General features: G+C 41.0%; 13 protein-coding genes and 1 long non-coding RNA gene across 22 annotated transcripts in view; 11 read left to right on the forward strand and 3 right to left on the reverse strand.

Moving 5' to 3' along the window:
- Positions 1-2,924, forward strand: part of LOC311064543 (uncharacterized protein) — an 8,903-nt gene extending 5,979 nt beyond the window's left edge. For both annotated transcript variants that reach the window (XM_084084402.1, XM_084084403.1), the window contains one exon: positions 1-2,924. This exon is cut by the window's left edge and continues 439 nt beyond it. In XM_084084402.1, coding sequence (XP_083940528.1) covers positions 1-863 — 863 coding nt within the window. In that variant the 3' untranslated portion in view covers positions 864-2,924.
- Positions 2,925-11,596: 8,672 nt separating this feature from the next.
- On the forward strand, positions 11,597-18,436 carry LOC311055581 (uncharacterized protein; the record flags this gene model as incomplete). Its single annotated transcript, XM_084071828.1, has 6 exons — positions 11,597-11,722; positions 12,916-13,552; positions 14,289-14,444; positions 15,772-16,900; positions 17,000-18,054; positions 18,410-18,436. The coding sequence occupies exons 2-6, from the start codon at positions 12,953-12,955 to the stop codon at positions 18,434-18,436; spliced, it is 2,967 nt and encodes a 988-aa protein (XP_083927954.1). The 5' UTR covers positions 11,597-11,722; positions 12,916-12,952.
- Positions 18,437-18,529: 93 nt separating this feature from the next.
- LOC311058617 lies at positions 18,530-32,697 on the forward strand. Of its 2 annotated transcripts, none has more exons than XR_014602069.1 (3): positions 18,530-18,579; positions 31,786-31,865; positions 32,075-32,697. It is a non-coding gene; the product is annotated as an uncharacterized lncRNA (long non-coding RNA). The 2 variants fall into 2 exon arrangements; XR_014602070.1 differs by lacking the exon at positions 18,530-18,579 and adding an exon at positions 30,347-31,070.
- On the forward strand, positions 22,802-30,319 carry LOC311065259 (uncharacterized protein; the record flags this gene model as incomplete). The annotated part of the gene is made up of 6 exons (XM_084085506.1): positions 22,802-22,998; positions 25,225-25,861; positions 26,598-26,753; positions 28,089-29,316; positions 29,416-30,227; positions 30,314-30,319. Exons 2-6 carry the CDS (start codon positions 25,262-25,264, stop codon positions 30,317-30,319), a joined length of 2,802 nt encoding a protein of 933 aa, XP_083941632.1. The 5' UTR covers positions 22,802-22,998; positions 25,225-25,261.
- Positions 32,698-36,097: 3,400 nt separating the features above from the next.
- LOC311058599 (uncharacterized protein) lies at positions 36,098-43,129 on the forward strand. 2 transcript variants are annotated; one of them, XM_084076062.1, is made up of 6 exons: positions 36,098-36,199; positions 36,909-37,064; positions 37,210-39,351; positions 39,491-39,718; positions 41,973-42,042; positions 42,287-43,129. In XM_084076062.1, exons 1-5 carry the CDS (start codon positions 36,161-36,163, stop codon positions 42,027-42,029), a joined length of 2,622 nt encoding a protein of 873 aa, XP_083932188.1. In that variant the 5' UTR covers positions 36,098-36,160; the 3' UTR covers positions 42,030-42,042; positions 42,287-43,129. The 2 variants fall into 2 exon arrangements, with proteins under 2 accessions (XP_083932188.1, XP_083932187.1); XM_084076061.1 differs by lacking the exons at positions 41,973-42,042; positions 42,287-43,129 and having other exon boundaries at positions 39,491-41,319.
- Positions 43,130-44,809: 1,680 nt separating this feature from the next.
- On the forward strand, positions 44,810-61,158 carry LOC311058582 (uncharacterized protein). 2 transcript variants are annotated; one of them, XM_084076044.1, is made up of 5 exons: positions 44,810-45,015; positions 45,629-46,281; positions 47,196-47,345; positions 48,856-51,759; positions 55,809-56,135. In XM_084076044.1, the coding sequence occupies exons 2-5, from the start codon at positions 45,673-45,675 to the stop codon at positions 55,809-55,811; spliced, it is 3,666 nt and encodes a 1,221-aa protein (XP_083932170.1). In that variant the 5' UTR covers positions 44,810-45,015; positions 45,629-45,672; the 3' UTR covers positions 55,812-56,135. The 2 variants fall into 2 exon arrangements, with proteins under 2 accessions (XP_083932170.1, XP_083932169.1); XM_084076043.1 differs by lacking the exons at positions 44,810-45,015; positions 45,629-46,281; positions 47,196-47,345; positions 48,856-51,759 and adding exons at positions 55,161-55,328; positions 57,170-57,325; positions 57,695-61,158 and having other exon boundaries at positions 55,809-56,444.
- Positions 61,159-66,622: 5,464 nt separating this feature from the next.
- Positions 66,623-73,719, forward strand: LOC311035714 (uncharacterized protein). 2 transcript variants are annotated; one of them, XR_014599765.1, is made up of 8 exons: positions 66,623-66,751; positions 67,459-68,073; positions 68,775-68,930; positions 69,086-71,194; positions 71,329-71,556; positions 71,719-72,264; positions 72,625-73,493; positions 73,537-73,719. XR_014599765.1 is itself a non-coding variant. In XM_084044105.1 (7 exons), exons 2-7 carry the CDS (start codon positions 67,477-67,479, stop codon positions 72,667-72,669), a joined length of 3,681 nt encoding a protein of 1,226 aa, XP_083900231.1. In that variant the 5' UTR covers positions 66,623-66,751; positions 67,459-67,476; the 3' UTR covers positions 72,670-73,719. The 2 variants fall into 2 exon arrangements, 1 of the variants encoding a protein (XP_083900231.1); XM_084044105.1 differs by having other exon boundaries at positions 72,625-73,719.
- Positions 73,720-74,926: 1,207 nt separating this feature from the next.
- LOC311035707 (uncharacterized protein) lies at positions 74,927-81,953 on the forward strand. Its single transcript, XM_084044081.1, has 7 exons — positions 74,927-74,960; positions 75,673-76,287; positions 76,991-77,146; positions 77,293-79,425; positions 79,560-79,787; positions 79,950-80,495; positions 80,878-81,953. The coding sequence occupies exons 2-7, from the start codon at positions 75,691-75,693 to the stop codon at positions 80,926-80,928; spliced, it is 3,711 nt and encodes a 1,236-aa protein (XP_083900207.1). The 5' UTR covers positions 74,927-74,960; positions 75,673-75,690; the 3' UTR covers positions 80,929-81,953.
- Positions 81,954-85,778: 3,825 nt separating this feature from the next.
- On the forward strand, positions 85,779-92,134 carry LOC311035719 (uncharacterized protein). Of its 2 annotated transcripts, XM_084044113.1 has the most exons (6): positions 85,779-85,988; positions 86,715-87,329; positions 87,800-87,955; positions 88,626-89,562; positions 89,635-90,287; positions 90,601-92,134. In XM_084044113.1, exons 2-6 carry the CDS (start codon positions 86,733-86,735, stop codon positions 90,676-90,678), a joined length of 2,421 nt encoding a protein of 806 aa, XP_083900239.1. In that variant the 5' UTR covers positions 85,779-85,988; positions 86,715-86,732; the 3' UTR covers positions 90,679-92,134. The 2 variants fall into 2 exon arrangements, with proteins under 2 accessions (XP_083900239.1, XP_083900238.1); XM_084044112.1 differs by having other exon boundaries at positions 88,626-90,287.
- A 471-nt stretch (positions 92,135-92,605) lies between these two features.
- pla2g12b (phospholipase A2, group XIIB) lies at positions 92,606-95,449 on the reverse strand (the record flags this gene model as incomplete). Its single annotated transcript, XM_084071840.1, has 4 exons — positions 92,606-92,877; positions 93,749-93,908; positions 94,077-94,165; positions 95,191-95,449. The coding sequence occupies 4 exons, from the start codon at positions 95,447-95,449 to the stop codon at positions 92,759-92,761; spliced, it is 627 nt and encodes a 208-aa protein (XP_083927966.1). The 3' UTR covers positions 92,606-92,758.
- An 820-nt stretch (positions 95,450-96,269) lies between these two features.
- Positions 96,270-107,003, forward strand: LOC311037393 (uncharacterized protein). Its single transcript, XM_084046531.1, has 11 exons — positions 96,270-96,658; positions 98,585-98,717; positions 99,282-99,641; positions 99,920-100,036; positions 100,233-100,350; positions 100,494-100,600; positions 100,690-100,844; positions 101,328-103,204; positions 103,688-103,801; positions 103,884-104,053; positions 104,719-107,003. The coding sequence occupies exons 1-11, from the start codon at positions 96,570-96,572 to the stop codon at positions 105,034-105,036; spliced, it is 3,558 nt and encodes a 1,185-aa protein (XP_083902657.1). The 5' UTR covers positions 96,270-96,569; the 3' UTR covers positions 105,037-107,003.
- Positions 107,004-108,458: 1,455 nt separating this feature from the next.
- LOC311037376 (integrin alpha-X) lies at positions 108,459-124,877 on the reverse strand. Of its 3 annotated transcripts, none has more exons than XM_084046513.1 (31): positions 124,779-124,877; positions 123,119-123,251; positions 120,037-120,131; positions 119,809-119,873; positions 118,649-118,763; positions 118,319-118,458; positions 118,071-118,213; positions 117,722-117,878; positions 117,442-117,577; positions 117,270-117,343; positions 116,035-116,152; positions 115,576-115,721; positions 115,163-115,309; positions 114,811-115,008; positions 114,364-114,494; positions 114,055-114,215; positions 113,556-113,722; positions 112,422-112,538; positions 112,233-112,300; positions 111,978-112,122; positions 111,518-111,616; positions 111,285-111,364; positions 111,041-111,118; positions 110,813-110,891; positions 110,447-110,554; positions 110,312-110,368; positions 110,083-110,208; positions 109,877-109,990; positions 109,741-109,776; positions 109,348-109,458; positions 108,459-109,087 (listed from the first exon to the last, which is right to left on the reverse strand). In XM_084046513.1, exons 1-31 carry the CDS (start codon positions 124,825-124,827, stop codon positions 108,908-108,910), a joined length of 3,573 nt encoding a protein of 1,190 aa, XP_083902639.1. In that variant the 5' UTR covers positions 124,828-124,877; the 3' UTR covers positions 108,459-108,907. The 3 variants fall into 3 exon arrangements, with proteins under 3 accessions (XP_083902639.1, XP_083902637.1, XP_083902638.1); XM_084046511.1 differs by having other exon boundaries at positions 119,809-119,876; XM_084046512.1 differs by having other exon boundaries at positions 119,809-119,876; positions 123,119-123,248; positions 124,779-124,869.
- Positions 124,878-126,521: 1,644 nt separating this feature from the next.
- Positions 126,522-129,072, reverse strand: LOC311055599 (nicotinate-nucleotide pyrophosphorylase [carboxylating]-like; the record flags this gene model as incomplete). The annotated part of the gene is made up of 4 exons (XM_084071852.1): positions 126,522-126,722; positions 126,841-126,972; positions 127,865-128,175; positions 128,820-129,072. 4 exons carry the CDS (start codon positions 129,070-129,072, stop codon positions 126,522-126,524), a joined length of 897 nt encoding a protein of 298 aa, XP_083927978.1.
- A 2,450-nt stretch (positions 129,073-131,522) lies between these two features.
- The window catches only part of ppp1r12c (protein phosphatase 1, regulatory subunit 12C), a 14,578-nt gene continuing 4,705 nt past the window's right edge, over positions 131,523-141,395 (forward strand). Inside the window, exons 1-12 of the mRNA XM_084084951.1 lie at positions 131,523-131,897; positions 132,446-132,626; positions 132,755-132,885; positions 133,544-133,662; positions 135,870-136,029; positions 136,815-136,959; positions 137,696-137,770; positions 138,468-138,547; positions 138,855-138,967; positions 139,597-139,664; positions 140,503-140,639; positions 141,360-141,395. The exon at positions 141,360-141,395 is cut by the window's right edge and continues 52 nt beyond it. Of these exons, the coding sequence (XP_083941077.1) occupies positions 131,668-131,897; positions 132,446-132,626; positions 132,755-132,885; positions 133,544-133,662; positions 135,870-136,029; positions 136,815-136,959; positions 137,696-137,770; positions 138,468-138,547; positions 138,855-138,967; positions 139,597-139,664; positions 140,503-140,639; positions 141,360-141,395 (1,475 nt within the window). The 5' untranslated portion in view covers positions 131,523-131,667. The remainder of the gene's footprint in view (positions 131,898-132,445; positions 132,627-132,754; positions 132,886-133,543; positions 133,663-135,869; positions 136,030-136,814; positions 136,960-137,695; positions 137,771-138,467; positions 138,548-138,854; positions 138,968-139,596; positions 139,665-140,502; positions 140,640-141,359) is intronic.

Here is a 141,395-nt window from a genome sequence, read left to right on the forward strand (position 1 = left end):
CTCCGCGATTGGTGGAAAAGATGCTTGCTAGACCTGTAGATGAGCAGAAGAGCAGGCAGATGCGGGATCTATTGCAAGTCATTGGTATGGATCTAGGGTTTGAAGAGCTGGGCCAAATGTCAAGTCGGATTCAGGAGCGGTTGTATGGAAAGAAGGACGACTTTGAGAAAAAGGATAGTGACCTGAGGAGGGAAAGAAGAGTGTCTTCTCGTCATCATAGCAGATCCTTGTCTTCAAGCAGATCTAGTTTTGGTCCTTTTACACAAAATGTTTCGGAGATTCCAAAAGACATCAAAGAGGTAAAGCAGCATACATTTAATGATGAGAGCAGCAAAATACATGTCCAGGACAATGACAAGTATGGGAACAACAAGTCCCAGAACTGCAGTGTTGCATTTCAGTCATTTTCACACAGTCCTTCCTACTCTGTATCCAAACCACCTCCTCCTACACCTGTGATACCAGCTTACCACTCAACATCTAAACCACCTCCTACGCCAGCTTACCCTCCACCTCCGTTCTGGCCAAATACATATTCAACAGCCCCTGCCCCTCCCTTCCCCCCTAACTGGGGAATCAGATTTGGAATGATGCCTCCTGTCCCTTTCGTTCCTGGATACCCCCCTTATCCAAGTGCCCCGACTTTAAACACCTACCAAGCACCATCTAGCCAAGTGAACACATTGTTCCAACCTACTATTCATCGTCAGCTCATTAATTTGAGTAGTCCAACTCAAAATCAAAGCCCAGTCCAGCATTTTAACACAATCCAAAAATCGAAAACATTGCAAAGGCCTCGCTGTTTGCAGTTTGTTGCAGAGGCTACTGATGCAGAAAAAGCATCTCATAGAAATGTACAATAAACTTACGATAAACGAAAACTTACGATAAAATTAAGCAACATTGTCAGAAGAGAATAATAGCGGACCATTGAGTCAAGGTTGCTACCTGAACAGGAACAAAGGGACAGACTTCCAGGAAGTTTGGAAGTGCCTTTTGAGGCAGGACCAAATATGGATTCATACGGCCTCATTTTTGTCGCAAGGTGTAAAGGCTGTGAGGGGAATGTAATCACCTGTGCCGGAGCATCTCACGGTAAATGAAGAAAATAGATTCTGACTAGACTATACACACTTGGCTAATAACCTAGTGCACTGGTTTGACTTGAGTTCTACACAGGCAGTGTAATGAAACATCCCTTTGGCACGAGATGAACAAGTATTGTGAGCTTTAACTGTCACAGCGAATGTGGCCTTCTGATGTGGGTATGTCTGCTTCTTTACACCCCATGTGACCAAAGTGGTTTTGATCAATGTTTTAATTTTGTTCTTTTTCATTTTCTCCACAACTGTAGTCATTGCCAATTACCCCATGTCATTGCAACCACTACTAATTGAAGGTGTAGGCAACCATGTTTCCTCCACTACACATAGTCACCAGACACTTTTCACTCGACAGTGAAGTTTCACCAGTTGTAATGCACGTGGAGGAACACTAGACCTCCTAGTTCTAATCCCTGCTGAATTTCCACCCACGAACATGGTCAAATGTGTTTGTTGGAGCACCTGGCCAAGCTGGAGTCACTGTGGAGGAAACCAACTCCAGTCTCAGCAATGGTGGTCAGGTACTTTTCCCCCTGCGCCACCGAGGGCTGTCACAATATATTGCAGCCGAACTATTTATTGCCGATTAATTGTCATGTAAATATTTGCAATTAACAATTTAATTGTTTATTTGGCTTTGAACATTGGAACATAAATAAAAAAAATATTTCTCGTTGCCTTTTAGGCTTTGTAAACAAAAATAATATAACAAATAACTTACTTAATGCATTACTGACAATGGTACCTATAATCAATCAAGATAACGGAAATCTACATATCTTGGCGCATTGTGAGCTTATTTTTCAAATTAATTTGTTCACAGTAATGGTGACAATTATGACGATAATGCAAAAATAATTGCAAGTAATTGCGATAATTGTGACCGGCCTAGCGCCATCAGATGTCCTGACCAAAGTGGTTTTAACTGACTGACCGACCTAGAGTCTCGCATTCTCGCTGGGGCTAAAAAGAACTGTTGAGCCCCAACACAATGACTTGGTAGCAGCCTGTACTGTGCACATCAAAATGTTGCCCACAACCACAATGGTATGTGGTATTGTAAAGATATTGTTTCTGGAGTTAGGGTTTAGTCCCGATTCCACTGACAGACCTTGGTTACGTGGTTGGTATAAGTACAATTGTTTGGACTCCTAGACAAACGTGTAGAATCCACTGGGGGCGTACGTCAACGCCGCAACCATATTAAGAGGGGCAGCTTGCCATAACTACTGCAAGAAATGTGCCTGAAGCATACATAAGTACCTGAGACTAGTTTTCTGCTTAAGATACTGTATTTTGCTATGAAACCACATTTTTTATGTAACAATGTATCATCTGACATTTGTAACAAACCGGTTGCAAAGTCAGCGAGTTATGATATGAATTGTGGAGCGACCTGTTGCTTCAATAGACATATGGGGCATACATCCATTAGGAGGCATGGCTTGACCCTATTAATATGGTGGCCCGTTGTAAGTGGGGAGTGGATTTTCGTTTATATGGGATATAAATCCTCTTTTTGCACCATGGGACATGTTGCCTTTTTCTTTTCTTTTTACGCCTTATTTATTTGCATTTTATGCTTTTATTTTAGAGTGGTCAGTGTAGAGAGACAGGAAACCACAGGCAGAAAGAGGTGAGACATGCAAGATAAGACGGGTCAGATTCGAACACGGGTCCTCGTGCTCACCAAGGTATATAATATGGTGCACTGAGCCATCTGGCAATCTAGCCATTACTGTATAATCAGTGGAAAGGTGAGTGGCCTCTCATCACTGGGCCCTTTAAACCGATGGAATACCAGTGGTTGATTATTTCATAGAAAAAATGTAAAGGGCAGTTTTGTAATAAAAGCATAAATGATTTTACATGTCTTGAGTCCCTTTACTCTGGCAGCGAATTTAAATGTTTAGTAGTATATCGTTGCTGTCAGGCAGAAGCCTTATTTCAACATTTTGGTGCCCTTATAGTGAAAATAGCCAATCTACAAGCTCACAATGCATCACAATTTATGATTTTTGGGAAATGGTTATGAAAAAACAGTTTTGCACAAGAGGTTTCCAACCGACAGCAACAATATGCATTTTTTTGTGTGAGTGTGTGAGAGAGATTGTGTAATAGGTACAAATGGTAACTTAAAACAGTGGCCACCACTCCAAATTTCACCTGTAAGAATGTAGAATAACTGCATTTGGATTTGTATTTACCACTAGCCCGATGCCTGTTGGGAACGATGCCCTTGGTTATCCAATACCCAGAGGGGCATTATATTCAATAATAGTAATTATATACCAGTCAAGTGAGAATGTCTTGAATGTGTGTTTACATGTGCATTGTGCAGTGGTGGAAAGTAACAGTACATTTACTCAATTTGGAGGTACTGAAAGTACGATTCCTTAACTTATGGTATGGCACTGATAAAAGAAATAGACACGAGTCAAGAAGTCCTTCTCCGGTGTTCGTGGACCCCAGTTTGAGAACCACTTCCTTCGCCCCGCGAGAGCTGGCGAGAACTTCTGGGAACTCAGATTAGAGAACCACTGATCTATGTCACATGAACATCCTATGACATTCCTCATACTAAACATGTTTTTCTTCTAATGTGTCATGCACAGAGAGAGAGATATTTAACACACCCATATCATTTAGATGGTCATCAAATTTAGATGGTCATTTTGTTATTTTATACACCAACACGCTATGCTTACAAATAGACATACTAACACAAGTCAGAAATAACAGGTGGCTTGGAACAGTTCTTGTATAGGCAATGGGCTGTAAATAGATCTAAATAAACTAACACCTCTTCTCAGAAAATGGGGGGCTCACAGATTACAGCAGGAATAAAAGCTTAAACTATAATGAAACATTTTAGTGTTGTCATATTCATGCTCATATTCAACACATACATTAAAGCAGCACTATGTAACTTCCCTCTTCTACCCTGGATTTGAACCTGGTTTCCTGCGCAAGTGCTGAATTTGTATCCGTTGAACTAATAGAGCTGGCAGCCTGCTTGCTTGGGGGATAAATTGAATCTTGACCATCAGGTCAAAATCTGTGTCAGATCCTGTGTCTAGGTGAGACATGACCTTTGACACGATCTAAATGTCTCAATAGAAGAGTAGGGAGCCAATTGTATAAGTTATTTTGTATTAACATACTATACCATACAGATTGGACAAAATTATATTTTATTTATAAAAAAAAAAGTGTTACAGTGAGGCTTTTACTGATAGAGAGAGGGAGAGAGAGGAAGAAAGAGAGAGAGAGAGAGATGTTTCAAAACAAAGACATACTCCGCCCAGATGGTGGCGACGTATTTGCACTTGTGCAGTCAGTCTAGCCTTTGAACCAGCGTTGCCATGTCGGCTTATTATAAGCGAGTTTGGGCTTCTTTTTCTGTGAAGTTGCTTGTAAATACTAGCCTCGGAAACCCAGCCTTTTTTTTGTTTCAGTAAATACTGGTGGTTGCGGATTTTTGGGCTTGTTTCTAAACAAGTGTAGTTGCTTATTTGGGCTTGCTTCCAAAAGTTTTAATTATTATTTAAACCTGTGGCTCTCAAATATTTTCATGAAAATGTTTTGTGCATTTTTTTTTGTGTTGTTAGAATGTTTCAAAAAAATATTCAAAATATTGCACACGCGTTGTGAGCTTGCATATAGGTTTGAAGTGCTCATGTGGCCTAAAGCTGCTTCTCTACAGCTTGTTTTCTTATACCTCGTTGCTTATTTCTCTCGCAAAACCTGGCAACATTGCATTGAACACCACAGAAGAAGAATAGATGGGCTATGGTAGCTCCGTTCCGTCAGCAGAAATTGGACTTCCGGTTTTCGAGCTAGCAGAAATAAGGGTTCCGGTTGCCTTCAAAATAAGAGCGTACATTTTTTATGTTTTTTAAAAGACACAAATCTAATTTAAAAATACATTTATGATGTATGCCTTTTAAATGGCTCATACTAAAACACTTCTAAGTGGCAAGTTTAAAAAAGAAAGACACAATTGTATTTAAAAAATACATTTATGATGTACATTATGTCTTTTTAAATGGCTTATACTAGATCACTTCTAAGTGCCAGGTTGTTCCAGTTTGAAATTGGCTATTGACCCCCATTAAATGTGCACTTAGCACTGTTTTGCACTTTAACTGGATATTGATTTGTGTGTGTTACATATATGTATTGTTTTTGTATTGTTTGTCCATTGTTGTAATAATGATGACTCTAGGCCAGGTCACTCTTGGAAAATGATGATGATATAATATTGTTTATTGCAGAAGCAAATAAACAATGATAAAAGAGACCACAAAATATGCTACGAATAATAATAGTAGATAGTGCAAGCGAGATAAAAAAAAAGAGAAGAATTTGGGGTTTATAAAGTTGATCTCACGTATTTAAAAACTAAAATACAATACAAATACAAAAGTAATCAGAAAAAAAATATTACAAATTTATATTATTTAACAACATATATACAACATGGAAACACAGCATAAAAAAAGATAGAGAAATATTAGTACATTTTTAGTGTGTGTGTGTGTGTGTGTGTGTGTGTGTGTGTGTGTGTGTGTGTGTGTGTGTGTGTGTGTGTGTGTGTGTGTGTGTGTACTTCTCCATAACTGAGCGCCCCTAAACTTGATAGAAAATGGATACAGACCAGTAGAGAATATTGGTGAACATTTGAGAGATAATTTGTAAAAAAAAAAGAAAGTGGCAGGCCGCCCAGTGCGGCCTGACGTAAGAAAAGTGCCAATTTCAGACAATACTGGACACTGGACAGGAGACGGCTGTTGGCGCCAGCACTTTTGACATACGCACACGTTCAGGGAGACCCCCTCTACAACGCCACACTCTCCGCTAAGCCAGACAGGTGTATTTGGAAAAATGGCGGGCCGTCCAGTGAGGTCAGGGGTCAGAAAACAGCCATTTTTAGTGCATAGACTTCACAAATTGGGCGCTGGACACGAGACAGCTATTTGTGGCAGCACTTGTGACATACGCACGCGTTCAGGGAGACCCCCTCTACAACGCCACACTCTCCGCTAAGCCAGACAGGTGTATTTGGAAAAGTGGCGGGCCGTCCAGTGAGGTCAGGGGGCAGAAAACAGCCATTTTTAGTGCATAGACTTCACAAATTGGGCGCTGGACACGAGACAGCTATTTGTGGCGGCACTTGTGACATACGCACGCGTTCAGGGAGACCCCCTCTACAACGCCACACTCTCCGCTAAGCCAGACAGGTGTATTTGGAAAAGTGGCGGGCCGTCCAGTGAGGTCAGGGGGCAGAAAACAGCCATTTTTAGTGCATAGACTTCACAAATTGGGCGCTGGACACGAGACAGCTATTTGTGGCGGCACTTGTGACATACGCACGCGTTCAGGGAGACCCCCTCTACAACGCCACACTCTCCGCTAAGCCAGACAGGTGTATTTGGAAAAGTGGCGGGCCGTCCAGTGAGGTCAGGGGGCAGAAAACAGCCATTTTTAGTGCATAGACTTCACAAATTGGGCGCTGGACACGAGACAGCTATTTGTGGCGGCACTTGTGACATACGCACGCGTTCAGGGAGACCCCCTCTACAACGCCACACTCTCCGCTAAGCCAGACAGGTGTATTTGGAAAAATGGCGGGCCGTCCAGTGAGGTCAGGGGTCAGAAAACAGCCATTTTTAGTGCATAGACTTCACAAATTGGGCGCTGGACACGAGACAGCTATTTGTGGCAGCACTTGTGACATACGCACGCGTTCAGGGAGACCCCCTCTACAACGCCACACTCTCCGCTAAGCCAGACAGGTGTATTTGGAAAAGTGGCGGGCCGTCCAGTGAGGTCAGGGGGCAGAAAACAGCCATTTTTAGTGCATAGACTTCACAAATTGGGCGCTGGACACGAGACAGCTATTTGTGGCGGCACTTGTGACATACGCACGCGTTCAGGGAGACCCCCTCTACAACGCCACACTCTCCGCTAAGCCAGACAGGTGTATTTGGAAAAGTGGCGGGCCGTCCAGTGAGGTCAGGGGGCAGAAAACAGCCATTTTTAGTGCATAGACTTCACAAATTGGGCGCTGGACACGAGACAGCTATTTGTGGCGGCACTTGTGACATACGCACGCGTTCAGGGAGACCCCCTCTACAACGCCACACTCTCCGCTAAGCCAGACAGGTGTATTTGGAAAAGTGGCGGGCCGTCCAGTGAGGTCAGGGGGCAGAAAACAGCCATTTTTAGTGCATAGACTTCACAAATTGGGCGCTGGACACGAGACAGCTATTTGTGGCGGCACTTGTGACATACGCACGCGTTCAGGGAGACCCCCTCTACAACGCCACACTCTCCGCTAAGCCAGACAGGTGTATTTGGAAAAATGGCGGGCCGTCCAGTGAGGTCAGGGGTCAGAAAACAGCCATTTTTAGTGCATAGACTTCACAAATTGGGCGCTGGACACGAGACAGCTATTTGTGGCGGCACTTGTGACATACGCACGCGTTCAGGGAGACCCCCTCTACAACGCCACACTCTCCGCTAAGCCAGACAAGGTGTATTTGGAAAAATGGCGGGGCCGTCCAGTGAGGTCAGGGGTCAGAAAACAGCCATTTTTAGTGCATAGACTTCACAAATTGGGCGCTGGACACGAGACAGCTATTTGCGGCGGCACGTGTGACATACGCACGCGTTCAGGGAGACCCCCTCTACAACGCCACACTCTCCGCTAAGCCAGACAGGTGTATTTGGAAAAGTGGCGGGCCGTCCAGTGAGCTCAGGGGGCAGAAAACAGCCATTTTTAGTGCATAGACTTCACAAATTCCATTTCAAAATGTGTGACATTTTCAAAGAGAACTCTGGAACTAATCTGAACAAGAATCAATAGGGATTTATTTGTCACTTACTCAATACAGGTACAAGCAGTGAATGTTTGGGGCTGTTTCTACAGAGACTGTGCTAACACAACCAATATCTTTTTAGAATTATAGATAACAGAAATAAAATGAAAGTACAGATGGAATGGCATGTATGATAAACCTCTTAAAACATGTATGATAATCTGTAGCAGCAGTGGCAAATGTGCAAAAATACAAGATAGCAACGCATTGCAGGCTTGCAGGCTTATGCAAAGGCTAAAATGTAATTAGATACCATGTTATGTAGACAGATGCCAGGCCATTGTTGACCTGGCATCCTATAGTTTGAATAGTTTCAATGTAGAGATTATAGATTTTTGGGGGGGATAGGGAGCTGTTAGACTGATGATTCTTGGTTTACATACAGTATGATCCTAGATTACTATTTCTATGCATTTGATGTATTACCTTGCTTACTGTAAATCGCTCTGGATTAAGAGCGTCTGCTAAATGCCTAAATGCCTAAATTGTAAATCACATTGTGAGCTTGTACAGTATATCGCCTATTTTAACTATTTTAAAATAGTCCCAGTCCCACACGTACAGTCCCAGTCGGCAAAGTGTCACCTGGTACTACCAGGTGACCAATTGACACTTATTTGCACAATGTTATTTGCACAATGCACTGACAGACACATCTAAGAACTCTCAAACCCATAGAATCACTTTACAAACAGACATTAAAAACACTTGATCAAAAACCCAACCGTTACCACCATTGCCGTATAGTTCAAAAGTATAATTTATTTAATTTTGATAGCTTTAAACATTTTGCAGATGCCTGTCTCATTTTTAAGGTTTTAAATGGGCTTGCACCTCCACCACTAAAACAGTTCATAGAGCGAAGGGAGAGTGGTGACAGATCAACAAGGGCAACTACCAGAGGAGACTGTGAGGTACCATTCAGACGGAGTGTGTTGGTAAAACAGTCTTCTCTGTTAGAGCCCCCCATCACTGGAACAGTCTTCCTACCGAAGTAAGAGAGACCAACAACTTTCTAACCTTCAAATTCAACCTTAAAGGGGCTACACCATGAATTAAAAAAAAATATATTATATATAAATATTGCCCCCTAATACGTTTTAAACAGGTTGTAAGCCTAAAAAACATCCAGATATTTTTTCTCACAATCTGACTGTCTGTCATTCCAAGCTTTTTCAGCTGCAATACCAAAACGTCCTATTGGGCAGGGGGGAGCTACTGAGCAATTCTGTCTGGCCATCGTCAATGCAAAATCTGTGCAAGTGACATCACTTGCACAGCCATTCTGAAATGGCCTGTTCAGACACGCCCATTCAGGAAATCCATGAAATGAGCATGAATGACTGAATGTTAAAAAAAAATATTTTTTTGGGTACAAGAGACACTGGGGAGCTCAAAAAATACTAAAAACAAAAACAAAAATGAAATTCATGGTGTAGCCCCTTTAAAAGATGGCTAAAAGCTAACCAAATTTGTAATCATGAGTAAATTTCGCCTCCATTAATCACTGATGTGTCTCCTCCTATTTTACTGTATTGTACTATGTCTACTTGTTTTGTATAGTTGACAATGTCTATTTTTGTATGGATAACTATACCACTTTTTTAACAGCCTGCCCAGGGACTACAGATGAAAATTAGCCAACTCTGGCTCATTTACATGGACGTGAATAACTGACATGTTGATCAATGTGCATTGTCCCTGTCCCTGTTAGTGCCGCCACAAATACCTGTCTCGTGTCCAGCGCCCAATTTGTGAAGTCTATGCACTAAAAATGGCTGTTTTCTGACCCCTGACCTCACTGGACGGCCCGCCACTTTTCCAAATACACCTGTCTGGCTTAGCGGAGAGTGTGGCGTTGTAGAGGGGGTCTCCCTGAACGCGTGCGTATGTCACAAGTGCCGCCACAAATTCCTGTCTCGTGTCCAGCGCCCAATTTGTGAAGTCTATGCACTAAAAATGGCTGTTTTCTGACCCCTGACCTCACTGGACGGCAGTGGCGTACCCACCATAGAGGCAGGGCAGGCGGCCGCCTGCCCAACTAAAATCTAGCCTCCCCTAGAAAATAAAGTAAAAGACTGAAAAACAGGCAGTGAAAAAAATCCAAAGAGAATAGTGGCCGTCGGACCTCGTCCATTCACGCGGGCAGGCAGCTAATCACTACCGTATCCAAACAGCAGAGCGACGTCGCCTATACTATAGTGATGCAAATGTTTGCCTTTATCTTCATGGGGTGCCAGGAGTGCCAGGGGTGGGGGTCTCTGGGCCATCACCTGTACTCACCAGACATAAAAGGGGCTCTGAGTATGAGAGCAGCTTGAACCATTAAACTACAACATGAAGAAACCACTGCTGAATAATTGATTGCTTGATTATACTTGCATATTGTTTTTATTAACGTTTTTCAGTTTTGTAGTCAGTGTTGCGTTGTTAACTTGTTTCCCCCGAGATTTTTTCCCCGAGTACCCCCCCCCCCCACCCCCCCCCCCCCCCCCCCCCCACCCCTTCGGAGGGGGGGGATAGGTAGAGAAAAAAATCTCGCCTGCCCTAAAAGTAATTTCTGGGAACGCCACTGCTGGACGGCCCGCCACTTTTCCAAATACACCTGTCTGGCTTAGCGGAGAGTGTGGCGTTGTAGAGGGGGTCTCCCTGAACGCGTGCGTATGTCACAAGTGCCGCCACAAATTCCTGTCTCGTGTCCAGCGCCCAATTTGTGAAGTCTATGCACTAAAAATGGCTGTTTTCTGACCCCTGACCTCACTGGACGGCCCGCCACTTTTCCAAATACACCTGTCTGGCTTAGCGGAGAGTGTGGCGTTGTAGAGGGGGTCTCCCTGAACGCGTGCGTGTGTCACAAGTGCCGCCACAAATTCCTGTCTCGTGTCCAGCGCCCAATTTGTGAAGTCTATGCACTAAAAATGGCTGTTTTCTGACCCCTGACCTCACTGGACGGCCCGCCACTTTTCCAAATACACCTGTCTGGCTTAGCGGAGAGTGTGGCGTTGTAGAGGGGGTCTCCCTGAACGCGTGCGTATGTCACAAGTGCCGCCACAAATTCCTGTCTCGTGTCCAGCGCCCAATTTGTGAAGTCTATGCACTAAAAATGGCTGTTTTCTGACCCCTGACCTCACTGGACGGCCCGCCACTTTTCCAAATACACCTGTCTGGCTTAGCGGAGAGTGTGGCGTTGTAGAGGGGGTCTCCCTGAACGCGTGCGTATGTCACAAGTGCCGCCACAGCGCCCAATTTGTGAAGTCTATGCACTCCAGTGAACAGCATTTATCCATTTAGATACATTTTTTATGTTATTAAAACAGTTAAACACTTTTTTTATTACAAATATACATAATATGTGTTTTCTAGCTTCGTTTAAATGCTTAATTTATAGTTTTAATGTGCAAATGAACCGTTTTTCAATGGTTTTCAATGGTTTCTTTTTACTCTAGAGGGTACTCTTATTCTGAAGAGATCGTCAACCGGAAGTCTTATTTCTGCTCCGTTATTTCTGCTGACGGAACACAGCTGGCTATGGCTGTGTTGAAGTTGGCTAACTTTAAGGTCTCTACTCACGTTAATCTGTTCCATGTTCATAGACAGCCAATATATATATATATTTTGTTGTTAATGTCCAAGCACTGTAACAGCTAATGTTAGTGTTTTACACCTGTGATGTGAAATGGATAAATAAATGGATGTTTAGTCGGCTGGACGGTTCAAACATCTTCAACATACTAGGTAAATAATGTCGGTCGGACTCGTTACAGTTAAAGGCGCAGTAATGTTGTTTTGGTTAAGATACGTTGTAAATAGGTCTATGTTCTGATAATAATGGTAATGGTTAAGCTGACAAATGGATTCTATCTCCTGATGAAATTGGCAACCCCCCTGAAAATGTATTTTCTGTTTATTAAGGGTTAACTTGGAGAGACGGGGAGATCCCTGTGACTGAACAAACACTCTTGACCGCAATGGTCACCAGATGATTACAAATAAGCCAGGGACCCCCATAAGAGAAGATTTGTATGGCTCTAGCAGTGATTCTCAACCATTTTAATCTCAAGGACCCCCAGTTTGACATGCATTAGGCTACGTACTGGGACCCCCAATTCATATTATATTGTAAAATCAATGTTAATTTAATTCTGAGAGTGTACAAATGGAACCAATGGTTCCATTTGTACGCTCTCAGAGTTACAGACCCATAAGGGTCCATTTGGTTCCTATCCATCATTTAGCTGGGGACCCCCTGGAACCCCCTCAAGTACCCCTGGGGGTCCCCGGACCGCACTTTGAGAACCAATGTTCTAGCCTATGTTCTGACTAGGCTTTAATTTAGCCCTTTAACCCCTAGCAATATATTTTGCTTGTCAGTCAGACATTGTGGAGAGTAGACCAGATAGACATAACAAGAACTGTTCTACATCTCTATCTCTAGACTAAATATCACGTCTGTGTATTTAAGGAGGAGGCCTTGATGTAAGTTTGTAGTAAGCATACTAAGCAATGTGATGAGTTGTATGCTGAAGAAAGTAAAAGATATGTGCTAAGAGAAAACGAGTTTGAGACAGGCAGGGTCTAACATTACGAATGTAAGTTGCTCACTGTATCAAATCATAGTAATTCAATTGCTTTAAGAAAGAATCAGTGGCTTTGCCTTGTTCTTGTGTCTTTGTTTCGGAGGGTATGCCTTAGCAGAATCCGTTTAAAAAAACAGGATATTTGTTACACTCTTAAGTAGGGACCTAATTATTATTATCAACTTGATACTGCTGCATGTTGTAATAATGTTACCTAAAATCAGTGGTTATGGACCTAGAAATGTGTTTACACCAGCTGTAGAATAGAACAGCTGCTATAGGCAGGTGCTGTTACTTTGGTTGGACATTTGCTGATTAAACCTCATGTTTTCCCCTTGTTTTACTTTGCAGTAATCCCACCAACATATGAAGTGGAACAGAGTAAGCAATGAATCCTATAGACGGGCAATACACCCACCAGAGACAGCGGAAAAGCCTTGATCCAAGACAGAGGACTGATTCTGGGGAAAAGACAGAGAATGTCCCACATTGTGGTTATTCAGTAAACGACAAAGGGTCACATATCATGAGGGGTGCTAATGAAGAATTGGAGCATCATAATCCTTCATCCCATAGGCATAGGTCCTACAGGCAACATTCCAACTTCACCCCAGAACAGGCCACAGACTCAGACAGCGAACCAGAGGAACTGAGTAAGATAGATGAAGAGTTGGCAAGGAAGAGGAGAGAACTTCAACAGATTGAGAAGAAGATACTCCACAAGAAAACTACTAATGCTGTGAAAACAACAGGGCCATCCTTAAAAGCAAAGACACCATGTCAGATGTTTAAAGAAGAACGGGAAGGGGATCTCTCACATAGCAGAGTGTACGGTTCTGTGAAAAATACTCAGCCCTCTATGAATACTGGAGGACAGGATGTAGGTTTCTCCTGCAGTAAATGGCCTTCAACCTACAATAATAGACCACTGAAAGACAGGGTGAATGTTATTTTGCAGCGAAGGTGGCCTGATGGTTTTCTTGCAAAGGTATGTGGTACTGTAGGTTGGTCGATTTATCTGATATATCTATGGAAACGGATAAGGCTCTGTTAATAACTGTAGTCCCGGGTTTCCAGACAGTAGCATACCCGTTTCCTGTTCCAGTTAATTTTCCCATCGCTTAGTTTGAATGACTAGGCAGCAGATTTGAATGGGAAATGCATAAAGGTGTCATATGTGTTTCCCATTCGAATCTGCATGCAGAGCCAATCAAAAGAAGCAATGAGACACTGAAATGGAAACTGGTATACCACCTTCTGTGAACCTGGGACTACAGTTATCCACAGAGAGAATTCTTAGTCAAAGATATTTACATATTGACATTTACTTTCTCAAAGAACACTGCTTGTAATATATTCTGTAAATACAATTTACGTACATGCTCTACTCATTAGGTGTGTGTCCTACTGTCCTTTCTGCCATGGCAGAATGGATGCACACCTAAGGAGTTTCTGACTGAAAATACATAAAGTAGTCAAAACATAGCTGCCTCATAATTACTGACATTTAAGGCTATTAAGCCTTCATCACCCTGATGAACGCTTCATAGCTGAAACTGTGTGGATATTTCTTTTTTTCTTGATTTATTCTTGCCCTACACACCATATGTTCGAACTACCCCGGGACTTAGCAACATGTGTTTTCTGATGCACACACACACACACACACACATGGATCTGTGCTTCAAATGGTGTAATGAACAATTTTCTTTCAAACTGCTCAGGCTTTCCCCACTCCATCTGACCACCTTCCATCACCTAATCCTGTGGAGAAGACAAATTTGTTGAGCTTGAACAAAGATAACCATCCTCTGAAACTCAGAGTGAGAGCTTTGATGAACAGGCACAGTCATTCTGGTGTATTGGATTCACATGTCGAGGTTTGTATAACTTTACAACTTTATCAAATGATCATTTCACTATTGTGCAATTCTTCCGTGCATATATTTTGTTAATGTAATGTATACACATTTTGATATCTTTTTTAACAAAATTGGAAATTAAATGCTACTTTAACTGGTTAAAGCAAAATTACACTTAGAGGTTTGGGTTGTGTAGTTACCTTGTAATGATATAACTCCTGATATTGGTGTGATTCTTTCAATAGGTGCTCCGTTCATGAAAAATGTATTCACCCATTGACTTGCATTGTACATTGAAACGGGTCTTAAAATCACTCTTTTAGAATACAAAGAAACACAAACAAAGAAGATTCTGACAATGTATAGCGTTACAAACCCAGACAGTATTTTCTTCAAATGAAAATTTCAACTGCCAGGTGATTATACTACTTGAATTAGGAAGAAGTTCCTGAGTGGATCTAGAGATTTGGATTTGGATTCAGATCTTCAAATAGTAAAATCTATTTTTTTCCCTCTTTAATTTAAACAAATGCAGTGTCTGGTTCTTGTAATGTTACATTGTCAAAGTGCCCTTTTCTTGCATTTGTTTATGTGCTAAGAGTGACTTTGATAGTTGTTCCACCATGCAATATTAGTCAATGGGGAGAATATTCTGAATTATCTTTTTTTTTATCAACTGAACAACTATTAAAGAAATGTCCCTAATATTTGGAATTACATCATGGCATGGTAACTAACTACTACACAATCCAAACCTTTACCAAAACATACACAACTTTTAAAGTACAGACAGATTAGCATACATTCATCATATCGTGTGTGCACATGACTGACACGGCCCTGGGTAGGCAACCCAGCCTGGCAGAGATCTGTTTGTTTAGAAAATCTATGGTGACTGTTTTGGCACACAATTTAATACTTAGGAAGCCGGGAGTCTTTGCGCTGATGATTTTGTAATTGCATGCATGGAAATCGGAGTAAAAACTGAACTTGGACAGAGTGCACTAGTTAACTAATATACGTACTACAAATACTAATAACTGTCATTTTATGTTGACAACTTTACATTATTAATGGGTCGTTACTAGACATTCTTAATGTTTAACAACTCAAAACATTCATTCCTAAAACGTTCATTGGTTTGTGTAGCTCACTCAAGTTCTGAATTACCTGACAGCTGACGCATGCTTCAGCCTTTAGCAAACAGAATCATCGTTATTGTCACATCACAGGTTTACAGGTGTAAAACAGTGGGTGAAATTAGTTTTTGTGTAAGCTCCATCGTTTTGATTGTTTCCAGAAAGAGAGCAGATGGTGATGTTGTCTTTCGTGTGCCCTTCGGTAGGTTCCTGACCCTGTTGTTGAACCACCCCCTCCCGGCCAGAGCCCTAATGCCACAGTTGTGGAAAATAACTTGGTCGTCAACGGATTCCAGCGTTTCCTCAGTTTACTTAACACAGGGGTGGACATTGAGATGCTGACTAAAATAGTCAATGATGACAATGAGCTTCCTCCTACTGGTCAGGAGCTTCTGCATAGTCAAACCCCTGTTGTGAAGGAAAAGTCAGATGTGTGCAAGAGTGAGAGCCAACGATTACAACGTGGAGCTGGGCAGAGGGACCGTCTGTCTTGCAGTAAAGAGAGGAAGACTGAACTACTCGATCAAGATATTTCCCATGGGGGAGGTAAAAGAAACATCCAGCCTGAGGAGAAATCTGCCCAGAGTGATGATAGAGGGGGTAGCCATTTTGACTCTAGTCGTAGATCCAGGTCTCCCACAGTGGTGGAGAAGAAACCCAAACTGGAGCAGAATCGTGGACAGCTGCAAATCATTCTGAAGACAATTGGTTTGAGCCTGGATGCAGATGACCTGTGCAAACTAGCAGAACGTACGCAGGAGAGGCTCTATGGCAGAAAGCATGAAACCAAACAGAGTTTGGACAGCACAGGGGTGAGCAAGAGAAGTCAGCAGCATGTACAAAGTGACCACAGTCGTTCCTCTTCATCCACCTTAGTGTCTGATAGCCCTAGTCCCACTTCCCATCAGTATTCCTGCAGCGAAACCTTCAGGAATAGCAGAGAACAAACACAAACTTCTGAATACCGACACTCTAGACAAAAAAGCAGAGAGCAAGAGAGAGAACAAGATGGTTATAGAGACAAGTATAGCATTTGTTCCAGAGATGGCTCTCCTGATCCACATCCCTCTCCAGAGGACCCAGAATATCATGTTTCCTATCCTGATTCTGCATCTGCAATTCCAACTTACAATACTGATGATGCATCTGCTGTTGCAATGCACAATTCTGATGCTGCATCTGCAATTCCAACATACATTTCTGGTGTTGAATCTGCAACTCCAACATACATTTCTGGTGTTGCGTCTGAAATTCCAACATACAATTCTGATGCTGCATCTGCTGTTGCAATGCACAATTCTGATGCTGCATCTGCAATTCCAACATACATTTCTGGTGTTGCATCTGCAACTCCAACATACATTTCTGGTGTTGCGTCTGAAATTCCAACATACAATTCTGATGCTGCATCTGCAATTCCAACATACACTTCAGTCCAGTACTCTGAGTTCACTGCCTACCACAGTAACGGTGCTACCGTAACATCTTGGAACTATGGGTCCAATGTCATCCCACCTTCTTCGTCCTCCTATCCCCCTGGTTTTTATAATTATTCAATGAATCCTTTATGTCCCTCTGCTCACAGTGGAGCCTTGTATGGCCAGGTTCACCCTCCTCCACATCCACCTGCTAGTGGAGCCTCGTATGGACAGGTTCACCCTCATCCACAGCCACCTGCTAGTGGAGCCTCGTATGGCCAGGTTCACCCTCATCCACATCCACCTGCTAGTGGAGCCTCGTATGGCCAGGTTCACCCTCATCCACATCCCCCTGCTAGTGGAGCCTCGTATGGCCAGGTTCACCCTCCTCCACATCCACCTGCTAGTGGAGCCTCGTATGGCCAGGTTCACCCTCATCCACAGCCACCTGCTAGTGGAGCCTCGTATGGCCAGGTTCATCACCCTCATCCACATCCACCTGCTAGTGGAGCCTCGTATGGCCAGGTTCACCCTCATCCACATCCCCCTGCTAGTGGAGCCTCGTATGGCCAGGTTCACCCTCATCCACATCCACCTGCTAGTGGAGCCTTGTATGGCCAGGTTCACCCTCATCCACAGCCACCTGCTAGTGGAGCCTTGTATGGCCAGGTTCACCCTCATCCACAGCCACCTGCTAGTGGAGCCTTGTATGGCCAGGTTCACCCTCGTCCACATCCCCCTGCTGGTTGCAACACTACACTTGGACATTCTCACTTCAAGGCAGATCTGTCACTGAGTCAGGGCCAAACTGGACAGAGATCAGGCCGTCACCTCCACGTCATTAGTACTGAGAAGAAGACTAGGGGTTCTGCCCACATCATTAGTACTGAGACGAAGACTACGGGTTCTGCCCACGTCATTAGTACTGAGAAGAAGACTAGGGGTTCTGCCCACGTCATTAGTACTGAGAAGAAGACTACAGGTTCTGCCCACGTCATTAGTACTGAGAAGAAGACTACGGGTTCTGCCCACGTCATTAGTACTGAGAAGAAGACTAGGGGTTCTGCCCACGTCAGTAGTACTGAGAAGAAGACTAGGGGTTCTGCCCACTGGCTGAAAAAAAAAGAAACGAAAAGGGTCCAAGAAGAGATAAAGGTAATACGGCAAGAAGAAAGAGAGAGGCGGAAGCTAAAGGCGATTAGAAAGGCGATTAGAAAGTTTATAAGTATTGTAGACTCAAACCGTGATAACTACTCTGAAGCGAAGCAGCAAAGGACTTTGAAGCGCCTACTAAAGAGGCACCAAAGAATTCAATTTCTGAGAGGAGAGAAGATTCGACTCTCTGGCATCACTACAAATACCCCTTGTCCAGAGCCGCCTGTAAATACCCCTTGTCCAGAGCCGCCTGTAAATACCCCTTGTCCAGAACCGCCTGTACATACCCCTTGTCTAGAGCCGCTTGTACATACCCCTTGTCCAGAGCCGCCTGTACATACCCCTTGTCCAGAGCCGCCTGTACAGTCAAGCACAGAAGCGCAGCAGTTGGAGGGAGAATTGTCAACAGATGATGTAATAAAGGCAAACCTGAAGAAAAAGGTGAGCAGAGCAGCTGGGGAATCAGATTTGGAATGATGCCTCCTGTCCCTTTCGTTCCTGGATACCCCCCTTATCCAAGTGCCCCGACTTTAAACACCTACCAAGCACCATCTAGCCAAGTGAACACATTGTTCCAACCTACTATTCATTGTCAGCTCATTAATTTGAGTAGTCCAACTCAAAATCAAAGCCCAGTCCAGCATTTTAACACAATCCAAAAATCGAAAACATTGCAAAGGCCTCGCTGTTTGCAGTTTGTTGCAGAGGCTACTGATGCAGAAAAAGCATCTCATAGAAATGTACAATAAACTTACGATAAACGAAAACTTACGATAAAATTAAGCAACATTGTCAGAAGAGAATAATAGCGGACCATTGAGTCAAGGTTGCTACCTGAACAGGAACAAAGGGACAGACTTCCAGGAAGTTTGGAAGTGCCTTTTGAGGCAGGACCAAATATGGATGCATACGGCCTCATTTTTGTCGCAAGGTGTAAAGGCTGTGAGGGGAATGTAATCACCTGTGCCGGAGCATCTTACGGTAAATGAAGAAAATAGATTCTGACTAGACTATACACACTTGGCTAATAACCTAGTGCACTGGTTTGACTTGAGTTCTACACAGGCAGTGTAATGAAACATCCCTTTGGCACGAGATGAACAAGTATTGTGAGCTTTAACTGTCACAGCGAATGTGGCCTTCTGATGTGGGTATGTCTGCTTCTTTACACCCCATGTGACCAAAGTGGTTTTGATCAATGTTTTAATTTTGTTCTTTTTCATTTTCTCCACAACTGTAGTCATTGCCAATTACCCCATGTCATTGCAACCACTACTAATTGAAGGTGTAGGCAACCATGTTTCCTCCACTACACATAGTCACCAGACACTTTTCACTCGACAGTGAAGTTTCACCAGTTGTAATGCACGTGGAGGAACACTAGACCTCCTAGTTCTAATCCCTGCTGAATTTCCACCCACGAACATGGTCAAATGTGTTTGTTGGAGCACCTGGCCAAGCTGGAGTCACTGTGGAGGAAACCAACTCCAGTCTCAGCAATGGTGGTCAGGTACTTTTCCCCCTGCGCCACCGAGGGCTGTCACAATATATTGCAGCCGAACTATTTATTGCCGATTAATTGTCATGTAAATATTTGCAATTAAGAATTTAATTGTTTATTTGGCTTTGAACATTGGAACATAAATAAAAAAAATATTTCTCGTTGCCTTTTAGGCTTTGTAAACAAAAATAATATAACAAATAACTTACTTAATACATTACTGACAATGGTACCTATAATCAATCAAGATAACGGAAATCTACATATCTTGGCGCATTGTGAGCTTATTTTTCAAATTAATTTGTTCACAGTAATGGTGACAATTATGATGATAATGCAAAAATAATTGCAAGTAATTGCGATAATTGTGACCAGCCTAGCCCCATCCAGATGTCCTGACCAAAGTGGTTTTAACTGACTGACCGTCTCGCATTCTCGCTGGGGCTAAAAAGAACTGTTGAGCCCCAACACAATGACTTGGCAGCAGCCTGTACTGTGCACATCAAACTGTTGCCCACAACCACAATGGTATGTGGTATTGTAAAGATATTGTTTCCAGAGTTAGGGTTTAGTCCCGATTCCACTGACAGACCTTGGTTACGTGGTTGGTTTAAGTACAATTGTTTGGACTCCTAGACAAACGTGTAGAATCCACTGGGGGCGTACGTCGACGCCGCAACCATATTAAGAGGGGCAGCTTGCCATAACTACTGCAAGAAATGTGCCTGAAGCATATATAAGTACCTGAGACTAGTTTTCTGCTTAAGATACTGTATTTTGCTATGAAAACCCACATTTTTTTATGTAACAATGTATCATCTGACATTTGTAACAAACCGGTTGCAAAGCGAGTTATGAAATTGTGGAGCGACCTGTTGCTTCAATAGACATATGGGGCATACATCCATTAGGAGGCATGGCTTGACCCTATTAATATGGTGGCCCTGTTGTAAGTGGGGAGTGGATTTTCGTTTATATGGGATATTAATCCTCTTTTTGCACCATGGGACATATTGCCTTTTCCTTTTCTTTTTAAGCCTTATTTATTTGCATTGTATGCTTTATTTTAGAGTGGTCAGTGTAGAGAGACAGGAAACCACAGGCAGAAAGAGGTGAGACATGCAAGATAAGACGGGTCAGATTCGAACACGGGTCCTCGTGTTCACCAAGGTATATAATATGGTGCACTGAGCCATCTGGCACCAAGCCATTATTACTGTATAATCAGTGGAAAGGGGATTGGCCTCTCATCACTGGGCCCTTTAAACCGATGGAATACCAGTGGTTGATTATTTCATAGAAAAATTGTAAAGGGCAGTTTTGTAATAAAAGCATAAATGATTGTACATGTCTTGAGTCCCTTTACTCTGTCGAATTTAAATGTTTAGTAGTATATCGTTGCTGTCAGGCAGAAACCTTATTTCAACATTTTGGTGCCCTTGTAGTGAAAATAGCCAACCTACAAGCTCACAATGCATCGTAATTTAATGTTTTTGGGAAATGGTTATGAAAAAACAGTTTTGCACAAAAGGTTTCCATCCGACAGCAACAATATGCATTTTTTTGTGCGAGTGTGTAAGAGAGATTGTGTAATAGGTACAATGGTAACTTAAAACAGTGGCCACCACTCCAAATTTCACCTGTAAGAATATAGAATAACTGCATTTGGATTTTTATTTACCACTAGCCCGATGCCTGTTGGGAACGATGCCCTTGGTTATCCAATACCCAGAGGGGCATTATATTCAATAATAGTAATTATATACCAGTCAAGTGAGAATGTCTTGAATGTGTGTTTACATGTGCATTGTGCAGTGGTGGAAAGTAATAGTACATTTACTCAAGTACTCAATTTGGAGGTACTGAAAGTACGATTCCTTAACTTATGGTATGTGGCACTGATAAAAGAAATAGACACGAGTCAAGAAGTCCTTCTCCAGTGTTCGTGGACCCCAGGTTGAGAACCACTGATCTATGTCACATGAACATCCTATGACATTCCTCATACTAAACATGTTGTTCTTCTAATGTATCATGCACAGAGAGAGAGAGAGAGATATTTAACACATCCATATAATTTAGATAGGCTATTTTGTTATATATAAGTCAGAAATAACAGGTGGCGTGGAACAGTTCTTGTATAGGCAATGGGCTGTAAATAGATCTAAATAAACTAACACCTGTTCTCAGAAAATGGGGGGCTCACAGATTACAGCAGGAATAAAAGCTTAAACTATAATGAAACATTTTAGTATTGTCATATTCATGCTCATATTCAACACATACATTTAAAGCAGCACTATGTAACTTCCCTCTTCTACCCTGGATTTGAACCTGGTTTCCTCCAGTGCTGAATTTGTATCCGTTGAACTAATAGAGCTGGCTTGGCAGCCTGCTTGCTTGGGGGATAAATTGAATCTTGACCATCAGGTCAAAATCTGTGTCAGATCCTGTGTCTAGGTGAGACATGACCTTTGACATGATCTAAATGTCTCAATAGAAGAGTAGGGAGGGAGCCAATTGTATAAGTTATATTGTATTAACATACTATACCATACAGATTGGACAAAATTACATTTTATTTATAAAAAAAAAAGTTTTACACTGAGGCTTTTACTGATAGAGAGAGGGTGAGAGAGAAAGAGAGTTGTTTCAAAACAAAGCCATACTCCGCCCAGATGGTGGCGACGTATTTGCACTTTTGCAGTCTATCCTTTGAACCAGCGTTGCCATGTCGGCTTATTATAAGCGAGTTTGGGCTTCTTTTTCTGTGAAGTTGCTTGTAAATATTGGTGGTTGCGGATTTTTGGGCTTGTTTCTAAACAAGTGTAGTTGCTTATTTGGGCTTGCTTCCAAATTTTTTAATTATTATTTAAACCAGTGGCTCTCAAATATTTTCATGAAAATGTTTTGTGCCACAAGAAGCATTTGTGTTGTTGTTAGAATGTTTCAAAACAATATTCCAAATATTGCACACGCGTTGTGAGCTTGCATATAGGTTTGACTTTGAAGTGCTCATGTGGCCCATAGACTGTAGGATGTGGCCTAAAGCTGCTTCTTTACAGCTTGTTTTCTTATACCTCGTTGCTTATTTCTCTCGCAAAACCTGGCAACGCTGCTTTGAGCACCACAGAAGAAGAATAGATGGGCTATGGACGTGTTGAAGTTGGCTAACTTTAAGGTCTCTACTCACGTTAATCTGTTCCATGTTCATAGACAGCCAATATATTATTATTTTTTTGTTGTTAATGTCCAAGCACTGTAACAGCTAATGTTAGTGTTTTACACCTGTGATGTGAAATGGATAAATAAATGGATGTTTGGTCGGCTGGACGGTTCAAACATCTTCATCATACTAGGTAAATAATGTCGGTCGTTACAGTTAAAGGCGCAGTAATGTTGTTTTGGTCAAGATAAGTTGTAAATAGGTCTATGTTCTGATAATAATGGTAATGGTTAAGCTGATAAATGGATTCTATCTCCTGATGAAATTGGCAAACCCCCTGAAAATGTATTTTCTGTTTACTAAGCCGGGTTAACTTGGAGAGACGGGGAGACCCTAGCCCCTTTCGGGACCCTGTTTACCTTTTTTGTATTTGGGAAGACGGTAACCAGGGTCCCTTGACGCTCAAAGCACTCTCTCTCATATTCGCGGGTACCACTGTCTCGTCTCGGGCTAATAGCTCGTCGCTTGGAAGTTGCAGAGATTTCTCAAAGGTACCAAAAAGAGCAATACTAAACCGCGGTTAATCTGCATTAATGCGCTCGGATCGGCGCTGCCGTTTAACATTTTTAATCATTTAGTAAAGCTAAATTTCCTCTCTCACACTCTGCTCCACTTCCCATGTCCCGCCTCCCCGCGTTGTGATTGTCATGCAAGCATGTAGGAGCTCGCCAATCAGAGGCAGTACCGTAGGACCATAGAGGTATGCGTAGGACGCGCAGCTTGTCAGTCACCGCGGGGAGGCGGGACATGGGAAGTGGAGCATTGTTTGAGAGAGAGGAAATTTAGCTTTACTAAATGATTAAAAATGTTAAACGGCAGCGCCGATCCGAGCGCATTAATGCAGATTAACCGCGGTTTAGTATTGCTCTTTTTGGTACCTTTGAGAAATCTCTGCAACTTCCAAGCGACGAGCTATTAGCCCGAGACGAGACAGTGGTACCCGCGAATATGAGAGAGAGTGCTTTGAGCGTCAAGGGACCCTGGTTACCGTCTTCCCAAATACAAAAAAGGTAAACAGGGTCCCGAAAGGGGCTAGGGAGACCCCTGTGTCTGAACAAACACTCTTGATAGCAATGATTACTATGACAATATGGAGCTTCAATCTTTTGACGCAAAAAAAAAACGTTTTGTTTTAAAAATGATTACTCTAATTTCATTTCAGTAAAGTTAAGACATTGTAATAACTAGTTAACAAGTGTGTCTTCTAGCCTATGTGAAGTGTATTCTGACTAGCCTTTAATTTAGCCCTTTAACCCCTAGCAATATCTTTTCCTTGTCAGTCAGACATTGTGGAGAGTAGACCAGAGAGACATAACAAGAACTGTTCTACATCTCTATCTCTAGACTAAATATCACGTCTGTGTATTTAAGGAGGAGGCCTTGATGTAAAGTTTGTAGTAAGCATACTAAGCAATGTGATGAGTTGCATGCTGAAGAAAGTAAAAGATATGTGCTAAGAGAAAACGAGTTTGAGACAGGCAGGGTCTAACATTACGAATGTAAGTTGCTCACTGTATCAAATCATAGTAATTCATGCTTTAAGAAAGAATCGGTGTCTTTGTTTCGGAGTTTAAAAAACAGGATATTTGTTACACTCTTAAGTAGGGACCTAATTATTATTATCACCTTGATACTGTTGCATGTTGTAACAATGTTACCTAAAATCAGTGGTTATGGACCTAGAAATGTGTTTACATTACATTACAGTCATTTAGCAGACGCTTTTATCGAAAGCGACTTACAATAAGTGCATTCAACATAGGTAGGGAACGAAACTACTAATCACCAGAAGTCTTAAGTGCATTTCCTGCAAAAACAAGCAACCAAGAGTACACCTAGCGCTAAGGTAAAAGTGCAATATATCAGCCACCTACTTTCTTAAATAGATGAGGCAAAATCAAATGAGCACGAGCTAAAACAAATAAGTGTATCAACTAAACAAGATCCAATAAAACAATACAACGATAAAACAAGAGTTCGTACAACTAGTTAACAACAAGTAGGCCAGGCAAAGAGGACCGGTAGTGTTTCCTGAAGAGGTGGGCCTTCAGCCTGTGGCGAAAGATGGGCAGTGACTCTGCTGTCCTGACATCAGTGGGAAGTTCATTCCACCACTGTGGGGCAAGAACAGAAAAAAGTCGTGACCGTGTCGATCGACCAGAAGGACCCTTGAGTGACGAGGCAATCAGTCGCCCCGAGGTGGCAGACCGAAGTGGTCGGGCAGGGGTGTGCCCGCATCGACCATAGCCCGGAGTTTACACAAGCTGTAGAATAGAACAGCTGCTATAGGCAGGTGCTGTTACTTTGGTTGGACATTTGCTGATAAAACCTCATGTTTTCCCCTTGTTTTACTTTGCAGTAATCCCACCAACATATGAAGTGGAACAGAGTAAGCAATGAATCCTATAGACTGGCAATACACTCACCAGAGACAGCGGAAAAGCGTTGATCCAAGACAGAGGACTGATTCTGGGGAAAAGACAGAGAATGTCCCACATTGTGCTTATTCAGTAAACGACAAAGGGTCACATATCATGAGGGGTGCTAATGAAGAATTGGAGCATCATAATCCTTCATCCCATAGGCATAGGTCCTACAGGCAACATTCCAACTTCACCCCAGAACAGGCCACAGACTCAGACAGCGAACCAGAGGAACTGAGTAAGATAGATGAAGAGTTGGCAAGGAAGAGGAGAGAACTTCAACAGATTGAGAAGAAGATACTCCGCAAGAAAACTACTAATGCTGTGAAAGCAACAGGGCCATCCTTAAAAGCAAAGACACCATGTCAGATGTTTAAAGAAGAACGGGAAGGGGATCTCTCACATAGCAGAGTGGACGGTTCTGTGAAAAATACTCAGCCCTCTATGAATACCGGAGGACAGGATGTAGGTTTCTCCTGCAGTAAATGGCCTTCAACCTACAATAATAGACCACTGAAAGACAGGGTGAATGTTATTTTGCAGCGAAGGTGGCCTGATGGTTTTCTGGCAAAGGTATGTGGTACTGTAGGTTGGTCGATTTATCTGATATATCTATGGAAACGGATAAGGCTCTGTGAATAACTGTAGTCCCGGGTTTCCAGACAGTAGCATACCCGTTTCCTGTTCCAGTTAATTTTCCCATCGCTTAGTTTGAATGGCTAGGCAGCAGATTTGAATGGAAAATGCATAAAGGTGTCATTTGTGTTTCCCATTCGAATCTGCATGCAGAGCCAATCAAAAGAAGCAATGAGACACTGAACTGGAAACTGGGACCTTCCGTGAACCTGGGACTACAGTTATCCACAGAGAGAATTCTTAGTCAAAGATATTTACATATTGACATTTACTTTCTGAAAGAACACTGCTTGTGTTGTAATATATTCTGTAAATACAATTTACGTACATGCTCTACTCATTAGGTGTGTGTCCTACTGTCCTTTCTGCCATGGCAGAACGGATGCACACCTAAGGAGTTTCTGACTGAAAATACATAAAGTAGTCAAAACATAGCTGCCTCATAATTACTGACATTTAAGGCTATTAAGCCTTCATCACCCTGATGAGCGCTTCATAGCTGAAACTGTGTGGATATTTCTTTTTTTCTTGATTTATTCTTGCCCTACACACCATATGTTCGAACTACCCCAGGACTTAGCAACATGCGTTTTCTAATGCACACGCACACACACACACACATGGATCTGTGATTCAAATGGTGTAATGAACAATTTTCCTTCAAACTGCTCAGGCTTTCCCCACTCCATCTGACCACCTTCCATCACCTAATCCTGTGGAGAAGACAAATACGTTGAGCTTGAACAAAGATAACCATCCTCTGAAACTCAGAGTGAGAGCTTTGATGAACAGGCACAGTCATTCTGGTGTATTGGATTCACATGTCGAGGTTTGTATAACTTTACAACTTTATCAAATGATCATTTCACTTTTGTGCAATTCTTCCGTGCATATATTTTGTTAATGAAATGTATACACATTTTGATATCTTTTTTAACAAAATTGGAAATGAAATGCTACTTTAACTGGTAAAAGCAAAATTACACTTAGAGGTTTGGGTTGTGTAGTTACCTTGTAATGATATAACTCCTGATATTGGTGTGATTCTTTCAATAGGTGCTCCGTTCATGAAAAATGTATTCACCCATTGACTTGCATTGTACATTGAAACAGGTCTTAAAATCACTCTTAGAATACAAAGAAACACAAACAAAGAAGATTCTGACAATGTATAGCGTTACAAACCCAGACAGTATTTTCTTCAAATGAAAATGTCAACTGCCAGGTGATTATACTACTTGAATTAGGAAGAAGATCCTGAGTGGATCTAGAGATTTGGATTCAGATCTTCAAATAGTAAAATCTATTTTTTTTCCCTCTTTAATTTCAACAAATGCAGTGTCTGGTTCTTGTGTTACATTGTCAAAGTGCCCTTTTCTTGCATTTGTTTATGTGCTAAGAGTGACTTTGATAGTTGTTCCACCATGCAATATTAGTCAATGGGGAGAATATTCTGAATTATCTTTTTTTTTATCAACTGAACAACTATTAAAGAAATGTCCCTAATATTTGGAATTACATCATGGCTTTGGTATTACATCATGGCATGGTAACTAACTACTACACAATCCAAACCTTTACCAAAACATACACAACTTTTAGTAGAACAGTACAGACAGATGAGCATACATTCATCATATCGTGTGTGCACATGACTGACACGGCCCTGGGTAGGCAACCCAGCCTGGCAGAGATCTGTTTGTTTAGAAAATCTATGGTGACTGTTTTGGCACACAATTTAATACTTAGGAAGCCGGGAGTCTTTGCGCTGATGATTTTGTAATTGCCTGCATGGAAATCGGAGAAAACACTGAACTTGGACAGAGTGCACTAGTTAACTAATATACGTACTACAAATACTAATAACTGTCATTTTATGTTGACAACTTTACATTATTAATGGGTCGTTACTAGACATTCTTAATGTTTAACAACTCAAAACAATTTATGGTTCATTGGTTTGTGTAGCTCACTCAAGTTCTGAATTACCTGACAGCTGACGCATGCTTCAGCCTTTAGCAAACAGAATCATCGTTATTGTCACATCACAGGTTTACAGGTGTAAAACAGTGGGTGAAATTAGTTTTTGTGTAAGCTCCATCGTTTTGATTGTTTCCAGAAAGAGAGCAGATGGTGATGTTGTCTTTCGTGTGCCCTTCGGTAGGTTCCTGACCCTGTTGTTGAACCACCCTCTCCCGGCCAGAGCCCTAGTGCCACAGTTGTGGAAAATAACTTGGTCGTCAACGGATTCCAGCGTTTCCTCAGATTACTTAACACAGGGGTGGACATTGAGATGCTGACTAAAATAGTCAATGATGACAATGAGCTTCATCCTACTGGTCAGGAGCTTCTGCATAGTCAAACCCCTGTTGTGAAGGAAAAGTCAGATGTGTGCAAGAGTGAGAGCCAACAATTACAACGTGGAGCTGGGCAGAGGGACCGTCTGTCTTGCAGTAAAGAGAGGAAGACTGAACTACTCGATCAAGATATATCCCATGCGGGCGGTAAAAGAAACATCCAGCCTGAGGAGAAATCTGCCCAGAGTGATGATAGAGGCGGTAGCCATTTTCTCTCTAGTCGTAGATCCAGGTCTCCCCCAGTGGTGGAGAAGAAACCCAAACTGGAGCAGAATCGTGGACAGCTGCAAAACATTCTGAAGACAATTGGTTTGAGCCTGGATGCAGATGACCTGTGCAAACTAGCAGAACGTACACAGGAGAGGCTCTATGGCATGAAGCATGAAACCAAACAGAGTTTGGACAGCACAGGGGTGAGCAAGAGAAGTCAGCAGCATGTACAAAGTGACCACAGTCGTTCCTCTTCATCCACCTTAGTGTCTGATAGCCCTAGTCCCACTTCCCATCAGTATTCCTGCAGCGAAACCCTCAGGAATAGCAGAGAACAAACACAAACTTCTGAATACCGACACTCTAGACAAAAAAGCAGAGAGCAAGAGAGAGAACAAGATGGTTATAGAGACAAGTATAGCATTTGTTCCAGAGATGGCTCTCCTGATCCCCATCCCTCTCCAGAGGACCCAGAATATCATGTTTCCTATCCTGATGCTGCATCTGCAATTCCAACTTACAATACTGATGCTGCATCTGCTGTTGCAATGCACAATTCTGATGCTGCATCTGCTGTTGCAATGCACAATTCTGATGCTGCATCTGCTGTTGCAATGTACAATTCTGATGCTGCATCTGCTGTTGCAATGCACAATTCTGATGCTGCATCTGCAATTCCAACATACATTTCTGGTGTTGAATCTGCAACTCCAACATACATTTCTGGTGTTGCGTCTGAAATTCCAACATACAATTCTGATGCTGCATCTGCTGTTGCAATGCACAATTCTGATGCTGCATCTGCAATTCCAACATACATTTCTGGTGTTGCATCTGCAACTCCAACATACATTTCTGGTGTTGCGTCTGAAATTCCAACATACAATTCTGATGCTGCATCTGCAATTCCAACATACACTTCAGTCCAGTACTCTGAGTTCACTGCCTACCACAGTAACGGTGCTACCGTAACATCTTGGAACTATGGGTCCAATGTCATCCCACCTTCTTCGTCCTCCTATCCCCCTGGTTTTTATAATTATTCAATGAATCCTTTATGTCCCTCTGCTCACAGTGGAGCCTCGTATGGCCAGGTTCACCCTCATCCACAGCCACCTGCTAGTGGAGCCTCGTATGGCCAGGTTCACCCATATCCACATCCACCTGCTAGTGGAGCCTTGTATGGCCAGGTTCACCCTCATCCACATCCCCCTGCTAGTGGAGCCTCGTATGGCCAGGTTCACCCTCATCCACAGCCACCTGCTAGTGGAGCCTTGTATGGCCAGGTTCACCGTCATCCACAGCCATCTGCTAGTGGAGCCTTGTATGGCCAGGTTCACCCTCATCCACAGCCACCTGCTAGTGGAGCCTTGTATGGCCAGGTTCACCCTCGTCCACATCCCCCTGCTGGTTGCAACACTACACTTGGACATTCTCACTTCAAGGCAGATCTGTCACTGAGTCAGGGCCAAACTGGACAGAGATCAGGCCGTCACCTCCACGTCATTAGTACTGAGAAGAAGACTAGGGGTTCTGCCCACATCATTAGTACTGAGAAGAAGACTACGGGTTCTGCCCACGTCATTAGTACTGAGAAGAAGACTAGTGGTTCTGCCCACGTCATTAGTACTGAGAAGAAGACTACGGGTTCTGCCCACGTCATTAGTACTGAGAAGAAGACTACGGGTTCTGCCCACGTCATTAGTACTGAGAAGAAGACTACGGGTTCTGCCCACGTCATTAGTACTGAGAAGAAGACTAGGGGTTCTGCCCATGTCATTAGTACTGAGAAGAAGACTACGGGTTCTGCCCACGTCATTAGTACTGAGAAGAAGACTAGTGGTTCTGCCCACGTCATTAGTACTGAGAAGAAGACTAGTGGTTCTGCCCACGTCATTAGTACTGAGAAGAAGACTACGGGTTCTGCCCACGTCATTAGTACTGAGAAGAAGACTACGGGTTCTGCCCACGTCATTAGTACTGAGAAGAAGACTAGGGGTTCTGCCCACGTCAGTAGTACTGAGAAGAAGACTAGGGGTTCTGCCCACTGGCTGAAAAAAAAAGAAACGAGGAAAAGGGTCCAAGAAGAGAAAAGGGTAATACGGCAAGGACGAGGAGAGAGGCGGAAGCTAAAGGCAACAGCAAAGTGGATTAGAAAGTATATAAGTCTTGTAGAATCAAACCGTGATAACTACTCTGAAGCGGAGCAGCAAAGGACTTTGAAGCGCCTACTACAGAGGCAACAAAGAATTCAATTTCTGAGAGGAGAGAAGTTTCGAGATTTGACTCTAGCACTCTCTGGCATCCCTACAAATACCCCTTGTCCAGAGCCGCCTGTAAATACCCCTTGTCCAGAGCCGCCTGTACATACCCCTTGTCCAGAGCCGCCTGTAAATACCCCTTGTCCAGAGCCGCCTGTACATATCCCTTGTCCAGAGCCGCCTGTACATACCCCTTGTCCAGAGCCGCCTGTAAATACCCCTTGTCCAGAGCCGCCTGTACAGTCGAGCACAGAAGCGCAGCAGTTGGAGGGAGAATTGTCAACAGATGATGTAATAAAGGCAAACCTGAAAAAAAAGGTGAGCAGATATTTGTATAAGGTGTCTCTTTTATAGTAGCATTTACCATTTTTCCTCGTTTCAATAGATCGTCTGTTTTCACTATATGAGTGCTGTCTCTGTATTTGTAATTTTTCACAGCTTTTAGATTGCAGCATTTCTCTATCCATATGTACCTGAAGACAACTCGTTGTCATCCCGGCCTCTTGGTCAGGTGCCCTTTCCCGTACCATGTTGTTGCTGAGGGAATGATCATAACTGATTCCGACTTTATCTATATGCAACTTTAATCCATTAAGACCTAAGGCGATTCTTAAAAATGTTTTCTAAATATCAAAACTTTTTTTCAAGACTTTTCAAAAATATCAGATCTACAAGCTCATAGCGCGGCACTCGGTGCCGCGCTATGAGCTTGTATATCTGCTATTTTTGAATAGCCAAAGAAATGGTTCCATTTGTACACTCTCACCGGTAAGGGAGCATTTGGATTCTAACCATCAATCATTTAGCTGGGGACCCCCTGGAACCCCCTCAAGGACCCTCGAACCATCAACGCGCTGTCAGGCTAGGCTTTGGAGCCTAGGTGCCCGGACCACTATGCCAGCGATCCGGGCCACATCTGGGGAACTTGACCATTAATGACCAAGCAGAAAGAAATGATGCCTTGCGGTGAAAATGTGTTATGACTGAAGTATATTTTCTGATATATATATATTTTTCTCATCACAATGTTTAGCTTGCAGCATTTAATCAGAAGATGAAGCAGCAGGTCCCAAAACCAGCTCAAACTCAGCCTAATGTAAACGACTGGTGAATGTAAGTCAAACCTCGACACATTCAGTTAATTATTCCAATTCAAATGTTTTTGTGTTTTACTTATATCTCAAACCAAGCCGCATGAGCTTGATACAGCTTAACTCCAGATATAGCCCAACTCCTATTTTATACATAATATGTACCAGTCAAACTTTTGGACACAAGGTGTATGCTTACTTGCCATCTTCTTGCAACCCCTTTGCTTACAGGTTGCTGCTGCTGTCGAGCCCTTGCAAGGAAGCATCCCTAAGTGTAAGAGTTCTCCTGCCAGAACAAAGACTCCACATCACCGCGACCTCTATCAGGCCTCAACTAAGGCAATGGTTCTCAAACACTTTCAAATCAGGACCCCCCAAAAACATTTTTTTTTTTTGGGTGCAATTCCAACTCATAATTGCACCCCAAATTGAAGCATACAATTGCACCCCGCACATTTGAAATGTTTTTGTGCCAGGAACCCCCATAAGAGAAGATTTGACAACATAGCAAAACAAACAATTAGGGCTTAAGTGTTTTAATCTGTTCCTCATTTTGCTGGAGACCCCATGAATCTTCTTCAAGGACCCCTAGGGGTCCATGGACATGAGAACCAGTGCTCTAGGGCACAATTAAGAAATGCAGAACAAGAGATGTTTTTGCAGTGAGGGTTTGTACCCCCAATTGCAATTGTTGATTTTTTTAAAAATAAGGACAGTTACACTCAGTATTTGTATTATTCAATGTCTACATTGCACTGAAGATTAACGGCTCCTTACCTTGCAGAATAAAGATCAATGTACTTTTCAATTCCTGTTATATTTGTTTCTCTTTATTTATATTGGGCAGTAAAAAATTGTGGGTGTGTATTTCTGTACTTAAAATAAAAAGGGGAAATGAACATCTCAGCTTATATCGGAGTAATCATTGATATCTTAAACTTAGACCATTATGATATTTGAAAAATCGACGTCACACAAACAGTAACTAGTCTTCAATAGAATTCAGTCAAATAGCAAAAACCCTGAACAGTGAACTCCACTCCAGATTTCACCCGTTAGAAAGTGGAAGAACCTTATTTAGATTGTATTTATAATATTTTTCACAAATAGAGTTATAGAGGATATGCGCATGATTAAAGTGAATGGCACATCGAGTGGCAAAGAAACATGCAAAATGAGTTTAACATTGTTTAATGTTTAATGCAATCAGATATGACTTTTCTGTTTGGATGCATGGGCTGTCAAGGCCAGAAAGTATTTTTTTTGACACTCAGTAGGCATTCCTGCATAACCTCCGGGTTTGATGATGATGTCACACGCATATCCTCTATATTGAATAACAGCTTGAGTATTTCCATTTTTATACTTCATCTACTCCACCACATCTGAGGTAAATATTGTATTTCCTTTTCAGGTTTAAATGATAAAGAACATTTGTTCAGCTCATTTCTTTGTGTCACCACTTCCAATTTAACTTGTTTAATCTGTATCTTGACTTAGTTCTCTATCCGGATAAAACTGGTATCCTGACCTGAACATTTATTTTCTGTTTATTGAAGAGCTGGAGAGACATGGAGACTCCTGTTACTGAACAAACACTCTATATCAATGAGTATCAGAATATAGAACTATTTAACACTTATTTTGACCAAAGAAAATAACAATACCCTACCTTTAATTGAAATCTGTCCCATCTTTACCAGGCCAGCTGCTACTTTAAAAGGTAGGGCAAGTGATTTTTGTTTTTGTTAAAGTGTTAAATAGCTATATTCTGGTATTAATCATTGTTATAGAGTGTTTGTTCTGTAACAGGGGTCTCCCTGTCTCTATAGCTCCTTAGTAAACCGAACATACATTTTCGTGTTGGGATACCATCTATCTGATCAGGAGAGAGAACCCATACAAGATACAGGATAAACAAATGGAATTAGTAATGACACAAAGAAATGATGAGCAGACAAAATCGACTGAAACACTAAAATTTAAACTGATAAATGGGTACTCTGTAGGCTACTACTCTCTCTCCTCTCCTGGCTGACAAAGACGCACTCCGTCCAGATGGGGGCGTTGTATTTGTTTGCAGTCTGACTGCATTCTTTCAACACCACAGAAAAAGTTGGATCTGGCTGTGTTGTGGCTAACTCACAGAGCTAACAACTTTTAGCTTTCTTCCTCACGTACATCGTACAGTACATGTTAATTATCTACGCGGGTTAATCATTCAGTTTTTACTGTGAAAGCACTGTAACTAATGAGCTTTCACCTGACCTGGGATGTGAAATGGACAAATGATATTTTTCGTTGGAAATGTGAATGCACTGAACAGGCTCGTCTGGACTGTCCAATAGGTAAATAATGTCGGTCGTTACAGTTCAATTAATGTGAGTTAATTGAATAGAGAGTATGTAATAGAGATGATTGAGTTGTCATTGTAATATAACTAGAAAACCAGTAGCTGCGAGTACAGGAAGGGTGGGCGCTAGGGACATCTGGGCACCATTTTTGTTTTTGGACACTAGCCCTGGTCCAGAGCTTAGAGAACTCACTAACGCTCTGGACCAGGGTTAGGTGGACAATGGAAAAGAGTGGGCACTGTGGGTGGAAAAGACTGGGCACTGTGGGTGGAAAAGAGTGGGCACTTTGGGGGGAGAAGAGTGGGCACTAGAGCAGGGGTCTTCAACAGGGGGTCCGGCACCCCTAGGGGGTCCTCAGAGTTACCACAGGGGGTCCGCCAAATCTTTGTGTGATATGATTTTTCTTTTTACCTTAACCACTTGAATCCTAGCATCCCTTTTCTGAGGAGAACTTTAGCCAAAAATAGCAGATCTACAAGCTCACAACGCCTCGCGCTGTGAGGCGTTGTGGGCTTGTAGATCGGCTATTTTTGGTAAAGAGGTATAGGTGTAGAGGGGACAAAAGAGCAGACCAAGTAAACAAAAAAAGTATAATCTGAAACACAATTTCATACAATATAGAGGGGGTCCCTGCTTCTTCTCTCTCTCAGCTAGGGGGTCCTTGGCCTGAAAACGTTGAAGACCCCTGCGCTAGAGCAATAAGTCTCCCCCATAAGGTGCCCAGTCTTCCAGAAGACTGGGCACCTTATGGGGGGAGACTGGAGTGGGAACTTTGTGGGAGTAGAGGGCACTAGATGTTACACCTTATGGGGGAAGAATAGACACCTTATGGGGGAAGACTGGGCACCTTTTGGGGGAAGACTGGGCACCTTTTGGGGTGCAAGCCATCTATATGCTATAAGTTAGCTTAACTGATACGTGCAGATAGCATTTACAGCATCTAGGTCACTTGCGCTAGTTAACCAGTGTGTTTCTGAGAGTAGTCTTGCCCTTAAACCTCTAACAACATTATCATCTTTTGCTTGTGGAGACCAGATAGACAAAACAAGAACTGTCTGTAATACATCTCTATCTCTAGTTGAAATGTCAGCTTGTCATTTTGGGAAATGTGTGCAAATGTCTGTGTATTTATTTAAAGAGAAGGCCTTGACCATAATTTCGTAGTTACTAGTTAACAATGTGATGACTTGTGTGCTGCTGGAGAAAGTAAAAGATACGCTCAGAGAAAACCATTTTGAGACATGCAGGGTCTAATATTACGAATGTACTGATCAGTATTAATAATAGTAATTCATGCCCTAATAAAGAATTATTATAAAGTTACCTCCGTTGGGCATTGATTCAATTTGTTGATTAAACCTCATGTTTTCCCCTTGTTTTACTCTGCAGTAACCCCACCAACATATGAACTGGAATAGAGTAAACAATGAATCCTGCAGACTGGCAATACACTCACCAGAGACAATGGGAAAGCCTTGATCCAAGACAGATGACTGATTCCAAGGAAAAGATTATTTACCCATATTGTGGTTATTCAGTGCACGACAGAAGGCTACATGCAGACATGGAGCATCAAAATCCTTCATCCCATAGGTCCTACAGGCTGAATTCCAATCATTTCACCCCAGAAAAGGCCACAGACCCAGATGGTGAACCAGTGGAACCGAGTAATGTAGATGGAGAGTTGGCAAGGAAGAGGAGAGAACTTCAACAGATTGTGAAGCAGATATGTCTGAAGAAAGCTACTATTGCTATGAAAACAACTGAGCCATTTTTAAAAGCAAAGACACTGTGTCAGATGTTTAAAGAAGAAAGGGAGGAGGCTCTCTCACTTAGCAAAGTGGACAATTCTGTGAAAAATACTCAGCCCTTTATGAGTACCAAAGGAAAGGATGTAGGTTTCTCCTGCAGCAAATGGTCTTCAACCTACAATAATAGACCACTGAAAGAGAGGGTGAATGTTATGTTGCAGCGAAGGTACCCTGATCGTTTTCGTGCAAAGGTATGTGGTAGGTTGATTTATCTGATAGAGACAGAACAGGCTCTGTGAATAACTAGCCCCGGGGGTTCCAGACAGTAGCATGCCTGTTTCCTGTTCCAGTTCATTTTCCCATCGCTTTTGAATGGCTAGGCAGCAGATTTGAATGGGAAACACATAAAGGTGTCATTTGTGTTTCCTGTTCAAATCTGCTGCCGAGCCAATCAGACAAAGCTATGAGACACTGAACTGGAACAAGAAACGGGTGTGCCACCTTCTGGAAAACTGGGATTACAGTTATCCACAGAGCCGATACTCATTAATAGATACTGTATTTAAATATTTAGTTTTTTTTTCAAAGAACACTGCTTGTTTGATACATTCAATCTGTAAATAAAATGATTTACTTGACCTACACAGACAAATGGCAGAAAGGACACATGCTTAATGAGTTTCTGGCTTGGATAATGCATAAAGTAATCCAAAAAGTAGCTGCATACATATACCTCATAATTACTGACATTTATGTCTATGAAGACTTCATCACCCTGATGAACGCTTCATAGCTAAAACTTTGATGAGTGATTAAATGTCAGCAACTATGAGTACTGAGGAATGTGTGGCTATTTCACACATGCCCTACCTACGCCATATGTTTTCTAGTGGTGTATATGATGTACACATATCTGTGCTTCAAATGGTGTAATGCACAATTTTCCTTCAAACTTTTCAGGCCTTCTCCACTCCATATGACCACCTTCCATCACCTAATCCCGTGGAGAAGATAAATATGTCAACCTTGAACAAAGATGACCATCCTCTAAAACTCAGAGTGAAAGCTTTGATGAACAGGCGCCGTAATTCTGGTGTATTGGATTCACATGGGGAGGTTTGTAGATTTGTTGAACAATCCTACAACTTTATCAAGCCATCACTTATCTATTGTTCAATTCATATTTTGGGGGGATTAATTGAGCATGCTTCACTCTTTAACAAACTGATAGTGATGGTTTCTTTCATGTGCCCTTCGATAGGTCCCTGTTGTCAAACCACACCCTCCCAGCCAGAGCCCTAGTACCACAGTTGTGGGAAATGACTTGGTTTTCAAAGGATTCCAGCGTTTTCTCAACATACTTAACAAAGTCGTGGACACTGAGGCGCTGACTAAAATAGTCAATGGTGACAAGGAGCTTCCCCTTACTGGTCAGGAGCTTTTGCATAGTCAACCCCCTGTTGTGAAGGAAAGGTTAGATGTTTGCAAGAGTGAGAGCCAACGATTACAACGTGCAGCTGGGCAGAGGGACCGTAGGTCTTGCAGTAAAGAGAGGAGGACTGAACTACTCAATCAAGATATTTCCCATGGGGGAGGTAAAAGAAACATCCAGCCTGAGGAGAAATCTGCCCAGAGTGATGATAGAGGCGGTAGCCATTTTGGCTCTAGTCGTAGATACAGGTCTCCGCCAGTGGTGGAGGAGAAGAAACCCAAACTGGAGCAGCATCAGGAAGAGCTGCAAAACATTCTGAAGACCATTGGTTTTAGTCTGGAGGCAGATGATATGTGCAAACTAGCAGAACGTACACAGGAGAGGCTCTATGGCAGAAAGCATGAAACCAAACAGAGTTTGGACAGCACAGGGGTGAGCAAGAGAAGTCAGCAGCATGTGCAAAGTGATCACAGTCGTTCCTCTTCATCAACCTCAGTGTCTGTAAGCCCTAGTTCTAGTCCCTCTCACCATCAGCATTCCTACAGCGAAACCTTCAGGGATAGCAGAGAACAAGCGAGAGATGGTAATAGAGACAATAAAAGAATTGATCCATATCCAGAGGACCCAGAATATCATGTACCTTATCCTGATGCTGCATCTGCAGCTCAAACGTATAATTCTGATGTTGCATCTGCAATTCCAACACACTTTGGTCCATACACTTTGGTCCAGCACTCAGAGTACACTGCCAGTGCCTACCACAGTTACTATAGTAACGGTTCTTCCTCCATAACTTGGAACTATGGGTCCAATGTCATTCCACCTTCCTCCTCCTATCCCCCTGGTTTTTGTAATTCAGTGAATCGTTCATGTCCTTCTGCTAACACTGGATCCTTGCTTGGCGAGTATTACCCTCCCAGTCTGCCTGCTGGTCACAACAATGTACTTGGACATTCCTGCTTCAATGCAGATCTGTCACTGAGTGAGGGCCAAAGCGGACAGCGATCAGGCCCTCATTACCTCCACGTCATCAATACCAGCAAGTCTAATGGCACTGGTGGCTGTATGGCACAAGTCAACATGAAACATAAAGCAAAACCAAGTAAAAAAAAGCGATTGAAAAAACGTTCTGGGATCACTACAAATACCCTTCTTCCAGAGCCGCCTGTAGGGGTTGGCACAGGACAGCAGAAGAGGACCGCAACCCGTGTCATCAATACTGAGACGTCTAGTGGAACTGCCTTCTCTCCGACACAACTCAACAAAAAATCTTCAAAGAGTGCTAGAAGAGCAAAACGCAGGAGAGAGAGAGAACAGTACATCACAAAGAAACCAGCTCTCACTGATGTGCAAGTACAAAGCGTTGAAAAGGAAATAGAAGAACAAAAAGAAAGGGAATTAATGACTGTCGCTGTAGCTCTAGGTTGTAGCTCTGCGAACAGTCAAAAGGATCCAGCCCCAATGCAGACAAGACAATTACGTTCTGGGATCAAATACCCTACAGATACCCTTCATTCAGAGCCGCCTGTAGAGGCTAGCACAGAAGTACAGCAGAAGAAGACAGCAACCCACGTCATCAATACTCAGACGTCTAGTGGAACTGCCTGCTGTCTGACCGATATGAAAGTAGCAAACACGGAATCCGTTAAATACAATTTTGAAGAATATAGAAACGCAGCACAAAAACTATTTCAAGAAATGAAGAAGCTAAAAAGTACAGCAAGTTGGATTGCAAGGAATATACGACTTGCAAAATCTAACCATGCTGAGTACTCTGAGTCGAAGCAACGGAAAACTTTAAAGTGGCTACTAAAGAAGCAACGGAGAACTGAAGAACTGAGAGAAGAAAATAAACGAGAATTAGATATGATTCTCCTTTATTCATATCCGCCTGACGAGTCTAGCACAGAAGCACAGCAGTTGGAGGGAGATTTACCAACAGAAGAGCTGTTTGTAAAATCGAAGGAAAAGGTGAGCAGACTTTCTACAATATATGGTGGCTCTTTTAGACTAGCATTTAAAACTTTTCCTCATTCCAAAGGGGAAAAAAATATGTTTTCACCAATGCTGTATTAATTTCTTATCTCTTTTTCCTCATCACAATGTTTAGTTTGCAGCATTTAAAAAAGAAATGGCAGAAATGACTCTAGCTCTAGCAGACTCCAGCTCTATAATCGATGAAAAGGATCCAGCTCAAATTGGAAAAATTGATTTCCCTTCTGGGATCACTACAAATAATCTTAATCCAGAGCTGCCTGGAGAGGATACATCGGAAGCAGGGCAGATGGAAAGAGCATTGCCAACAGAAGAGCAAATGAAGGCAAATCTGAAGGAAAAGGTGAGCAGATGTTTTTATATTCTCTCTTTCATACTAGCATTTACGATTTTTCCTCATTTCAATGGAGTTCATGTTTTCACTATGTAAATGCTGTCTCTGTATGTACCTGAAGGACATTTTAAACACATTCATTTATTTTTTTGTCATCACAACTTTTAGCTTGCAACATGAACATACAGAATCGGACAAACATCCCAACCTAAACAACAGCGTGATTAAGTCTCCACACAGTCCACAGTATTAATACATATAATAACAGAGACACATCATATACCACAAGATTGTAAACACTTTTTCAACATCCCCTGTACCCACAACAGCAAATGCTGTTCAGGGTTTTTGCCAATCATGTTTGTGACATATGTCACAAACATGATTTTAGGCAGAGGTTTGACCATTGTCCAGTTTCATTTGCTATAGTATAAAGACTAACTCTGTAATTACAAATGTATTAAGGTGCTCTTTGGTTGGAGACTCAAAACGTGCAACAAAGGAAAAAAACAAGGCACTCTTCTGGTGGAAAGGTTAAGAAGCCTTTATTCAGATGGTTATTTCATCATTGAATTGAATTAAAAATAATGACTGGGATACAACCCACGCATAGTGGCCCCACGGCCTTCTTCAGGGTTTAACATTGTAACTCGTATGTTCCTTTATGTTAAACATTAGCCTACAAATAATCTATATTATTGTACATTATGATATACTGTATCTTATCATCCATCACCCCGCTTATACAAAGTCGGGTTGGGTTGTGGAGGTAGCAGTTCCAGCAGAGAACCCCAGACTTACCTTTCCCGGGTTACATTAGCCAGCACTGACTGGGGGATCCCGAGGCATTCCCTGGCCACTGTGGAGATATGATCCCAACACCTGGTCCTCGGTGTGCCATGTGGCCTCTCCCCAGCTGGTGGTGTCTGGACAGCCTCCCTGGGGAGGCAACCAGAGCCCTTACCACCTCAACTGGCTCCTTACTATGCAAAGGAGCAGCGGCTCTACACCACCCTCCTGAGAAAAAACATTTCGGCCACGTGATCTTGTTCTTTCAGGCATGACCCACGTCACGACGATAGTTGAGGGTAGGAACAACGATTCGGACAAGACTAGCAGTGTTAAACGCTCCTGCTTTTCAGAAAGACAGTTCTCAGACTGGATTGAACACTCATTGATTATTTCTAATATATGGGATGCCGACTTCTTTTTTTTTAACAAGGTGCCGACATAACCACAAGTAGTGACAGTTGAACCGCCTTAATTCTGTCCAGAGCCATAATATTAACTTGAACTTGAACACAAATATCCCATGTTGCTGGCCCCCACATAATCTATAATATTAAGATCAAAAGAAGCGGCATGTTAAGGGATGAAGGATCTCTTTGTATCCTACCTTTAAAAAGTCTAGGTAAGTTTATCTTTAGTTATTAGTGCCTTGTCTTTTTTTCAAATGAAAGGCTTTACTCTGAAACCGTAGCTGATAAAGAGACTAGGAAACAACATGGCAGTGGAAAGCATTTCCAGAAAGACAGATGATTGTTTAACTTTATGGGATGCTGTTCACCTTGTAGGATCCGTCTGCTTCGCTGCATTTGCCATGATGTCGGTTACGCCATTGGTTCTCAAAGTGGGGTCCGGGGACCCCCAGGGGTACTTGAGGGTGTTCCAGGGGGTCCCCAGCAAAATGTGTAAATATAGCATCAGAATAATTATGACTTTTTATACTTTGGCTATTTTTGAAAAATCTTGAACGTTTGTGCAAATCTTTGAATATAGATATTTTTTAAGCGAACATTTGTAACTCAAATCTTTGCTTCTGGGGGTCCCTGGAGCAAAATATTTTTAGATGGGGGTCCGCGGCCAAATACATATCATTTTGGGGGTCCTTGGCATGAAAAAGTTTGAGAACCACTGGGTTACGCTACATGATACAGTTGCAGTGTCCAAGGCTCATGAAATCCACTGCAATGTTAATTTGTATAAATATGACGCTGTGCTATGTTTAACCATTGAACACTTCAAGTGTACACATAATGGGAAAAATGCTCAAACAACACTCATCCCTTATGGTCACTTGAAAGAGCTCATATAGAAGAATGCAAGATTTTCTTTGTTTTCTGGCAAAAGAACAACAATTCATGTCATCGTAAAGTGGTCCTTTGGGCCGTTGACCAAGTGGGGAAATATAACACCTTGGGGTTCAGGACATTTCAGGACATTGATTTTTTTTTTTTTTTTTTTTTGTCATTACAATGTCTAGCTTGCAGCATTTAACCAGAAGATGAAGGCGCACCAACAGAAACTCAGCCTAATGTAAACGACTGATGAATGTAAGTTAAACCTCTACTACACATTCAGTTAATTATTCCAAGTCAAATGTTTTTGTGTTTTTAAAACGTATATCTCACTCATACCAAACCGCATGAGCTTGATGCAGCCTAACTCCAGATATAGCCCAACTCTTCTTTTTTTAATGATACATTATTCTTTATTTATGTTATACAGTGCCAGTCAAACATTCGGACACAAGGTGTATGCTTACTTGCCATCTGCTTGCAACCCCCTTGCATACAGGTTGCTGCTGCTGGCTAGCCCTTGAGGCCCTTGAGCAAGGGAGCAGCCCGAAGTGTAAGTGCTCTCCTGCCAGAACACAGCAGCCTCTCCATCACCGTGACTCCCCATCACCGGGCCTCCTCATGGGCAGCACCCAAATTGTTATGTACAGTATTTGGGTGCTTGGATTTGTCAACATCTCTCGAAAAAATTAACTAGTTTCGACTTGCCAAAAAATAAATGAAGTGTAAGTGTTTAAACTGTTGTCATTTTGCTGGACACACCATGGATTGATTGATTGAATACTTAATTAGCAGGTTTGTTAACAGTACTGGTAGTACAGTCAAAGGTTTTGCTAAAAGGATGACACAAAAAGCCCCAGGAGGCTTGTTTCCATTGTGTCCATTGTACTTCTTCATTAATCTTCCTCAAGGACCCCTAGGCGTCCACTCCATGGACCCCACTTTGAGAACCAGTGCTCTAGAGGGCACTGGTTCTCGAACTTTTCAGGTTGCGACCCCCCCAAAATAATCATATTTGAACTGGGGACCCCCCACCCTGACAAGCACTTGGAATTGAGTTGAGGCATTACATTTTGTTTGATAAATATTGTGAAAATCTACAAGCTCACAACGCCTTGCGTTGTGAGCTGTCAGATTTTTTTTTTGTATTATAAAGGTCTTAAAAGTCCTTCAATTGTCACTTTAGATTAGAAATGTACAGATACCCTTTATACACTTATACTGTATGTTGGCTTGTATACTGTTGAGTGAGAAAACAATGTTGCACTTTAAGCAAATAATCTGTGGAAGATTAATGTACTTGTATTTCTGTATTTAAAATAAAAGTAAAATAAACATCTCAGCTTATGTCAGAGTAATCAACAGTATCTTAAACTTAAACCATTCATATTAGCAAAATCGACATCACACAAACTGACTGTCTTCAATAGAATTCTGTCAAATGGCAAAAACCCTGAACAGTGAACACTACTCTGAATTTCTTCTGTTAGTAAGTGGAAACCCCTTATTTAGATTTGATTCATTATGTATTTCTACAAATAGAGTAAATAATATTGAATACCAGTCATAGTATTTGAGATATGCTCATTAGACTACTCATATCTACTTCACTACAAATATTGTATTTACTTTGCAGATTTAAATTATTAATGAAAGAAAAAACATACATTAACTGATACATTATGATGCAATATTATAGGTTATACTAAGCAGCACATGAATTAATTGAAATCAGCCCCATCTTTACCAGCTGCAACATTAAAGTGATAAACACATGAATGAATTACATGAATGACAATCCATAGGATTTTTAAATGGGCTGTTCTGCACAATGAGTAGTCTATACATCATTTTGTATTAAACAATTATTACTTAACTCTTGTGGTTTTCAACATCCTGAATGCAGTGGTGTAAACAAAGTAACTAAGTACAGTACATGTATGCAGTCAAGTACTGTTCCTTAAGTAGTATTTTTTACTTTACTTGAGTATTTCCAATTTTCAGTACTTCTACTCCACTACATCTCAGAGGCAAATATTGTACTTTTACTCCACTACAATTATTTGAAAACTTTAGTTACCGGTTACTTTATAGATTTTTATTATTATTATAAAACATACATTACCCACTCCAGCCCTATATACATTTCGGCCATTTGAAAATAGCCGATCTACAAGCTCACAATGCGTCGCGATGCGACGCATTGTGAGCTTGTAGATCTGCTATTTTCAAAAGACTTCTAAACATTTCATACATTTGAAAACTTGTGAAATAGGACTTTCTGGATAATGAGTACTTTCTACTTTTGGTACTTAAAGTACATTTTGATACCAACACTTTTGTACTTTAAGTCAAGTAAATTTTGAATTCTGGTCATGTCTTACTAAATAAAGTACATCAATCAATCAAAGACTTTTACTTGTAACAGGGTATTTCTACATTGCAGTATTGATACTTTAATTTAAGTAAAACATGAGAGTACTGGTTCCACCACTGCCTGAATGGACTATGGACCAGCCAGGCCTGAGAAGGGATAGCACAGACAGCAAAGCAAAACGTACTCCGTCCAGGTGGTGGCATCATATTTGCAGTCTGTATCATTCGAGCACCACAGAATAAGTTAGATGTGCAGTGTTGCCATGTCTGCTTATTTATAAGCGACTTTGGGCTTGTTATTCTGTAAAGTTGCTTGTAAATATTGGTAGTTGCGGGTCGCGGTTTTTGGGGTTTGTTTCTAAAGTGTAGTGTCTGAAAATATTTTGTGCCAGGGACCCCCCTATACATTTGTGTTGTTAAAATGTTAAAACAAATATTCCCAAATTACCTATTTTTGTTAAAGTGTTTTCCCCCACTTAAAAAAATAAATAAATCTACAAGCTCACAACACGTCGTTGTAGATCGGCTATTTTCAAAAATCCGTACCCCAGTCGCTTCTTTTGGGCTTGTTTTCATAGACCTGGTTGCTTATTTCTCTCGTAAAATCTGGCAACACTGTAGATGTGTTGTTGGCTAACTTTAGCTTTCTTCCTTCCTCGCGTTAATTTTCATAGTCAAACAAACACTAGTAAAAGATAAATCTTAGTTTTTAATGTGCAAAAGCACCCACTCCTACAGCTTATAGTGTTTTACACCCTATGATGTGAAATGGACATGTTGATGATGTTTCGTTGGAGATGAGATGCGATCATGCGATTGAAGATGGTCTCGTGTGGATAGTTATATTTCAAGGTAAAAGTCGGTAGTTGTAGTTCATTTAATCTGAGCTAATTTAAGTGTGTACATTCTCTATATTAATGTACAGATGTAGCCTTAGATAAAGACTCTCGTAGATGTATTTGATCGAAAACGTGTCCGGCCTATTTGTGCAATGTATTAGTCGATATTCTTTAACAAAGAAGTGTTTTAATCCCGTTTGTGGACGAACGAACGCCATTCCCCTCTCGTTTATTTCCTGTTTACATTGAGTGTAATTCCGGTTTTCACCGGATGCGCTCCTCACTAACTTCCGATAGAATCGTCCACAAACGGGATTAAAACAATTATTTATTGAAACATATCAACTAATACATTGCACAAATACGCCGGACACCGAGTTAACATTTGGGACACGCGAGTAAGCCCCTTATATTTTTTGCAATTTTACATGTTTGGAGAAGTACGGGATTTGGAGCTGACATTCCAGGGAAATCTGGGGGGGGGGTGGTAGCTAAGACTCGTAGAGATAACAAAGTCATAGGTCATATAGTTGTAGAATAGCAATAAAGCTCTAGGCATGTGTTGTAGTCCCGTTGGACATTTGTTGATTAAACCTATATGTTTTATCCCTTGTTTTACTATGCAGTAAATAATCCCACCAACATATGAACTGGAACAACTGAGTAAACAATGAATCCTACAGACTGGCAATACACTCACCAGAGACAGTGGGAAAGCATTGATCCAAGGCAGAGGACTGATTCCAGGGAAAAGATAGAGAATGTCCCACATTGTGCTTATTCAGTGAATGACAACAAAATACCACATACCATGATGGGTACTTATGAAGAATTGGAGCATCATAATCCGTCATCCCATAGGCATAGGTCATACAGGCTGAATTCCAATAACTGTAACACAGAAATGGTCACATCAGACCCAGACAACGAACCAGAGGAACTGAGTAAGATAGTTGAAGAGTTGGCAAGGAAGAGGAGAGAACTTCAACAGATTGAGAAGAAGATACTCCACAAGAAAACTACTGATGATGTGAAAACAACAGGGCCATCCTTAAAAGCAAAGACACCATGTCGGATGTTTAAAGAAGAACTGGAAGAGGATCTCTCACATAGCAGAGTGGACGGTTCTGTGAAAAATACTCAGCCCTTTATGAATACACTAGAAAAGGGTGTAGGTTTCTCCAGTAGTAAATGGTCTTCAGCCTACAGCTATAGACCACTGAAAGAGAGGGTGAATGTTCTTTTGCAGCAAAGGTGGCCTGGTGGTTTTCTTTCACAGGTATGTGGCAGGTTGATTTATCTGACATACATATCTATGAAGTCAGAATTCTTAATAGATTTACATATTGACTTACATTCTCAAAGAACATTGATAAATTCAGTCTGTAAATAAAATGATGTGCAGTGCATGCGCTACACAGACGAATGACACGAAAGTATGGACACCTATTGAGTTGCTGCAGCATACCCATGGGTATGGAAAATGCATAAACTCATCAAATAGATAGCTGTACAGACTTCATAGTTACAGTGACATTAAATCACACACCAACTTTTCGGCTAGCCTTCATTTCATTCAAACTTTATTTTCTCTTAAATACATTGAGGGCAGAACCCTCATTCATTTTCAATGGTGCAGACACTACAAAAGGCATAGCACAACAGAATCATGATATCGAAATAAGAACAGTATTACATTACATTACAGTCATTTAGCAGACGCTTTTATCCAAAGCGACTTACAATAAGTGCATTCAACATAGGTAGGGAACGAAACTACTAATCACCAGAAGTCTTAAGTATAAGTATAAAGTAAACAATAGTTGTGAACTAATCATGCACAACGTTTGAACCAATAGTAGGTAAATTAAGGCTTCATAGCCAAAATATTGGCGTTTGATTGAATGTCGGCAACTCTTAGGACTGTGGACCGGAATGTGTGGCTATTTCTTTGATTACTCATGCCCTTCATGCGTGTATTCTTGTGGTGTATCTGTGTGCATTGTAATAATTGATTAATATATCCTCTACACACCATGATTCATAGCTGTTTTGTCCTTGCAAATTCTATTGCTGTTAAAATAAAGGTGACCAAAAAAAGTAAAAAGAAAAACTATAGATATAGATATATTTATATGCCAGCTCTATCTTTGCCTCAAATGGTGTTATGAACAATTTTCCTTCTAACCGCAGGCCATCTCCATTCCATCTGACCACCTTCCATCACCTAATCCTGTGGAGAAGACAAATACGATGAACAAAGATGATCATCCTCTGAAACTCCGAGTGAAAGCTTTGCTGAACAGGCACCGTAATTCTGGTGTGTTGGATTCACATGGGGAGGTTTGTAGCTTTGTTGAACACTCCTTCAGCCACCATCACCACTTCGGGAAGTGATATCTGGGTTATAAAACTAGTGATAGTAATCACTGCTATCACGTACCCAACCTTTATTTCTTATTCAAATTTCCACTTTGGATATGAAATACGTTAACCTGCTCAAAGTACAGACAGCCAGGTGAACATTATTTCATTATAATTGATGATCAATATCAAGATTTAAACAAAATACAACAACTTTTGGTGGGACAACCCACCCTGAGAAAACAGTTTTCATTGCATTTTATTTTGCCCTATCATTATCAGTCTGTGACCTGTATACCGTTGATGTGTTTTTCAAAATAAAAGGGCAGAGAGACGTAATATGTGCTTGCCTGTTAGATTTAGTTTTAACTAGAAAAAAAGGTCAGGTAGGTTATTGTGGGCCAGCAATGTTCGGAATTCACCAATCAGGATGGAATATAAAAAATTGATCACTTGACTATTAGAGATTATAATGTGTACTGATGTGTGTGATGTTTGGACAAAATTTGTAGGAGTAATATAAAAAAACGCTGCATTCATGATTGATTTGACGCATTTTGTTAAAAACAAACCAATCCTGCAAACTTTGGAAGCCAATCTCAGGAAGGAATATGAAAAATTCATTATAGCGCCTCCTCCTGGTGGCGCTATAACAGTGCCGGAGATGAGCTGTTCACGGACGGACAGACAGGGTGCAAAACACAGTCTCTGTCTTAGGCCTGGCGGAGACAGAGATTTACACTCGTAAATTGTTGATGGAATGTTGCTGATTCCCACATCAGGAAAACCATATCTATGGTGACTGTTTTGGCTCACGATAGAATATTGAACATTTAATATGCTGATGAGAGATTATTTTTAGCGCCTGCATGGAACTCTCTGAGAAAACACTGCACTTGATACCTACAGTGTATAGACAGAGTAGGCTAGTACAGTGGTTCTCAACCTTTTCAGGACATGACCCCTCAAAATAATCATATTTGAACTGGGGTCCCCCCACCCTGATAAGCACTTGGAATGTAGGAGTTGAGGCATTCAATTTAGTTTGACTCGGTTCCACAGATAAATATTGTGAAAATAGCCGATTTACAAGAGCTTGTACAGTAGATCGGCTATTTTCACACATTTCTTATATTATTTGACAATTTGTTTGTTGATTACTTTTGATGCAGTAATGGTATTTTTCTTTTCTTTATTTTTTTTTCTTTGGAGGTATTAAAAAGGTCTTAAAAGTCCTTAAATTGTCATCTGGGGACACTCCCAAAATCATGTGCCGACCCACAGGTTGAGAACCACTGGGCCAGTACACCACCCTCAAACAGGTGGCCCATAGGTTATTAGTTTTGTCATTATTATCGGGTTAGACTCATGTCTTGAAAGTGTAAAATAAATAAGTATGCTTGAGAAGCTAACTTAATTATTTTTATTAACTGATGCATGCTTCACTATTTAGCAAACTGATGTTTTTTTTGTATGTGTCCTTCGGTAGGTCCCCGTTGTTAAACCACCCCCTTCCTGCGAGAGCCCTAGTACCACAGTGGGGGGAAATAACTTGGTTGTCAACGGATTCCAGCGTTTCCTCAGTGTACTTAACAAAGGGGTGGACATTGAGATGCTGACTAAAATAGTCAATGATGACGAGGAGTTTCACCCTACTGGTCAGGAGCTTCTGCATAGCCTGGTGAAGGAAAAGTCAGATGTTTGCAAGAGTGAGAGCCAACGATTACAACGTGGAGCTGGGCAGAGGGACCGTCTGTCTTGCAGTAAAGAGAGGAAGGCTGAACTACTCAATCAAGATATTTCTCATGGGGGAGGTAAAAGAAACATCCAGCCTGAGGAGAAATCCAACCACAGTGATGATAGAGGCAGCTGCCATTTTGGCTCTAGACGTAGATCCAGGTCTCCCCCAGTGGTGGAGGAGAAGAAACCCAAACTGGAGCAGCATGAGGAAGAGCTGCAAAACATTCTGAAGACCATTGGTTTTAGTCTGGATGCAGATGACATGTGTAAACTGGCAGAACGTACACAGGAGAGGCTCTATGGGATAAAGAATGAAACTAAACAGAAGTTGGACAGCACAAGGGTGAGCGAGAAACGTCAGCAGAACTTACAAAATCCTCACAGTCCTTCCTCTTCATTCACCTCAGTGTCTGACAGCCCTAATTCTAGTCCGTCCCGGCATCAGCATTCCTGCAGCAAAACCTTCATGGATAGCAGAGAACAAACACAATGTTCTGAATACCAACACTCTAGACAGAGAAGCAGAGGGAGTGGGAGAGAGCAAGAGAGAGAACGAGATGGTGATAAAGACAATAATACAATTGTTTACAGAGATAGCGCTCCTGCTCGCCATCAGTATCCAGAGACCCCAGGATATCTCGTTCCTTATCCTGATGCTGCATCTGCAATTCCAACGTATCATTCTGATACTGCATCTGCAATTCCAACGTGTCATTCTGATACTGCATCTGCAATTCCAACGTATCATTCTGATACTGCATCTGCAATTCCAACGTATCATTCTAATACTGCATTTGCAATTCCAGTGTATAATTCTGATGCAGCATCTGCAATTCCAACGTATAATTCAGATGTTGCCTCTGCAATTCCAACATACATTTCTGGTGATGCCGCATCTGCAATTCCAACATACACTTCAGTCCAGCACTCAAAGCAGGAGCTAAATACGAATAGAAAGGTTATAGCTCTAGTAAACCGTGACCCTGCGAATAATTCAGGGAAGGAACACACGTTTTTACAAGAGCTAGCAGGAAAGGAACAGAACATTGTAAAGAGACTAGAGCAGAACTCAGACCTGTCACTGAGTGAAGGCCAAACTGGACAGCAATCTGATCGTGGTCACCCTCACGCCATCAATACTGTCCAGAACTCTGGGTCCAATGACAGCCCAGCTTCCTCCTCCTATCCCCCTGGTTTTTGTCATTCAATGAATCCTGTTTGTCGCTCTGCTGACACTGGAGCCTTACTTGGCCAGGTTTACCCTCATCCACAACCACCGGCTGGTTGCAACGATGCGCCTGGACATTCCTACTTAAACTCAGACCTGTCACAGAGCGTGGGCCAAATTGAAAAGAACGCTTCATTTCGCATCAGTTCAAGAGGAAAAAGGCTTTATAACAATAAGCTAAAGAAGGAGTTGAAGAGAATTAGAAAGGTTATAGCTCGAGAAAACGGTTACCCTGCGTCTCCGTACAATTCCGAGACGCGACAGAAGCTAGCAGCAAAGGAACAGGGCCTTTTAATGAAACTAAAGCAGAACTCAGTCCTGAGTGAATGCCAAACTGGACAGCGATCCGACCTTGGTTACCCTCATGCCATCAATACTGTCCAGCACTCAGGGTACACTGCCTACCACAGTGACACTAGTAATGGTGCTTCCTCAACAGCTTGGAACTATGGGTCCAATGTCATTCCACCTTCTTCCTCCTCCTATCCCCCTCGTTTTTGTAATTATTCAACGACTCCCTTATGTCCCTCTGCTGACAATGGAGCCTTGTTTGGCCAGGATTACCCTCATCCATATCCACCTGCTGCCTGCAACACTGCACTTGGACATTCTTACTTTAACACAAATCTGTCACTGATTGAGGGCCAAACTGGACAGCGGTCATTACCTCATTACCTCAACATCAACCCTCACTGTCAGACAAAACTCACTGATATGCAAATACCAAAAAATAAAACGTCCGGACAAGTAAATGGACAAGAACTCTCCAACTCTAGATTAGACAATCTAAACCGGGAGCTAAATACGACTAGAAAGGTTATAGATCTAATGAACCGTGACCCTAGGAATCACAAGTTTTTGCAAGAGCTAGCAGGAAGGGAACAGAACATTTTAATCAGACTGGAGCAGAACTCAGACCTGTCACTGAGTGAAGGCCAAACTGGACAGAAATCAGGCATTTGTCACGCCATCAATACTGTCTCAGAGTCCACCCCAATGAAAATAAGGCCAACGATTAAGAGAAAAACAAAAAAGTCGGAAAAGAGACGTCTTAAAGAAGGTCTTATATATAAGATAAAGACTGAGCTGAAGTTTGTTGGAATTTCTATAGCTCGAGCTAGGTCTGATCCAGCGAACAATTCAGAGGAGCAACGGAAGATTTTAGAAAAGCTAGCAGGAGAAGAGCAGGACCTTTTAAAGAGACTAGAGCAGGTTAAGCAGAACTCAGACCTGTCACTGAATGAAGGCCAAACTGGACAGCAATCAGCCATGGATACTGTCACCAAAGCGAAATTTCAAAGAGAAGAAAATAAAATGGCAGGACAAAAGGAAGGACAAAAAGAAAGTCAGAGAAGCATACAAGGACAGCAGTTGGAAGTAGAATTGCCAACAGAAGAGGAAATAAATGGAAACCTGACGAAAAAGGTGAGCAGATTTGTATTTATTGTCTTTCAAACTAGCATTTACCACTTTTTAGTAATTTTTATCTGATGTTTTCTGTATTCTTGCGTTTCTGAAGGACATTTTAAGTATACATTTTCGTTGTAGTTATTACAACTTTTAGCTGGCAGCATACAGTATCCATAATATATGTATCTTTGAAGGCAACACGCTCTCACCCCAAGATGTCATAGTCGCCGCTTGTTCAGGTGCATTGCGTATACCATGTTGACGACGCTGAGGGAATGATCATACTGTAACTTGATTCACACCTTATCGCTATGGAACTCAAATGGCACAGAGTCAGCGTGCCTGTTTTGTTGTCAATGTTTTTTACTGCCAAATTGAAGAAAGTGATGTCTGGGGCACCTTACCAAGCGGTGAAATATGACAACTTGGGGTTCAGGGCATTTCAGGACATTTTTTTTTTTGACCAAGAGGGTTTTGTTTCTCAACATCGTTTCAACATTGTCCAAATATAAATAGTGCAGTAACAGTTATTGTTTGCGGTTACTTACAATCCTCTCTTAATCGTGCATGCGCATCTCTGCACATACACTCTCTTTCACTCATACACCCCCACCCTTACACACGCGCACACACACACACACACACGCACACTCTCTCCTCCCTAAAGGTTACCTATCCTCCCACCACAAGCACCCCCCCCCCCCCCCCCCCCAAGACACACACACACACACACACACACACAAACCAGAGCACCACAACACACTCATACTATGTTCCTTTTGTTCATTTGTTGTCGATCTTAAGTGGACCAGGGTCCAAGGTTAGGACTCATGGTGTATGCTTTATTGTACTTGCCATCTGGCATACAGGTTGCTGCTGCTGGTGTGGTGAGCAGCGAAGCAGCAACGAGTGTACAGTGAGTGTTCTCCTGGCAGAACACAGCCTCCCCTTCACCAAGACTTCTACCGGGCCTCCTCATCATGGCAGAGCTGCAGTTTGATTGATTGAATACTTCATTGGACACATGTAAACAGCACGAGCTACAGTCAGACATTAAGGCTAAAAGGAAGGACACAAAAAAAGTCCTGGGGACTTGTTTCCATTGTGGTCCTATGTATGTCTTATGTAGAGGTCCCCAGAGGTCTGATGCGCAGGCCCACATTTAGTGGACATGCCCACCACTATGCTACTGCTGCCTTCTAGGTACGTCTAGAAAAACAAAGTTCCAGGGGGAGCACACCCTAAGATCCCAATGAATGTAGTCATTATGCCACTTTCTCCCGCTGCTTGTCGCTACTGTTGTACCCTACTGCACTGGTTCTCAAAGTGGGGTCGGGGGACCCCCAGGGGTCTTTGAGGGAGTTCCAGGGGGTCCCCGGCTAAATGATAGATTAGGAACAAAATGGGTCTGTAACTCTGAGAGTGTACAAATGGAACCAAATGGACCATTAAATGGGGGTCCGTAGCCTAATGCATGTCAAACTGGGGGTCCTTGAAAGGAAAATGGTTGAGAATCACTGCTAAAGCTGTAAAAAATCTTCTCTTATGGGGGTCCCTGGCATATCTTTTCAAATGGGGGTCCGCAGGCTAATAAGTGCCAATTTGGGGGTCCTTCATATGAAAAAGTTTGAGAACCACTGCCCTACTGGCTCACCTGCCAGTCTGAGGACCCACTGGGAGAACATAGCGCCTCTGTCCTACTCCCCCTGCTAAATTCCCCATTGACATGATGCCGCACCATCATGTTTGAGTATGTGTACGTGCATTAACACAAAGATCACCCTTGCTGCCCGGCTCCGCTCTGAACACGGGCAATTGTTTTGATATCGACACGAAGCCGCCAAGCCAAATGCTTGGTGAGCAGGTACTTTTTTTGTGCTACTGGAGCGCAGACTTTTTTTTCTTCGCCCAAGGGTTCAATATTGATTTATTTTTTTACATTTCAAAGAGAACTATTATTCTTATATATATATATGCTCTTGATTATTAAAGGGTGATGATCTTGACACATTGTAATACAGGTTAATTGTGTTATTCAATGCATTTACAGTAGGTCTTGTTTTCTGTTTGGTTTTGCATTTGTTATGACTGTCTGTGACAATGCATTGCTCTCCATATAGCTGACAATATTATATATAATATACAGGTATATTATATGTACATGTGGATATTGTGTTTCATTGTTTCTCATATGTTTCTATATGCTCTGAGTGTCTCTGATAAAAAGTTTAGCAATAAATGTGAAACTGCAATTGAGAAAGATTGTGTGCAAGTTGTATTCTTTCTGAATTATACCTGAATACTAATTTGACTCCAGCACTATCTTAAGACTGATTGATAGTGTAGCTTGATAAAATGTAACGGTTTAGACACTGGACAGAAACATTAAGTAAAAGTTAACACGGAAACAACATTATTTTGTTTGTGCTTCCCCTTTTATGTTTAGAAGATCAACTGGGGGATGAATATGTTTTCTCTCAATAACAGATCCGACCTCGACCTGTGTAGAACATCTGAGGACAAATAGTTGTCAAGACATATAGCAATGTCTTATAACTAATAGTTATTATGTCGCGAACGTCCTGTGTTTACTAGTGCTTACCCCGCGAGAGTACTGCTGGGGAAAAAAGGTCGATAATAAAGTTGATTTTATCCTGATTTGTCTCTCTGAAAAAAAGCCATTTTAGTATGAAAGTCTTGGGAAGATTGTGTGGCTTGTGACGATCGGGTCCAATATTTAGTTCAGTGACCATGGAGCAAAGAATGGTCCAGAAGCTGTGTTCACCTTCACTCTTCCATTGGAATTAATAGACTTATAATAATAATGATAAAGAATGGTCCAAGCTGTGTTCACCTTCACTCTTCTATTGGAATGAATAGACTTATAATAATAATAATAATGATAAAGAATGGTCCAGAAGCTGTGTTCACCTTCACTCTTCCATTGGAATTAGTAGACTTTACTTATAATAATAATAATGATAAAGAATGCTTCAGAAGCTGTGTTTACGTTAACTCTACTGCTTCCGGTCTCCTAAAAAGGCGTCTGCCCACTAGTGTTGCCATGACTGCTTATTATAGGCGACTTTGGGCTTGTTTCTTTGTAAAGTTGCTTATTTAGGCTTGTTTCCAAATGTTTTAATTGTTATTTAAACGAGTGGTTCTGAAATTGTGGTTCGTGAGCTTGTAGATAGAGCTGTAAATGTAGGTTTAAGACAGTGCTCTGGCTCTGCTCATGTGTTTAGTCGCATCTTTTGGACTTGTTTTCCTAGACCTGGTTGCTTATTTCTCTCCCAAAACCTGGCAACACTTGAAGTTAGCCGTGTTTGTGTTCCGGCTCCGTTCCGTTATCCTATCAGCTGGGCTGGCTCTTTGGCTAATGTTATTGGCTATATGGCTAACCTTTTAGCTCTCTTCCTCCCGTCAGACTTTTATGTTTATGGTCATTGAGTTATTATTATAGGTAGGCCTATATCCTGTAACTGTAACAGCTAAATGTTACTGTTTTGCACTTGTGAAGTGAAATGAACACGCATGTTTTGGTGGAGACGGGAGAGCGGCTCCAGTAAACAATGTCGGTACAAGTGAGTTACATTTGTTATGTAACTATGAAAGTGTACAAATGGGGTTCAATTTGGTTTATCTCATAAGATACAAAAGGATTTAATCGCGACGCGTTGTGAGCTTGTAGATTGGCTATTTTCAAATGGCCGAAATGTATATAGGGCTGGGGTGGTGTGTGTTTTGTAATAATAATCAAAATCTACAAAGTAACTATAACTAAAGTTTTCAAATAATTGCAGTTGAGTAAAAGTACAATATTTGCCTCCGAGATGTAGTGGAGTAGAAGTGAAAGTACTGAAAACTGGTACTTGAGACTTGAGTACCAGTTTTTAGTAGTACAGTCCTTGAGTAAATGTACTTAGTTACTTTACACCACTGCTTATGTACCTAGAAATGTGTTTACATTTGTAGAATATGAAAGCAGAAATAGACAGGTGCTGTTAGTTCCTTGGACACTGATTACACTTGTTTGTTGTTTTCCCCCTTGTTTTACTTTGCAGTAATAACCTACCAACATGAACTGGAACGGATCAACAACTAATCCTGCAGACTGGCAATACACTCAGCAGAGACAATGGGAAGTCCTTGATCCAAGACAGAGGACTGATTCCAGGGAACAGACAGAGAATGACCCATATTGTGGTTATTCAACAAACCACAAAAAAAGACCACATACCATGATGGGTACTAATGCAGACATGGAGCATCATAATCCTTCATCCCATAGGCCCTACAGGCTGGATTCCAATAACTTCAGCCCAGAAATGGCCACAGACCTAGACGGAGACCCATTGGAGCTGAGTAAGGTAGATAAGGAGTTGGGAAGGAAGAGGAGAGAACTTCAACAGATTGAGGAACAGATAAGTCTGAAGAAAGCTACTATTGCTATGAAAAGAACGGAGCCATTTCTAAAAGCAAAGACGCCATCTCGGATGTTTAAAGAAGAATGGGAAGAGGATCTCTCACGTAGTAAAGTGGACAGTTCTGTAAGAAATACTCAGCTCTTTATGAGTACAGGAGAAAAGGATATAGGTTTTTCCAATAGTAAACGGTCTTCAGCCTACAACAATAGACCACTGAAAGAGAGGGTGAATGTTATTTTGCAGCGAAGGTGGCCCGATGGTGTTCTTGCAAAGGTGTGTGGCGAGTTGATTTATCTGACATACTGTATCTATGCAAACAGAATTCTTACTAATGGATATTTCCATCTTGACATTTGCCTTCTGAAAGAAGTTAGAACACTTGCTTGTTTGTTACATTCAATCTGTAAATACAATTATGTACATGCCCTGACACCTAATGAGTTGCTGCAATGGAAAATGTTTGGCTAATCAAAGAAATAGCCCAGTGGTTCTCAACCATTTTAATCTCAAGGACCCCCAGTTTGACATGCATTAGGGCTACGGACCCCCATTTAATGGCATTTATATCTCTGGGACCCCAATTCACATTGTAAAATCAATGTTAATTTAACTGAGAGTGTACAAATGGAACCAAATGGACCCATAAGGGTCCATTTGGTTCCTGTCCATCATTTAGCTGGGGACCCCCTGGAACCCCCTCAAGTACCCCTGGGGGTCCCCGGACCCCACTTTGAGAACCAATGAAATAGCCACACATTCTTCAGTCCTCATAGTTGGTGACATTTAATCATGCACTGTTTTGGCTACGAATCATCAGCCTGATGAAGGCTTCATGGCCGAAACATTTGTGTTTGATTGCATGTCTCCAACTTTGAGGACTGGGGAATCTGTGGCTATTTCTTTGATTAATACTACACACGTTTTATAGTAGTGTAGATGTCTATATGTGCCTGAGTGCCTCATGGTGTAATGAACTATTTTTCCTTCAATCTGCTCAGGCCTTCTCCACTCCATCTGACCACCTTCCATCACCTAATCCTGTGGAGAAGACAAATACGTCGACCTTGAACAAAGATGACCATCCTCTGAAACTCAGAGTGAAAGCTTTGCTGAACAGGCACCGTCATTCTGGTGTATTGGATTCACATGGGGAGGTGTGTAGCTTTGTTGAACACTTATCAAACTATTGTAAGATTCCTGACCTCCATGCATATTTTTGTAATGTAATATATATACACACTCACCGGCCACTTTATTAGGAACGCCTGTCCAACTGCACGTTAACATGAATTCATAATTAGCCATGGCATGCAACTATATACACACACACACACACACACACACACACACACACACACACACACACACACACACACACACACTGTCTAACAATGTCTTGAAAATGTAAAAGAAATGAGTAAGCTTGTGAAGTACTGAAGCTCACTCAAAGTTCTAATTTACTGATGCATGCTCCACTCTCCACAGTAAACTTGTGATGTTTTCTTACATGTGCCCTTCGGCAGGTTCCTGATGTTAAACCACAACCTCCCAGTCAGAGCCCTTCTACCACAATTGCGGAAAATATGTTGGTTTTAAAGGGATTCCAGCGTTTCCTCAGTGTACTTAACAAAGGGGTGGACATTGAAATGCTGACTAAAATAGTCAATGATGATCTTACTGGTCAGGAGCTTCTACATAGTCAAAGCCCTGTTGTGAAGGAAGATGTGTGGAAGAGTGAGAGCCAACGATTACAACGTGGAGCTGGGCAGAGGGACCGTCAGTCTTGCAGTGAAGAAAGGAATACTGAACTACTCAATCAAGATATATCCCATGCGGGCGGTAAAAGAAACATCCAGTCTGAGGAGAAATCTAATCAGAGTGATGATAGAGGCGGTAGCCATTTTGGCTCTAGTCGTAGATCCAGGTCTCCCCCAGTGGTGGAGGAGAAGAAACTCAAACTGGAGCAGCATCAGGAAGATCTCCAAAACATTCTGAAGACAATTGGTTTTAGCCTGGATGCAGATGACCAGTGCAAACTAGCAGAACGTACACAGGAGAGGCTCTATGGCAGAAAGAGTGATACCAAACAGAGGTTGGACAGCACAGCGCTGAGCAAGAGAAGTCGGCAGCATGTACAAGGTGATCACGGTCCTTCCTCTTCATCCACCTCAGTGTCTGACAGCCATAGTTCTAGTCCCTCCCATCATCAGCATTCCCCCAGCAAAACCTTCAGGGAGAGCAGAGAACAAAGTTCTGAATACCTACACTTTAGACAGCGAAGCAGAGGGAGAGAACGAGATGGTGATAGAGACGAGAATAGAATTGCCTCCAGAGATAGCTCTTCTGGTGGCCATCAGTATCCAGAGAACCCAGAATATCTTGCTGCATGTGCAACTCCATTGTACAATGCTGATGTTGCATCTGCAATTCCAACACACACTTCAGTCCAGCACTCAGAGTACACTGCATACCACAGTGACACTAGTAACGGTGCTTCCTTGAACTATGGGTCCAAGGTCATCCCACCTTCTGTCTCCTCCTATCCCCCTGGTTTTTGTAATTATTCAATGACTCCTTTATGTCCCTCTGCTGACACTGGAGCCTTGTTTGGTCAGGTTTACCCTCATCCACAACCACCTGCTGGTTGCAACAATGCACCTGGACATTCTCACTTCAACACAGATCTGTCACTGAGTGAAGGCCAATCTGGACAGCAATCAGACCTTTGTTACCCTCACGCCATCAATACTGTCCAGAACTCTGGGTCCAATGACAGCCCAGCTTCCTCCTCCTATCCCCCTGGTTTTTGCCATTCAATGAATCCTGCATGGCCCTCTGTTGACACTGGAGCCTTACCTGGCCAGGTTTACCCACATCCACCTGCTGATTGCAACGATGCACTTGGACATTCCTACTTTGACTCAGATCTGTCACTGAGTGAGGGCCAAACTGAACAGAGATCAGGCTCTCATTACCTCCACATCATTAATACTGAGAATCCTGGGGGTACTGGAAATAAAGGAAGGCAGAGCAAAAAAAAGCGGAAAAAGCAACTTCTTTTGACAAAGGCAACGCCGGGGAAAAGGCGATTACGGAAACAGCTGCGGTTTGTTAGAAATTCTATAGCTCGAGTACACTGTGACCCTCTGATCAATTCAGAGGAGAAACAGAAGAAATTAGAAAAGCTAACAGGAGTGGATCAGGACATTGTAAAGATACTACTGCAGAAGAAGAGTCAAGGCCAAACTGGACAGCAATCAAGCCTTCGTTACCTTAACACCATCAATACTGTCACCAAAGCGAAATTCCAAAGAGAAGAAAATAAAATGGCAGAACAAAAGGAAGTACAAAAAGAAAGTCAGAGAAGCATACAAGGACAGCAGTTGGAAGTAGAATTGCCAACAGAAGAGGAAATGGATGCAAACCTGACAAAAAAGGAGCAGAACCCTGCAGAACAAATACTTGGACCAGAATGGTCTAATCTAAAGCAGGAGCTAAATACGATTAGAAAGGTAATGGCTCTAGTGAACCGTAACTCTGCAAATAATTCAGAGAAAGAACACAAGTTTTTACAAGAGCTAGCAGGAAAGGAACAGAACATTTTACAGAGACTAGACCAGAACTCGGACCAGAAGAAAAGAAAATGGCAGAACAAAAGGAAGGACAAAAAGAAAGTCAGAAGCATACAAGGACAGCAGTTGGAAGTAGAATTGCCAACAGAAGAGGAAATGGATGCAAACCTGACAAAAAAGGAGCAGAACCCTGCAGAACAAATACTTGGACTAGAGCAGAACTCAGACCTGTCACTGAGTGAAGGCCAAACTGGACAGCAATCTGACCTTGGTCACCCTCACGCCATCAATACTGTCCAGAACTCTGGGTCCAATGTCAGCCCAGCTTCCTCCTCCTATCCCCCTGGTTTTTGTAATTCAACGAATCCTGTATGTCCCTCTGCTGACACTGGAGCCTTACCTGGCCAGGTTTACCCACATCCGCATGCCGGTTGCAACGATGCACTTGAACATTCCTACTTAGACTCAGACCTGTCACTGAGTGAGGGCCAAACTGAACAGACATCAGGCTCTCATTACCTCCACATCATTAATACTGAGAAGTCTAGAGGTACTGGAAATAAAAGGAGGCAGAGCAAAAATAAGAGGCAAAAGCAACTTCTTTTAGGAAAGGCAACAGTGGTAGAAAAGCGGATATGGAAGCAGCTGGTGTTCTGGTGCAGAAATTCTATAGCTCGAGTACACTGTGACCCTCTGATCAATTATCAGGAGAAACAGAAGAAATTACAAAAGCTAGCAAGAGTGGAGCAGGACATTTTGAAGAGACTAGAGCAGAAACCCGACCTGTCACTGAGGGAAGGCCAAACTGGACAGCAATCAGGCCTGGAAGGACGAAAAGGAAGTCAGAGAAGCATGCAACAGCAGTTGGAAGTAGACCTGCCAACAGAAGAGGAAATACATGCAAACCTGACGAAAAAGGAGCAGAACCCTGCAGAACAAATAAATGGACAAGAATTGTCTAATCTAAAGCAGGACCTAAATACGATTAGAAAGGTTATAGCTCTAATGAACGATGACCCTGCGAATAATTCAGAGATGGAACACACGTTTTTACAAGAGCTAGCAGGAAAGGAACAGAATATTTTAAAGAGACTAGAGCAGAACTCAGACCTGTCACTGAGTGAAGGCCAAACTGGACAGCAATCAGACCTTTGTTACCCTCACGCCATCAATACTGTCCAGAACTCTGGGTCCAATGACAGCCCAGCTTCCTCCTCCAATCCCCCTGGTTTTTGTCATTCAATGAATCCTGTTTGTCGCTCTGCTGACACTGGAGCCTTACTTGGCCAGGTTTACCCTCATCCACAACCACCTGCTGGTTGCAACGATGCACCTGGACATTCCTACTTAAACTCAGACCTGTCACAGAGCGTGGGCCAAATTGAAAAGAACACTTAATTTCTCAGCCTTTCAGGAGGAAAAAGGCTTTCTAACACTAAGCTAAAGAAGGAGCTGAATTATATTAGAAAGCTTATACATAATGAAGCTCGAGCAAACGGTAACCCTGCGTACAATTCCGAGACGCGACAGAAGCTAGCAGCAAAGGAAAAGGGCCTTTTAATGAAACTAAAGCAGAACTCAGTCCAGTCACTGAGTGAATGCCAAACTGGACAGCAATCAGACCTTTGTTACCCTCACGCCATCAATGCTATCCAGCACTCAGAGCACACTGACTACCATAGTGACGCTAGTAACAGTGCTTCCTTAACAGCTAGGAACCATGGGTCCAATGACATTCCACCTCCTCCTTCCTCCTCCTGGCATCAACAGAAAAACGCAAGAAAAAGGGAAAATAAGAGGCAACGGAAACTTTTGCAAATCAAGGCAAAAAGAAGTCTTCAAAAGAGGCTAAAGAAGCAGCTGACGTTTGTTAGAAATTCTATAGCTCGAGCCAACTCTGATCCTGCGAACAATTCAGAGGAGCAACAGAAGATTTTAGAAAAGCTAGCAGGACTGGAGCAGAACATTTTAAAGACACTAGAGCAGAACTCAGACCTGTCACTGAATGAAGGCCAAACTGGACAGCAATCAACCGTCGATACTGTCACCAAAGCGAAATTCCAAAGAGAAGAAAAGGGAGTCAGGGAAGCGAAAAAGGTGAGCAGATTTTTTTGTTATTTCAATCTAATGTTTTCACTTTATGAATTCACTCTGTATCCTTGCATTTCTGAAGGACATTTTAAGCACATACATTTTCGTTGTAGTAGTCATTACAACTTTTACCTGGCAGCATACAGTATCTATCCATATGTATCTTTGAAGGCAACCCGTTCTCACCCCAAGATGTCATAGTCGCCGCTTGTTCAGGTGCATTGCCTCTGGCATGTTGATGCTGAGGGAATGATCATACTGTAACTTAATTCACACCTTATCACTATGCAACTCAAATGGCACTGAGTCAGTGTACCTGTTTTGTTGTCAATGTTTTTTTTTGTACTTGCCACCTCGCATACAGGTTGCTGGTGTGGTCAGCAGCGAAGCAGAAACGAGTGTACAGTGAGTGTTCTCCTGGCAGAACTCAGCCTCCCCTTCACCAAGACTCCTACTGGGCCTCCTCATCATGGCCACACAATTGGTAACTGAATGTCTCACGACCCCAGGCCAGTGGTCCCCAGGGGTCTGCTGCACAGGCCCACATTTAGTGGACACGCCCTGGTATCTGACCAACCACTATGCTACTACTGCCTTCTAGGTACATCTAGAAAGACAAAGGCCAGGGGGAGCACACCCTAAGATCCCAATTTAGTCATTATGCCACTTTCTCCCGCTGCTTGTCACTACTGTTGTACCCTACTGGCTCACCCGCCAGTGTGAAGACCCACTGGGAGGACATAGTGCCTCTGTCCTACTCCCCCTGCTCAACCCCTACTTTCCCTCTTTTTTTGTCCTACCCCCACCCCTAATTAATATTATTAATTTCATTTCATTTTAAATTCCTTTGCCATGGGGTTCAATATTGATTTCCCCCCCCATTTTTTCAAAGAGATTATTCTTATTTGCACTCTTGATTCTTAAAGGGTGATCTTGATACATTGTAATGCAGGTTGATTGTGTTATTCAATGCATTATGTTACAAAACCTCAAACAAACTGGTGTGCTCAGTGTTGATAGAGAGTATGTTTGCGGTATACATGGTGTTCTTCCAGATCAACTAAAGATAACATAATTAATGATAGCTAGGACCAGTATGATATAAATTGAAAAGTTTACACATTATCAACACTGATTATCTTTGACAGAATTATAATAAATGTATTATAATCTATTTGAACACCACTCCAAATTTCCCCTTTTGGAATGTGGATGAACCTTTTTTTAGGTTAAGTTTATTAATTATATTTTTTCACAAATAGAGTAATGAATATAGAATACCTGTCCTATATTATTTGAGACAATTATCATTATTAGACAACACAAATTGTGGTTGTTTCTAATCAATTAGTCTAAGAGAATTCACTGAGTAATGACTGTACCAAGTGTTGTCTTCAAAGTGCGTCTGTGTGTGCAGTGAACAGAGGTAATTGATTACATTCACTCAAGTACTGTACTTAAAGCGTGCCCTCTACCCTGACCAGGTATTTAGTGCATAAATAAACATATTTATTTGTATATATTATTTTAAATATGTTTTTCATTTTAAAAAACGATATATATTACACACACACACACACACACACACACACACACACACACACACACACACACACACACACACACACACACACACACACACACACACACACATACACACACACACACACTCTCTCCCTTCAAGCATTAGGACAATATCAGTCACCAGAACCAAGGATGGGTATTTTCAATGAGTCTAACATACAACTGGTTTATATAGGAAGGGGAGGGGGATCTGATAGAATGAGTATAGTGCACACAACTACATGTTAATATGACCCCAGAAGTGTTTGAAAATGAAATATCCCTTTAAATATTTAATTAATAAAACCTTGGCTATTGGAAAAGGTTCCAGTATGATGTAGGTGGTGTATTTTAAGTTTTACTACTTAATTAAGGGTTTTGTTTTTATAGATTGTGTGAAGTGCATGGTGTCTTCGTCAGAATGTTTTATTTTATTTGTCACTCATATGAAATCTCATGAAAAATTCTATAGCTCGAGCCAACTCTGATCCTGCGAACAATTCAGAGGAGCAACAGAAGATTTTAGAAAAGCTAGCAGGACTGGAGCAGAACATTTTAAAGACACTAGAGCAGAACTCAGACCTGTCACTGAATGAAGGCCAAACTGGACAGCAATCAACCGTCGATACTGTCACCAAAGCGAAATTCCAAAGAGAAGAAAAGGGAGTCAGGGAAGCGAAAAAGGTGAGCAGATTTTTTTGTTATTTCAATCTAATGTTTTCACTTTATGAATTCACTCTGTATCCTTGCATTTCTGAAGGACATTTTAAGCACATACATTTTCGTTGTAGTAGTCATTACAACTTTTACCTGGCAGCATACAGTATCTATCCATATGTATCTTTGAAGGCAACCCGTTCTCACCCCAAGATGTCATAGTCGCCGCTTGTTCAGGTGCATTGCCTCTGGCATGTTGATGCTGAGGGAATGATCATACTGTAACTTAATTCACACCTTATCACTATGCAACTCAAATGGCACTGAGTCAGTGTACCTGTTTTGTTGTCAATGTTTTTTTTTGTACTTGCCACCTCGCATACAGGTTGCTGGTGTGGTCAGCAGCGAAGCAGAAACGAGTGTACAGTGAGTGTTCTCCTGGCAGAACTCAGCCTCCCCTTCACCAAGACTCCTACTGGGCCTCCTCATCATGGCCACACAATTGGTAACTGAATGTCTCACGACCCCAGGCCAGTGGTCCCCAGGGGTCTGCTGCACAGGCCCACATTTAGTGGACACGCCCTGGTATCTGACCAACCACTATGCTACTACTGCCTTCTAGGTACATCTAGAAAGACAAAGGCCAGGGGGAGCACACCCTAAGATCCCAATTTAGTCATTATGCCACTTTCTCCCGCTGCTTGTCACTACTGTTGTACCCTACTGGCTCACCCGCCAGTGTGAAGACCCACTGGGAGGACATAGTGCCTCTGTCCTACTCCCCCTGCTCAACCCCTACTTTCCCTCTTTTTTTGTCCTACCCCCACCCCTAATTAATATTATTAATTTCATTTCATTTTAAATTCCTTTGCCATGGGGTTCAATATTGATTTCCCCCCCCATTTTTTCAAAGAGATTATTCTTATTTGCACTCTTGATTCTTAAAGGGTGATCTTGATACATTGTAATGCAGGTTGATTGTGTTATTCAATGCATTATGTTACAAAACCTCAAACAAACTGGTGTGCTCAGTGTTGATAGAGAGTATGTTTGCGGTATACATGGTGTTCTTCCAGATCAACTAAAGATAACATAATTAATGATAGCTAGGACCAGTATGATATAAATTGAAAAGTTTACACATTATCAACACTGATTATCTTTGACAGAATTATAATAAATGTATTATAATCTATTTGAACACCACTCCAAATTTCCCCTTTTGGAATGTGGATGAACCTTTTTTTAGGTTAAGTTTATTAATTATATTTTTTCACAAATAGAGTAATGAATATAGAATACCTGTCCTATATTATTTGAGACAATTATCATTATTAGACAACACAAATTGTGGTTGTTTCTAATCAATTAGTCTAAGAGAATTCACTGAGTAATGACTGTACCAAGTGTTGTCTTCAAAGTGCGTCTGTGTGTGCAGTGAACAGAGGTAATTGATTACATTCACTCAAGTACTGTACTTAAAGCGTGCCCTCTACCCTGACCAGGTATTTAGTGCATAAATAAACATATTTATTTGTATATATTATTTTAAATATGTTTTTCATTTTAAAAAACGATATATATTACACACACACACACACACACACACACACACACACACACACACACACACACACACACACACACACACACACACACACACACACACACACACATACACACACACACACACACTCTCTCCCTTCAAGCATTAGGACAATATCAGTCACCAGAACCAAGGATGGGTATTTTCAATGAGTCTAACATACAACTGGTTTATATAGGAAGGGGAGGGGGATCTGATAGAATGAGTATAGTGCACACAACTACATGTTAATATGACCCCAGAAGTGTTTGAAAATGAAATATCCCTTTAAATATTTAATTAATAAAACCTTGGCTATTGGAAAAGGTTCCAGTATGATGTAGGTGGTGTATTTTAAGTTTTACTACTTAATTAAGGGTTTTGTTTTTATAGATTGTGTGAAGTGCATGGTGTCTTCGTCAGAATGTTTTATTTTATTTGTCACTCATATGAAATGTCATGATTTGTTATTGTTTGTATGAGGACCACAATGGAAATTGGTCATGGACTTTATTATGTCCTCCCTGTACTACTAGCTTGTGGTCATTGCTTTTCAAATAAAATACAATTAATCTCAATTTAAGTCATGAAGACACGAACACATACTAATAATATGATTGTGAAATGGGCCATTCTGCATAATGAGTATTTTTTACGGTTGGTACTGGAAGTATATTTTGAAGCCAAAACTTTGAATACTTGACTTTACATTTTATTGTTAAGTAACTTCAGGATAAAAAATTGTGGGTGTGCGTGTCTGTCTGTGTGTGTTGGGTTCTACTTCTAACCTCGCGTCACCAAGACTTTTCACCACGAGTTGGGTTTTTCAAGACAAAACCTACTCCCTCCAGACGGTGGCGTGGCGTCGTATCTGTATTCTATAAACACCACAGAATAAGCTGGATGTAGCTGGCTAACTTTAGCTTTATTCCTCACGTTAATCTTTCATATTATGTCTATGTCTATATGGTCATTGGGTAATAATTCGTGTTTTTTTAACAAGTACCGTGGAAGCATATTTGCCTGTAACAGTCAAATGTTACTGTTTTACACCTGTGATGTGAAATGGACACATTGATGTCGGCGTGGAAGACTGTTACCCCAGTCAAAAGGTAAACAATGTCGCTTGTGAGGTTTAGCAGTGAGTTTTCAACCCTTTTCATATCAAAGGTCCATTATTTATTCGGCATTTGAGCCACGGACCACCGTTTGATGAGATTTTGCCTCTCAGACCCAGGCCAATACTTAAAATAATTTGTTATCGTTGGGTATGATTTTGGCCTAAATTCCATGCTGTGTTGATGTGGTTCCATTAGGAGAGAGAACAGGCAAACGTTGATCACAATAACAATTATTCAATCAAGTAATGCAGCTGTTTAACAATAATTTAACTCTTGAGAGCGTAATGGTTTCATTTTACACTCTCAAGAGTTAAAGATCTATGATTGATTGATTGAATACTTTATTAGAGGTTTGCAGGAAAAAACACATGAAAGTACAGTTCAATACAAGGTCAGCTAATAGGATTTAAAACCCAAGAAAGCCTATGGCTTGTTACCATTGGGGTCCTTTGTAGTACTCAATTCATAGAGAAGGGCCATTTGGTTACCAACTCTCCATCATTTAGCTGGGGACCACCTGGAACCCCCTCAAGGACCACTGATTGAGAACCACTGAGTTATATTTAACTATGAAAGTACAGTACTGTAATGTACAAATAGTACAGGTACATTTTCACCTGCCAAGCTCTTGGCAGGTGAATGGTTATAGTTCTGTTGGACTTCATCTCATCGTGTTTTCCCCTTGTTTTACTATGCAGTAATAATCCCACCGACATATGAACTGGAACAGACCAACAATGAATCCTACAGACTGGCAATACGCTCACCAGAGACAACGGGAAAGCCTTGATCCAAGACCGATGACTGATTCCAAGGAAAAGATTATTTACCCATATTGTGGTTATTCAGTGAACGACAGAAGGCTACATGCAGAAATGGAGCATCATAATCCTTCATCCCATAGGTCCTACAGGCTGAATTCCAATCATTTCACCCCAGAAAAGGCCACAGACCCAGATGGTGAACCAGTGGAACCGAGTAATGTAGATGGAGAGTTGGCAAGGAAGAGGAGAGAACTTCAACAGATTGTGAAGCAGATAAGTCTGAAGAAAGCTACTATTGCTATGAAAACAACTGAGCCATTTTTAAAAGCAAAGACACCGTGTCAGATGTTTAAAGAAGAAAGGGAGGAGGCTCTCTCACTTAGCAAAGTGGACAATTCTGTGAAAAATACTCAGCCCTTTATGAGTACCAGAGGAAAGGATGTAGGTTTCTCCTGCAGCAAATGGTCTTCAACCTACAATAATAGACCACTGAAAGAGAGGGTGAATGTTATGTTGCAGCGAAGGTACCCTGATCGTTTTCGTGCAAAGGTATGTGGTAGGTTGATTTATCTGATAGAGACAGAACAGGCTCTGTGAATAACTAGCCCCGGGGGTTCCAGACAGTAGCATTCCCGTTTCCTGTTCATTTTCCCATCGCTTTTGAATGGCTAGGCAGCAGCTTTGAATTGGAAACACATAAAGGTGTCATTTGTGTTTCCTGTTTAAATCTGCTGCCGAGCCAATCAAACAAAGCTATGAGACACTGAACTGGAACAAGAAACGGGTGTGCCACCTTCTGGAAACCTGGGATTACAGTTATCCACAGAGCCGATACTCATTAATGTATACTGTATTTACATTTTTTTTTTTTTCAAAGAGCACTGCTTGTTTGATACATTCAATCTGTAAATAAAATGATTTACTTGACCTACACAGACAAATGGCAGAAAGGACACATGCTTAATGAGTTTCTGGCTTGGATAATGCATAAAGTAATCCAAAAAGTAGCTGCATACATAGACCTCATGATTACTGACATTTAAGTCTATGAAGACTTCATCACCTTGATGAACGCTTCATAGCTAAAACTTTGATGAGTGATTTAAATGTCAGCAACTATGAGTACTGAGGAATGTGTGGCTATTTCACACATGCCCTACCTACGCCATATCTTTTCTAGTGGTGTATATGATGTACACATATCTGTGCTTCAAATGGTGTAATGCACAATTTTCCTTCAAACTTTTCAGGCCTTCTCCACTCCATATGACCACCTTCCATCACCTAATCCTGTGGAGAAGATAAATATGTCAACCTTGAACAAAGATGACCATCCTCTAAAACTCAGAGTGAAAGCTTTGATGAACAGGCGCCGTAATTCTGGTGTATTGGATTCACATGGGGAGGTTTGTAGATTTGTTGAACAATCCTACAACTTTATCCAGCCATCGCTTATCTATTGTTCAATTCATATTTTTGGGGGGATTAATTGAGCATGCTTCACTCTTTAACAAATAGTGTTAAACGATAGTGATGGTTTCTTTCATGTGCCCTTCGATAGGTCCCTGTTGTCAAACCACACCCTCCCAGCCAGAGCCCTAGTACCACAGTTGTGGGAAATGACTTGGTTTTCAAAGGATTCCAGCGTTTTCTCAACATACTTAACAAAGTCGTGGACGTTGAGGCGCTGACTAAAATAGTCAATGGTGACAAGGAGCTTCCCCTTACTGGTCAGGAGCTTTTGCATAGTCAACCCCCTGTTGTGAAGGAAAGGTTAGATGTTTGCAAGACTGAGAGCCAACGATTACAACGTGCAGCTGGGCAGAGGGACCGTAGGTCTTGCAGTAAAGAGAGGAGGACTGAACTACTCAATCAAGATATTTCCCATGGGGGAGGTAAAAGAAACATAAAGCCTGAGGAGAAATCTGCCCAGAGTGATGATAGAGGCGGTAGCCATTTTGGCTCTAGTCGTAGATCCAGGTCTCCGCCAGTGGTGGAGGAGAAGAAACCCAAACTGGAGCAGCATCAGGAAGAGCTGCAAAACATTCTGAAGACCATTGGTTTTAGTCTGGATGCAGATGACATGTGCAAACTAGCAGAACGTACACAGGAGAGGCTCTATGGCAGAAAGCATGAAACCAAACAGAGTTTGGACAGCACAGGGGTGAGCAAGAGAAGTCAGCAGCATGTGCAAAGTGATCACAGTCGTTCCTCTTCATCAACCTCAGTGTCTGTAAGCTCTAGTTCTAGTCCCTCTCACCATCAGCATTCCTACAGCGAAACCTTCAGGGATAGCAGAGAACAAGCGAGAGATGGTAATAGAGACAATAAAAGAATTGATCCATATCTAGAGGACCCAGAATATCATGTACCTTATCCTGATGCTGCATCTGCAGCTCAAACGTATAATTCTGATGTTGCATCTGCAATTCCAACACACTTTGGTCCATACACTTTGGTCCAGCACTCAGAGTACACTGCCAGTGCCTACCACAGTTACTATAGTAACGGTTCTTCCTCCATAACTTGGAACTATGGGTCCAATGTCATTCCACCTTCCTCCTCCTATCCCCCTGGTTTTTGTAATTCAGTGAATCGTTCATGTCCTTCTGCTAACACTGGATCCTTGCTTGGCGAGTATTACCCTCCCAGTCTGCCTGCTGGTCACAACAATGTACTTGGACATTCCTGCTTCAATGCAGATCTGTCACTGAGTGAGGGCCAAAGCGGACAGCGATCAGGCCCTCATTACCTCCACGTCATCAATACTGGCAAGTCTAATGGCACTGGTGGCTGTATGGCACAAGTCAACATGAAACTTAAAGCAAAACCAAGTAAAAGAAATACCCTTCTTCCAGAGCCGCCTGTAGGGGTTGGCACAGGACAGCAAAAGAGGACCGCAACCCGTGTCATCAATACTGAGACGTCTAGTGGAACTGCCTTCTCTCCGACACAACTCAACAACAAATCTTCAAAGAATGCTAGAAGAGCAAAACGCAGGAGAGAGAGAGAACATTACATTACAAAGAAACTAGCTCTCACTGATGTGCAAGTACAAAGCATTGAAAAGAAAATAGAAGAACAAAAAGAAAGGGAATTAATGACTGTCGCTGTAGCTCTAGGTTGTAGCTCTGCGAACAGTCAAAAGGATCCAGCTCAAATGCTGACGAGACAATTACGTTCTGGGATCAAATACCCTACAAATACCCTTCATTCAGAGCCGCCTGTAGAGGCTAGCACAGAAGTACAGCAGAAGAAGACAGCAACCCACGTCATCAATACTCAGACGTCGAGTGGAACTGCCTGCTGTCTGACCGATATGAAAGTAGCAAAGACGGAATCCGTCAAATACAATTTTGAAGAATATAAAAATGCAGCGCAAAAACTATTTCAAGAAATGAAGATGCTAAAAAGCACAGCAAGTTGGACAGCAAGTTATATACTACTTACAAAATCTAACCATGCTGAGTACTCTGAGTCGAAGCAACGGAAAACTTTAAAGTGGCTACTAAAGAAGCAACGGAGAACTGAAGAACTGAGAGAAGAAAATAAACGAGAATTAGATATGATTCTCCTTTATTCATATCCGCCTGACAAGTCTAGCACAGAAGCACAGCAGTTGGGGGGAGATTTACCAACAGAGGAGCTGTTGGTAAAATCAGAGGAAAAGGTGAGCAGACTTTCTATATGGTGTCTCTTTTAGACAAGCATTTAAAACTTTTCCTCATTCCAAAGGGGAAAAAAAAATGTTTTCACCAATGCTGTATTCATTTCATATCTCTTTTTCCTCATCACAATGTTTAGTTTGCAGCATTTAAAAAAGAAATGGCAGAAATGACTCTAGCTCTAGCAGACTCCAGCTCTATAATCGATGAAAAGGATCCAGCTCAAATGGGAAAAAGTGATTTCACTTCTGGGATCACTACAAATAATCTTAATCCAGAGCTGCCTGGAGAGGATACATCGGAAGCAGGGCAGATGGAAAGAGCATTGCCAACAGAAGAGCAAATGAAGGATAATCTGAAGGAAAAGGTGAGCAGATGTTTTTATATTGTCTCTTTCATACTAGCATTTACGATTTTTCCTCATTTCAATGGAGTTCATGTTTTCACTATGTAAATGCTGCCTCTGTATGTACCTGAAGGACATTTTAAACACATTCATTTATTTTTAATCCTTTTAATGAAACTAAAGCAGAACTCCGACCGGTCACTGAGTGAATGCCAAACTGGACAGCAATTTGACCGTGGTCACCCTCACGCCATCAATGCTATCCAGCACTCAGAGCAAACTGACTACCATAGTGACACTAGTAACCGTGCTTCCTTAACAGCTAGGAACCATGGGTCCAATGACATTCCACCTCCTCCTTCCTCCTCCTATCCCCCTGTTCTTCGTATATGTCATCAACGGAAAAAGGCAAACAAAAGGGAAAATAAGAGGAAGAGGAAACTTTTGCAAATCAAGGCAAAAAGAAGTCTTCAAAAGAGGCTAAAGAAGCAGCTGACGTTTGTTAGAAATTCTATAGCTCGAGCCAACTCTGATCCTGCGAACAATTCAGAGGAGCAACAGAAGATTTTAGAAAAGCTAGCAGGACTGGAGCAGAACATTTTAAAGACACTAGAGCAGAACTCAGACCTGTCACTGAATGAAGGCCAAACTGGACAGCAATCAACCGTCGATACTGTCACCAAAGCGAAATTCCAAAGAGAAGAAAAGGGAGTCAGGGAAGCGAAAAAGGTGAGCAGATTTTTTTGTTATTTCAATCTAATGTTTTCACTTTATGAATTCACTCTGTATCCTTGCATTTCTGAAGGACATTTTAAGCACATACATTTTCGTTGTAGTAGTCATTACAACTTTTACCTGGCAGCATACAGTATCTATCCATATGTATCTTTGAAGGCAACCCGTTCTCACCCCAAGATGTCATAGTCGCCGCTTGTTCAGGTGCATTGCCTCTATGGCATGTTGATGCTGAGGGAATGATCATACTGTAACTTAATTCACACCTTATCACTATGCAACTCAAATGGCACTGAGTCAGTGTACCTGTTTTGTTGTCAATGTTTTTTTTTGTACTTGCCACCTCGCATACAGGTTGCTGGTGTGGTCAGCAGCGAAGCAGAAACGAGTGTACAGTGAGTGTTCTCCTGGCAGAACTCAGCCTCCCCTTCACCAAGACTCCTACTGGGCCTCCTCATCATGGCCACACAATTGGTAACTGAATGTCTCACGACCCCAGGCCAGTGGTCCCCAGGGGTCTGCTGCACAGGCCCACATTTAGTGGACACGCCCTGGTATCTGACCAACCACTATGCTACTACTGCCTTCTAGGTACATCTAGAAAGACAAAGGCCAGGGGGAGCACACCCTAAGATCCCAATTTAGTCATTATGCCACTTTCTCCCGCTGCTTGTCACTACTGTTGTACCCTACTGGCTCACCCGCCAGTGTGAAGACCCACTGGGAGGACATAGTGCCTCTGTCCTACTCCCCCTGCTCAACCCCTACTTTCCCTCTTTTTTTGTCCTACCCCCACCCCTAATTAATATTATTAATTTCATTTCATTTTAAATTCCTTTGCCATGGGGTTCAATATTGATTTCCCCCCCCATTTTTTCAAAGAGATTATTCTTATTTGCACTCTTGATTCTTAAAGGGTGATCTTGATACATTGTAATGCAGGTTGATTGTGTTATTCAATGCATTATGTTACAAAACCTCAAACAAACTGGTGTGCTCAGTGTTGATAGAGAGTATGTTTGCGGTATACATGGTGTTCTTCCAGATCAACTAAAGATAACATAATTAATGATAGCTAGGACCAGTATGATATAAATTGAAAAGTTTACACATTATCAACACTGATTATCTTTGACAGAATTATAATAAATGTATTATAATCTATTTGAACACCACTCCAAATTTCCCCTTTTGGAATGTGGATGAACCTTTTTTTAGGTTAAGTTTATTAATTATATTTTTTCACAAATAGAGTAATGAATATAGAATACCTGTCCTATATTATTTGAGACAATTATCATTATTAGACAACACAAATTGTGGTTGTTTCTAATCAATTAGTCTAAGAGAATTCACTGAGTAATGACTGTACCAAGTGTTGTCTTCAAAGTGCGTCTGTGTGTGCAGTGAACAGAGGTAATTGATTACATTCACTCAAGTACTGTACTTAAAGCGTGCCCTCTACCCTGACCAGGTATTTAGTGCATAAATAAACATATTTATTTGTATATATTATTTTAAATATGTTTTTCATTTTAAAAAACGATATATATTACACACACACACACACACACACACACACACACACACACACACACACACACACACACACACACACACACACACACACACACACACACACACACACACACACACACACACACACATACACACACACACACACACACTCTCTCCCTTCAAGCATTAGGACAATATCAGTCACCAGAACCAAGGATGGGTATTTTCAATGAGTCTAACATACAACTGGTTTATATAGGAAGGGGAGGGGGATCTGATAGAATGAGTATAGTGCACACAACTACATGTTAATATGACCCCAGAAGTGTTTGAAAATGAAATATCCCTTTAAATATTTAATTAATAAAACCTTGGCTATTGGAAAAGGTTCCAGTATGATGTAGGTGGTGTATTTTAAGTTTTACTACTTAATTAAGGGTTTTGTTTTTATAGATTGTGTGAAGTGCATGGTGTCTTCGTCAGAATGTTTTATTTTATTTGTCACTCATATGAAATGTCATGATTTGTTATTGTTTGTATGAGGACCACAATGGAAATTGGTCATGGACTTTATTATGTCCTCCCTGTACTACTAGCTTGTGGTCATTGCTTTTCAAATAAAATACAATTAATCTCAATTTAAGTCATGAAGACATGAACACATACTAATAATATGATTGTGAAATGGGCCATTCTGCATAATGAGTATTTTTTACGGTTGGTACTGGAAGTATATTTTGAAGCCAAAACTTTGAATACTTGACTTTACATTTTATTGTTAAGTAACTTCAGGATAAAAAATTGTGGGTGTGCGTGTCTGTCTGTGTGTGTTGGGTTCTACTTCTAACCTCGCGTCACCAAGACTTTTCACCACGAGTTGGGTTTTTCAAGACAAAACCTACTCCCTCCAGACGGTGGCGTGGCGTCGTATCTGTATTCTATAAACACCACAGAATAAGCTGGATGTAGCTGGCTAACTTTAGCTTTATTCCTCACGTTAATCTTTCATATTATGTCTATGTCTATATGGTCATTGGGTAATAATTCGTGTTTTTTTAACAAGTACCGTGGAAGCATATTTGCCTGTAACAGTCAAATGTTACTGTTTTACACCTGTGATGTGAAATGGACACATTGATGTCGGCGTGGAAGACTGTTACCCCAGTCAAAAGGTAAACAATGTCGCTTGTGAGGTTTAGCAGTGAGTTTTCAACCCTTTTCATATCAAAGGTCCATTATTTATTCGGCATTTGAGCCACGGACCACCGTTTGATGAGATTTTGCCTCTCAGACCCAGGCCAAGACTTAAAATAATTTGTTATCGTTGGGTATGATTTTGGCCAAAATTCCATGCTGTGTTGATGTGGTTCCATTAGGAGAGAGAACAGGCAAACGTTGATCACAATAACAATTATTCAATCAAGTAATGCAGCTGTTTAACAATAATTTAACTCTTGAGAGCGTAATGGTTTCATTTTACACTCTCAAGAGTTAAAGATCTATGATTGATTGATTGAATACTTTATTAGAGGTTTGCAGGAAAAAACACATGAAAGTACAGTTCAATACAAGGTCAGCTAATAGGATTTAAAACCCAAGAAAGCCTATGGCTTGTTACCATTGGGGTCCTTTGTAGTACTCAATTCATAGAGAAGGGCCATTTGGTTACCAACTCTCCATCATTTAGCTGGGGACCACCTGGAACCCCCTCAAGGACCACTGATTGAGAACCACTGAGTTATATTTAACTATGAAAGTACAGTACAGTACTGTAATGTACAAATAGTACAGGTACATTTTCACCTGCCAAGCTCTTGGCAGGTGAATGGTTATAGTTCTGTTGGACTTCATCTCATCGTGTTTTCCCCTTGTTTTACTATGCAGTAATAATCCCACCAACATATGAACTGGAACAGACCAACAATGAATCCTACAGACTGGCAATACGCTCACCAGAGACAACGGGAAAGCCTTGATCCAAGACCGATGACTGATTCCAAGGAAAAGATTATTTACCCATATTGTGGTTATTCAGTGAACGACAGAAGGCTACATGCAGAAATGGAGCATCATAATCCTTCATCCCATAGGTCCTACAGGCTGAATTCCAATCATTTCACCCCAGAAAAGGCCACAGACCCAGATGGTGAACCAGTGGAACCGAGTAATATAGATGGAGAGTTGGCAAGGAAGAGGAGAGAACTTCAACAGATTGTGAAGCAGATAAGTCTGAAGAAAGCTACTATTGCTATGAAAACAACTGAGCCGTTTTTAAAAGCAAAGACACCGTGTCAGATGTTTAAAGAAGAAAGGGAGGAGGCTCTCTCACTTAGCAAAGTGGACAATTCTGTGAAAAATACTCAGCCCTTTATGAGTACCAGAGGAAAGGATGTAGGTTTCTCCTGCAGCAAATGGTCTTCAACCTACAATAATAGACCACTGAAAGAGAGGGTGAATGTTATGTTGCAGCGAAGGTACCCTGATCGTTTTCGTGCAAAGGTATGTGGTAGGTTGATCTATCTGATAGAGACAGAACAGGCTCTGTGAATAACTAGCCCCGGGGGTTCCAGACAGTAGCATTCCCGTTTCCTGTTCATTTTCCCATCGCTTTTGAATGGCTAGGCAGCAGCTTTGAATTGGAAACACATAAAGGTGTCATTTGTGTTTCCTGTTTAAATCTGCTGCCGAGCCAATCAAACAAAGCTATGAGACACTGAACTGGAACAAGAAACGGGTGTGCCACCTTCTGGAAACCTGGGATTACAGTTATCCACAGAGCCGATACTCATTAATATATACTGTATTTACATTTTTTTTTCTTTCAAAGAGCACTGCTTGTTTGATACATTCAATCTGTAAATAAAATGATTTACTTGACCTACACAGACAAATGGCAGAAAGGACACATGCTTAATGAGTTTCTGGCTTGGATAATGCATAAAGTAATCCAAAAAGTAGCTGCATACATAGACCTCATGATTTCTGACATTTAAGTCTATGAAGACTTCATCACCCTGATGAACGCTTCATAGCTAAAACTTTGATGAGTGATTTAAATGTCAGCAACTATGAGTACTGAGGAATGTGTGGCTATTTCACACATGCCCTACCTACGCCATATGTTTTCTAGTGGTGTATTTATGATGTACACATATCTGTGCTTCAAATGGTGTAATGCACAATTTTCCTTCAAACTTTTCAGGCCTTCTCCACTCCATATGACCACCTTCCATCACCTAATCCTGTGGAGAAGATAAATATGTCAACCTTGAACAAAGATGACCATCCTCTAAAACTCAGAGTGAAAGCTTTGATGAACAGGCGCCGTAATTCTGGTGTATTGGATTCACATGGGGAGGTTTGTAGATTTGTTGAACAATCCTACAACTTTATCCAGCCATCACTTATCTATTGTTCAATTCATATTTTTGGGGGGATTAATTGAGCATGCTTCACTCTTTAACAAACTGATAGTGATGGTTTCTTTCATGTGCCCTTCGATAGGTCCCTGTTGTCAAACCACACCCTCCCAGCCAGAGCCCTAGTACCACAGTTGTGGGAAATGACTTGGTTTTCAAAGGATTCCAGCGTTTTCTCAACATACTTAACAAAGTCGTGGACGTTGAGGCGCTGACTAAAATAGTCAATGGTGACAAGGAGCTTCCCCTTACTGGTCAGGAGCTTTTGCATAGTCAACCCCCTGTTGTGAAGGAAAGGTTAGATGTTTGCAAGAGTGAGAGCCAACGATTACAACGTGGAGCTGGGCAGAGGGACCGTAGGTCTTGCAGTAAAGAGAGGAAGACTGAACTACTCAATCAAGATATTTCCCATGGGGGCGGTAAAAGAAACATAAAGCCTGAGGAGAAATCTGCCCAGAGTGATGATAGAGGCGGTAGCCATTTTGGCTCTAGTCGTAGATACAGGTCTCCGCCAGTGGTGGAGGAGAAGAAACCCAAACTGGAGCAGCATCAGGAAGAGCTGCAAAACATTCTGAAGACCATTGGTTTTAGTCTGGATGCAGATGACATGTGCAAACTAGCAGAACGTACACAGGAGAGGCTCTATGGCAGAAAGCATGAAACCAAACAGAGTTTGGACAGCACAGGGGTGGGCAAGAGAAGTCAGCAGCATGTGCAAAGTGATCACAGTCGTTCCTCTTCATCAACCTCAGTGTCTGTAAGCCCTAGTTCTAGTCCCTCTCACCATCAGCATTCCTACAGCGAAACCTTCAGGGATAGCAGAGAACAAGCGAGAGATGGTAATAGAGACAATAAAAGAATTGATCCATATCTAGAGGACCCAGAATATCATGTACCTTATCCTGATGCTGCATCTGCAGCTCAAACGTATAATTCTGATGTTGCATCTGCAATTCCAACACACTTTGGTCCATACACTTTGGTCCAGCACTCAGAGTACACTGCCAGTGCCTACCACAGTTACTATAGTAACGGTTCTTCCTCCATAACTTGGAACTATGGGTCCAATGTCATTCCACCTTCCTCCTCCTATCCCCCTGGTTTTTGTAATTCAGTGAATCATTCATGTCCTTCTGCTAACACTGGATCCTTGCTTGGCCAGTATTACCCTCCCAGTCTGCCTGCTGGTCACAACAATGTACTTGGACATTCCTGCTTAAATGCAGATCTGTCACTGAGTGAGGGCCAAAGCGGACAGCGATCAGGCCCTCATTACCTCCACGTCATCAATACTGGCAAGTCTAATGGCACTGGTGGCTGTATGGCACAAGTCAACATGAAACATAAAGCAAAACCAAGTAAAAAAAAGCGACGTTCTGGGATCACTACAAATACCCTTCTTCCAGAGCCGCCTGTAGGGGTTGGCACAGGACAGCAAAAGAGGACCGCAACCCGTGTCATCAATACTGAGACGTCTAGTGGAACTGCCTTCTCTCCGACACAACTCAACAACAAATCTTCAAAGAATGCTAGAAGAGCAAAACGCAGGAGAGAGAGAGAACATTACATTACAAAGAAACTAGCTCTCACTGATGTGCAAGTACAAAGCTTTGAAAAGAAAATAGAAGAACAAAAAGAAAGGGAATTAATGACTGTCGCTGTAGCTCTAGGTTGTAGCTCTGCGAACAGTCAAAAGGATCCAGCTCAAATGCTGACGAGACAATTACGTTCTGGGATCAAATACCCTACAAATACCCTTCATTCAGAGCCGCCTGTAGAGGCTAGCACAGAAGTACAGCAGAAGAAGACAGCAACCCACGTCATCAATACTCAGACGTCGAGTGGAACTGCCTGCTGTCTGACCGATATGAAAGTAGCAAAGACGGAATCCGTCAAATACAATTTTGAAGAATATAAAAATGCAGCGCAAAAACTATTTCAAGAAATGAAGACGCTAAAAAGCACAGCAAGTTGGACAGCAAGGTATATACTACTTACAAAATCTAACCATGCTGAGTACTCTGAGTCGAAGCAACGGAAAACTTTAAAGTGGCTACTAAAGAAGCAACGGAGAACTGAAGAACTGAGAGAAGAAAATAAACGAGAATTAGATATGATTCTCCTTTATTCATATCCGCCTGACAAGTCTAGCACAGAAGCACAGCAGTTGGAGGGAGATTTACCAACAGAGGAGCTGTTGGTAAAATCAAAGGAAAAGGTGAGCAGACTTTCTATATGGTGTCTCTTTTAGACAAGCATTTAAAACTTTTCCTCATTCCAAAGGGGGAAAAAAATTGTTTTCACCAATGCTGTATTCATTTCATATCTCTTTTTCCTCATCACAATGTTTAGTTTGCAGCATTTAAAAAAGAAATGGCAGAAATGACTCTAGCTCTAGCAGACTCCAGCTCTATAATCGATGAAAAGGATCCAGCTCAAATGGGAAAAAGTGATTTCACTTCTGGGATCACTACAAATAATCTTAATCCAGAGCTGCCTGGAGAGGATACCTCGGAAACAGGGCAGATGGAAAGAGCATTGCCAACAGAAGAGCAAATGAAGGCAAATCTGAAGGAAAAGGTGAGCAGATGTTTTTATATTGTCTCTTTCATACTAGCATTTACGATTTTTCCTCATTTCAATGGAGTTCATGTTTTCACTATGTAAATGCTGTCTCTGTATGTACCTGAAGGACATTTTAAACACATTCATTTATTTTTAATCCTTTTAATGAAACTAAAGGAGAACTCCGACCGGTCACTGAGTGAATGCCAAACTGGACAGCAATTTGACCGTGGTCACCCTCACGCCATCAATGCTATCCAGCACTCAGAGCAAACTGACTACCATAGTGACACTAGTAACCGTGCTTCCTTAACAGCTAGGAACCATGGGTCCAATGACATTCCACCTCCTCCTTCCTCCTCCTATCCCCCTGTTCTTCGTATATGTCATCAACGGAAAAACGCAAACAAAAGGGAAAATAAGAGGAAGAGGAAACTTTTGCAAATCAAGGCAAAAAGAAGTCTTCAAAAGAGGCTAAAGAAGCAGCTGACGTTTGTTAGAAATTCTATAGCTCGAGCCAACTCTGATCCTGCGAACAATTCAGAGGAGCAACAGAAGATTTTAGAAAAGCTAGCAGGACTGGAGCAGAACATTTTAAAGACACTAGAGCAGAACTCAGACCTGTCACTGAATGAAGGCCAAACTGGACAGCAATCAACCGTCGATACTGTCACCAAAGCGAAATTCGAAAGAGAAGAAAAGGGAGTCAGGGAAGCGAAAAAGGTGAGCAGATTTTTTGTTATTTCAATCTAATGTTTTCACTTTATGAATTCACTCTGTATCCTTGCATTTCTGAAGGACATTTTCAGCACATACATTTTCGTTGTAGTCATTACAACTTTTAGCTGGCAGCATACAGTATCTATCCATATGTATCTTTGTAGGCAACCCGTTCTCACCCCAAGATGTCATAGTCGCCGCTTGTTCAGGTGCATTGCCTATGGCATGTTGATGCTGAGGGAATGATCATACTGTAACTTAATTCACACCTTATCACTATGCAACTCAAATGGCACTGAGTCAGTGTACCTGTTTTGTTGTCAATGTTTTTTGTTGTTTGGACTCAAGGTAGTATGCTTTATTGTACTTGCCACCTCGCATACAGGTGGCTGCTGCTGGTGTGGTCAGCAGCGAAGCAGCAACGAGTGTACAGTGAGTGTTCTCCTGGCAGAACTCAGCCTCCCCTTCACCAAGACTCCTACCGGGCCTCCTCATCATGGCCACACAATTGGTAACTGAATGTCTCATGACCCCAGGCTAGTGGTCCCCAGGGGTCTGCTGCACAGGCCCACATTTAGTGGACACGCCCTGGTATCTGACCAACCACTCTGCTACTACTGCCTTCTAGGTACATCTAGAAAGACAAAGGCCAGGGGGAGCACACCCTAAGATCCCAATTTAGTCATTATGCCACTTTCTCCCGCTGCTTGTCGCTACTGTTGTACCCTACTGGCTCACCTCACCTGCCAGTGTGAAGCACTGGGAGGACCATAGCGCCTCTGTCCTACTCCCCCTGCTCAACCCCTGCTGTCCCTCTGGCAGGTGCCGCACCAGCATGTAGGAGTATGTGTACGTGCATTGACAAAGATCACCCTTCGGAGCGATTATTTTCGTATAGACACGAAGCCGCCAAGCTGAATGCTTGGTGGGCAGGTACTTTTTTTGTCCTTCCCCTACCCCTAATTAGTATTATTAATTTAATTTAAATTCCTTTGTCAAGGGGTTCAATATGGATTTTTTTCCTTCATTTTTTCAAAGGGATTATTCTTATTTACACTCTTGATTCTTAAAGGGTGATCTTGATACATTGTAATGTAGATTGATTGTGTTATTCAATGCATTATGTTACCAAACCTCAAACAAACTGGTGTGCTCAGTGTTGATAGAGAGGTATACATGGTGTTCTTCCAGATCAACTAAAGAGACCAGCTTACCTAGGGGGTTGTGCTCTGAATAATTAATGATAGATAGGACCAGTATGATATTAATTAAAAAGTGTATAACACATTATCAACACTGATTATCTTTGACAGAATTATATATTTGAACACCACTTCAAATTTCCCCTTTTGAAATGTGGATGAATCTTTTTTTAGGTTAAGTTTATTAATTAAATTTTTTCACAAATAGAGTAATGAATATAGAATACCAGTCCTATATTATTTGAGTCAATTATGATTACTAGACCATACCCGGTCGACGCATCCGTGGGGGGATATGCGCACATGATCTGGCAACCCGGGAGGCGACATTGTTTGACACATAAACGCTAATAAGAAGCTGAGATTTGATGAAATCGAAAAACGGGCGTCACAGTTAAGTTCAGATGGTAATGGTCAATGGCTGTGTGCAAAATCAGAGCAATTGCTCCAGCCACTGAGGAGAACCGGGTAGCTTCACCACTGCACTCACCACGACAGACAAACGGACACACGACAAACGGACAGAGGTTACTCAAATTATAGGAGGATTAGACTACACAAAGTGTGGTTGTGTTTAATCAATTAGTCTAAGAGAATTCACTGAGTAATGACTGTACCAAGTGGTGTCTTCAAAGTGCGTCTGTGTGTGTGCAGTGAACAGAGGTCATTGATTACATTCACTCAAGTACTGTACTTAAAGCAGCACTGTGTAACCTTTTGAATGAATAAAATGTAATTTTGTCCAATCTGTATGGTAGAGTATGTTAATACAATATAACTTATGTAATGCCCCTGCTCTTCTATTGAGACATTTAGATAGTGTCAAAGGTCATGTCTCAGGATCTGACATGAATTTTGACCTGATGGTCAGGTCAAGATTCAATTTATCCCCTGAGCAAGCAGTTAGGCTCTATTAGCTCAATGGTAAAAATGTCAGGACGTGCACTCCTGCGGCTTCAAATCCAGGGTAGAAGAGGAGAGTTTCAATTTACTTTTACTTTATTTGAGTATTTTTATTGTCTTTATATTTTTACTCCACTTAACATCTGAGGCAAATATTATTATACATTTGCAAAGTTATTAATTCAGGTACATATAAAAACAGAATATTGTGGAAAAGTTAATTTAATATCATTCTAAAACATTTCATCAGATTTTTTCATATACGGTGTTACACATAAAGGGAAATATTTCACACGTTTTTTTGTTGTAATCTTGATGATTACGGCATGTACAGCTCTTGAAAATCAAAAATCCAGGAGGCGATCATCCCCTGTGGCACTGTCAATGTGTTACAGTGTGTTATGGAAGCCCAGATTTGCTTTGATAGCGGCCTTCAGCTTGTCTACATTGTTGGATCTGGTCTGGTGTCTCTCATCCTCTTGTCAATAACCCATACATTCTCTATGGTAGGGGTCTTCAACAGGGGGTCCGGGACCCCTAGGGGGTCCTCAGAGTTACTACAGGGGGAACGGCAAATCTTTGTGTGATATGATTTTTTTCCCCCCTTAACCACTTGAACCATAGCATCCCTTTTCTGAGAAGAACTTTAGCCAAAAATAGCAGATCTACAAGCTCTTGCGAGGCGTTGTGAGCTTGTAAATCGGCTATTTTTGGCAAAGAGGTATAGGTGTAGAGGGAAAAAAGAGCAGACCTAGTAAACAACAAAAAAAAGTAATCTGAAACACAATTTTATACAATATAGAGGGGGTCCCTGCTTCATCTCTCGCTCAGCTAGGGGGTCCTTGGCCTGAAAACGTTGAAGACCCCTGCTCTATGGGGTTCAGGTGAGGAGAGTTGGCTGGTCATCTAAGTAATAGGCTCCCATGGTCAGCAAATAAACCAGTTACTAGTAGTTTTAGAAATGTGGGGAGGTGTCAAGTCCTACTGTAAAAGAAAATCAGCCTTACCATAAAGCTTGTCAGCAGACTGAAGCATGAAGTGCCCTCTACCCTGACCAGGTATTTAGTGAGCAGTATGGGTTAGCGCCCCATGCTGTGTCTTCCGTGAGGAAGAAGCCCAACAAACCCACGATTAGGCCTTTAGGAGGGCCATTCTAGCGTACCGCAAGCGGAGCTAATACCATTAGACGGCCCAATCTAGTGGTATCGGCCCAAGGAACCATCACACCAGAAGGAAACGTTTGGATCGGGGCGGTGCATCTGATCTGGCGCAGCGCTCAGGTCCTGGACCTGGTGAGACGAAGGAGGAGCCCGGCCAGGAGACAACCCACAGAGCCTAGTCCCTCCATGTGCCAGAGCCTCCCCGAGTCCCGGCAAAGTACTTCCGGAGAAGCGGACTGCCCTGTCTTTCCCTATAGGACTGACCGTGGGTGCTACTGGGACGTAAGTCGGGGCTTGATCAACCCTGGCTGGGTCACCTGGGCGAGGGTGTATGTTGTATGTTGCGAGACCCGAAACACCCTATGACCCCAGGCTACAACACTGATGATACGTCCCAGTTGCATCCATGTGATGTTTTTCTTTATCAGTTATTCTATTTATAGTGGCTCATAGGAATTTTTAGACTACGTGACAACCAGGAATAGTTTGGTGACCACAGGAGAGACTGTTGACAGCCGGAATGTAGACGGTACCCCGGGAGCAGTATGGGTTAGCGCCCCATGCTGTGTCTTCCGTGAGGAAGAAGCCCAACAAACCCACGATTAGGCCTTTAGGAGGGCCATTCTAGCGTACCGCAAGCGGAGCTAATACCATTAGACGGCCCAATCTAGTGGTATCGGCCCAAGGAACCATCACACCAGAAGGAAACGTTTGGATCGGGGCGGTGCATCTGATCTGGCGCAGCGCTCAGGTCCTGGACCTGGTGAGACGAAGGAGGAGCCCGGCCAGGAGACAACCCACAGAGCCTAGTCCCTCCATGTGCCAGAGCCTCCCCGAGTCCCGGCAAAGTACTTCCGGAGAAGCGGACTGCCCTGTCTTTCCCTATAGGACTGACCGTGGGTGCTACTGGGACGTAAGTCGGGGCTTGATCAACCCTGGCTGGGTCACCTGGGCGAGGGTGTATGTTGTATGTTGCGAGACCCGAAACACCCTATGACCCCAGGCTACAACACTGATGATACGTCCCAGTTGCATCCATGTGATGTTTTTCTTTATCAGTGCATAAATAAACATATTTATTTTTATATATTATTTTAAATATGTTTTTCATTTTCAAAAAACGATATATATCTCACACACACACACACACACACACACACACACACACACACACACACACACACACACACACACACACACACACACACACACACACACACACCCCCAAGCCTTCAAGCATTAGGACAATATCAGTCACCAGAACCAAGGATGGGTATTTTCAATGAGTCTAACATACAACTGGTTTATATAGGAAGGGGGGGGGGGGTCTGATAGAATGAGTATAGTGCACACAACTACATGTTAATATGACCCCAGAAGTGTTTGAAAATGAAATATCCCTTTAAATATTTAATTAATAAAACCTTGGCTATTGGAAAAGGTTCCAGTATGATGTAGGTGGTGTATTTTAAGTTTTACTACTTAATTAAGGGTTTTGTTTTTACAGATTTAAGTGCATGGTGTCTTCATCAGAATTTTTTATTTTATTTGTCACTCATGTGAAATGTCATGATTTTTTATTGTTTGGATGAGGACCACAATGGAAATTGGTCATGGACTTTATTATGTCCTCCTTGTACTACTAGCTTGTGGTCATTGCTTTTCAAATAAAATACAACTAAATTTAAGTCATGAAGACATGAACTGACACATACTAATAATATGATTGTGAAATGGGCCATTCTGCATAATGAGTATTTGTTATGGTTGGTACTGTACTGGAAGTATATTTTGAAGCCAAAACTTTGAATACTTGACTTTACTTGTAGCATTGTCATATTGCTAACTTCAGTATAAAAAAAAAATGTGGGTGTGCGTGTGCGTGCGTGTGTGTTAACCTCGCGTCACCAAGACTTTTCACCACGAGTTGGGTTTTTCAAAACAAAACTTACTCCATCCAGACGGTGGCGTCGTATCGTATGTGCAGTCTGTATCCTATGAACACCACAGAATAAGCTGGATGTAGCTGGCTAACTTTAGCTTTATTCCTCACGTTAATCTTTCAGATTATGTCTATGTCTATGGTCATTGGGTAATAATTCGTGTTTTTTTAACAAGCACCGTGGAAGCATATTTGCCTGTAACAGTCAAATGTTACTGTTTTACACCTGTGATGTGAAATGGACACATTGATGTCTCGTTGGAGACTGAAGAGGGGCTCCAGTCAAAAGGTAAACAATGTCGCTTGTGAGGTTTAGCACTAGCAGTGAGTTCTGAGTTTTCAACCCTTTTCATGTCAAGGTCCATTATTTATTCGTCATTTGAGCCACGGACCACCGTTTGATGAGATTTTGCCTCTCAGACCCAAGACTTAAAATCATTTGTTATCGTTGGGTTATTGGGTATGATTTTGGCCATAATTCCATGCTGTGTTGATGTGGTTCCATTAGGAGAGAGAACAGGCAAACGTTGATCAAAATAACAATTATTCAATCAAGTAATGCAGCTGTTTAACAATAATTTAACTATTGAGAGTGTAATGGTTTCATTTCACACTCTCAAGAGTTAAAGATCTATGATTGATTGATTGAATACTTTATTAGAGGTTTGCAGGAAAAAACACATGAAAGTACAGTTCAATACAATGTCAGCTAATAGGATTTAAAACCCAAGAAAGCCTATGGCTTGTTACCATTGGGGTCCTTTGTACTCAATTCATAGAGAAGGGCCATTTGGTTACCAACTATCCATCATTTAGCTGGGGACCACCTCTGGAACCCCCTCAAGGACCACTGATTGAGAACCACCGAGTTATATTTAACTATGAAAGTACAGTACAGTACTGTAATGTACAAATAGTACAGGTACATTTTCACCTGCCAAGCTCTTGGCAGGTGAACGGTTATAGTTCTGTTGGACTTCATCTCATCGTGTTTTCCCCTTCTTTTACTATGCAGTAATAATCCCACCAACATATGAACTGGAACAGATCAACAATGAATCCTACAGACTGGCAATACACTCACCAGAGACAACGGGAAAGCCTTGATCCAAGACCGATGACTGATTCCAAGGAAAAGATTTATTACCCATATTGTGGTTTTTCAGTGAACGACAGAAGGCTACATGCAGAAACCAAGCATCATAATCCTTCATCCCATAGGCCCTACAGGCTGAATTCCAAGAACTTCAGCCCAGAAATGGCCACAGACCTAGATGGAGACCCGGTGGAGCTGAGTAAGGAAGATAAGGAGTTGGGAAGGAAGAGGAGAGAACTTCAACAGATTGAGGACAAGATAAGTCTGAAGAAAGCTACTATTGCTATGAAAAGAACGGAGCCATTTCTAAAAGCAAAGACGCCATGTCAGATGTTTAAAGAAGAACGGGAAGAGGATCTCTCACGTAGTAAAGTGGACAGTTCTGTAAGAAATACTCAGCCCTTTATGAGCACAGGAGAAAAGGATATAGGTCTTTCCAATCATAACCGGTCTTCAGCCTACAACAATAGACCACTGAAAGAGAGGGTGAATGTTATTTTGCAGCGAAGGTGGCCCGATGGTGTTCTTGCAAAGGTATGTATGTGGTAGTTTGATTTATCGGATATATCTATGGAGACTTCTTGTTAATATATATTTACATATTGACATATGCTTTCTCAAAGAACACTTGCTTGTTTGATATATTCAATCCATATATACAATGATGTACATGCCCTACACAGACAAATGGCAGAAAGGACGCACGCCTAAGGAGTTGCTCGATATGCAAAATACATAAAAGAAATAGCCACACTTTCCCCAGTCCTCATAGTTCGCGACATTATAACAATGTTTTATGATGATTCGAATCATCAGCATCATCCTCGCCCTGATTAAGGCACCATAGTGGAAACATTGGAGCATGATTAAATGTCACCGACTTTGAGGACTGAGTAATGTGTGGCTATTTCTCTAATACATGCCCTACACACGTGTTTTCTAGTAGTGTTTACGCATATCTGTGCCTGAAATGGTGTAATGAACAATTTTCCTTCTAACTGCAGGCCTTTTCCACTCCATCTGACCACCTTCCATCACCTAATCCTGTGGAGATGACAAATATGTTGACCTTGAACAAAGAAGAACATCCTCTAAAACTCAGAGTGAAAGCCTTGATGAACAGGCGCCGTAATTCTGGTGAATCGGATTCACATGGGGAGGTTTGTAGCTTTGTTGAACACTCCTACAACCTTATCAAACCATCACTTATCTATTGTACAATTCAGGAACAGGATATCTATGGTGACTGTTTTGGCTTCCAATAGAATACTTGGCACTGATGGGAGATTTCGTTTCCTGCCACAGAGACTCTTTAGAAAACAGGGGTCTTCAACCTTTTCAGCCCAAGGACCCCCTAGCTGAGAGAGAGATGAAGTAGGGACCCCCTACTCTATATTGCATACAATTGTGTTTCAGATTAAAGTTGTTTTTTTGCTTAGTCTGCTCTTTTTTCCCTCTACACCTAAAAAAATGCCAAAAATAGCCGATCTACAAGCTCTCAACGCCGTGCAGCGCGAGGCGTTGAGAGCTTGTAGATCTGCTATTTTCGGCTAATGTTCCCCTCAGAAAAGGAATTCTAGGGTTCAAGTGGTTAATGTAAAAAAACTACATCCTATTACACAAAGATTTGTCGGACCCCCCCATAGTAGCTCTGAGGACCCCCAAGGGGTCTCTGACCCCCTGTTGAAGACCCCTGGTCTAGAAGCACACTTGAAAATGTGAAGGAAATTAGTAAGCGTGTGTAGCCCACTCACATTTTGAATGAACTGATGCATGCTTCAACTTTCAGCAAACAGATAGTGATCTTTTCTTACCTCTGCTCTCCGGTAGGTCCCCCATGTCAAACCACACCCTCCCAGCCAGAGCCCTAGTGCCCCAGTTGATGAAAATGACATGGTCGTCAAAGGTTTCCAGCGTTTTATCAGTTTACTGAACAAAGGGGTGGACATTGATATGCTGACCAAAATAGTCAATGATGATGAGGAGCCTCCCCCTACTGGTCAGGAGCTTCTGAATAGTCAGCCCTCTGTTTCGGAGCCAAAGGCAGATGTGTGCAAGAGTGAGAGCCAACAATTACAAACGGGAGCTGGGCAGAGGGACCGCCAGTCTTGCAGTGAAGAGAGGAAGACTGAAGCACTGAATCAAGAAATATCCCATGGGGGAAGTAAAATAAATGTCCAGCATGAGGTGAAATCCACCCGCACTAAAGATGGAGGCGGCCGTCGAAAATCCAGGTCTCCCTCTGTGGATGAGAAGAAACCCAAACTGGAGCAGCATCAGGGACAGCTGCAGTACATTCTGAATACAATTGGTTTGAGCCTGGAGGCGAATGACCTGTGCAAACTAGCAGAACGTACGCAGGAGAGACTCCATGGCCTAAAGGATGACACCGGCACAGGGGTGAGCGAGAGACGTCGGCAACACTTACAACGTCATCACAGTCCTTCCTCTTTATCCACCTCAATGTCTAAGGATAAGGATAAGGATAGGTCTGACAGCCCTTGTTCTATTCCCCCCCGCCACCAGCATTCTTCCAGCAAAACCCCCAGGGATAGCAGAGAGCAAAAGCAAAGTTCTAGATACCGACACTCTAGAAAGAGAAGCAAAGAAAGAGTGAGAGAGCGGAGGAGAGACTGTGATAAGAGAAGCAAAGAAAGAGTGAGAGAGCGGAAGAGAGACTGTGATAGGGACAACACTAGGATTGATTCTAGGGGTCGCTCTCGTGATCAACGTCTGCCTCCAGAGAACCCAGAATATCACGTTCCCTGTCCTGATACTGCGTCTGCAATTCCAACATACAATTCTGATGCACTGCCAACATACCGGTACACTACTTCAGTCCAGCACTCAGCGTACACTGCCTACCACAGTCACTATAGTAACGGTGCTTCCTCCACAGCTGGGAACTATGGGACCAATGTCATTCCACCTTCTTCCTCCTCCTATCCCCCTGGTTATTTTCATTATTCAGCGAATCCTTTATGTCCCTCTGCTAACCCTGGAGCCTTGCTTGGCCAGGTTCACCCATATCCACGTCTGCCTGCTGGTCGCAACAATGACACTTGTTACTTTAACCCTTTTTACTTTAACTCTGACCTGTCACAGAGCGAGGGCCAAACTGGACAGCAGTCAGTCAGTTACCTCCAAGTCGTTAATACCGCGAGGTTTAATGACATTGATGACCGCTGTCTATTACAACTCACCAATGGGAGAAAATCCGGAAACCCCCAAAAGAAAGCACTAGCAAATAAAAGAAGGCTGGTGAAAAGGAAGGAGGAACGGAAGGTTGCAAAGATACAAGCTCGAGCTGGCTGTAGCTCTGCAAACAATCAAAGCGATCCGGGTCAAATGCAGACAAGTGATACATCCTCTGGGATCACTGCAAAAACTCTTCATCCAGAGCCACCGCCTGTAGAGGCTAGCACAGAAGTACAGCAGTTGGAAAGAGCATTGCCAACAGAAGATGAAATAAAGGCAAACCTGAAGAAAAAGGTAAGCAGACTTTTTAAAATATGGTGTCTCTTTAATACTAGCATTTACAGTTTTCCCTCATTTCAAAAGATTTGCACTATATGAATCCTGTCTCTGTATACGTATATATTGGAAGGACATTTTTTGTCATCACAATTTTTAGCTTTTAGCATAGCCGTACCCATAAAGTATGTACCCGAAGGGCAATTTCAGGACATTAATTTCGTTTTTGTCATCACAATGTTTAGCTTCAAGCATATCCATATCCGTATGTATCCGAAGGGCAATTTCTGGACATTAATTTCTTATCTATCTTTTTTGTCATCACGTCTAGCTTGCAGCGTTTAATGAGAAGATGAAGCACCAAGTCCCCAAACCAACAGAAACCCAGCCTAATGTGAATGACTGGTGAATGTAAGTTAAACAGTTGAACTTATGTAAGTTAACTGTTCAATTCAAATGTATTTTGTATACATATGTCTTATATTCTGTCCCATGAAGCTGATGTAGCCTAACTCCTTCATTCAAGAGTTTATCTTTATTTTTTATTATATTCTACATTGTAGAATATTAGCAAACTATGAAATAACACATGGAATTATGTGGTAACAAAATAAGTGTTATAAGTGTTAAAAAAAAATATATTACGGTAGTTTTAAATTCTTCAAAGCAGCCATCGTTTGCCTTGGTGGTGCAAGGCTGTCATCAAGGCACATGGAGGCTATTTTTAAGAATCGATAAACTGTATATTTTGATTTCTTTATACATTTTTTTATTGCTACATACCGGTAATTGCATATGTTATTTCATAGTTTTGATGTCTTCGCCATTATTTACAAAGTGGAAAAGTCAAATGCAATTTATTAATCAGACTGACATTTTCTCAATGAAATAAGAGATTGTCACTCATGACACTTCTATTTTGCTTTAGACCTACTGTACAGAGACTCCATGACTTGCTGCAAACCCATGCAGCTCATGAGGACCTCATTGGCTTGCATAGAATAGCCAACAGAAATTCCTGTCATGCACTCAGTATTACAATACTAAGTTATTCTTTTTTCTCTTTGTTTTTTAACATTTCTTCTCTGAACGGATATAGATGAGATATAGCAAAGAGCCTCAGATCAGATTCGATCCTGGTTTCAGCTGAAGGACTGTGGCCTTAATTATGTGATATCTGCCCATACCTGCTGAGCCACTATGGCGGCCATTAGTGAAATGTTGGTTCTGATTTTACTGGCATATTATCTGTCTCAACTTAAAACACATGAATCCTACTGTCCCAATTCTGGGTATTTCATAGGCGAAAATAGCTGATTGATGTGCAATTAACCCATTAAGACCTCAGGCCGATTCTACAAGTGCCTTCTAAATCAGTAGTTTCACACTTTCAAGATCTTTCAAAAATGTAAAAAAAATAGCAGATGTACAAGTGACGCGCTGTGAGCTTGTATATTTTTGAATTGCCCAATGCTATAAATCTAAAATGACACAGATGCTTTCCCGGTCTTAATGGGTTAAAACACATGAATTCTACTATCCCTATTCTGGACATGTCATAATAGGTGAACATGTGGTGAAAATAGCTGATCTTCAAGCTCACAACATGTTGCGTTGTGCTGTAAGCTTGTAAGCTATTGTTATCGCCATTGACGTACAATTAAGTATGTAACACTCAAGTGGTTAAAAGTGTAACAAGTACTATCATCACAAATGTAATGTATTTCTGGTGGACATGTGGAAGTGTTGAAGATGCTTGTAATTACCAACCATTCATGAATATTTCACTACACTTTGTATGCAGTTCTTTTTCTATTGATCCTTTTTGACTTTGTACTATAGATATATAAATACACAATTGACTAAATAAATCCTTTTCTCATGAAGTGTTATTGAAATACCTTTTTATTGTGTTCAAAATCTTTATTCCATAGATTCATGTGGCCAATTTTATTGTCACTTTAGAATTACATTTGTCTTCACAAAAATAAAAAGTTTGAGTGTGAACAGCCAAGAAACTATCATGGAAACTATCTCCCATAAGTTGTTAACCAGTGCTTGAGAATAGGTGAGCAATGTTTCAGACATATACTTCAAAGATTCAGTTTCTGACTGTTGCGTGAAGTCAAATATAAAACAATTTTATGTAAACATGAAATTGTATGGAGAGAGACGGTTGATTGGTATGAAAGATAAACAGTACTAAGTCTGTAATAAACTATTACATTTAGCTAACATTTTCATACCACAGCTTAAAATAAGCAAATATTATTTTGGATGGTAAGATCAACCTGACCCTGAGCCATCTGAAGGCATTGTTTTGTATGAGAGTAATACAGTAGTTTTGATGAACAAAAACAAACTAACTAAGAAATACATTACACAGGTAAGTCCCAAAGCAGTCTCTTGTAACACCCAGAACCAAAACATCATGTTTCACATGGTGCTCTGGTACCCTTTAATAGGTGGGTGGTGTATTTGGAGGCTTTTCAAAGCTCATCCCTCTCCTCCCCCTCACAAAGGCAGGATGCCCTCTGGCTGTTCATGTAGGGCCGACAGCCTAAGGTCCATACTGTGTTGAACAAGGTGTCTGCTAATGTTTCACATGCTGAGGAAAAAGGGAGAGATGGAGCAAGATCAGCATGCTGTACAGTATGACATTATGCTTAAGAGTGAATGTTGTGATTTTATATTAATATTTAAAATACATCAGTTACACATTAATGAATATATAAATATATATTCTTTTAAATGTATGTTTCTGAAGTTTGACTTGACCTGATAGAATAAGAACTGAATGATATACTGATGGCTATCATACAGAATAATGCAAATGTTTCCTTAAAACTGGTCTGAAATCTGGATCTCTTGAGAGACTTTATATGTTAAGAGAAAGGCACTGTAACTCTCATGACACCTCATCAGTAGGCTAGTATGCATTTTATATTACTGTTGCTGTAAGTAGGCTTTGTTCAGACTGCCAATCTGATTAGTTTCTCAAATACGATCTTTAGAACTGACTGTCCACACTGTTATCTGTGGTGACGACGTAATGACATAGGCGTGATTCATGCTTAACTTATACTCTGTTGTATGATGGTGACGCTTGTGGAATATAGCCCAATTTACAAGATTGTAGATCGCCTATTTTCAGCAAGTGACATCATCATAACCAAAGTATAAATCAGGCTTCAGTGTCCGAGAGTCCAGACAGAGGCACATCTTCAGAAATCATTTTTTAATCTAATTTCAAAAATCAGTTCTCGTGTGTGTGTGTGTGTGTGTGTGTGTGTGTGTGTGTGTGTGTGTGTGTGTGTGTGTGTGTGTGTGTGTGTGTGTGTGTGTGTGTGTGTGTGTGTGTGTGTGTGTGTGTGTGTGTTCGTTCTTGCTGTTCAGACTTAAAACAAGCATTCCAATCCGGATAGGCCAGAAACCAGATTTGGGCTGCCAGTCTGAACATGGCCCAATGGCTCACCCACCTTCAACTTTTGAGACGAACCCAAGGCTCTTCTTGAGATCAGAACAGATACTGTGGAGGCACCATCGGAACTTGGAATCACAGCGGTACTTGTTGGAGCCACAGGTGTCGTAACACACATCCAGCTGATTGCAGCACTTTGTCATGGCGGGGATCTCCATCTGGTTTAGGACAAAGGTGATCAGTCGGCTGGGTACGGAATACTAATGCACTAATCTATAAGATTATAAAGTCAGTTTCTTAATCAGATTAACATGAATCAAGTCTAGTGGCATGTAAAAGTGTATCTGGGTGATGGTGTAATTAAAGTGTGATTAAAAGGTACGTACGCCCTCTGGTGTGGGAAGGCCAAGAAAATAGGAGTTGCATCCATCAGGCTCTGGCATCTGGAAGTCGGGACGTGGAACAGGAGCTTTACCTGAGAGACGTGGAAGATACACACACACACACACACACACACACACACACACACACACACACACACACACACACACACACACACACACACACACACACACACACAATCAATATTCAATGTCTGCTATCTCCACTAGCCCTGGTTCATAGTCCATTACTCATCATGATGTCATGATGTTGATAATGATGATAAATCACAGAGGAAAGTAATAATTGTTTACGTGATGGGGGACAGAATTGAATATATAATATTATATATATATATTATACATATGTATATATGTAAAATTTTGCTTCTGTAGACTTTCAAAACTTAATCTAGGCCTACATCTAAAAGGGATCCTATGATTGATGCTATGAAGGTTTATTTGTCACTAGTCATAAAGGTACAACCAGCAAAATATGTGGTGAGGTCCGCAATACTATGCAAAATAGCTAAGAACTAAGATGAGAAAAAGCATCATGAAGAATTACTATAGAAGCAATAGCCACTTCAACATAATATGGGGGGGGGGGGTAGTTTAGTGTCTGGATTAAAGAATGACAAGAGGCAAAACCACCATACAGATAGTAACCATCATGATTTGTGTGCGTGGGGATCTCATTTTAAACAAGCTTAGTGCTTTATGAGTCTTCCAGTTTAGTAGACCTTGTATTGTGAATTTGTACTTCCATGTACTGTTGTTCTCATGTCTTACTAAATAAAGTACATCAATCAGTCAATTAGTATGTACATTGTTCGGTATCGGTTTGAACAATCTGAACAAGAATAACTAAAATCAGTCAGATTGTTTTCTTTTCATTATCTCTTTCTATGTGCTGTAGTAATAGCACTGCACAATTAAAAAGTTATACAAAAGTACACTATTTTAGTAGGCTATCTCTGATATAACAAAAGTGGAATATAATAATTTATTTTTGTTTTAAAGGAATATACTAACAGTGTAGTTTAACACTTTGTAATTTACACCAAATCTGAAAATGAAGAAAGCATAACTTATTTACCTTTGAATAACTATAACTTACCATATCGACAGCGGTACTGGCACACCCCATCACGTCCGCCCATTAGTTCAAGCATGGAGTCAAAGTAACTATTGACTGCCTCAAAACTGCCCCTGAGAGAGTCCACTCCCCAGATGCTGTCGTCGTCCTCCTCTGCCGGTACGGCTTCTGGAGTCTGGCTGGATTCTGGTTCTGCTGGGGCCTCAGCATCTTGACTCAGGGCCACGTGGATAGACAAGCCCAGAAGGAACAGGAGAGAAAGGCCTAGTCGTGGTGCCATGCTGCCGGCAGAGAGCTGTGGACAGCAAGTTACTCTGTGAGTTCAAATCGGGGGACTGATGGAGACACAGACACAGGGAATACTGAAACCGTATTGCCAACCACCATGACCTGGACTTTGATCTAAAACAGAGGGATAGCCTCCACTGTGGCGGAGCAAAGTCCCTCCTCTATCAAGATGTTACTTCTTAGGCCTATCTATTTCATACCGTCACATGTTTAATGAGCTTTAGGTAGACCTATAAGGGATTGCATTTTATTTTAATCAAATTCTCTACATACTTGTTATGTCTCCTAAGAGTACTAACCCCTCCCCGTTCCCTCCATTATTCCAGTGTTCTTATAAACATATACAATGCAGATCAGTTATTACTGAGATACACACTGTATTATTTACACCTCCGATCCTCTATCACTGGCTGTAAAGCATTATGGACAGTAGGCTACTATAGATAATTAGCTGTGTCCATCGAATCATTCAATGTGTACTCAACAAAACAAAGCTTGATCAAAACCAGGTTGCGTGTGAGCAAATCCTATGTTGCGTACTTGTTATACAACATTGTTGCAACACTGTTATGCAGTAATAGTATTATTGATTAGTATTACTGTAATACTAAAATCAACTTTAAGTCATTTCAGGACAATGACTGAATGTTCTTCTGAAAGGTGCTGAATGGCGATACAATCAATGACCAGTAGTGAGCGCTAGTTGTAATTTCAGTCCATTGTTGGAACTGAAATCTTTATATTAGGGGCGTTGACTGACCTCAGTGACCTGACGTACCGGGTGACGTACACGGAAGTAGGGGTAAACAACCAGCCGAGCACGCTATGGAGCGATTAGATACCTGTTGTGTTCTAAAACCCACATTTTGTATTTTCACTTCGGGATTATCATGTAATTATTGACCGAAAACACGCAACAAGCACCAATTTATTTTGCGTTTGGCGTGCGTGTACTTATGTTTGCGACCTGAATGAATACTTCTTATCATAGGGAAGTCTTAGTTTATGTGATGTTTTGCTGAGTTTTAAGCGCTATTATATTTAATGCTGCGACCCACTGCTATGGCTGCAGTAAAAACCTTTTAAAATATAAACCCGTCAAGAAAAACACGATGTCATTCGCAAACCTGTTCAAGGCTCTGCCTACTGCTGAGGATCATCATGACACAGCAGCTTATGAATCACGACGCCACCCACAGAGGTATACATTTAAAATTAAGCCTATTTCAGTACATATAGTGTGTTAAAAAAATCAATTTTGCAACGTAGAAATACAAGTAAGTCCGGAATTCTACATTTACCTGAGTAAAAGTACAAAAGTGTTGGTATCAACATGTACTGCTATGCAACACAAATGTGGAATGCCCTACCAAAAGCAGTGAAGGAGAGTAAAACCCTACTCTAAACCAGGGGTCTTCAACCTTTTCAGGCCATGGACCCCTTGGCTGAGAGAGAGATAAAGCAGGGGACCCCCCATTATATATTGTATAAAATATTTATTTTTTCATAGATTTCATCGGCAGCTTCATAGACTTGTTTCACAGCACTATCATGTTGGATTCATGTTAATGTGTATTTCCAGATATTTAACCATGCACTTAAACAATACTTAGTAAACCTGACCTTTCACTCTGTACTTAGTCTGCTCTTTTTTTCCCCTACACCAAACCACTTTGCCGAAAATAGCAGATCTACAAGCGCACAACCCCTCGCAGCGCGAGGCGTTGTGTGCTTGTAGATCTGCTATTTTTGGCTAAAGTTCTCCTCAGAATAGGGATGCTTGGTTGAAGTGGTTAATGTAAAAATCACACAAAGATTTGGCGGACCCCCTGTAGTAACTCTGAGGACCCCCTAGGGGTCCCGGACCCCCTGTTGAAGAACCCCGCCCTACTCTAAACCCTACTCTCCTTCAAAACTGCCCTAAAATAGTACCTTCAGGTGGCTGCAATTCAAAACTGCCCCCTGTAAAAGTCATAACCTACCCCCCCCCCTTTTTTTCTCGAACTTTTTACTGTACATATTGTGTAAACTGTTTATATAATAATAATGAATTGCATTTTTATGGCGTGTATATCTGTCTGTCATTTAATGTCACTATGAATTGAGTACATGGGGACCCCATTTGAAACAAGCCATTAGGCTTTCATGGGCTTTTCAATCCTATTTAGTTGACCTTGTATTTAAACTGTACTTTCATGTGCTTTTTTTCTGCAAACTTCTAAATTAAAGGTAGGGTAAGTGATATTTTTGGGTTAAAACAAAAAGTATATTGTTAAAAGGTTAAAGCACTATATTGTGATAGTAATCATTGCATTAGAGTGTTTGTTCAGTAACAGGAGTCACCCCGTCTCTCCAGCTCTTTAATAAACAGAAATTACATTTTCCGGTAGGTGTCAAAATCTCAGCCAATCAGGAGAAAGTACCCATTTTAAGCTTCATTTGTATAGTGTTCCAGTTCAAATTTTGCATGCTCATTTCTTAGTGTCATCACTTCCAATTTCACTTGTTTAATCTATATCCTGATTGGATAAAATTGGAAATGAAACTGAAACGAAAATGCATTTTCTGTTTTATAAAGAGCTGGAGAGACAAGGAGACTCCTTTTACTGTACAAACACTCTATAACAATGAGTACTATCAGAATATAGAGCTATTTAACACTTATTTTAACCAAAGAAAATCACTTACCCTACCTTAAGTATTCAATCAATCAATCAAACTTAAAGTACCAAAATGATATGCAGAATGTCCCATTTTACGTTTTCAAATGTATACAAATCTTTTGAAAATAGCAGATCTACAAGCTCACAATGCAATGGCCGAAATGTATATAGGGCTGAAGTGGGTAATGTATGTTTTGTAACAATAATCCAAATCTACAAAGTAACTAAAGTTTTCAAATAATTGTAGTGGAGTAAAAAGTACAATATTTGCCTCTGAGATGTAGTGGAGTAGAAGTAAAAGTATTGAAAATTGGAAATACTCCAGTAAGATAGAAATACCTCAACATTTTACTTAAGTACAGTACTTGAGTATGTGTACTTAGTTACTTTACACCACTGTTCAGTACACTGAACTGATATTATAATTATTTGCTTCATTATATTTGTATCTGTCTTTTTCATAGGAAAGGAAGCAAGCATGTGCCTTCTAGCCAAGAGAAGGACCATGACAGATCTTCCTATAATGCCAGACAACAACGACATGGTGGTAAGGAGCTGAAAGCCTCCAATGAGAAGAGAAGAGGACACCATGATGAGGTCAGTGGTGAAATAAGTACCGGTACTCACATTATTTACTTAAGTAAAAAGTATCAATACCGCAATGTAGAAATACTTACGTTACAAGTAAAAGTCCTGTATTAAAATTTCACTAGAGTAAAAGTGCAAAAGTATTGGCATCAACAAACCGTACCAAAAGTAAAAGTACTCGTTATGCGGAATATCCCATTTTTAGATTTTTTTAGATTTTATATGTTTGTTGTTTGTTGTTATATGTTTGTTGTTTCATCACTTGGAATTTCACTTGTCCTGTATGAGTTCTCTCTCCTAATTGGATGAAATGCATATATCCTGACCTAAAAATGCATTTTCTGTTTACTAAGGAGCTGGAGAAAAGGGCCGATCCCTGTTAATGAACAAACACGCTATACTGCAATGAATTCTATGGGAATATAGAGCTATTTTACACTTATCTTAACCAAAACAATAATAGAAAATCACTTACTGGCAAAGATTGCCATAATTACATTCAGAGTGACATTGTCATTCACTCATGGTCACTGTGTGTATTCTGCTAAAATGTCCTCCATTTCTGTTCCACAGAGGCAGGGTCACAAAACCAGGAAATCATTTAGTCATAAAGACAACCACAGGGGAAACTATAAGCAACCGAGCCTTGGTTTCACCCAACAGTTACAGCAATACGTCCACAGCAGAGATACTGGTCTGAACAAGACCAATAGCAGACCAGAGGTAGATTGCAGAACAAAACATAACAAGTATGACAACCCACAACGACCGCAACAACAACAACAGAGGAGAGGGAAGTGGATACATAAAGAGGAGTCACATCAGCATCGTCCAAACAATAGAGGGCGTCCTTTCACCAGAAGTGGGCAGCATCAGGGTTATTGTACCAGAAGGGACTTTTCTGGCAGAGGCCCCGATGAAGGTGGCAAGAAGGTTGGTAACACACCCACATATATAACCCATTAAGACCCGAGGCCGATTCTACAAATGCCTTCTAAATCAGTAGTCCTCACACTTTAAAGATGTTGCTACCTGGTCAAAATGTGCTCGCGGCACGAAGTGACGTGCTGTAAGCTTGTATATCTGCTATTTTTGAATAGCCAACGGCAAAATCTAAAATGACACTTTCCCGGTTTTAATGGGATAATATACGTTAAAGCGTGCGTGTGCACGTGCATACCCTTCATGCACATTTCACTGTGACCTCCTAGGATCCTCCAGTGGAGAAGAAGCGGCACATGACTCAGGAGTTCATGGACCAGAATGGTGTGGAGGTGGTGGGACATGGTTTGGTCTGTCGCCATTTTCTTTGTGGAAGATGCACGAAGGCAGGTTATGTTCATTTGTTGGAAACTTAAATGGCTTTAGATTTGTCAATTCAAAAGTGCTAGTGTGTGGATCAAATGCTTGTGCAAAGCCAGCGGTGCTTTTTGTTTCATTTTTTATATGTTTGTTTAGCATTTTACCTATGCTCGTGTTTATCAGTATCTCAACCTCAGTCTGTTTCTTCTTCATTGTTTACAGGGCGATGAATGTCAATTGCCGCATGTTCAGAATATGAGCAACAACATGCTTAAAGAAGTATGCAAATTCTATGTCGCAGGATGCTGCAACAAAGGAGAGAACTGCCCATACATGCACAATATCCTTTAAAAATATAAAATATCTAATCTTGTGGTAAAGTAAGCCAACTTAAGTAATCCAAGAATGTTACATTATTAACTGATAATTTACTGATAAATGAAATGTGACTACAAAAAATAATTTCCTTAACTAATAAGCTACGTTCCTTTCCCTGCAAGTATTTCCATACACGTGGGTGTTTTACAGGAGCAGAGTGCAGGTTTTCCCACGAGCCCCTTACTGACCTCACAAAAACATTGCTGGATGGGGTGTGTATTAATATATACTGTATATATAATATATATATGACACAACTTTGCTGAAAGCAATTAAGTTAAGTATGTTCTATTCTCTGCAGGCATTGAAAAGGGACTTGGATTATGCTGAAATGCAGATGAAAGCCCAACTACCGGTAGATGAACCCGATCAGTCAAAGAACACAGAGGAGCCACTTGCTGCAGAGAACATGGCTGTTGATAAGCCAAAGCTTGAGATACGGCTGGATTCAATCAGGTACTGGCATTCTGATCGTCTCTGCCAGGTCGAAGGCCGTAGATTATGTTTTCGCTTTTCTGTGAGCAGCTAAACTGCTGGACCGATCGGCATGAAACTTTGCACGTACACCAGGGAGCAAACCATAGAGACATTTTTAAGTCTACAGATTCTGGTACAAATTGGCCTCTTGGTGGCGCTATAACAGGCCGCTTGACGTTTTGACCTATAACTCTTGCACTGTTGGACGTACAGGCAAAAATCGTCTAAAATGTATATGGTATTTATCACATCCCCAGCCTTTATTTGTGCTTGGGAAGAGGAGTGATAAGCTTGTACTGAATGGTCAGCTGTCTCATAACCCCTAGGGCTGATACGGCAACTGACCAATCAGAGCAGATATAGTGGCATGGTACATGTATGTGATATAATTATGCTCTTTTGGGTTCCTCATCTTCAACCACATTAAGTGATACGTTTTCTTTTCACTTTTTGATTTTCCAGGCCTAATTTTTACAACAGCACATGCTCATCAGAGGCACATGCTGAGAAGGTCGCCTTGTGTCATGCGGGTGTGTCAGCTGATACAGAAAAGGAGGATGTTCCGCTGCATGACACAGATCCTGCCAGTGTTGCCTCAAGCCACCCTGTTGATGATGCAATAGTACCTTATTCAGTTGAAGCAGTGCTTGGATCTCAAATCGGCAAAATCTTCCCCAGTCTCCCCGGTGCCCCTGCAGGCAAGGAATCCACTGCCCCTTCTTTGCCATCGACATCTATTTGTTGTCCTTCAAACTCTGCAAACCAAAGTGCAGTTCCCTACTCTGTAAATGCTGTTCTTGAGTCCTATAAATCAGAGGAAACGTCTAAGTGTAGCCTTTCTTCTGGCTCAATCAGTAGAGCTTTATATATTCCTCTGTCTTCAAAAGCGGTGCCTTCAAACAGAGAAATCCCTGGCCCTCCACGATACTCCGCAACCTGCAAGGAAAAAGTATTTTCTGGGAGTGAATCAAACATACCCCTAGAAAGACGGGTCACGGGCCAGACGCCAGCCGGCCAAGGCCCCGTCAAACAGTTTTCAACTACAAAGAAGTGGCCCAACCTTCCCCATACCCCTGTGGCCTCTAAAGAGCTAGTTGGGAATATTTCAATGTTCCAAAAGCCTCCCGTCATCAAAGAGGAGAGCCAAGTTCCTGTTGTTCAGAATTCCACGTCCAAACATTTCATAAAAACAATTGCACATCTAACAACGGATATTACTGGCCCACAAGACCCTATACAAGCCAATAATCCTGCTGTTTGCTCTGATGGCTTGACCATTAAAGGTGAACCTGTAGTTGCACCCAGTAAGAATAAAACAGCTTTTCACAATCTTTTTTTAAACCTCCCTAGCCAGAGCTCCGCTCCTCCCAAATGTCCTGTGCAGCTAAAATCTCAACGTCCCTGTGCACCGTCTGACCAAGGAGAACCAATGCAGTCTCGTGATACTGCTTTAATTGTTGCACGCAGTAAAAGTGCACTTCATGTTTCTGCCACGCATATCACATGTCAGACTCAGAGTATTTCTACATACCCTGTCACGCAGAAATGTGTTTTGAAACTAAGCGAAAAGATAAAATGTCAATCTTCAGACACATTGAGCCTGACAGACAGCACACAGCCACCTGGTCAAGCTCAGGTCAAGTTTAATGATGCAGACTGCAAGATAACGATGGCCCAAGATGTTAAATCTATGGTTGATGGTATTAAGTCTATAACTAAACCCTTTCACAGCCTTTTTGCAATACCACTTGGTGAGATCTTACCTTCCGTACAGACCACACCAGATTCCCTGACGACACTCTCATGTCCTCAAACTTCTAGTCAGTCCTCTTATCCTATTCCAAATTCTACAGACTGCAAAGAGAAAGTTCTTCCTATGAGGCCTGTGGTCGAATCTGGTAAGGCCACTGAAAGACCCTTCCTCAGCCTTTTTGTCAGCCCTCCCTGTGAGCCTTCTGCTCCACCACCCGAGCAGACTAAACCACTCAAACCAATTAATTGTACATCAAGTTCAAGAGGCTGTGAGCAGAAAGCTTCTCATTTAGGTGTAAAGAGACTTTTCACAGACCTCACCACCACCGATAGTGACGCCGATACTCCAGCAGCACCACGGTCCTCTCAGTCCCCTCCTACAACTAAAAGTAAAAAAGCTAAATGCATAAGTTCAACTGAGTATAATCAGAATACAAATGAAACTCTGAAGCAGTCAGAGAGCCAAGCCTGTAGACTTTCATCAGAGACCCCCGACGAGAAGTCCACCATTCCAGTTTACACCACTGAATCCAGTTGCCCCAGAACTCAGACTGACCCGCATCCCCCCAAAGCTTTATCCCACAAAGGTAAGAATCTGGATTTACAGTGTTTTAACCCATTAAGACCTGGAACACATCTGTGTCACTTTTTAGATTTGAGCTAAAAAAGCATTATTTTACACTTTGGCTATTCAAAAATAGCAGATATACAAGCTCATCCGCGCTATGAGCTTTTAGATCTGCTATTTTTGAAAAATCAAGAGAATGTGTGCAAATATTTGAATATTTTTAAAGCGAAATTTGTAACTCAAATCTTTGCTTCTGGGGGGTCCCTGGAACAAAATATTTTGAGATGGGGGTCCGTGGCCAAATACATATCATTTTGCTGTCCTTGACATGAAAAACTTTGAGAACCGCTGACATAGAAACATACGTTCTTTCAAAAAACTGTTAGGATTTAGAAGACATGTGTGGAATCGGAACCTCAGGCGCTTAATGGGTTAAGATACTAATGCTATTATTTACACACTTCTGCTGCCATGTTGATTCTACGTTTTATTTACTTTGCAGTAACACCAATGGCAGCTACTAAGAATTCCGTTATGAGCACCCTCTTCCTCCACTTGAGTCCATACCACGAAGACAAGGAACCACAGAGCAACATCCAGAACAGTCTCTCTTTAGGTATAATTTGTGGCTGATGAGCATTCAGCTTTCCCCCCGAATCATTATGTTATTATATATATTTTTTTGGTTGCCTTTTCAGAATGTGAAAATGAGGACAGGTCCAGCTTAATAGGACAACAGCAGGACAGAGAAGTGGAGGAAAAGAAAGTAGATGAGCTGATGGAGAAGACGATGCAAGATGAGCCTGTGAGGATTCCAGTAGAATCTTCACCATGCCTGTCAATGAGTGAACCTCATCAGCAATTCCAGGTTGATATTGTATTATTAACCACTTACACCTCCCTTTACTAACCTGAGCTGGCTCTGTACTTAGTCTGCTCTTGTTTCCTTCCTTTTTTTCCCCCCTCTTGCATACTTTGCGATGCGTTGTGAGTTTGGAGATCTGCTATTTACCCAATGTTCCCCCGGAACAGGGGGCCATTTGAGTAATACCATTTTTAGATTCGATGGTGTATTTTTCTTAAATTGCTTGCATCTTTATGCAAAAATATATTAAAATGTCTAATTATTATGTTGAGCACTATGTGATATATATATTTAATTGAAGCAATTATATACAATGTTATGGATGGACACAGAAATGGCCAGACTGGTCTGTGGATTTTTACCCATAAGCTAAGTAACAACCACAGTTTGAGGACCAGTTAACTTTCATTCACGTTATTTAATGTGTGCAGCCTTGGGTTGAAAATCTGATTGTATATCAGATCTTCTTTTTTTTATTCGGTACTTCCTATTCTATGGATTAACGGTATTGTATCCTTTTAACCGCATAGTGATTCACTTCCTACTGAACTAGTGACAACCTTAGTCTTGTTTACAGATTTTGTCCTCACCTTTAAAATCTGTTCATTACCCAGGAGTATTGTCGTCCCCTTAACATTATCCCTCTTCTCCTCTCCCTCTACCACCAGTCTTCAGTTCCACGGGCCCTGTCTGCTGAGAAAACGATTCCAACAAAACATCGTCCCGCTTTCCCCCCCTTTGCCCTCCAGAGGGCAGCAGCTGGGTCTGCTTCCGGGACGGCGGGTCTTACTGAGAACCAGGTGAGAACCACCGCTACCCACAGCCTACCAATACAGCCAGTGACACAACCTCACACCCATCTAGCAATGAAGCGAAGCTGTCAACAACGCAAGTCTGTAAATGGGACTGGAGACGATACACCATTCAGTACCATAAAAAACCTTTTTAAGACTTTAGACCCTACTGCCTCTCCTTTTGGACAGTAACCCTGGAATCATTCTCAAGGCTTTAAACATTTGAACAACAATATGCCGCTGAGTTCATAGTATTTTGCGTGCTTTAAATCATTGCTTTACTGTCTTAGTATGAGGACATTTTGATGATGTTTCTTTTCTTTTTTTGGTCACAATTCAAGATACCATACCTTTACCCTAGACATTTGTTTGTCAAATTACAGTAAATCATTATCTATTCATTTATTAGCAGAGTAGTTTGATCATTTTTTTGCCATCCACTCCACATCCAATCTATCAAGAGGAGACTCTTGATACATTGTTGATGCAGTCTGTTAGAGGCCTAATAGTTGTCCACCAAAATGACTATTAATGTACAGCTTCATCGAGTGGAAAGTGTAAGTTAATTGGGAAAGTACAAAACTGATGGCATTGCTATAATATGAAGCTCATTTGGATGTCAAGGTATAGGGAGAAAGCACTGTTCATAAATACTGATTGGATTACTCTAGGCCTTTGGAATAACATACCAATATTTCGTCATGTATTTATTACTGGCTACAATAAGTGTTAAATAGCTCTATATTCCAAGTGTTCAGGAACAAGGGTCTCCTCATCTCTGCAGCTCTTTTGTAATACATGTTAAGGTCAGGATACCCATTTCATCCAATTAGGATGAAATGGGTACATACAAGCTACAGGATCAATAAGTTAAATTGGAAGTGATAGAACAAAGACATGAGCTGACAAAATTGGAACTGGAACACAAGCTGATATTATTATCTTTGTGGTGTTCTCTCTCCTGATAGGATGAAATTGGTGACCAACCTAAAAAAATATTTTCGATTTACTCAGGCTATTAGTATTTTTTATTATTTTTTGCTAAGATGAATGTTAAATAGCCCTATATTCCGAAAGCAATTATTGCTATAGAGTCTACAGTATGGTCTTTCCAGTTCTAAACACAAACAGAAAATAGCATTTCAGGTCAGTACACCAATTTTATCCAATCAGGAGAGAGAACTCATACAGAATCTAGGATAAACCAGTCATTTCATTTCATTTCAAACCTTTATTCATTCTCGAAAGACATTGAGGTTGCCCTCATTTGCAGTGTCGCCGAGATACATCACACAATTTCATTTTCACATCAATATTCACATCAAAAACAAGACAGAACAGAAACATAATACACAATATTTTCCTATCGTGTGACACAACACAGTTTAAAAGCAATTGCAGACATTTGTGGGTTGCCCTGCAATCAAGGTTTTAAATTGTCTGTATGTTATGTAACAGATCTTAAATTTAAGCTGTAGGTCATTCCAGGTGGTTGGGGCACTACAACAAAAGGCTGTTTTCCCCAGTTCAGTCTTTCCTTTGGGGACCTTTAGCGTGAGCCAATCACTGGAGTGTGACCTGTGTGTTACAGGGTTCCAATCTAGCAGGGATTTAATATACAGTGGTAAAGTCCCATCAATTGCCTTAAAATGAATAGGTACCAGTGTTTGCTTCGCCTGTCGGTCAAAGAAGGCCAACCCACTCTATCATACAGGATGAAATTGGAAGTGATGATACAAGTTAATGAGCAGACACGATTGGAACTCGAGCACTTACATTTAAAGCTGAACAGTGGTCTTTGTGAGGTTCTCTCTCATTGATTGGATACATTTGGTATCCCAACCTATTTTCTGTCAATAGCTGATTACTATTGGCATGTAGAACTTTAACTTTTAACTTAACACTTATTAACAAAAACAGAACACTTACTGTACACCCACTTGAATGTGTATGATATTCCCATTTAATCCCACACATTATCCACATGTTTAAATATATAGAATGTTTACTGCTAATGTGCTGCTAACCATAATGTATATGCAAAAAATGAATAAAGCTTTTTTTTTTTACAAACCATTGAAAATGCTTTCAGTTAAACATCTTGTGGTTATTCCCTATGTTGCGGAAGTAATGTATGGTTTTATTTCAAAGTACTCCAATTTTTATTTTTATTTCTAATGGCAACCAAATATTAAAACAATGTATTCTTTTTTTTTTAACACACAACACATATCGGCTGTCAGGTGGAAACCTCATATGTCCAAAACTGTTAATTTTCAGGATTCAAATTAAATATTGGCAAAAGTAGCAGATCGACAAGCTCGAAGCGCTTGCAGATCTGATACTTTTGATGCTTTTGTAGTAGGGCGTTAACTTATGGAAAAAAAAGACAAAAAGTTAGAATATGGAGATAGGAGGTTTCTACTCGACAGCAACGATATCATTTACATTTGAAAAGGACATATTGGCACGGTGCCAGACACATTGTACAGTATTGATAATGATAATCATCATCATTTGTTTAGCACCTTTCATGACATCAAATGCAGCCCAAAGTACTTTACATAAAAAACAAGACATGGCTCAGTCATGTATACCAGCATGCAGAACGAACGCTACGTAGTGGGTATGCAGAGGTGTAAAGTAACTAGTACAATTACATTTACTCAAGTACTTTACTTAAATTTTGTCCTATATATTACTCTGTGTCACGGCGATTTGAACCGACGGCAGGCGTGTATAGTAGCCTTAGAGGCGAGGCGTGTCTAGTACCATAGCTTGGGAGGACGAGACCGCCCGTTCAGAGTATGGGAAAGTATCCCCATTGGCTTAAAGGACAGCCAATGATCGGAAACATGTCGAGAATATGTCGAGAAATGACTAGTTTTGAGTCTCTTTGTAGACCCGCATTGCATGCTGGTAAAAAGATCAACAAAAGAAAAATGCAAGCAAAGGTTAAAACATTAAGATCAATAGTAGTAAATCCAACAGAACTAAATGTTTCAATGTTCAATGTTTCGTTCTTGAAGGTCAGAGTGGAGTGGTGGATAGGGAGGGTATAGTCCTTCATTGAGGTCATCAGGTGGGCACCGTGCTTCATCGACGTTTCATTGATGATAGCCCACAACGTCTCCAGAGGGCTCAACGGTGTGTCTGGTGTCCCAGGTACACCCCCCTCAGTTCCATACCCTCCATATCCCCCACTCGCCCCCCCTTCTCCCTGAGACAGGCTGACCGCATACCAAAAACATGATCAAGAACAAATTTAAAAGGAGGCAAGATCAAATTAAAACAATACAAGAAAATAGCAATAATAAAACAAAAATCACACAGTACAGAGTAGTACAGAGACGCCAATATACTAAAAAGTTAATTACAAGTTTTATTTTGACTATTGTCATATAGTACACACTGAGGTAAAGCTATATATACATAGCTTTATATTTACATAAAAGCAGTGGGGTATATTACTCCATGCTTGTATATTACTATCCAAACCACAGTCCAAAGTCATCACTGACATGGAACCAAATCTAAGTTATATATAATGTGCCTGTTAGTTGCGTTGGCTTTCGGCAATCCATTGATTCTAAGTTTACTTTTTTTTTTTGGGGGGGGGGGTTATATTTATCGGTATTTTTAAGCCTTTATTGACAGCAATAGTGGAGAGAAAGACAGGAAATGGGGAGAGAGAGTGGAGTAATGACACATTCATTAAATGGTCCGGCCAGCCGGGAATCAAACGGGTGACTTGCTGATTAGGGCGTTTTGTGCCCATGTTGTATGTGCCCTAAACACTTGGCTATTGAATCGCCCATCATTCACACAATGTTTTCATTGCAGATTCAAAAAGCTAATATCTACATTATCACTGCCTTCACCCATAAATAGTAACGGTAATAACTACTATCTTCCTACAGTACCACCTATTCCTTTGTAGCCAGAAGATCAGAGATCTCTGTCTACTGATAATCATAAAGTAAAAATATATATCTCGGCTTGTTAAAACATAATGGTCTGTTGCCAGAGCCGTAACTGCAGCAATGCACTGTGTTTTACCAGATCACTGCACTGCACTGCTAGTGGGGGTGCTGTCATTTCCCTTCGCACCATCCTCTAGAAGTTGGTTTGCTTCTGCAGGTCCATCAGTGTTTGGTGGGTCATTTGAAGGCTGCTCATAGTTGTTGGCATTGTCCTCCTCTTGTTGGAAATCCTCAAGTGTTTTCCTCTTAAAGCAACCCAGCTTAGGAGATGCACAAAGAAAGTTATTAAATGTTAAGTGTTTTATTTAAAACTGGAAAAACAGAATAATGTTTAAGTTGTCTAGCCCTTATAAAACATTTTGGAGGACATAGTGTGTGTGTGTGTGTGTGTGTGTGTGTGTGTGTGTGTGTGTGTGTGTGTGTGTGTGTGTGTGTGTGTGTAAAAAATGGTAAAAAATGAAGCCAGTTTTTACTGTACATCAGGTTTTAATTGAGACCCTTGGATGCTGTGTGCATTCACCTTAAACATCACCGCTGTGATGATCAGTAGAAACAAGATGCCACCTCCAGCTGTTATTCCAATGATCAGCCATTTATTTGGGGGGACAATGAGCTCAATACGAACATCAGTCTGTTGGGGGGGGGGGGGGTATATTGTCAGGAAAGTGTGAGTGTGGATTGAATATTATCCATTGCGTTTTAGCATAACTAGTTAAGCCCTATTGCAAAAAATGCAAAAATAACTGATCTACAAGCTCACAGCACGTCGCGATGCAAAGCGTCGTGAAATTGATCTGCTGCTTTAGCTTTTTTATGTTTGAAAATGTTTACCTATATGACATGCCCAAACTAAGGATGCAAGGTTCAAAGTGGTTAAATAATTTCTTCCAAACAAATCGATTAAGTGAATTACCTGTATTTGGGGAAATCTTATAGAGTCGTCATTAATCTGTAAGAAATACAAACATGGAGTGAATTAAACATAATGACAAATAAGTAGTGTGAAGTGTGGTATTGCTTGGAGCATGTTAAAAACAAAAAAAACCTACCCCGTGTTTACTGGAAGCCTGGACATAACGTTTGCTATCATAGGTCACTTCTATAAAGCTTTTAAACTGAACCTCTTCTCCATTTCCAGTAAATTGTTTGGGTAAAGGAAGACTCTGTGAAGTGAGAGCATAAGTTTTGGTTCCACACAGTAAACAATCAATCTGAACTCTTGCTTCAAATAACTTATTACAACTTGTGTACAGACCTTTGCATATTGCTCGAGGTTTTTAAATTGTACTTCCCCGTACAGTGTAAAGCGAATAACTGAATTTTTGTCCAGAGTGAAACTTTCACACGTGATGGATCTGCAGGATTTGTTTGAAGAGCAGTACTGCAACAGAGCAAAATTATTTGATTATTTTTTAATTCAGTTATTTTGTATAGGTTGTTCATGCTAGAATGTCTTAATATTAAATAAAACGTGTTTTACTTACACCAGATGTTTTTGTTATGCTGGCGATGGGCTGGTGGTCTGTGCATTGAGTTTTATTCTTAAAAAGAAACAAGACTTTTAATGAACTGTAATAAATCATAGCGGTACAAATATGCATGTGTGGCAAACTTGTTACCTCTTGCACCAAGACATGATAGTTCTTCACTTCAAAGTCATGCTCCAGTTTAGTTGGTAAATGGATGGTCACATTAACAGGGAAAGCCTTGAATCCTGAGTTCCTCACCTATGGGCAGTGTGACACATAGAACCTTTCAGTATCCACCTTTACCCTACACAGTGAAGTGTCTACAGATGGAAAATTGGACTGTATGGGTACATTTAGGTCAATGTTTTTTTTTTTATCTCAGAGTTAAATTTACACTGGAGAAATGATTGTTCTTCACGGGACTCGGACTAGTCATAACTTGAACTGGGTTTCAGTGTTATGAAAGCTGTAGCTAAAGTACAGGACATTTTTTCACCCAGTAATCTACTACTATACCTCATAGACATTCACTAGTTTCTTTGATGCACTATGCTCTGGAGTAAAGTTGAGAAAGGTGATCGTCTCCTGATCATTCCTGTGTAAAAATAGATAAATCACTGCATTACTACTGACACATTTTCAAAAGAATTCAGCAAATTAAAAGGTTATGGCTATGTAAAACCACAATATTGATACATATTTTATCATAAAAATGTACGAGACCTTTTCACTCATGTTACTTACACTCTTACAGCCAAGTCAATTTCATATTGGACAGGTATGGTTTTGGTCTTGGAGCTTTGGGTCGAGTTGTCATTATCACTACATCAAAGAGAATGAAAATGGAGTTGATAATTTATTAAAATCAATTACGATTTTGATTCAGAACTAATTTTATTAATGCAGGGGACATAATGACAGTACAGTGGTGTACAGCATATGTCTGAATTATTGGACTGTATATTATTTACACTAACAAGGCTCCTACCTTTTTCCAGTAATGGTCATTGACATTGTGTCATTCCATTCATATCCACTGATGATGCGGAAATTAGTCTTAAATGTTGCCTTGAAAGAAAAATCGGCAACGGCATTTACATTAGATTAGATTTCATGAAAGTGTGCAGAGAAACGTCAAAGTGCTGAAGTGATGTCACCAAAACTCCCTTATAAAGCCACAAGTTTCACTCTTAACATTTTAGTTATGAAGCAGCGACTCACCGCAGAGCCACTCCGATAAACAGGAAGGCTGACGCCACATGTGGTTCTGTCCATCACACCTTCAAGATGATTGCAGCTATGCAAAGTTGGCCTTGTTGACTGTAGAAACCAGTTGAAACATTTAACCCCACACAAGCAATAAGCCAATAGAATCATACTGTGTGCAGTTGAAATGCTACTGTCATGCTCAGTTGAAATTGCTGGGAAGTATTTAGACAACCAGCTAACGAGTCATATTAAAAACTACAGCATTATCTAAAATGATTTCCTCTATAGGATTTTCATGCCCAGGAGTCCCCTGCCAATGAAAATACATGCAGCGTTTCTGCCTTGAATTAAATCCTGCCAGTACATTCTCCTGTGTCTCACCTACCCCTGCTCTTTCTCCAACTCACTATTCTTGCTGTCTCAGAAAAGAAAGGAACATCTGAATGAAATATCAAGATATATCGTATATCACCTTCACAAGCTCCATCATGGAGAATGAGAGTCCTTCTTCGGGGTAGTGAAGGGTGAGGTAGGTGTTGTAGGAGTCATCTGCTTGATTGGACAGTTCCACAGTCACATTAAAGTAGTTCAGATGTACTACTACCAGTGTTGGGGTGCTAAATAAAACAAAACAAAAAAACAGGCAGAGTCAGTCCCTCTCAACAAGCTAGTAGTCCATAATCACAATTTTACCTCAACCTCTATAGAGTAGTTGTCATATACGTACCTGAAATTGAAGTCTACCTCAAGTTCTGATATACATGTGTCATTCCTACAGTTCCTTTGAAAGGGTACCTATAAGACAAACATTTTATTTCATTTTTTTTCATTATCTGATTATTTAAAATTATTATTAAACATATCGGCGTATAACTATGTATTGGAACCACTGTCTTTGCTTTGCTGCTGTACATACCGAAACATCATCCAGCTTTATGCTGTCCACATTCAGGGTGGCAGTCTGTTTATGGCTTTCAGGTTGAGAAAAATTTAACCTGATCTTGATGGGAGATAGCGTGTCTTCCACACACATCTGCAAGGAGAAAAAACCTGCTTAACATTCCCATTTCAAAAATCAGTGAAAGTTATTTAGGCAGTAATCTTAGGATGACCTTTGATGCGGAGAGCTTTTATTAATTTGCCTTTTTATATTGATTTCTGAAACGGTGGCAAATATTTAGGTCCCCCCCATGACCACTTAAATACGTCATTGACCAGCATCCCCCAGGGGTCTATTTGATCCCCTCCTTTTTCCCTCTACACCAAATAAGGAACAGGGACACTAGGGCTCAGGGTAGAACAGATGAGCAATGTGCTGACAGATTTTAGCTCAATTATCAAATCATTAGCTATTTGAGACAGTATCTTCTGGTAAAACATGTATGGGAGGAGCCTCATTGTTCAACAAAGGAACTATCCACAGTAACGAACAAAGTGAAAATGTCTTTAATGTGCCACTGCATCGTTCAGGGCCAGAGGGTTGAAACGCGTCCGTTTGTGATTTCTGCTGTGGCACATTAAAGACTTCATTTGTGAGTGCAGATGGTTCCTTTGACCTTTGTTGTTCAAGTTAAGGATCTGCACCCGGTTTGAGTTGAGCACTCCTATCCTTTAAGTTTAAGGAATCTCATGTTAACATTACATTTTCTACCTCAAACACATACTCAGATGCTGCGTAATTTATTTTAATTATTGTAATTGTTCTAAATGTCTGAATTATTAACACTACATGGATGCTTCTTTCTCCAGTAATGGTCATTGATATTGTGTCACCCCAGTCCCCCCAAGTTTTAAATGTTTCTTTCTATCATGAGCACAGTAGGGTTGAGACTGTCTGCTTAGATCCAAGAGGTTCTATGTACCATCTGACACAGTTTAGAATGTAAGGTTAGGTTACTAAGGTTGATAACATGACTTTTTCTTCCCAATCTTTCGCAAAATGCCACCCTGCTTGTTCTAACATGATTCACATTTGCCTGGCTGCTGATTTGACAAGCCTTATAAAAATCCTCATCAGTGCATACGCTGTAAAGTTATTGTATCACCATACTGGCATATAGACAGAGTGATTGAAGCAGGATTTTTCACTCTCCAACGCCACATCAAACTGAAGATTCCGGGCTGCTTTGTCTCTTTCATCGAAGAAACCTCTGGCTATGTGTCTCTCTGGATCCACAGCCAGTGTGTAGGAGATGTTCAGTCCACTTGTCACTGCCCCTAGAAAGGTACATACAGTATACAATGCCTGAATTGGATAAGAGCCCTGACTGTCTGGTAGACTGTGTCAGCAGCTAGACACATTATATTGTGCTCCACGTGGTGTTCTATGCCTGGACATCTACATTCTAATGTCCAGTTTACTCAACTGATTTTTGTCTTGTTTTTGTCATTGGTGCTTTGAGTTGCATATGCCACTTATTTCCCATGCCATTTATCAAATTATTTTAGCAGTGTTTTTATGAATTTTATGATTTGGCTTTTGTTTTATCATTATACAACTAAACTAAAAACCTAAACATCTCATTCCAACCATTGGACAGGGTTCTTACCTGTTTTACTCTGGGTTGATTCTGACATAAGAAAGCATGCTTCTAAGATACCCATAGGTAGAGTTTCTGCACGTAGTTCAGCCGCACAGGCTATATGCTCAGTGCTTATCTCCTTTCGATCAAAGTGCAGATCAGCAGAGATGCTTAAGACTGGCTTGGACCTGGAGTACATAATTGGCTGATTATTAAATGTTGTACGTTTGCTATTGGGTTGTATTAAAACACAAATCCCACAAAGATCTGATAATTATCTGCAAGATAATTGTGGTGTTTTTCTCCCTCCCATACTGACTAAAGGTTTATTAATACCTGAAGATGTTGACACTTCCACGTGATCCTACGACAATGTCAGTCAGTCCATCCTCGTAAAGGTCCATTTTCCCATCAAGTGCCAGTCCAAAGAACTGCAGTTGAGGATTAATTTTCTCTGCTGTGATTCTCTGGAAAAGAGGTCTGTGTCACTTGTCATGATGTTTTCACCGCTTCCAATATTGTTGAATTAACTTTTCACCTGCCCTGCTCCCAAGGAAGGTTATGACGTTAAACTTAAATTAAGCAACAGTGTGGAAGCAAAATTCTGTCTCATGATACATGATAGACTGACCCTGAGACCTTCTATTAACATACTTGTCTGTCTAACGTCAACGTTGCTGTTCTCTCTGAGAAAAAACAGAGTGGAAAAAACATTTTCCACTCTCAGATTTAAATGAACATTGTGGATTTTACAATGTAGTATGTTAGGCGTGACCACCTCACCTGGCTGACAGTGTTTTGTATTCCTCTGAGTTTGTCACCGAGGTAAATGTATACTGCCCCCTTGTTGTTATCTTCAAGTGGAGCACCAACAGCCACATCTCTGAGACGGTCTCCGTTCAGATCTCTGACAGAGGAAATAGTCGTTCCAAATCTGCCCCGAGACGGCACAGACACATTCAACGTATTCTCCAGTTGCAGCTGTGGAATAATTAATTACATTTATTTATTTTAACCACTTTCGATCTCATCTTTTCAAAAATGGCTGAGGACTTAAGTGGTTAATACATTCCTGAAAGATCATGCTAATAGTGCCATGCTGAATTTGTTGGTCTTAATTCTTATCAAAGCCCACCTCTTGATTCAGGGTGTACACGTAGATCTGACCTTCTCTCTTCTCCTGAGCTTGGTAAAACAGTGGTGCACCCACCAGAACAAAATCAGTGTTGCCATCCGAGTCGATATCTATTGTGCACAGCTCTGCCCCAAAGTAGGAACCAATCTGTTGGATACAGATAAGGATTTAATTATTCATATTGATACCAGAATACCAATGTATGTCTCTGGAAAAGAAAGCAAGAATAAAAAAAAACTTCCAACATGTGTACCTAAATTTTGAAATAAAAAAAGGACACATTGACTGTCTTGAAACACCTTTATGAAAGCAAATAAAAAAAGACAACTTAACTTTTACACATACATTTCTTCACGTCTTTTGTATAGGGAAACATTCCTTCAACAACATATATCCTCAAGACAGTTACCAACCTGTTCCCCACCATCTACTCTTGTTGCTACTGTCCAATTGTTGCCCGCTTTTTGGAAAAGCACAACTTGTCCTTTGTGTTTATATCTTGGTGCACCAGTGAAATACAGAGGAACGTTGTTCTTCTCGCCAACAGCAACAGAGTATCCTACATAATAACGGAATCATACAGTCATTGAAAATTGCAGAGGTGGTAACAAAAAAAACAGCAGCTTAATGAAACAAAATGCAGTATATGGTGATATATGCATTGGAGCAGTGGAGCAGATGCAAAGATTGTGTTTCCAGTCCACATATATACACAAGCTGTGAAGCACCATAACATTCTGTATAATGGTATATAGATCAAAATTTAATTAAAAATTAAAAATATATATATTCAAAATAGTTTATGCATAAAAAAACAGCAAATAGCTCAAATAGAGAAAAAGGCATATGACTGATGTTGTAATGTTTCATACCCATATAAGAGTCTTTTTCCATTTCGTCATCCAGAATTGTATTTTCCTTCAAGCCGTCAATCTCATTGATAGACCCCCGCCAGGTATTTGTCCCCACTGAACCGAGAACCAAGATATCCTGTTGATAAAAGCACACAGCGCAAGGATTGTGGTCTGTCAGTGTATTTGTTGCATCGGTGTGGTGTAAATGCAGTTGATCTTGATCAATACCGAAATTGAGCACCGTTTCTGTGGTTCTGAGCTGCTACATGTAGAATTATCTTTTGAGTCTTCCTGTGAGTCTAATCTAATGAAGCAGGGCAGGAAGGCGCCCTCTTGATGACCTTTATGACTACTCTCACCTGCAATTCTTTCCGCTAACATGTTGCTAAATTGTTCACGTTGGAACTGCCAGGCAGGAGGCCTAGAGGAAGGCCAAAGAGGAGATTTATGGTTGAAAGATGACTTGAAGTTAGTTGGTGTGAGAGAAGAGGAGGCAGAGGGCGGGGTGCGATGGAGGCAGATGATTCGCTGTGGCGACCCCTGAAGGGAACAGCCGAAAGGCAGTGGTGGACAGCAACGGAAATATTTTACTTTTACTCGAGTGCATTTGGAAGGCTGAGTACTTTTAAGCCCACTCCACATCCACACCAATGATTTGCCATGCAACTACTTGCAACCACTTGCAACCATTATCCCCATTCCCCAAGGAGTTGCGCCATTGGTGCGGTTGACCTTGAAACGGTATTGTTGCAAGGAGTTGCGACTAGTTGCATTGGTGAGGTTTGAAGAAAGAAGAAAGTTCACCTATTGTTAGTTACAGGCTACTTTGTAGCACGTAACTGTATTTGATCATAATTAGAATACTGTGCAAGACAGCGATGTCCTGGCCTAAGTGACGGACCGAGTAGCCAGACAGAGATGCAGTAAGGAAAAAATATTGAAACAGATGCAGTCAGATACAGTAACATGCACTACATCTGTGTCTTGAGATGCCAACTTAACTTGAGTGCTAGAAGTAAGAACAATACAACAAGCTAACCATTTGGCATAAGTTAGCCATATCAGATCCATTGGGTTGTAGCATAAACATATGTACAGTTAAACCAGAAGGCTCAGAAACTATGGGAGCCATATTATCAAATAATAATATTATAAAACCTGCGGTTCTGAATTGACTGGCACAGTGCATGTATAATTATACAGTATATCTTACATAATAACTGTCTTCAGTTGGTTACAGTGCATTCACTCACCTTATGGTAGATGGCACTGAATCCACTCTGTGACATCTCATCAGTCATTTCTCCAGCCAGTGCGGTGTTAGAGCCTGAATGCAATAGTATACTTGTCATTACTTCAGAAGTATTGTAGAAAGATTATTATGATTGTCAACGGCAATGGTGTTCAAAAAATAAATTAAATGACCTTCAATGTTAAAGATCTTTCTTTCAAAATTCTTCAGTAATACTCCGAGTCCATCGTAGTTCTCAATTTTAAATGTATTGTTCTTTTTGGGCTCTGAGGCAAGAGCTTCAAGTTTATTCAAGTCAACCTTTTTGACCTGTCAACAGAATGAAACTTGGATGAAGTGTAATGATTGTTATCAAGGTACACATCATCCAAAGGGAAACACTATTGAAACTGAATCCAAATGTAAAAGTACTGTATATTTAAAACCAAACCATCCAACCACTAACCAACTTACCCCGATGACAAATCGAATGATGTGTTTTTCAGCATACTTTTCGATAATCTGTCCTTTGGCTTCGTTTTTATCAGTTGGATTCCCATCCGTGATTATTACCAGAACTTTCGTTGCATCATGGGAGGCGCCTGCAGTTTGGTTTTCAAAGAGTTTTTTTCTGAAACAAATGCAAGTGCAAGTACAACATGACCTGTTCAGATTTTATGAATCAAATAAAATGGTCAAACTAGGACACATTAATCCTTCAAACCACAAGGCATTGATTGCCAGCTGCAATCTGTAAGATCAGAGGGAAAGTATAGGTGGAGGTTTTGAACAAACAAAAACGTAATAGTATTTCTTAACTCACAACACAAATATCAGAGCTTCATGTGTGTTGGTGAGAGATTTCATGTGCTCTTCTTTTTTAAGATATTTATAAGCGCTCCCATTCTGATAATCATTGAAGTCAAAAACTGTTCGAGTCTTGGTGGAGAACTGAGCTGCAGCAAACTAGAGAGAAATGAGATAGTACCATACAATTAATATTACATAGATAAACAATACAGTAGATTCAGCTCATCTACAGCTTCATGAATGTTATAGAACAATAATAACCTTGATAGATGACGCATTGTTTTCTTTAAGTGTTTTCATTATGTCCAGTATAAAATCCTTGTTCTTTTCAAATTCACTGTCGGACATGCTTCTTGATCCATCAAATAAAAAAACAAGGTCCACTGTTTTCTTTGTACATGCTAGGCAAAATATGGAAAGCAAGTTAGAAAAAACATGTTTAGCCTTAGCTATGACATAAATACATGCACAACGTTTGAACAATTCAAGTTAATATGACAAAAACAAAGGATTGGAAAATGTACTGTGCTTTCATTGTACTTTGTAGCTATGCTCGTCGTTGAAAATCATTGTTGACCCACTTTAGTTTACCTTGGAAAGCAGGTGTGATGTTCTTACGGCCCTCAAAGGGGCTGCTGAACTGGGTGCAGATACCGTTGAGGTAGGAGTTATTATAACATTCATGGGCAAGACTTGGGCTGCAGGCCTACATAAGAAGAAAGATTTTAAAGGGAAGGTAAGTGATATTCCTTGTTTTTTTGATTGATTGAAATTTTTATTAGGCAAAAGAATGTAAAACAACACAGTTACATTTATAATGCTTTTGTCTAAAAGGTCCGGCCAAAAAAGTTAAAATAAGTGTAAAATAAATCAACATTGATAGTAATCATTGCTATAGTATAGAGTGTTTGTTCAGTAACAGGGGTCCCCCTGTCTCTCCAGCTCTTTAATAAATAGAAAATGCATTTTCAGGTCGGGACACTCATTTTATCCAATCAGGAGAGAGAACTCTTATACGGGATACACGATAAACAATTAAAAGTGATGACTAAAAGAAATGAGCAGACACAATTGGAACTGGAACAATATATAATTGAAACTGATAAAAGGGTACCCTCTTCTGATTGGTTGAAAATGTGCAACCCACCTGAAAACGTATTTTCTGAAAAAGCTGGAGTATTAAAGAGCTGGAGTGGAGAGACAGGGAGACCCCTGTTGCTGAACAAACACTCCAGAGCAATGAATACTATCAGAATAGGGCTTTAACCTTTTAACAAAAAAACTTTTGTTTTGACCAAAAAAAATACTTACTTTAATGTTTTAAAGGGAGGTTTTAAGGGGAAGTGGACAAAGTACTCAACCCTTTGTAGTTGACTTAAACTACTTGCTTTTAAAAAATATTTATTTTAAGTATTCAAAAGTACATGTTTTAAAAAGAATACCTAGTATAAATTAAAAAGTACATTTTATTTTCTTTATCAATGAATTGCTGTGTTCAAATGTAGACATTTTACAAAACAATTCCGAAATTCCAGAACTTAAAAAAAACAAAAACTGTGAGCTTGTAGATCTGCTATTTTCACTATATTTGAAACAGGGCTTAAGTGGTTAATTTGTTATGTAATGTTTTCCTTCCTAGAAATGTTGCTCAGAAGTACAATATTTGTCTATGAAATGTAGTGGAGTGAAAGTCAGAAATATCGAAAAATGCAAATACTGTACTGTATGTAACAGGTTATTCATTTTCTTACTGTAAAAAAGTCATCGGCTGCTTCAGCAATGGACAATCCAAAGTGCTTGACTGAACCAGTTGTTTCTGCTGGGATGGAAATAGATAATGGCAGTAGTATGTTCAGAGTGCCATTCATTGAGAAACGTAGTACAGTAGTAGTAGTAGAAAGCATAAATGTGTTTAATTTAATTAGGTGGAAATTGTCTTGTTTAAGGGTATGCTATGAGAACCATATAGGCTTATCTACCTTCTGGACTATAGCAGTGTGTTTTTCCAGTGTGTGGAATCCAACTACAAATTCCTCCGGTTCCATTATTCTTGAGGGGTGCACTAACCATTACCCTGTAGATCAGGAAGACAGGTTTGAAATATTAGCATGATATATACTACACCATTATGATAATGTCACTCATTGGCATTTAACTCAGTTATTATTGGTCCCATTGCAGTAAATTGCCCAGATTAAAATGACAGAATTTGTGTCAGCCATGACTAAAATAACAAAAACCATTCCCTCTCTCAGTCTTTAATGATTAGGACTTTATAATGCTTGCAATGTGACGGTTAAGTTACTGGCAGGATGCATAGTGCAATCCATGTGATAAAACCACAAACCGCCAACATTTGGCTGCTTGTACTTGTAGATTGATTAACAAATCAAGTTAGAATAAGCAGACAAGCATAATGATGAGCAGAATTATTTCTATCTTGGCGCTAGCTTAAACTAGTCAGATTTGCAGAGCAGACAACATTTAGGATGTTTAGAGACTGATGAGAATCAGTGATGTAAAGTAATTAAGTACATTTACTCAAGTACTGTACACAAGTACAATTTTGAGGTTTTTTTTTTTACTTTACTAGTGTATTTCCAATTTTCAGTGCTTTTACTTCTACTCCACTACATCTCAGAGGCAAATATCGTTTTTTTTTACTCCACTACAATTATTTGAAAACTTTAGTTAGCTACTTTGTAGATTTTAATTATTATCACAAAGAGGACACATACCACTTCAGCCCTATACATTTCGGCCATTTGAAAATATCCGATCTACAAGCTCACAATGCCTCAATAAGCTTATATCTGCTATTTTCAAAAGATTATTATACATTTTATACATACAGTAATAACAACTTGTGAAACGGGACATTCTGCATGATGAGTACTCTCTACTTTTGGTACTTTAACATTTTGATTCCAATACTTAGTACTTTAGTACATTTTTTTATTCCAAACTTTTATTTGCAGCAGAGTATTTCTACATTGCATTGATAAGTAAACATGTGAGTACTTTTTCCACCACTGATGAGAATTAGACATTGGAGCGCAACGATCCTTCTGCTATTAGGGTAGGCGATATGAATAAAATAATAATACTTACAATATATACTAACTATTATTATTATTATATAATACTAACAATATAAATTATAATAATAATTCATTCAATTTATGTAGCAATGTTCTAGATACTCAATGTCGAACAAAAACAACTTTACATTAAGAAAATAACCAGCTAAAATTGTAAAAACAAAACAAACAAAATGGTTAAAATGAAAAGGTAAAGAGGGGATTTGAATTAGGTGGGAAATGCAAGTCTGAAGAGGTGGGTTTTGAGCAGTGGTGGAAAAAGTCATCATTCTTTTTTTACTTAAGTTAAAGTATCAATACTGCAATGAAATACTCTGTTGGGGCGCGCTCCCACCGCACTTTTATTTTACCTCTGGAGCAGAATCTGCCAATGCTTTGTCAATGCAAATGCGTGGATTCACGCAAGAGCAGATTTTTCCGCTTGTCGCGCAGACTTTGCGTTTATCCGCTCTACACGAAGAAGCATAAAACTGCTGGAGGCAGGAGCTGATTTTCCCCCTCTGTCCAATCGGGTGAGTCGAAGGCGGACCGTCCCAAGACTCAGGAAGCAACATGGTGCTCTCAGTGGACCAACTGGTTGTAGCTGTTGCATCTCACCCAGTACTTTATGATTTGTGCACTTGGGGTTCGTACATCTACATACACATTCAGATTTAAAATATAAAGTGCTTACCCCTTGGCCACGGAATTTACAATCATGTACGGGCCCTCAGAAGTACCCGTATCTTCCGTGTTGTTCAATAAAAAGAATTTTAATCCGATTGGTGGCCATTTCCCCATAGAGTTATAATGTACTAACAGTGCAATACACCTCTCAACCGCTAGGGTCGCGCAGTTGAAAGCATACGGAGAAAATGACCACTGATTGGATTAAAATGCTTTTTATTGATATAAATTTAATACGGAAGATACGAATACTTATGAGGGCCCGTACATGATTGTAACATCCGTGGCCATGGGGTAAGTACTTTATATTTGAAATCTGAATGTGTATGTAGATGTACGAACCCCAAGTGTGAAAGTGCAAAGACATTTTTTGTCTAGTGGCTAGTGTCTAGTGGCGGTGCGGGCTACGGGGACGGTCTTGAATGTGAGTGACAGGTGCGTCACAGCGTTTTTTTAGAATCCGCTGGCTGCAAAAAACTGTGGCCGCGCACACCCTGCGTTTAACAGCGGCCAGCCAACTTTTGGTGAGAGCGCGCCCTTACAAGTAAAAGTCAGGAATTCAAAATGTACAACCAAAAGTAGAAAGTACTCATTATGCAGAATATCCCATTTCACAAGTTTTCAAATGTATAAAAATATTTTGAATATAGCTGATATATAGGGCTGAAGTGGGCAATGTATGTTTTGTTATAATAATCAAAACCTACAAAGTAACTTCTAACTAAAGTTTTCAAATAAAAGTACAATATTTGCCTTTGAGATGTAGTGGAGTAGAAGTAAAAATATTGAAAATTGGAAATACTCCAGTAAAGTAAAAATACCTCAAAGTTGTACTTAAGTACAGTACTTGAGTAAATGTATTACTTTACACTGGTTTTGAGGGTGTTTTTTAAAGAGGTGGGGGCAGCTTTGATGTGAGCTGGGTGTGAGTTCCATAGGTAAAGGCCCTGTCACCCCAGGTTCGTCACAAAATATCAATTATCACAATAGGTTTGACCAAATATACCTTGATTTCATATTGTGACGATATTGTGGTGATTGCTATTGGTGCTTTAACAAAATATTTACACAATGACATTTCTTATACATAATTATCAGTAATTATAGCTTAAGAGAAATAATAAAAGAAAATTACACCATATAACTGTAATGCAGCCTTTAAAACCAGAAAGCAGAAAGCCATACTCATCATGCCATATCAATTTAAATTTTCAACGATAATACAGGGTTGAAAATGTCAACGACATCAACAGTTGACTTTATGTGGTATTACCAATACTTCACCAATACTTACCCTTTGTTGTTGCCAGAGTTGAACTGAAGAACTTTGTACCCAAAGAAATCGTTTCTCTCTTCAACACTAACGTTGGGGAAAGATATTGGGTTTTCCGTATCGATGTTGAAAGCCAAAGAAAGATAGATGGCTGCTAATTAACAAAATAAGAGAGAGAGAGATAGAGAGAGAGAGAGAGAGAGAGATAAATTACCTGAGATCTTTTATTAAATGTTAATTTCATCAAGTGTTATCATCCCATTCATCCTTATTGCCAACTCCTCATCTTCACGCAGTAACTTTAAACATAGATTAAGGGCCAGCCAGATGAGTCAAGCCTCTCCACTTGCTTCTACCATATTATGTAGCCCATCTTTCGCCGCAGGCTGAAAACCCACCTCTTCAGGAAACACTACCCTTCCTCTTTGCCTGGCCTACTTGTTGTTAACTAGTTGTACGAATGATTGTTTTATTGTTGTATTGTTTATTGGATCTTGTTTAGTCAATACAATTATTTGTCTTAGCTCCTGATCATTTGATTTAGCTATTTTGTCTCATCTGTTTAAGGAAATAGGTAGCTGATATATTGCACTTTTACCTTAGCGCTAGGTATACTCTCGGTTGCTTGTTTTTGCAGAAAATGCACTTAAAACCTCTGGTGATTAATAGTTTTCGTTCCCTACCTATGTTGATTGCACTTATTGTAAGTCGCTTTGGATAAAAGCGTCTGCTAAATGACTGTAATGTAATGTACTTCTGCGCACACACACACACACACACACACACACACACACACACACACACACACACACACACACACACACACACACACACACACACACACACACACACACACACACACACACACACACACACACACACACACACACACACACACACACATACTACTAAGCCAGTTACAAATCATTCACACAGACTCTGGTGTGCCTCTGAATAATCGAAACAAAAACGCAATAAGGAACAGCTAGCATTGCAAAACAATTGTTTTACACTTGCATTCTAACTGACACTACAGTATATGGTTTCCAGCAAACCACTCCTCAAACCACGTTGCTATTAAACAGACATCTTCCTTTCTTGTACATATTTTTCTCTTGTACATATTTTTCACTCTTCATACCAGTAACTTGTAAGCTGATTGTATGACATTCCGTATAGTAGTGTGTATATCTGTCTGTCTCTTATATGTCATCATTATTTGTGTGCATGGGGATCTCATCTTAAACAAGCTCAGTGCTTAATGAGTCTTCCAGTTTAGTAGACCTTGTATTGTGAATTTGTACTTCCATGTACTGATGTTCTCATGTCTCACTAAATAAAGTACATCAATCAATCAATCAAACCTCAGGTGTCTTTGTGGCTATTGATGACTCTCTTATGCGCACAACCTTGTTCAGAAAACTGAACATGAGGATACCAACTCTAAACAGCTTTTCAATAGGCTCTCTTAAACACTTTTTCACAATTTTCATAATCTTTGTTTCAAAGATGGGCCAACGTCAAAAACATATACATACACAATATAGGCCAATCCCCAGGCACACCCCTAACCCTTTTTCCGTAATACAGTGCTAAATCATATATATTTATTCATTTTAGTTGTACATTACTGTGGAGCCAAAAGTCCATTTTAAAATGTAAAATTAATCTCGGAGCTTACCCATAGCCACCATGAAGGTGAGCAAGGACGTGTGGCCCTGCCCAGCCATCACTGAGTAAAAGGAACAATGTGTGTCAGTTTATAATCCACATTCTGAAGATGCACTGGCAGTGCCGTGCTTCCTGTGTGCTTCTTATAAGAGGGTGTTTCCTCCACTTTTTGGGTTGTGGTTAGAACATGCAGTATCTGTAACATGCTACTCTCAGATCCAGAATGACAAAACATGTTCCTCTTTCTCCACTATGAGTTGAATAATTCTTAAAGCTGCACTATGGGTAACTTTCCTCTTCTACCCTAGATTTGAACCCGGTTTCCTGCGCAAGTGCTGGCATTTTTACCATTGAGCTACTAGAGCCTGTTTGCTCAGGGGATAAATTGAATCTTGACCTTCAGATCGAAATACGTGTCAGATCCTATGTCTATGTGAGACATGACCTTTGACACAATCTAAATGTCTCAATAGAAGAGCAGGGAGACAAAATACAACCGCCCCAATTTCTAAGTTATATTGTTTTAACATACTGTCCTCTACCATGCAGATTGGACAAAATTAATGTTATTCATTAAAAAAAAAAGTTACATAGTGCAGCTTTAAGTTAAAAAAAAAAACTTTAAAAAACAGTTCCAAACATTGTATTGGAATCCTGGAAAACTAATATTTTCAATGTATCTACTTTTCCTGTTTATGAGATAAAACATTTTCTCAAAATACAGTAGCTAGCTTCACAGGGCCGGCCATGCACAGACTTGGTAAGGCAGGTACCCAAATGTTTAGCCAACATTGACTTAATTATTACATTTTGATTAAGGACAAAATTTAAACAAATGTGAAATGTAATAAGCACATAAGCTGTCATAAGCTGTGACCAGCTCTTGGTTTCTGCTTAGAGATTTTGGACAGACTGACCCAGGGGTGGCATACCGAACAGGCCTACCGGGGCCCAGGGCCCATGGCAGGGCCCCAAGATCTCAGAGGGCCCTAGCCAGAGAGCCTTCGCGTGAAATGTCACAGTTCTTAACTATGGCATAAACATTCTCTTTGAAGATTGATTGAATACTTTATTAGTCAGAAATGTAAACAGCACGAGGTACAGTCAGACATTAAGGCTTAAAGGATAACACAAAAAATGTCCTGGGGAAGATGACAAAAGACAGAAACCATCATGATAACATATATGTACTTTTTTAAGTAAGTAAGTATTTTAAGTAAATGTTTATCCCTTCAGTTTATCTATCTAGGACTTTAGAAGGGCTGAGTATGCTACTCCATGCAATATGGACACTTCAACTCTGTGGGTAGATATCCGTAAAACAAGTTCCCTGTTATCCACCCCCGATCTGTATGAATGGGGCCCCTCAATCATATAACTTCATATACAATATATGATTTAGTGTTAGGCTTTACCACCAAGATTGTGCTCATACATTTTTTATCTCTATATTGTTTTGCAATTGGTTTACCCTACTTATTCTTTTACCTGGCCTCTGCTCCAAAATGTCCTATGCTGAGTGTATACATGATTCTTTACACATTTACAGACACATTGAACAGTAACACAAACAGTAGAGCTGCACAGGAGAAACCAAGTCAACCAAACTCAATCGCTTTGGTGTTTCCTGCAGGACTGTTTGCAATCGGATTTCACTTCCAGCAAACATGTTTGCAGACTTAACCCCCCCCACCCCCCCACCCCAAACAACGTAGAGGATACTTTCCCTTCCCTTTTGCCCTCAGTCAGTCATTTAGACTTGACTGACAACAGGCTTTCGGACCTTAAGAGAGAAGTCCACGATGGGGCAACCTTGCGTTATGCAGCCCAGGGAAATTATGTCCACATGGGGGGAGAAATAGTCAGATAGGTTCTCTGGAGTCACGCCTCCACTTGCCTCTATTAACAAAGTTGGGAACTCCCCCTTCAACACACTGGCTGCTGTGTGGAGCTCCTGAAAAGGGGAGAGGGGTTGAAATGAGGTGGGGACGTATAGGGAAGAAAAGAGAAAAGAATAAGAATGAGCAATGAGTAGAATTCATCAAAACAGAGTCTGGCATCCATTTTTTTACCTGAGGTTTAAAGTTATCCAGCATAACGATTTCTGCTCCTGCCTTTGCCGCCTCACTGCCTTCCTCCCAGGAGCAGCACTCCACTTCAATCTTACTGCTGAAGCCACACACTGAACGGACAGCCTTCACAGCCTAGTGGATGAACACACTCTTGTCAATTCAATCTTAATCTCAAATGTCATGCAGCCAACACACCACCCTCAGAGATAACATTCTCAGAGATAAATTGACACTCAGGATTTCCTACTGCACATATAGGTCTGCAAAAAACATCTCATTGCAACATTCAGAGGAAATGTACTTCCTTAGGAGCTGTTGTGAAATGTGTCACGCATGAATGATTTGTGATGGTGAACTTTGATAGTAAATGAAAATCCACTGTGGGTGGCCTATGTCCCATACATTTTTTATGTCAGATGGCTTGAATTACAGATGTGAATTGTTTGCAAAATAATTTTGAAAAGTCAAATATCTAGCACTTAACAACTCATTCACTGCCTGAATTATTTCTGGCCGCGTTTGCCCACTGCCAAGATTTTTCATTGAAAAAAAAAAGTACTCAGGAGCCGAGATACAGCATTTTTAAGTTTTAAGTTAACAAGGAAGTGGATGGGAGTCTAGATCTTCGAAAAATCATATCTCCTTGGTCTTTGGGTCAAATTTAGAAAAAACAAAAGTAAAAAAAAAAAAAGTTTTTAATTTTTTTAAAAGTCGTTTTAGTCGTTCTAGGCAGGCATGGCTTATGGGACAGAAGTCGTTTTAGTCGTTCTAGGCAGGGAATGAGTTAATGTGATATTAGTATGTCTCAGCCTTTTCATTGTAACCTAACCAGTGTTCCTGTTTTGGCCATGTCATTATCGGTGAAAATGTTCAAATTCTTCAAGAAATTCTAAATTCTCCAAATAATATAAAAAATAGCAGATCTACAAGTCGGCTATTTGAGCTATTTCTACATGACACCGTCACACAACAAAGTATAAAATAGGGCTTGCATTAAAACCAGTATGGTTGCAACTTGAGGCACCTTTGTGATACTTCCTGATGCCCAGACATGGTTATCTTTCAGCATCACCATTCCACTCAGATCCTGCCTGTGCATGGACGCACCACCAACCAGCATGGCGTACTTCTCTACTAGACGGAAGCCTGGGGTGGTCTTGCGTGTACCAGCCACCTCTCCATGCCATCCTGCTGCTGTGGCCGTCCTCTGGAGCTGAGAACAGCGAGTGGCTATACCTGAAGCCCGGGCCAGGCAGTTGAGGGCTGGCCTCTCACCCAGGAGGACACACCGTGCTGGGCCTCTGACTGTAGCGGTGGGTGTGATAGCATCTGGACCTGGTGGTAGTAAACTTAAAGCTTAACGTGTGTACAATATAAAACTATATATTTTCAATTGAAAATCTGTTATGTTCGGCAAGCAACAAAGTATGAAGCTTCATTCAAGAGATTGTCATGGCCAAACTGTATGTTTCATCTTGTGAGATACACATATTATTATCAGTTTGACTGATGATATAAATCAAATAGAAAAGGGGAAGGCAGGTGACTGTCAGCTGAGGGTAACATTAATTGTGTTTTATTTAGATGTAGGCCTACAGTGTGCCAGCATGCACAGCTCCTGTACAGTTGTGCTGCCTGGAACACAGTTATCCCTAAATTAAACAAGCACTTGGAATTGTAGGAGTTGAGGCATTACATTTAGTTTGACTCAGTTCCTAAATATTGTGAAAATAGACGATCTACAAGCTCACAACACCTTGCATTGCGAGGCATTTGTGCTTCTTTCTTACCAGTTTTTATTGCATAAAAGTGTTGATGCAGTAATGGTCTTTTTCTTTTCTTTCTTTCTTTTTTTCTTAAAACAAATTATAATTAAATTGTCACTTTTCTGTCATCTGGGGACACCCCCGAAATCATGTAGGGGCCGACCCACAGGTTGAGAACCACTGCTGTATACAGTATAACCTTTCAATGCCCACCTAACTCAGAGCCGTCTTGGTACAGCCATTCCACCACGCAGCCGACCTCAGTAAAGACTGCCGTGAAGAAGGGACTTCCTGCCAGCACGCTGCGTGGGGATTTACAGAACAACGTAGCCTCAACTTCTTGGGACCCCACACAGACACCTGCGGGGTCAAAGTTTGGCGTATCCTCCATCAGCCACTCCCGTGCCAGTCGGCTCAGAGTCAGGGGTGGGATTGAGTGCATTGCTTCGTGTCTGGGCTGAGCCATCTTGAATTGTGTGATAGGAAGAGGTGATGTTATTTTCTGAAGAAGAAAAACATGTGTAATACATCTCAGATATCTCAGATCAGGTGATGCTTTCAAAACCTTTCAAATTAAATCTTAAATTGGCATTTTGTTGTATGTTGCAGAATTATGCTATTTAATATTCTTATTTTAAACTTGCATTAGCAATAACAAATGGATGAGCCTGGTAGGCTATATTATCAGCAAAAAAAAAAGGCTACCAGGAAGACTGCTTGTTCAGGAATTAAGCACCACACACATAAGCAAGACAAGTAGACAACAACAACAACAACAACAACAACAACAACAACATGGAACGGCAGAAAATAAATAACTTTTTAAATGCTACAGTTCTCTGGGGTGCAAGTAGTAGAGGCAATATTGCTGCTGCCACCAAAGCAAAACCCCATTGCCCAATATTTATTTGTATATAATTTGTGTCTAAATGCTTTTGCAATAGCCCTACTGTACTGCAATTGTGTCTATGAAGTTTGCCCATGTCTGAATACATATTTCAGTAGGCTATATTCTCTCTATACGCCACATATAATAAGCTATTTCCCCATGTATAAAAACGTATTCAAAAAGTACAAAACATATAGGCCTACTGGTTGATTGACCCAACACTGCACTGTGTGTTGAAGTTCTGTTACTGAAATTGCCACACACACATTGTTTTTTTAAACACATATTCAGAAGCTAATCCAAAATCCAAAAGCTATCTACTATATAAGCCTACTCACTTTTCGTAGTACCACCAAAATAAAGTTAAGCAAAACAAAATAAACGTATCTGTTGTTGTGAATGAGGTGAAGCCTATATAATATGAGGCACAATAAGCACTGAGCAACTGTAGCAATGTGGAATTTGACCTAAACATTGTTTGGACTGTGGTGTGTGTGTGTGTGTGTGTGTGTGTGTGTGTGTGTGTGTGTGTGTGTGTGTGTAACCTAAACATTGATTGACCACATGACTTTTGTTTGTCACCCAGGCAGCAGGCGCTGGTGTGTGTGTGTGTGTGTGTGTGTGTGTGTGTGTGTGTGTGTGTGTGTGTGTGTGTGTGTGTGTGTGTGCGCGCGTGTGTGCGTGTGCGTGTGTGTGTGCGCGCGCGTTTATGGTGGTGGTGGTGTTTTTTTTTTATTAACTGAAAAATGTACTTAGCTAATATTACTGCAAGAGAACCACAGGAAATAAGAAGGTTACACAATTGCTCAATTAAATATTGCATTCGTCTTTCTTCAGGACAATAGGATTCATGCAATGCTCTGCAGTATACAAAACTCAAAATATAATAATAATAATAATTTTCCTTAAAAACTGTCTACTGGATTGGATTTGATATTTAGCTCAAATTAAAAGAAGGACCGTATAATTTTTTTGCCACACAGGATCTGTCAAAGGAAAAGAGGGGGGGGGGGTGACGTCAGACAAAACACTGCGCAGCCCTGCGCGTTCTGGACGACCTCGAACGCAACCAGTGTTGCCACGTCGGCTTATTATAAGCGACTTGGTTTTGTTTTTCTGTAAAGTTGCTTGAAAATATTGGTAGTTGCGGGTTGCGGTTGTTTGGGCTTGTCTCTAAAGTGTAGTTGTTACTTATTTCGGCTTGTTTCTAAAGTGTAGTTGTTGCTTTGGTCGTTTCCTAATGTTGTTTAAACCAGTGTTTCTCAAACATTTTCAAGTGAAGGACCCCCACATTAAAATGTATTTGTCTACGGACCGGTGTAGATGAAATATGTTATGATGACCCCCTTACAAGATTTGTGTTGTTAAAATGTTACAAAAAATATTCCACATTTTTCAAAATGTCTTCAAGATTATTATTATTTTTTTTGTGTGAAAAAAGCAGATCTACAAGCTCACAGCGCGTCGCATCGCGACACGCTGTGAGCTTATAGATCGGCTATTTTCAAATAGCCAACGTATGTCTATGACTATGTTTAAAGGAGCATTTCACCCCTGGAAGAACTTACAGTCACTCAATGTTAATAATATTTGTAGTAGATAACAGTAGAACATTTTGAAATTTGCTCCCTATGGCCAGAAAAATATAGAAGTATGTGTGTTTGACTAGGGTTTGACTGGACTGCTGCATTACTACAATGACCATAATGCCCTTCCTTGTGGGGAGGGGAGGCTGGGGGTGTGGTCTACATTGTAGTCAGGAAATAAGGTGAGATAAAGAGAGACTATGAGTCAAATGACTCATAGTCTCTGAGGATATGGATAAAAAGAAATACAGATAAAACACAAAAAACACAACAGGATCATGTTTATGGGTCCTAGACCTAGATAGAAATAGGGGTTTGATGCAAAATCGGCGAAATGTCCCTTTAAAGGGCGAATGGGGCTCGCTTCCTCTGGGCTTGTTTTCATTCGGGCTTGTTTTCATTTGGGCTTGTTTTTCCTCCCAAAACCTGGCAACGCCGAACCCAACTGAACGCAAAGAGAACAAGGAAGTGGAAGTGTACACATGGAGGGTGTGTCTTTTCCTTGCGATATATTATTACCTTTCATTTTGACATACTAACCGCGGTCCTCCTTCCCTCTCCCTCGGCGGGGAACAACAACAACATAATGGGGGACTCTGCGAAGGCCAAGCGGCGCGAGCAGCTGAAGCGCTGGGTCGGCTCGAGCACCGACAAAGCGCCGGCGGTGCCCAAGCGGAGATGGCGGGGCGAGGAGGAGGCTGAGCCGGAGGCCGTAAACAGCGACCAGCGGCCAGGAGGAGCAGGAGGGGACCAGTCTGTTGTCGATGGAGGAGGAGAAGAACCCACTGGGCCGAGCGGGCATCTCTCCAAGAGACGGTATACACAATCAAGATTTAATAATAATTAATCTAACTCCCGAGAGTGTAGTACGGTATATATAATGGACCCTTTTGTACGGGTCCATTTGGTTAGGTTCTGTAGTGTGTACACTCTCGGGAGTTAGAAATGGATACACACATCAACACTGAGGATTTTAGTGTGTTGTAGCAGCAGTAGCAGCTTATTATTTACAATGTAGGCATTTAGCAGACGTACAATAAGCAAGGACAACACAAGGTAATACATCAAATGCCTAGAAATGTAAACCAAGAACCTATCATCAGTCTAAACAGTAGAATACCCCAAAAATCTATAATCTGTACATTGGAAGTAAACACACTATAGGGATGCCAGGTCAACAATGACCTGGCATTTGGTTTGGTCCATTTGGTTAGGTCCTGCACACTCTGGGGAGTTAGAAATGGATGCACATCAACACTGAGGATTTTACTGTGTAGCAGCAGCAGCAGCAGTGGTAGCAGCAGTTTATATTATTAGATTATGCCACTAAATGAGGTGTGCTGCATCTGATTTTGTTTGTTAAGGAGAAAAGTGAGGTTCGACAGGGCTGCTGAGTTCCTTGCAGCCTGTGCCAGCGGTGACACGGAGGAGGCCCAGGAGATGCTGAAAGAAGCCAGGGAGACCAACAAGAATAACACTGGCGGCGAGGATGGCATAGAGATCATCAACTGTGCCAACGCCGATGGCATCACTGCCCTTCATCAGGTGAGGCTGGTCGGTTGAATGTCCGTAGTGTGTGCTATTGTCTACATAGTGAAATGCATCATTGTACGCTAGTAGGTTTAGGTAGCTATGCTGATGTTGTTATTTTCCTCACCCTCCACTATTCATAGGCTTGTATAGATGGCAGTATGGAGATGGTGTCGTTTCTTTTGGGGCAAGGTGCCAACGTGAACCAGGTGGACAGTGAGGGATGGACGCCACTGCACGTTGCAGCCTCCTGCGGAAACCTGGACATTACAGAGTATGTAGCTTAGCTACGGTTCTTCAGAACACAGTAGCCTAAGTGCTCTGTGCTAGCAGAGTTGTCATCACCACTGTGATGACGTGATTATGCAGCGTGTGGGTGGCAATGTTGTCTACACGCCACAATAATAACATTGTTGTCCCATGCGTTGTCCTCCCAAGACAACATGTTTGGCTAAAGCCCGAAACGTATTACCACACACAGTCACACACGAATGCAGAGCTGTTGCAATTTTATGCACCTTTCTTTTCTTAGATTTTTTTACATCTTTTTTTATTTTTATCTCTGGATAATCATAGTTTGCCACATCTCAGCTTCAAATGTAACCCATTATGACCTAAGGCCGATTCTACAAATGCCTTCTAAACCAGTAGCTCTCTCGCTCTTTCAAGATTTTTCACATTTGTTTCAAAAATAGCTTGCAGCGTGTACAAGCTCGCCGCGTGGCACGAAGTGGCGCCCTGTGAGCTTGCATATCTGCTATTTTTTGAATAGCCAACCCAAAAATCATAAAATGACACAGATGCCTTCCTGGTTTCTATATGTTAAACAGCTATTTCAGAGATCACCATTTGCTCTTGTGAATATAAACTAATCTCTGCAAGCATTGCTGTGGACAGGGTCCTTTAAAATCGACCCGCTGTGGGTATGTCAGTTTCCTTTTGCAGCAGGGTGCATCTCTCTCTGCTGTGAACTGTGATGGTGACGTCCCCCTTGATATAGCCGAGGACGAGGCCACTGAATCCCTCCTTCAGGAATATACACTTAGACAGGGTGAGTATACTGTACTATGACAACCGAACCCAGTCTTTGAAAGGATATGTCATTTCCAACTCTTCTATGTGTCTTACTTTCGGGTAATCTCTCGAGACGGATTCAGAGCTCCGCAGCAAATTCAAAGGAATTTAATTTAATTTATTTATTGTTTTTTTGCCGATGGGTTCCCAGATTGACTTTAGGGTAACAACCATAATGTCTATGTGTGCTTTTTGTCTTTTATAAATATGTTAATATGTTGTGTTGACATAACATTTTGTAATGTGCAGTGTTGAAATACAAATGTGCCTCAACCTAGACACACAGATGCAGGAACGGACGCATCCGAGTGCTAAACAAACAGGTGGAGGGAATGAAATGTCACAGAGTAGAAAGGAACAGAAAAGACCCATCTGGTCTGGATCTTTGTAACAGTGCTGACGTTTTTGTTGAGTGTAATGGGGTTCTAACTGAGTGACAAGATATTGGCACTAGAGCCAGATGGATATATTGGTTTGACCGATATATTGGCCATTATTATTAGACTTTTTGCCGACATCGGTATCTGGAAGTATGCCTAATATCACTGTGCAGATATATGTCTGGACTGGAGTCTCTGTGTGGAACCTGCATTTCCAGGGGGCTGATTTAAAAAAAAATGCTTCGGGTGATAAACCCGCCCCACATGTGCATACTGGGCCCTGATTGGTGCCTCACAACTTTCCACTTTCAACCTGGCGTCCCTATGTTGGGCATGTACTTATTTAGGTCAACATCAAGTGGTTACATGAAATAAAGCTCACTATGTCATGTGTTCATGACATATAGTCATAGAAGAAGTTGGCTTCCTCTATGTGAAAACTGGTTACCCACAAAATAATAATGAATTCCACTTTCAACCTGGTGTCCCTATGTTGGGCATGTCATTATTTAGGTCAACATCAAGTGGTTACATGAAATAAAGTTCACTATATGTCATGTGTTCATGACATATAGTCATAGACATAGAGGAAGTTGGCTTCCTCTATGTGGAAACTGGTTACCCACGAAATAATAATGAATTATAATCGTGTCCCATTTAGTTGTTGCGGGGGTATTTTTTGTCATTTGCATATACCTGAAATTCAGGTACAGTATATGCAGCAGTATATGCAGTTGGGGATTAAGGGACAATCCCAATACGTGCCTGTGCGTAGGACCTAACCCTCCGTTTTGCACGTTCACGCGTAGAGTAGGGTGTCCGTTACTTTTGTGCATCGAGGGGTAGGGTGCATCTAGCCCTTCAATCACCCCTTCGTTTGAAGGTGCAGACTCAGACTGCTGACTGAAGTTTAGTTTAATGTGGATGCAAATTAATGTATGTAATTAAGCACACAGTTGTGAAACGGAGATATTGAAATATCCAATGTGTAAACATACAGTAGCCTACTTCCTGGTTATTTGCTTAGTCTTGTCTTCTGTCCTGCAAATTTGGTCAAATTTGTCACTGTAATATTTATTATGGTAGTGAGCAACAGGTATTAATAGAGACTCCAGAACAAACCAGGCTACAATTCAGAGTAGAAAACAAGCTAACTCGTATTAGCTTGCAAAAACAATTGTGATAATAACCATGTTATAATTTCACCATCACCTTCTTTATTTGTTAAATGTCACTGATCAAAGAACACGTTAGGTGTTCCTTATGTATTGTACACAAACTCACACGCACGCACGCGCGCGCACACACAAAATAATATATTTAATATAACAGCTACTGGGGTAGACTGGAATGGTGAAGTTTAGAAGTTTCCAGTTTAAACCCTTACCCCTACAGCTCTGTTTGGTAGGGCCCTGCGTCCTGGAGGGCACTTTACGAGTAGGGCTAGGGTGAAGGGGGGGGGGGGGGGTGAAGTGTGTGCTCGCTCAGGGACACTTCAACACATTGACTGGGCAAGCCAAGGATCAAACCAGTGACCTTCCGATTCACCCAGAAGGCCTCTCTGCTATCCACTAAGTTCCTCAAAAGACACTGAGGAACTGAGAAAGGGAAGGGCGATACTCATAGTTGCATCATTCAAGGTTTTACTAATTAGTTCTAAACTTCCCCGTATTGTATTAATCATGTAAAGCCCATGATAAATATCCTGCTTAATCATGTAAAGCCCATGAGAAATATCCTGTTTAACCAACTACTTACAGGGCTGCACATCTTTCAACCTTTTTTTTTGTTTGTTTGTATAAAGGTGTGGATTTGGAGGCAGCAAAGCGATTAGAAGAGGAGCAAATCATGAGAGACGCACGGTCCTGGCTGACAGAGGGCCTACCTAAGGAGCTAAGACACCCCAAAACAGGGGCCACCCCACTGCATGTGGCCGCAGCCAAGGGCTACCTCGAGGCTATCAAGTGAGTATCACTGAGCAGTGGTGTAAAGTAACTAAGTACATTTACTCGAGTGCTGTACTTAAGTAACATTTTGAGGTACTTTAACTTCACTGGAGTACTTCAAAATGTCAATACTGTTACTTCTACTCCACTACATTTCAGAGGAAAATATTGTACTTTTACTCCATTACAATTATTTGAAAACTTTAGTTACTAGTTACTTTGTAGATTTTGATTATCATTACAAAACATACATAACTGCTTCAGCCCTATGCATACTTAGGCTATTTGAAAATAGCCGATCTACAAGCTCACAACGACGCGTTGTGAGCTTGTAGATCTGCTATTTTCAAAGCATTTTCATACATTTGGAAACTTGTGAAATGGGACAATCTGCAAAATGAGTACTTTTACTTAAAGTACTTAAGTATATTTTAATACGAATACTTTTGTACTTTTACTCAAGTACATTTTGAATACCGGACATTTACTTGCAACAGAGTGATTCTACATTGCAGTATTGATACTTTCACTTAAGTACAAAATGTGAGTACTTTTTCCACCACTGTCTCTGAGTCTCTTCATAGTGTGGAGGGAAGATATATTTTTTTGTGTGGGACACTTTTCTTTACGTTATATAATATATAGTTTTGTATTATTATTATTGCCAAGAGTGGGGAGTTAACTTCCCTTTTATGTGCCACCTTCCATTGTACCATGTGGACCACATGCTATTACTGTACTTACTGTTTGATTCAGTTCCTGATCCTCTTTGTTGTTGGCGTTCTGGTGCGGCGCCTTTGCAGATTGTTGTGCCAGTGCGGGCTGGATGCGTCCGCCATAGACTGCGATGGTTGGACGCCTCTCCACGCGGCCGCACACTGGGGACAGGGGGAGGCCTGTTGTATACTGGCTGAACAACTGTGCAACATGGAAGCCCGCAGTAACGCGGTGAGCCAGACGGGAGAGATCCTCCTGTTGTTATGCACACGATATATATGCATGCCAGTGTTGCTTTTGTCGACTAAAACTATCGTCGACTACCCTTTTTCACTGACGAAAACAAAATAAAAACTAAATAATGAAATAAAATAATAAAAAACGAAGCTATGATGACAAAAACTATGACTAAATATGTTGACAATTTCGTCAACAAATAAAAACTACCGTAGACTGAAATGTTAGTGAGGGACTAGTGGAGAAGAGATCCACTAGAACTAAAAGACAAGTCATTTTATGCTTGGTTGCGCTCTGAAAATAGCAGATCTACAAGCTCACAACGCGTCGCGCTGCGACGCGTTGTGAGCTTGTAGATCTGCTATTTTCAGGCGCAACAAAGTGTAAAATCAGCCATTATGACGCCATCAAGGCACCACCAAAATAGATTTTTGTCGACTAAATCAACTGTAGATTTAGTCGACTATAACCTTATGATATTTAGTCGACTAAAACTAGACAAAAACTAAAACATTTCGGATGACTAAAATATGACTAAAGCTAAATGGAATTTTATTCAAAAGACTATGACTAAAACGAAATCAAAATTTGCTGTCAAAATCAACACTGATGCATGCCTCACTTTGTAAAATGTACTCATCGATCAAATGTTTTACAGAGTTTGTTTTTCTTATTTAGACTTTCCTGTTGTTACTTTAATCTTGTTACTTTTACATTATGGCTTATGCAGGGTCAGACGCCGTTCGACGTGGCCGATGAAAGTGTTGAGTCACTGCTGGAGGAGCTGTCCCAAAAACAAGCCTGCGTGAGATTTCATTTTACCATATTCTTCACACGGTGGCCATTTTGCTCTTAAGCCTTTCAGACCGAGAACTTCATCTGTGTCATTTTAAGATTTATTTGGGCTATTCAAAAATAGCAGATCTACGGTGCCGCGCTATGAGCTGGTAGATCTGCTATTTTTTTTTTTAATCGTGAAGATGTGTGCAAATCTTTGAATATCTTTTTTTCTGTAGTGTACATTTTTAACTCTTTTACAACTTCTGGGAGGTCCCTGGAACAAATTATTTTGAGATGGGGGTCCGCGGCCAAAATTCTTATCATTTTGGGGGTCCTTGACATGAAACAGTTTGAAAACCACTGATTATAGCAACATTAAAAAAATAAACCAGGATTTAGAAGACATTTGTAAAATCCCCCCAGAAGCAAAGATTTGAGTTACATTTTTATTTTTTTAAATAGCAGATTTACAAATTCATAGCGCAGCACTCTGTGCCGCGCTATGAGCTTGTAGATCTGCTATTTGAATAGCCAATTTTAGATTTCTTTGAATAGCCCAAAGAAATCTAAAATGACACGGATGCTTCTCCGGTCTTAATGGGTTAAGTCATAATACTGCTAATGTCTGTCATACTATGCCTTCTGTTAGTCAGAGCCTCTGCTGTACTGTGTACTGTGCTGTACTTTGTTTTTATAATCGTCATCTGTGTGTTTCTCTACAGTGGCGAAAAGAGCAGTCCATCATTGACAGACAAACTCCCCCAGGCTCTACTGCTGCAAATGCACAAAACAAACGGCGGAGGTCAGTGTCTATAATATGTCCTCTGTCCTGAAGGCAGACAGGAATGCAAAGCGTCAATTACTCAATTCTCTGTTGAGATTTCCCGTCTGTCATGGTTATCTTTGTGTATGCTTTGCTACAGTAGTCTAAAATAATCACAGAGAAGAATGACCACGCTGTGAGTGGCTTATTGGTTTATAAAGGCAACTGTTGATGCATAGTGTGATGGAGCCGTTTGATAATAAATGCCATAGACGATTATACCCTTTGATAACGAAACAAAGTCCATCTTCACAAGAACTGTCCTTACTTTGTTTGTTCATTCCAGGAGCTCAGTGTGTAGGATGAGCAGCAAGGACAAGATGACCGTGCAAGACCAATCTAAAGAGAGGGGCGTTTCAGGAGGTCTGGAGCTAAACGAGGAGCGAGAGAGCAGCCCTGGTAAAACCAGACATTGACATTATGTCTGACCACCCAGAGCATTATGCTTTCATCTTCTTTGTGATACGAATTTCCAAAGCAAACGTATAACAAATTCCTGCGATATCTATCAGCACTGAAATTGTACACTTAAAATAAATCTTTAGTGTTCGCATCTCATATCGCCATATCCAACAGGTTTATCGGACATATTTTCTCCATATACAGCCTAGTCTCGCGTGGCCAGACTGTTGCCTCCCACAATTTTCAAATGTTTCCGGCATACAGTCTGGGACTCGGAAGCTCTGATCATGATTAGAATATAAACCGGATGTGGAGCCTCCTCTCCATTTCCGTTTCGTCTTAACAGTCAAATCATCTAAGTATACATAGCTTGCTGCTTAGCAGACATGGAAATTAAAAAGTAAAGTGTAAAGAGATTTTATATTTTCGTGAACGGAAGTGCCAGTTTCCTCTCTCGGATTTTGGGAGTTGTAGTTCCAGACTCTATATAGCATTCAGAGAGTGTGGAATAGTTGTCTGGCTACGTGAGACTATATACAGCCCTGCTGACCACAACTGATCTTACATTATCCTTAACTTCAGTTCATAGTTTTTCATCTAAAAGGATGCTTTTTTTGTGTTCCCAGAAAATTCAGCTGTGTCCAGTCCAGATAGTGAAAGCATCTCCACAGACCCTGTCAGTCCTTCTAATAAGGTAAAAAGTCTCACGCATCACACCCAACTTAGGTTGGTGTAGGAACCCATTAATTTCTTAGTACCTTTTCACCGTTTTGTGTAACAGGCACTGTCTCGATTAGAGTCGGATCTTTTACAAGCAACCAATACCCACCAAAATAATCTTATCTGTTTCTTCATCACAGTGAAAATGCAGATGGTAATGTGGGGCATCCTACATATAATTTGCCAGATGAAGACCTATATGGTCGTAATGTTGCCCTTTTAATATGTTTTTTTGGGGATCTATAACTCTGTGTGCGGATATTTTACCTCTCTTTGATTTCGGCATTTTTATCCAGCACCTGTCCTAAATACAGGTTTAAGATGTTCACACAATCTCCTCATTGAACGGTTCCTACATACGTGTACCTCATGATTCACAAACCCTGATAAAGTATCTGGGACAGAGCCGTTGACAGAAAATAAGTTGTTTTGATTCAAATCGAACCACTTGCTCCTGATTCTTAAAAAGAACTGACAAACTCCCAAAACGATTTACAACTTTATAATGATTTTACATCACTGTCCTTAATGCTGCAAACCCCACCAATCAAATACCATATAAGAGATTCCCCCCAGAATATCAGGAGCTGTTTTCTCTCACCTGGTATGGGTTCTATGGTTGGGAGGTAGAGCCTCCCAATCTGGGAATCCTGGCATTGTGTCGAAAGGGTTGGAACCGCCGACTTGTCCCCAAGTGCTGTTCAATAGCTGACCACTGCTCATAATACAGTTAGGATGAGTTAAGTGCAGAGGTCAAATGCCAGGTATACTTGACCAATGAACCCCCCACCCCACCTTCCTTTCCCTTCTAGACCCCTGCAGAGAAAGAAGATGAGGAGGAGGAGAAGGAGCAGGACAAAACCACTCCCACAGCCCGAGTCCAGCCCACTCCTCAGAGGAGGGATGCCACGGCCGAGAGCCCCAACAACCCCAACACGGACAGACGCAAGTAAGATACATCGCTCAGGAATGTTTGTCGACTACCTTTTTTCACTGACGAAAACCAAATAAAAACTAAATAAAAAATACGCTATGACTAAAACTAAGACTAAATATATTGACAATTTCATCAACGAATAAAAAATAGACTAAAATGTTATAGGGAAGGGCTGGTGGAGAAGAGATGCAGTAGAACTAAAAGACGAAGTCATTTTGTGTTTGGTTGTGCTCTGAAAATAGCAGATCTACAAGCTCACAACGCGTCGCACTGCGACCCGTTGTGGGCTTGTAGATCTGCTATTTTCAGCATGCAACCAAGTGTAAAATCAGGGATCACAACGCCATCAGGGCCCGCAAAAATACATTTTAGTCGACTAAATCAACTGTCGATTTAGTCGACTAAAATGTTATGATATTTAGTCGACTAAAACTAGACAAGAACAAAAACATTTCGGATGAATCAAAATGCGCTGTCAAAATCAACACTGCTGCCAGCATGGGGATTCTGTGCCAGCAAACACTTGAAATTAGCGCAAAAATATCTGCATTAGCATTGTTGACACTCCTCAAACCATTGTGTAGCTGTTATTCGAGTGTTTGCATGATACCTTGAAGTTAGTTGTTACCAGCTGAGCTGTACCTGTTACGGCATGCATTTAAGGATTGTGGTTGGTTGTTGCATTGGGTTTTACGTGGTTTGTGTATATTGAATGGGCGTTTACTCTTGCAGGTTCCAAGCTCCTGTCAGAGACGAGGAGTCAGAGTC

The sequence above is a fragment of the Gymnoscopelus microlampas genome, assembly GCF_963454915.1.
Source record: "Gymnoscopelus microlampas genome assembly, chromosome: 2".
NCBI classification, from domain to species: domain Eukaryota; kingdom Metazoa; phylum Chordata; class Actinopteri; order Myctophiformes; family Myctophidae; genus Gymnoscopelus; species Gymnoscopelus microlampas.

What these genes read in the sequence shown, in the direction of transcription:
- LOC311058599 (XM_084076061.1), top strand. Translation starts at nt 36,161, where the DNA reads ATGTTGCAGCGAAGGTACCCTGATCGTTTTCGTGCAAAG. An exon ending in CTGATCGTTTTCGTGCAAAG is followed by an intron (nt 36,200 to 36,908) that starts GTATGTGGTAGG and finishes CAAACTTTTCAG; the next exon opens with GCCTTCTCCACTCCATATGA. An exon ending in TATTGGATTCACATGGGGAG is followed by an intron (nt 37,065 to 37,209) that starts GTTTGTAGATTT and finishes GCCCTTCGATAG; the next exon opens with GTCCCTGTTGTCAAACCACA.
- LOC311058582 (XM_084076043.1), top strand. Translation starts at nt 55,824, where the DNA reads ATGAACTGGAACGGATCAACAACTAATCCTGCAGACTGGCAATACACT. An exon ending in CCGATGGTGTTCTTGCAAAG is followed by an intron (nt 56,445 to 57,169) that starts GTGTGTGGCGAG and finishes CAATCTGCTCAG; the next exon opens with GCCTTCTCCACTCCATCTGA. An exon ending in TATTGGATTCACATGGGGAG is followed by an intron (nt 57,326 to 57,694) that starts GTGTGTAGCTTT and finishes GCCCTTCGGCAG; the next exon opens with GTTCCTGATGTTAAACCACA.
- LOC311035714 (XM_084044105.1), top strand. Translation starts at nt 67,477, where the DNA reads ATGAACTGGAACAGACCAACAATGAATCCTACAGACTGGCAATACGCT. An exon ending in CTGATCGTTTTCGTGCAAAG is followed by an intron (nt 68,074 to 68,774) that starts GTATGTGGTAGG and finishes CAAACTTTTCAG; the next exon opens with GCCTTCTCCACTCCATATGA. An exon ending in GAGTCAGGGAAGCGAAAAAG is followed by an intron (nt 72,265 to 72,624) that starts GTGAGCAGATTT and finishes CCTCGCATACAG; the next exon opens with GTTGCTGGTGTGGTCAGCAG.
- LOC311035707 (XM_084044081.1), top strand. Translation starts at nt 75,691, where the DNA reads ATGAACTGGAACAGACCAACAATGAATCCTACAGACTGGCAATACGCT. An exon ending in TATTGGATTCACATGGGGAG is followed by an intron (nt 77,147 to 77,292) that starts GTTTGTAGATTT and finishes GCCCTTCGATAG; the next exon opens with GTCCCTGTTGTCAAACCACA. An exon ending in AGGCAAATCTGAAGGAAAAG is followed by an intron (nt 79,788 to 79,949) that starts GTGAGCAGATGT and finishes ATGAAACTAAAG; the next exon opens with GAGAACTCCGACCGGTCACT.
- LOC311035719 (XM_084044112.1), top strand. Translation starts at nt 86,733, where the DNA reads ATGAACTGGAACAGATCAACAATGAATCCTACAGACTGGCAATACACT. An exon ending in CCGATGGTGTTCTTGCAAAG is followed by an intron (nt 87,330 to 87,799) that starts GTATGTATGTGG and finishes TTCTAACTGCAG; the next exon opens with GCCTTTTCCACTCCATCTGA. An exon ending in AGGCAAACCTGAAGAAAAAG is followed by an intron (nt 90,288 to 90,600) that starts GTAAGCAGACTT and finishes CATCACGTCTAG; the next exon opens with CTTGCAGCGTTTAATGAGAA.
- LOC311037393 (XM_084046531.1), top strand. Translation starts at nt 96,570, where the DNA reads ATGTCATTCGCAAACCTGTTCAAGGCTCTGCCTACTGCTGAGGATCAT. An exon ending in GAAGAGGACACCATGATGAG is followed by an intron (nt 98,718 to 99,281) that starts GTCAGTGGTGAA and finishes TCTGTTCCACAG; the next exon opens with AGGCAGGGTCACAAAACCAG. An exon ending in CAAAGCTTTATCCCACAAAG is followed by an intron (nt 103,205 to 103,687) that starts GTAAGAATCTGG and finishes TTTACTTTGCAG; the next exon opens with TAACACCAATGGCAGCTACT.
- LOC311037376 (XM_084046511.1), bottom strand. Translation starts at nt 124,827, where the DNA reads ATGGCTGGGCAGGGCCACACGTCCTTGCTCACCTTCATGGTGGCTATG. An exon ending in GAGTAGATGGTGGGGAACAG is followed by an intron (nt 115,310 to 115,575) that starts GTTGGTAACTGT and finishes TGTATCCAACAG; the next exon opens with ATTGGTTCCTACTTTGGGGC. An exon ending in AGGCTTCCAGTAAACACGGG is followed by an intron (nt 109,777 to 109,876) that starts GTAGGTTTTTTT and finishes TATTTCTTACAG; the next exon opens with ATTAATGACGACTCTATAAG.